This window comes from Bos javanicus, chromosome 7, assembly GCF_032452875.1.
Source record: "Bos javanicus breed banteng chromosome 7, ARS-OSU_banteng_1.0, whole genome shotgun sequence".
NCBI classification, from domain to species: domain Eukaryota; kingdom Metazoa; phylum Chordata; class Mammalia; order Artiodactyla; family Bovidae; genus Bos; species Bos javanicus.
In genome coordinates this window covers 46,708,151-46,851,651 of record NC_083874.1, presented here as the reverse complement: position 1 = coordinate 46,851,651, position 143,501 = coordinate 46,708,151, and the positions used below count along the sequence as shown (strand labels likewise).

Genomic DNA, 143,501 nt, shown 5'->3' with positions numbered 1-143,501 from the left:
GGGGAGGTTTCAGCTACTCTTTTCTCCTTCTACCAAGAAAGCAAAAGAATTATACAGACATCACATTGAACAGAACATGTCACATGGTGGCCGGCAGCAGCAAGAGAGCCTTAAAAAGTGAATGTTTGGCTGGGCACTTGCCACTCTGAACTAATCAGGGTCCTACCTTCAGGGAAAGGGAATAGACACCAGGCTTGGTAATAAAAGTGTTTACCATAGGCTGCTGCTAAGTCACTTCAGTCGTGTCTGACTCTGTGTGACCCCATAGACGGCAGCCCACCAGGCACCCCCGTCCCTGGGATTCTCCAGGCAAGAACACTGGATTGGGTTGCCATTTCCTTCTCCAATGCATGAAAGTGAAAAGTGAAAGGGAAGACACTCGGTCGTGTCCGACTCTTCGCTACCCCATGGGCTGCAGCCTACCAGGCTCCTCCGTCCATGGGATTTGCCAGGCAAGAGTACTGGAGTGGGGTGCCATTTCCTTCTCCATACATAGGCTAGGGGGCTAGGGGGCCTTTGAACCTTCTTCTTCATGCCTGCAGAGCATAGGCTTGGAAGTCAGAGAGGTGGGGGGATTTGAGGAATTAAACAGAAAGCCAATTTCTTTTTATATTGTTTGCCACCAAGATACTCCTTTTCTCTAGTGCAGCCACACACCAATGATCCATCATCACCCCTAAGAAACAACGTGCACTGAGAAAAGCAAAAACGTCACACGCTCTTACAGCAGGAGGAAGAGTGGTGAGAAACGTATGGACTTGTGCCCGTTGGCCACTATGGCACAAATGCCCAGCAAAGTGCCTTTTCAGTCTCTGTTGTGTAGAAGATGCGTTTTCTTAAGTGCACACACCTCCAAATATGTACCCTGGAAACTAGATCTAAAAACCTTATAAAATCTCAGTTTGTGTTCACCTTCCTCACTATTTCGAAAACTTTTCATATTAGTGATTTGACCCCAAAACATTTCGTAATGACTCATTGTTCCCCAGGCACTTTCCTAGTACTGAGGATACAGGGGTGAGCTAGATCCCCAAGCGGCACATATCCTGATGGAAAAGGCGGACAAACACACACACACACGCACACACAGGGCAGCAGGAGAGTCAAAATATGAAGGTCTGGACCTGGAACTCAGACTTCTGGGTTTAAAGACAAAATTTGTTGCTTTCTGGCTGTGTACTTTTGGGCAAATTTGGTTTTGGGCACATTGCCTCTCTGTGCCTAGTTGTCCCATCTATAAAATAAAATAATGAGGATAATTATACTACGTACTTCTTAAGGATACAGTTAAGACTGCTTTTTGGCTCATAGCGATAAGAACAGCTTTGCCAAAAAATCAAGAAGGTAAGCTGCAGTCAGTGTTTTAAAAGATTTAAAAAGGAGATGACAAATTAGCACGAACCTCATTTGATGGTTGTATGCATTACATGGCTTAATTTCCATAAAGTGCTTAGAATTGTGGCTAGTATGTACTACTGCTGCTGCTAAGTCACTTCAGTCGTGTCCGACTCTGTGTGACCCCATAGACGGCAGCCCACGAGGCTCCCCTGTCCCTGGGATTCTCCAGGCAAGAACACTGGAGTGGGTTGCCATTTCCTTCTCCAATGCATGAAAATGAAAAGTGAAAGTGAAGTCACTCAGTCGTGTCCGACCCTCAGTGACCCCATGGACTGAAGCCTTCCAGGCTCCTCCGTCCATGGGATTTTCCAGGCATGAGTACTGGAGTGGGGTGCCATTGCCTTCTCTGAGTATGTACTAAGTACTCAATAAATGTTAACTATTATCTTATTTTGAGCACAGAGTTTTTAACTGGATGTTGCACAGTGCTATGGAAGTTCCTTAAAGATGCCAAGGAATCCTCCGGGCCAGTTTTAACAGGCGTTGCTGCCGCATTCCTATGCCTTAGTTGAAGATTTCTTCCTTCAGTCCCTTGTTCAAAGATGCATTTCATTTGTGTGAGGTAGAGAATCTGGCCCCAAGCATGGAAGACAAGGTTAAGATCGGGGAGCAGAATATAGTTAGACTGAAGTAGCAATGATGCAATGATGTGACTGAGCTTGCAAAACCCTGATGACATGGCAACTCTCCTGTGCTGTTTCTCATCTTCCCCACCCCCCCTCCCTTCGTTAGAATACTGATGACTGGCTCTTATATCAGCATTTCCAATAAAGGAAAAAGGGGGAAATACAGACCTGGGCTTCATGGAAAGTATTTTCACTCTCACAACCAGAACCTTAAAAAAAATTATCGTTTTAAGATCTTTAGCTTTTCCTACAGCATCGTGGTACCAAACTTTTTGAAAAGCATCATTTCTGAGGAATGATACTTCCTGGGACAAGGTAGCATAGTCTTCGCCAAGTGACTCAGTTTGAGATATATGTATACATACACAATTTTTTTTTTTCAATGTCAAGTGACCCAAACTTACAGAGAAAAAGTGGGCATTGGTATCAGTTTGATGTCAGGGTTTTCCCATGTTTGTGGCTTTAAATACAACGTGATCTGAAGGCATTTGAAGTCATTTGAGGACTAAGCTCCAGCTCTGTGTCAAGATGCTCCTGGCTGTGGTCCTTGCCTCTGCCCTGTTCCTCTGCTCTTCAGCCAGCCAGGGGTGTTTCACCTTGACAGGGATCAGGAATGCTGTGTACCTCATCGACAACCTGCAGGTAAGATGCAGAGGCGGGGCACCAGTGGGAAAGGCAGCGATTGAAAATTTAAGTGAAATATACGAGGATGAAAAACACACCACTCTTCACGAGTTCTTATTTCTCTACTTTCTAGAAAGACACGTCTTCAAAATGCAGCTGCAGCACCAATGTAAGTAGATGCTCTTAAGAACTTTTCAGACTGATTTTAATATTCACATCTGGGATCTTCACATCTGAAATTTCTCTTTTGCAGGCGACTGATTGTTTGTGTCTGCCCATTTCCTCTGTAAGTATAGTAAAAGTGAATTATCTTGATCTTATTTTTTCTTAAGCTTTTAAGTCAAAATTGTTCTATTTGATGTATTTGAAGTAAGAAAGTGTGACTTCATTACAATCATTACAGATTAGTAACAATTTTGAAAACCTTTCAAAATCTTGAAATTCTATACTGTATACATTTCTTTGCGTTTAGTCTCCTTGAGAAGTCTGAACACTTTTCAATAAAAAGAATCTTGAATGTGTTTTGAGATTAGTGGCCATGTACACAAACTGGGACTGAGAATGGAATAAATGATGTAGCTCATAGCGCATTATTTTCTAATGCATTTGCTGGTAACTCCAGGATTGCAAAACAATGTAGATAAGACGACAGCCCTTTGTCCTTCCTCTGGCCTCAGCTATCCATATGCTCTGTCCTCTCCCTCTGTCTGTCCCTCCCTGCTTCTCTCCTTCCCTCCCTGTCCTTCCCTTTAGCTGATTTATAGTGGCTATTGCAAGGTTTGAAGGCTGCCCTCCGGAAGGACAGGGCATCTGAGATTGCGGGTGGAGGGGAAGTAAAAGGGGTTTCCGGGGAGGAAACCTTCTGGGGAGGAACCACACATTCATGGCCTAGCCCATCCCCTGGGTTTGTAATCCACAGTTTTAGCTACTGCGGAAACAATGGTGGTGATGGTTTCGTTGCTATGTCATGTCCAACACTTGTGATCCCGTGGATGCAAGGCTCCCTTGTCCACGGGATTCTCCAGGCAAGAATACTGGAGTGGGTTGCCATTTCCCTGTCCAGGGGATCTTCCCAACCCAGGGATTGAACTCGCATCTCTTGGATTGGCAGGCGGATTCTTTACCACTGAGCCACCTGGGAAGCCCAAGATTACATTGGTTTAATTACATAGATTACATTGGTTAAATTAAAATCACGTCTAAAAGCATTCTCTTTGTGATTCCTACTCAAAGCTGCCTCTGGGTGTTTCTTTTCCTAACTCCCTGTTATTTACCAGGGCGACTGCTCCACAGCATGCTTCCAAGAGGGTTTGTCACAGATGAGCAGCTCCACAGTGAACACGAGATTCCACCTGATTGTCAACCAGCTGAAGAAAATAGTCGTAACCCTCAAGAGCAACAAGTGCGGAGTAAGTGTGTTTTTATCTGTGATGTGCTCTGGTTAGTTATTCCTGTGAGAATGTCAATGCCAACTCCACCTGAATGGGAAAGGGTGATAAGGTTGGAACTGGTAGTTCAGAGTTGATTAGATACATCTAAGAAACTTATTCAGAACAAGAGAATTAATGTGAGCTCTGCCTGGATGCCACGGAATCCCAGAGTCAGACACGGCTGAGCAACTGAACTGAATGAAACTGCCCAGATGGCTCATCGTTCCATCTCATTTTAAAAAACACTCACCTCTCTGTTGGCTTTTACTTCTCTCCATCTCTTGAATAATGAAAGAATCTAGCCACATTGTAATTAGAAGCTAAATCTTGAGAATCAGGGCTATAGCCCATACCATTCTAAATTATCCTTGAGATTCAGTTAGCTGAGTAGATGATGTGACCTGTGAGTTACAGGTTTTCTTTCCACTGAACTGGGAGGTGTTTAAAGGCAGACACATCCATATCCAGGTGGAAGCTTGTCACGTGCCCTGAATGCCTGTGTATATATATACCCTAGACCCTGGAGGAAAGGGCAGCGGGTAAACTATTGCATTACTATTGCTACGAGGGCCCCTCCTCACTCAGTTACTGGATTGCAGAGGCTTCTGCCATCAACAGCATGCAGTTCTAAGTGCTTCATTTATACTGTTTCAGTGAATACCTACCTTAATGACAACTGTCAGACTTATACCCTATGCTGTGAAGGAGGAAACTGACGCTCAGTGAGGTTAACTGATTTGCCCAAGGCTACATGTTTAACAAATGGCAGCGTTGAGATTTGAACTCTGGTCTATGAAACAGCCAAATCCTGTTCTTAGTCATTGTGCTATAAAACAACCTTGGAAGGACAACCAAACATGAAATAACAAAATTTTAAGCCTCAAAGTATCTCAAGAAGACATCCTCCAATAAGATTTAGGACCCCTTGATAAGGGTGTGTGTGTGTGTGTGTGTGTGTGTGGCAAGCAGGCACCTGAAATCCTACCACAAAGTCAAGCACCTGTGCTACCTACACGAAATGTTAGCCCTGGAGCCTCATTCATTTGCTCCTTACCTCAAGCCCCCTTACTGCCTGCACACCCTCCATTCCCAATGACTACCCTCTCCTGCTCACTGGGTTCTAGGCAGGGCAGTTTTGGGGGTTGCTGGGCTCCAGACTGTTTTAGTCACTCTGCCTTTGTCAACTTTTATTCCCACAGTCTTTTGCCTGTGAACAGCCATGCAACCGAACCACAACAGGCAATACGCTGACATTTCTGAAGGCTCTGCTGGAAAGTTTCCAGAATGACAGAATGAGAGGCAAAGCATGAAGCTGAAATGTTATTTATTTTATTTATTGAATTTAGAAAGCCTCCTCTTTAAGTTGTTGTAATTTAAAAAATCAAATAAGCCATGTTAAATCAAAATCAGCTGTAATACTTTGTTTAAAATTTTATGTCTTTATTTTGGAATAAATAGATATGGGAAAAAAGCTCAATCTGGTCTGCAGGTGCTTATTTGTTCCTTGATGCTCAGAACAAAGAAAGCTACTGCTGCTACTGCTAAGTCTCTTCAGTCGTGTCTGACTCTGTGCGACCCCAGAGACAGCAGCCCACCAGGCTTCCCCATCCCTGGGACTCTCCAGGCAAGAACACTGGAGTGGGTTGCCATTTCCTTCTCCAATGCATGAAAGTGAAAAGTGAAAGTGAAGTCGCTCAGTCGTGTCCGACTCTTAGCGACCCCATGGACTGCAGCCTACCAGGCTCCTCCATCCATGGGATTTTCCAGGCAAGAGTACTGGAGTGGGATGCCATTGCCTTCTCTGAAAGAAAGGTACAAGCTCTGTCAATGAGCTGATGGGTCAAGTGAAAGTGAAAAGTGTTGATCGCTCAGTTGTGTCTAACTCTTTGTGACCCCATGGACTGTAGCCCACCAGGCTCCTCTGTCCATGGAACTCTTCAGGCAAGAATACTGGAGTGGGTAGCCATTCCCTTCTCCAAGGGATCTTCCTGACTCAGGGATTGAACCCAGGTCTCCTGCATTGCAGGCAAATTCTTTACTGTCTGAGCCACCAGGGAAGCCCCTGATGGATCAAATACTCCTGTAATAATTGTAAGGCTTATTCCCTGAACAAAAACTTGAAGCCTCATGAACCGTGTCTGGGATTGTTAGGAAGGGTACATGGGAGTGGGCAGACAGTCTGAGGGTGTTGTAGGGGAGGCCAAAGGCAGACCTGAGGTACCCTATCTATGGGTTCTGTTGGAGGGATGTTCAGGGCACTGCCAAGGCATTTGGGGTCCTGAAAAGCCAACTATGTATCTGAAATGGGAGAAGGCAGCACTTTGGTCAGGCCAGGAGATGAAGGACACACAAGAATGTGAGCATGTGTGTTTGTTAGAGAGGAAAGCCCTTGACCATTCTGAAGAAGCAGATGATCTGGGTCAGAGCAGAAAGTTGATAAACCCTGGGATCAATACAGTCATCCACTCCCTTGAAGGACCCTCAGTTAGCCCCCACTTCTGCCAGATGCAGTGCCAAGCTGGGGTGCAGAGCTTCATGGGGGTATACCAAAGGAATTTCTGAACTAGGTTGTCTGGCTGCCATGATATGACTGTAGCTATCTGTTAATTTTATGTGTCAGCTTGACCAGGCCTGGCATGCCCAGATATTTGACTAAACACTATTCTGAGTTTATGAGGGTGTTTCTGGATGAGGTAAGCACCTCAATTGGTAGATCAGATTAAGCGAATGCTCTCCTAGTGTGGGTGGGCCCCATCCAATCCACTGAGGGCCTGAAGAGAACAAAAAGGAAAGGTAAGAAGAACTTATACTCTGCCCGACAGCTTGAGCTGGGACGCTGGTCTCCTAATACTCAGACCAGGACTCACACCACCAGCTCCCCGGCTTCTCAGGCCTTTGACTTGGATTAGAACTACACCACCAGCTTCCTGGTCCTCTAGCCTGGAGAGTGCAGAGAGGGGAACTCCTCAGCCTCCATAATTGCATTAGCCAATTCCTTATAATAAAGCTATCTGTCTATCTGCCTGTCTATCTATCCATCCATCTACCTATCCATCAATCCTACTGGTTCTATTTCTCTAGGGAACTCTGACTATTAAACCATCCATCTCCTGCCTGCCAATGCAGGAGATGTTAAAAAAGTGAGGGTTCCATACCTGGGTCAGGAAGATCCCCTGGAGGAGGGCATGGCAACCCACTCCAGTATTCTTGCCTGGAGAATCCCATGGACAGAGGAGCCTGGCGGGCTATGGTCCATAGGGTTGCAAAGAGTCAGGCATGACTGAAGCGACTTAGCATGCACACACCTTAATACTCAACCTGCCCCCCCTCCCATATCAGTACTTCTGATTCTGGTCTCTATGCCACAGTGCTCACCACCTTCTAGGATGCTCTCTCATGTACTAATTCATTATGGTCACTGTTTACTGTCCTGAGGACAGAGAACTTTGTGTTGCTCACGTTTGTGTCCCGAATGCCTATCTGGGGCCTGTACTGCTCGTGCCCTGGAGGAGGTGCTCTATAAATATTGACTGAATGGATGAAAGGCCTTTAAGGTGAAAAGCAAAGTACAAAGTTGTATGTGGACAGGGAATGTGCCCACCTGTAGAAGGAACGGTACCCAGAGCATACTATACAAGCTCAGAAAGGTGAATTCCCTTCAAACATCCCCAGGAGGGCCCACAGCATGGGATTCACATGACCTGGCCCCTTGCAGGTGGTGGAGGGTGGGCAGCCAGCCAGCAGCCCTCCTGCTTGGCCTCCCTGGCTCTGTGACAGGCAGGAAGGAGGCAGGGCGAAGTGTCTTGGGGTTGGGGTGGTGTGGCAATCAGGATGGCTTTCTCCCCACTGCCTGAAGGCTCAGAGGCTTGGGAAGATCTTAGAGGAATCTACTCAGGGCAGTATTTTTCTAGGTACTGGCAAAAAATTAAAATGGTTTCTTTTTCCTATGAGTCTAGACCATCCTTCAGTACTTCTGATGTCAATAACACTTAAAGCTCAGAGCAGCAAGAGCCAGGATTCCTCAAGGGGATTTGCTCAAAGGAATTTCCACCAGTTACAGTGTCAAGCAATATCCAACATGACCTGCACGACAAACAGGCCTTGGCCAGAGATGAGGTTCCCTAATGGTGTGGGCAGCGTGGTCCCCGTAGCCGTCCAGCATGGTTAGCGATGGGGTTGGCTTGGATTTCGCCCTCCACCTGCATCCAAGCCCCTCCCGCACAGGGAAAGAGGAGGAGTTTTAGCACAGGGGGCCAAGTCAAGGGAGCTTTTTATTGTTAGCGAGTCCGTGGGAACATCCAATCACGGCTATGTTGGTCTTGGTTTTGACACAGACAAGCTTCTCAGTGATGAATTCAGTGCTGTGTTTGTCAAAGGGCAACAAGTTGGATCTCTAAGTCCAGAGGCTTTCAGTTCACTGCTTTAAACCTGGTCCTCCCTCAGCACCAAATGCCATCAGGCATGTTGCAGGGGACACGTACCTCCATACAGATGACAGTCAATCTGTCGACCCTGAGAAACGGAAAACTTCATGTGGCAGGGGTGGGGTACAGGCTTCCTCGGGATCTTCCACAACCATAGAATTTGGGCTCCAGCTATGACTGTTTTTACGCGCATCTCCCAGCAACTCCTCTATGATTTCCTCCCGGAGACTCAAAGGCTGACCCCTACTGGCCCCAGGGCTCTGCCTCTTGGCCCCCAGCTCCCAGCACTGGAGGCTGCCCTGCCGGCTGCACTGAGGGCCCGGTTCAGCTTTGGCTGCTGTGTGGGCTCCCCAGCTGGCCCGTGGAGTCCCACAGAAAAGGTGCCATGAAAAAGGCCTATCAAATAATATACTTACTATTATGTTTTAATATGACTCAGTCAAAATTTAATATGACTTACTCTCTATGGTCTTTATTGCAAAATTCAGACTTGAAGAAAGCAGGGAAAACCACTAGAACACTCATGTATGACCTAAATCAAATCCCTTATAATTAAACAGTGGAAGTGACAAATAGATCCAAGGGATTAGATCTGATAGACAGAGTGCCTGAAGAACTATGGATGAAGGTTTGTAACACTGTACAGAAGGCAGTGAACAAAACCATCCCCAAGAAGAAGAAATGCAAAAAGGCAAAACGGTTGTCTGAGGAGGCCTTACAAATAGCTGAGAAAAGAAGAGAAACAAAAGGCAAAGGAAAAAAGGAAAGATATATCCATCTGAATGGGAGAAGGCATTCTCCCATTCCACTCCAATACTCACTCCAATGGCAACCCACTCCAATACTGGGAGTTCCATGGAAACTGGAAAATTCCATGGATGGAGGAGCCTGGAGGCTATAGTTCATGGGGTTGCAAAGAGTTGGACACGACTGAGCGACTTCACTTTCTTTCTTTCTACAGTTCCTTTTGGAGAAGGAGATGGCAACCCACTCCAGTGTTCTTGCCTGGAGAATCCCATGGGCAGAGGGGCCTGATGGGCTATAGTCTTTGGGGTTGCAAAGAGTTGGACACGACTAAGCAACTACACACACACACACACATCCATCTGAATGCAGAGTTCCAAAGAAGAGCAAGAAAAGATAAGAAAGCCTTCCGAAGTGATCAATGCAAAGTAATAGAGGAAAACAGAATGGGAAAGACTAGAGATCTCTTCAAGAAAATTAGATACCAAGGGAACATTTCATGCAAAGACAGGCACAATAAAGAACAGAAATGGTATGGACCTAACTGAAGTGGAAGATATTAAGAAGAGGTGGCAAGAATACACAGAAGAACTGTACAAACAAATATGCTCACGACCCAGATAACCACGATGGTGTGATTACTCACCTAGAGCCAGACATCCTGGAATGCGAAGTCAAGTGGGCCTTAGGAAGCATCACTACGAACAAAGCTAGTGGAGGTGATGGAATTCCAGTTGAGCTATTTCAAATCCTAAAAGATGATGGCGTAAAAGTGCTGCACTCAATATGGCAGCAAATTTGGAAAACTCAGCAGTGGGCACAGGACTGGAGAAGGTCAGTTTTCATTCCAATCCTAAAAAAAGGCAATGCCAAAGAATGTTCAAACTACTGCACTATTGCACTCATCTCATATGCTAGCAAAGTAATGCCCAAAATTCTCCAAGCCAGGCTTCACAATATGTGAACCAAGAACTTCCAGATGTTCAAATTGGATTTAGAAAAGCAGAGAAACCAGAAATCAAATTTCCAATATCCGTTGGATCACAGAAAAAAGCAAGAGAATTCCAGAAAAACATCTACTTCTGTTTTATTGACTATGACAAAGCCTTTGACTGTGTGGATCACAACAAACTGTGGAAAATTCTTAAAGAGATGGGAATACCAGACCAACTTACCTCCCTCCTGAGAAATTTGTACACAGGTCAAGAAGCAACTGTTAGAACTGGACATAGAACAATGGACTGGTTCAAAATTGGGAAAGGAGTACTTCAAAGCTGTATGTTGTCATTCTGCTTATTTAATTTATATGCAGAGCACATTATGTGAAATGCCAGGCTGGATGAATCACAAGCTGGAATCAAGATTGCTAGGAGAGATATCAATAACTTCAGATATGCAGATGACACCACCCTTATAGTAGAAAGCAAAGAGAAACTAAAGAGCCTCGTGATGAGGGTGAAAGAGGAGAGTGAAAAAGCTGGCTTAAAACTCAATATTCAAAGAACTGAGATCATGGCATTTGGTCTCATCACTTCATGGCAAATAGATGGGGGAAAAACGGCAACAGTGATGGACTTTGTTTTCTTAGGCTCCAAAATCACCGTGGATGATGACTGAAGCCATGAAATTAAAAGACGCTTGCTTCTGGGAGGAAAATCTATGACAAATTTAGACAACATATTAAAAAGCAGAGACATTACTTTGCTCTAAAAGGTCCATATAGTCAAAGCCACGGTTTTTCCAGCAGTCATGTATGGATGTAAGAGTCGGACCATAAAGAAAGCTGAGAACCAAAGAATTAATGCTTTTGAACTGTGGTGTTGGAGGAGACTCTTGAGAGTCCCTTGGACTGCAAGGAGATCCAACCAGTCAATCCCAAAGGAAATTAGTCTTGAATATTCATTGGAAGGACTGATGCTGAAGCTGAAGCTCCAATACTTTGGCTGCCTGATGTGAAGAACTGACTCATTGGAAAAGACATTGATGCTGGGAGAGATTGAAGGCAGGAGGAGAAGGGGATGACAGAGGATGAGATGGTTGAATGATATCGTTAACTTGATGGACATGTGTTTGACCAAGCTCCGGGAGTTAGTGATGGACAGGGAAGCCTAGCATGCTGCAGTCCATGGAGTTGCAAAGAGTCCGACATGACTGAGCAACTGAACTGAACTGAACGGTATGGACTGGATTCCTGGTGGCTCAGATGGTAAAGAAGCCCAAGCAACATGGGAGACCTGGATTTGATCCCTGGGTTGACAAGATCCTCTGGAGAAGGGAACGGCAATCCATTCCAGTATTCTTGCCTTGGAGAATCCCCATGGACAGAGGAGCCTGGAGGGCAACAGTGAAGTCAGACAAGATGGAGCGACTAACACTTTCTTCCTTCTTTCTGTATGTGCTAAGCATGTACTATCTCATTTGTGTTACTCACTCCATCACATCTGACTCTTTGTGACCTCATGGACTCTATACCCGCCAGGTTTCTCTGTCCATTAGGATTCTCTAGGCAAGAATAATGGAGTGAGTTGCCATTCCCTTCTCCAGGAAATGTTCCCAACCCAGGGATCGAACCTGGGTCTTCCACATTGCAGGCAGATTCTTTACATCTGAGCATTTAACCTCCTAGTAAACAGCAGGGGACAGGTATTATTATTTCTGTTTTGCAGATGAGGAAATCAAAGCTCAAAAAGGTTAAATGACCTTCCCAAGGTCCCATGGGTTCTGAGATTCAGAGTAATGATCCAGCCCCAGTTGTCTCTGATTCCAAATGCTTTGCTCTCTGCATTCTGCTCATTTCTTACACTGTGTAGATCAAGTTTCTATGTTGTGCTTCTTCTGATGACAGCCCAACAGTAACACAGATTCATGATAATATGGGTCTACATTCTATTATCCAAAAACCTGGGGGCCAGAGGGTTTTCAGAATTCAAACTGTTTAGCCTTTTAGAAAGAGACTATGCTGTTCACACGCCATATATTACACAACATTCAAACAGAGCCTGGGGTAGGATGCTGTAATTAAACACATTAATATTCTGCAAAACACACAGAGCCATCACCAAGGCAGTCAGGCTTGGCAGACAAATGAGTCTCAATTAATCTTGGACTGTTTGGATTTCAGAAATGTGATAAGGGATTTGTGGGTGTTTCTTTAGCTCTGACCCCACTTACAGAAACTGGGGAACACTCTCTCAGGCTCCTCTCTGGGCTTTGCTGGGGCACCTCTAGGAGGGTCAGAGACCTCGGTAGCTCCCTGGACGGCCCACCACGAGGCATCCAGTTCACAGCAGCAGGGCCTCCGCCTCTGCTCGTCTCTCCATCCATCTGGGTTTTCTGAATGACTGGTCCCAGACACAGAGCTGTGTTGTGTTACACAATGAGGTTTACAGCCTGCAGCCTCGGAAGCCGCCCCCTCAGCAACACTCACCTCACACGGGGATCACAGCAAGGACACATGCTGGGAGCTGGGGATGGTTTCAAAACACAACCTAAGGACACGATCAGATGCCAGAGAAGATGGCAGAGAGATAAGCTGTGGCCCACGGTCACAGCTTAGTCACCAGCAGAGCTTCGTGGTTTCCCTTGGGTTTTCTGCAAAAGTGGCGTTACCCACAGCTTGCACCCTTGCAGCCAGCTCAGAGCAGGGTTCTCAGGGCTGTCTGCAGTAAGATGACCTGTTATGACTCTCCTTCCTGTGGCAGGGGAGTTGAGATTGATCTACAAGTCACCTTGTAGACAGGAGAAGAAGGACTAGTATTTACTGTTTACTATGTACCAGGCACTTGGTGAAGGATGTTTTGTTCACTCTCTAGTTGAAACTTCAGGAAGCCCACGAGGAAGGTGTGAAAAGTGAAAGTGAAAGTCGCTCAGTCATATCTGACTCTTTGCGACCCCATGGACTATACAGCCCATGGAATTCTCTAGGCCAGAACACTGGAGTGGGCAGCCTTTCCCTTCTCCAAGGTAGGTGTAGGTAGGTTATTATGATCAGCTCACAAAAGAGGAAACTAAGACCCAGAATGGTTATATAACTTCCTGGGCACACTGCTCACAAGTGGAGAAGCCAAGATTCCAACTCAGGCAACTGACTCTACAGCTACATTCTTAAATCGGACCCACAGGAGGGCGGTGGCTCTCAACACAGCCAGCTGCTTTGTTCATGTTGCCCGGTCCCTGGCAGGGTTGGTTTTCAGGAGATTCCAGACCAGGGCACACTGCCAAGGGCCAAAGCCAAGCTCAGACACTGCTGGCCTGAAAGTTGACCAGCCTACATGCACCTGTTGGTCTGTCCCTCTCTGCCCATCCATCCAGTGTGAGGCAGGAAGATACTGTACGGTCTCAGCCCTGCAATTCCTTTTCTACGCTGCTCCCCTCCTTATTCATCCCAGACCAACACCTTTCATCCTCTGGGAAGGGAGTGCTCGGCAGAACCGCAAGACCATTCACCCATTGGGAGTGTACAACTCAGTGGTTTTGAGTATATTGACAGGGCTGGGCAGCCATCAGCACAGTCTAATTTTAGAACATTTTCATCACCCACAAAAGAAACCCTGAACACATTAGCAGCCATTTCTTCTTCTCCCTTCCCACAACCTAACCAACTAATAATCTATTTTCTGTCTCTATAAACTTGCCCCTTCTGAATTCCCCTATAAATGAAATATGACGTGTTTTTCTGGGACTGGCTTCTTTGACTTATAATGATGCTTTCAAGGTTCATTATGTTGTAGTATGCATCAGTAGTTCATTTATCTCTTTATTATTATTTTTTTAATTTGGCCATGCTGCACAGCATGTGGTATCTTAGTTCCTCGACATGGGATTGAACCCAGGCTCCCTGCAATGGAAGCCTGGAGTCTTAACCATTGGACCATCAGGGAAGTCCCATTTCATTTCTTTTCATAGCCAAATAATATTCCATTGCATGGATATACTCTATTTTGTTTATCCAATCATCAGTTGATAGACATTTGCATTGATTCTGTTCTTTGGCTGTTATGAATAATGCTGCTATAAATATTCATAGGGCTTCCCAGGTGGCTCAGTGGTTAAACTCTGCCTGCCAAAGCAGGAGCCACAGGAGACATGGGTTTGATCCCTAGGCTGGGAAGATTCCCCTGGAGGAGGAAATGGAACCCGCTCTGGTATTCTTGTCTGGGAAATCCCATGGACAGAACAGCCTGGTGGGCAGTAGTCCGTGGGGTCACAAAGAGTTGGACATGACTGAACAATGGAGCACACATGCATGCAGACATTCACATAAAGGTTTTTCGTGTGAATGTTTTCCTTTCTCTCAGGTATATACCTGAGTGGAATTGCTGAGTCATATGGTAATGCTGTGTTTGACTTTGGAGGAAATGTCAAACTGTTTACCAAGGTTGCTGCTGCTGCTGCTGCTGCTGCTGCTAAGTCGCTTCAGTTGTGTCCGACTCTGTGCGACCCCACAGACGGCAGCCCATCAGGCTTCCCCGTCCCTGGGATTCTCCAGGCAAGAACACTGGAGTGGGTTGCCATTTCCTTCCCCAATGCATGAAAGTGAAAAGTCAAAGTGAAGTCCCTCAGTCATGTCCAACTGGTTGCAACCCCATGGACTGCAGCCCACCAGGCTCCTCTGCCCATGGGATTTTCCAGGCAAGAGTACTGGAGTGGGGTGCCATTGCCTTCTCCAGTTTACCAAGGAAGTTGCACCATTTTTCGTTTCCACTCAGCAATGTATGAGGGTTCCAATTTCTCCACTTAATTATCATCACTTGTAATTATCTTTCTGACTGTAGCCATCCTGTTGGACATAAGGTGGTACCCCATGGTAGCTTTGATTTGCATTTCCCTTATAACTACTGATACATCTTTTCATGTGCTCATTGGCCACCTGTAGAGAAATACCTATTCAAATCTTTTGTTTATTTTTAAGCTGAGTTGTCTTTTTATAGTTGAGTTGTAAGAGTTCTTTGTATCTTCTGGATAAAAATACCTTATCTGACACAGGTTTTGCAAATATTTTCTCCCATTTTGTGAGTTGTCTCTTTTCTTCAAGGTACTGATAGTACAAAAGTTTGAAGTTATCATCCAACGTGTCTATTTTGTTACTTGTACTTTCATTATTCCAAGAAATCTTTGCCTAACCCAAGGTCACAAAGATATATTTCTGTGTCTTCTATAAGTTTCACAGTTTTACCTCTTACATCTAGGTCTATGATCTGTCCTGGGTTCATTTTTGTATATGGTATGAGATAAAGTTCCAACTTCTGGTATGTGGATGGATACCCAGTTGTCCCAACACCATTTGTTGAAAAGACTATTCTTTCTCCACTGATACCCACATCTTGGGTCTTGATACCCACATCAAAACCCAATTTGCCACCAATGTAAGGGTGTGTTTCTGGACTCTGTTTTATCCTGTCGCTTTACAAGTCTATCCTGTGCCAGCATCACACTGCCTGGATCACTACAGCCTCGAAGTAGGGAAGTGTGAGTCCTCCAACTTTACTCTTCTTTATCAAAATTGTTTTGGTTGCTCTGGGTCCTTGGTGTTTCCATATGAATTTTAAGATTAGCTTTTCAGTTTCTGAAAGGAAAAAAAAGTAGCTTGGAGTTTTAGAGAGACTGAATTAAATCTGTAAGTCAATTTGGGAAGTACTGCTATCGTAACAATATTTAATTTTCTGATCCCTGACTTAGACTATCTTTCTGTTTATTGAGAGCTTTAAACATTTCTTCCAATAAGGTTTATAGCTTTCAGTGTAGAAGTCCTGTACTTCTTTTTATTAAAATGTGCCTAAATATTTCATTTTTCAAATGCTATTGTAAATAGAATTGTTTGCTGAATATCTGGGTTCATTTCAGGAATCTTCATTGCTAAGTTATAAAAATAGAATTTATTTTTGTAGGTTGATCTTACATCCGAAAGCTTGCTGAACTTGTTTATTGGGTCTATTGAATAGCAGGTTTTAGTGAATTCTTTAGGATTTTCTATGTACAATATCATATCATCTGCAAGTAGAAATAGCTTAGTTCTCCTTTCCAATGCGGATGCCTTATATTTCATTTTCTTACCTAATTACCCTGTCTACAACACCCAGTGCAATGCTGGATAGAAATGGCCAGAGTCTTGTTCCTGATCTTAGTAGGAAAGAATCTAGCCTTTCACCATAAGTTTGATGTTGGCTGTGGACTTTTTGAAGATGCACTTTATCAGGTTGAGGAAACTCTGTTTTCTTTCACTGAGCGTTTTTATCATGAACAAGTATTGGAGTTTGTCAAATGCATTTTCTGCATCAGTTGAGGTGACTGTTCTTTACTGATTAATACAGACGTTAATTCTTGGCTTTTGAATTTCCAAATGTAGAGATTCTAGTTCTAGGGGAGGAAGTAACAACTCTATGACCCATGGAAGAGAAACACCGTGGAAGCAGACACTGGGGAGTGCCCGGCTCCCAGATGACCTTGGAGTGGTGGTGGCAGAAATCCAGAGAGGCTTGAGGACCTGAGAAGGGAGGGCTCCTGAGCTGCACGTCTTGTGCACCCTGGGAGATTACAACCCAAATTGCCTCCTACTACCCATCAAATGGTGTGGCATAGGGAGCCCCAGGAAGGTGGACCTGATGCCGGCCCTTGAGTAGTTTCAGCGCTGACAGCAAAGCTTTTCCCACAGAACCAAGAAGGGCATAGATGTGTCATGGAGCACAGTAATGTCAGAGGGGCCTCGGGGTTGGCAGATACGGCATGCAGAGGCCATGAGGCCAGGACCAGACGGGAATGAAGATGTCTGCACAGAAGCCACCGTGCAGGGGAGGCCATGCCCCAGGACTGGACAGGAAGAGTGCTAGCCCAGGATGGAGCATCTGCCAAGAGCCAGAAGCCTCTCCCTCAAACCCCAAGCCCCAAGAATTTAAAGTCACCCCAGGAGAGGGAGGAGGAGGAGGAAGTACTGAACTGCCTGAATTTTACTTGGAATTCTGGAATTTTACACCTGAAATGGCAAAATCACTCTTTCTGCCACCAGGTAGAATGAAAGCTTGGAGAAAACTAAACTTCATTAAATTAAAAAAAAAGCAATTTTCTTTTTAAAAAATCTTTTGTACACCTGAGGATATGGTTAAATCAATCAGTAAACACCAGTAAAGCATGCAGCGGGCGCCAGTGCTGGGCTCAGCACAAAGGAGACTAAGACGCAGGGATGTCTTCCTAAACCACAGGATGCAGGAGCACAGGGCACTGGGGCTGGGTCCTGTGATGGGTGAGTGTGACTGATGGTGATGTGATGGGTGATATGGGTGTGACTGAGCCCATAGCAAGCTGGGCCCTCCCTACTCCCAGCTAAGGGTGGGAAGCAGTCAGTCTCTGAGTGGGTTTTCTGGTTCCCAGGTGCTCACAGGCTGGACTTCGCTGCTTGGCCAAGTGTTTGCTGGAAACTTCTTTGATTATCAGCCCATCAGAGAGGGGCACTGGTAGTCAGAACACGAGAGGACTTGAATCAAGGACTCCACAGATATCCTGGGCATCAGAAAGGTCACACTGGCATTGGCATCCACTCAATCAAGCTCACAAACCAGATGTCTACTTGGGGGTCCCAAAGGCCTAGGAGCCAAGCATTGCAAAAGTCAGAGCTTTACAGGCAGAGACAAGGCCCAGGCATCACTTTTGTAGCCACTCCATATCACCCCCTGGAAAATGCTAACAACCCAGACTCAGAGAGAGGAAGGCAGGCTGAAACCAGGAACAAGAAATATCACAGAGTGCCCAGCATCCACCACCACCTCCCTGTGTTTCGCATTTTACAAAACCACTTTAGCACTAGAGTCTTACTGAAGCCCTGGAAGGTAAGTAAGGGAGAGCCACTCAGTGTGGCCATTTTACAGATGAGGAAACTGAGGTCCAAGAGGGCCAAATCTTGCCAAGATTATGAAGGTAGCTGATTACAGACCTGGAGCTAGAACCCAAGACAAGGTCTCCCTGGCCTGAAGTTAGTTCCACCACAGAGAAGTAAAAGAACAGTGACAATAATGGAGATGATGAAACCCTGAAAACAGGAAGAGAAGTGTCAGGGGGCCCAGTTGCTCTCACCAGTGACGCCAATGCCGCAAGGTACCAGAAGCGCCGACCTATGGTGCATTTAGTTGATCTCTGCTGCCACCTAGTGGCGATTTCACAGTTTATCAGCCAAGAGCACTTTCAGGGGGGGTGTGTGTGTGTGTGCGTGTGTGCGTGTGCATATCAAGTGTGTGTGTGTGTGTGTGTGTGTGTGTATGCATATCAGGTGTTCTCAAAGAGAGACCCGTACTCAAAACTATTTTCATATGACACCAAGATGTCATCTGCCTTTTTACTCTCATCGCAAGTGTACAGTGGAATTTTCAGAAAATTTCATGCCAAAAGGTATCCCAACTGACTGAAAGCAGAAGCAGATATGGAATCCAACTGTCCTCTGTTTAAGCCAGACATTAGAAGATTTGCAAAAATGTAAAACAGTGCAACCCTTTTCATTATTTGTTTTTGTTTGGAAAAAGTAACTGTTTCATTAAAATATGTGATGCTAACATTCTTACTATACTTTATTTTTTTTTTCTAATTTTATTTTATTTTTAAACTTTACATAATTGTATTAGTTTTGCCAAATATCAAAATGAATCCGCCACAGGTATACATGTGTTCCCCATCCTGAACCCTCCTCCCTCCTCCCTCCTCCCTCCCCATACCATCCCTCTGGGTCGTCCCAGTGCACTAGCCCCAAGCATCCAGTATCGTGCATCGAACCTGGACTGGCAACTCGTTTCTTACATGATATTTTACATGTTTCAATGTCATTCTCCCAAATCTTCCCACCCTCTCCCTCTCCCACAGAGTCCATAAGACTGTTCTATACATCAGTGTCTCTTTTGCTGTCTCATACACAGGGTTATTGTTACCATCTTTCTAAATTCCATATATATGCATTAGTATACTGTATTTATGTTTTTCCTTCTGGCTTACTTCACTCTGTATAATAGGCTCCAGTTTCATCCACCTCATTAGAACTGATTCAAATGTATTCCTTTTAATGGCTGAGTAATACTCCATTGTGTATATGTACCACAGCTTTCTTATCCATTCATCTGCTGATGGACATCTAGGTTGCTTCCATGTCCTGGCTATTATAAACAGTGCTGCGATGAACATTGGGGTACACGTGTCTCTTTCCCTTCTGGTTTCCTCAGTGTGTATGCCCAGCAGTGGGATTGCTGGACCATAAGGCAGTTCTATTTCCAGTTTTTTAAGGAATCTCCACACTGTTCTCCATAGTGGCTGTACTAGTTTGCTTTCCCACCAACAGTGTAAGAGGGTTCCCTTTTCTCCACACCCTCTCCAGCATTTATTATTTGTAGACTTTTGGATCGCAGCCATTCTGACTGGTGTGAAATGGTACCTCATAGTGGTTTTGATTTGCATTTCTCTGATAATGAGTGATGTTGAGCATCTTTTCATGTGTTTGTTAGCCATCTGTATGTCTTCTTTGGAGAAATGTCTATTTAGTTCTTTGGCCCATTTTTTGATTGGGTCGTTTATTTTTCTGGAGTTGAGCTGTAGGAGTTGCTTGTATATTTTTGAGATTAGTTGTTTGTCGGTTGCTTCATTTGCTATTATTTTCTCCCATTCTGAAGGCTGTCTTTTCACCTTGCTAATAGTTTCCTTTGATGTGCAGAAGCTTTTAAGGTTAATTAGGTCCCATTTGTTTATTTTTGCTTTTATTTCCAATATTCTGGGAGGTGGGTCATAGAGGATCCTGCTGTGATGTATGTCGGAGAGTGTTTTGCCTATGTTCTCCTCTAGGAGTTTTATAGTTTCTGGTCTTACGTTTAGATCTTTAATCCATTTTGAGTTTATTTTTGTGTATGGTGTTAGAAAGTGGTCTAGTTTCATTCTTTTACAAGTGGTTGACCAGATTTCCCAGCACCACTTGTTAAAGAGATTGTCTTTAATCCATTGTATATTCTTGCCTCCTTTGTCAAAGATAAGGTGTCCATATGTGTGTGGATTTATCTCTGGGCTTTCTATTTTATTCCATTGATCAATATTTCTGTCTTTGTGCCAGTACCATACTGTCTTGATAACTGTGGCTTTGTAGTAGAGCCTGAAGTCAGGTAGGTTGATTCCTCCAGTTCCATTCTTCTTTCTCAAGATCGCTTTGGCTATTCGAGGTTTTTTGTATTTCCATACAAATTGTGAAATTATTTGTTCTAGCTCTGTGAAGAATACTGTTGGTAGCTTGATAGGAATTGCGTTGAATCTATAAATTGCTTTGGGTAGTATACTCATTTTCACTATATTGATTCTTCCAATCCATGAACATGGTATATTTCTCCATCTATTAGTGATACTTTAAACAAATACTTTAAAAAATCTGTTTTTACTGATGGCCAAAAAGCACATGAAAAGATGCTCAAAATCATTAACTATTAAAGAAATGCAAATCAAAACTACTGTGAGTTATCACCTCACACCAGTCAGGATGCTGATGATCAAAAAAATCTACAAACAGTAAGTGCTGGAGAGGGTGTGGAGAAAAAGGAACCCTCCTACACCGCTGGTGGGCATATAAATTGGTACAATCACTATGAAGAACAGTACAGAGGTTCCTTTAAAAACTAAATATAGAACTAAAAGATCCAGCAATTCCAATCCTGGGCATATATCTGGAGAAAAACATAATTCAAAAAGACACATGCACCCCAATGTTCCCTGCAGCACTATCTACAGTAGCGAAGACCCGGGAGCAAGCGGAACAGATAAGGAAGGTGTCGTGTATACATATATATATACACACTATATATATATATATATACACACAATATATATATATGCAACAGAATATTACTCAGCCATAAAAACTAAAACAAGGACACTTGCAGCAACATGAATGAATCTAGAGACTAGTACACTAAATGCAGTAAGTCAAACAAATCATACGCCAGGGATCATATGTAGATTCTGAGAAAAATGACACATATGAACTTATTTACATAACAGAAACAGACTCAGAGATCTTGAAATCAAACTTATGATTACCAGGGGGAAAGGAGAGGAGGGATAAATTGGAAGATTGAAACTGACCTACACACAATACTACATACAGCTACAGATAGAATAGACAACTAATAAGGACCTATTGCATCTCATAGGGAACTCTACTTAATACTCTGTAATGACCTATACGGGAAAATAATCTAAAAAAAAAGAGTGGACCATGTATACATATAACTGATTCATTTTGCTATACACCTGTAACTAACACAACACTCTAAATCAACTATACTCCAATAGAAGTTTTTTTTAATCATCAGTTTTAGTTTCTGCAAATGTTATAATCTACATAAACAAAAATCCCTTGCAGCCCTCCATAGTTTTGCAGGGTGGAAGGAGCATGGTGGAGAACCTCTGTTGTTGAGGAACAGTCACTGGCATTATTTTCGCTGTCCCCAGGAAGGTAAAAGGGCAAGTTTGAAGTTCTTCAAGCCCAGGATGCAGACACCAGACCTGGTGCTCGACATGAAATTCTCTCTTCAACTTCCCTTAAAAATGGAATTTCATTGGTAAACATATTGCTAATGAAGACACAGAATCAACCTGTACTAAGTTTCCTGAGGGCAGGGTCCCTGCCTGGGTCACCCACCACTTAGCACAAGCAATAAGCAGAGTCAGATTCAACACATGCTTTTTGGGGTTGAGTGAAAGAAAGGCTACTATGTGTGGACTAAGGAAAACCCCCAAACGGTTGGTCCCAATTATTCCCCAATATTATCTCCTCCAGGAGAATCTAAGAGGAAGTGAAGGCTATTGTCTGGTGACTGCTCCCAGGACTGGCTACATACCAGATTTGTCTGGGTTGGGGTCAAGTGCCTTCATTCAGGTAGAGTTGCATCCTTTCCCAGCCCAGGTGTTCCTCTGTGTGTGTGTAAGTGTATGTACACAGAAAGTGTGCTACAGGCTGTGTACAACTGGCCCGGGGTGGACAGGACAGGGTGGGCAGAGGACAGCTGTTGCTCAGAGCCTGGGTGAGCTTGGCCAGTGCAGCCGAGCCAGCAGGAGCCTGAGAAGTAAGTGCCTAGTACAGAACCTGATTCTGAAAATAAATGTACCTTTATTTTTTTTAAAGTACAAAATCAATATATACTCGTAAAAAAAAAATGTAAATTCTATAATGGTGCACAGAGAAATCACCATTATCATCAAAGTAGAAATTGAAAGTCTTCCCCCAGTTCCATATTTCCAAAATAGCCACTATTAGGTTTGATGTGTCTCCTTATGGATTCTTTTCAATGTCTATGTAATTATCCATTTTTAAATATTATATAACATATTTTTAAAAATGAATAACATCACATGTTTTATCCTGCTACTTTATTTTTGCACTTAATATACTGCCAACATCATATTTCCATTTTAACTTACCTCCTTCAATCATGGAGAAGAGCCAAGATGATCAAGAGACTCTGGGACAGGTTCTACCTGAAGAAGGCTATTATGGATCTCAGCTCATCAGGAGAACCCAAGAGAATACCCTAGCTGGCCCAGCGAATACAACACTACTTCGAAACAAACTGGCAACCAGCAGCAGCACTAGGCAATGATCCAACTGAGGAGGACTTAATTAACATGCTCTGGTTGTGTGACAGAAAACACCTCAGGTTCCCCTGGTAATGGACCAGATGCCAGTCATCCTCTCTTCAGCATCCACAGTGCCCGCCCAGCCCAGTGATGCATGCAGACCCAACTCTCGTGTAAACAGAACTGCCTCTCATACGCTGGAGCGGAAGGACCACGGGGGACCCTCAAGGCTGTCCCCAACATCAAGGATAGCGTCGAAATACAGTAAATGCTCAAAAATGTTTGATGACTGAAGGAATGAGCAAACACCCTGGTGTTGGCGGGATGGAGAGTTTAGACCACAGCCCGTAGAGCTGCCTTGGGATGCTGCAAGGCCAGCGATAGTAAAGGAGAAAAATCAAGGAGACCATACTAAGGGTTTTATTTCAAGCAGGGAACCCTTTGCTACAGTAACAGGATAAACTGACGAGACTGAACGTTTCGACTTTGCGCCAGAGCCATGCTTTGTCCTGGGCCTGTTAGGAGAGGGGATTTTCAGAGACATGCTCTTAATCACTCAAGGGGGATGGGGGGCTGTGGAAAAATCAAGGAAGACCCTTTCAAGGGGGGGAAAAGGGTAGGGGATTCGGAATCTAAAGATACCTTCCCCACTGGGATTTAGCTGGGAACGGATGCATCAGGCTGGCTGATGGTAGCTCCCCAGGGCACCGTGTTGAGAAGGATTCAGAAACTGCATTCACCTCAGGAGGAAGGGGCTGCAGGACTGATGAGGGAAGTCTCTGGTGGCACAGAAGCAGGAGTGACGTCATGGACACATAATAGCAAAAGAGCAGTGGTCTCCCCACGTGGTTCCAGCGTGGTTCCAGTGAGAAGTCAAATTTAGATTAATGACATCATAATGGAAATCAGACTGTGGATCAGGAGTTCACTTTGTTCTGTTTTGCTCTCCACGTGAAAAGAAGGCCCAGAGAATGCCCACCCCACCTGCACTCAATGCTGGGCAAGAAGGGATTTCAAGGTGAGCCCGGCTGGCTTAGGGTCAGTGCAGAGGCCTTTTCTCTCTTCGGTCAATTCACCACCTCAGGCTCTGGAGATGCCGCCACCATCAGCATCGGCTGTCGCGGAATGAGGTTCTGGTCAGGTGATGCTGAACCTGGGGAAAAAGGAGGAAAGGTTAAGACTGTCATCTCACTGGGATTATCAGTCAGCAAGATCTAGGAGTCAAATTGCTTCTGTGAAGCAACACTGGGCAAAGTATTACCATGAGAACAGGCTGGGGAGGGGCTATGAGGTTGTCCAGGGTTGTTTTGTAAAAGTTCAATGAAAGACATTGCTGGGGGGGGGTGGGGAAATGTATCTTCTTGCCTTGAAAATGAACTTTTCTTGAAATTGAGAGAGGGCCAGTGAAGTTCGAATGTCACGGCAGATGGTGGGCCAGCATCATTCGAGATAGACAGCATCCCACCACTTGTTAGGAACTGCAGGGCTCCCTAATTCTCTAATTGCCTCACTCCACTCTGTCCTCAGTCTAGGCTACAAGGAGGGAATTGACTCCCTTGTCTTCAAAGCATGGCTGCTACTGCTGCCAGAGATCTCAGCGCTACTTGGTAAATTCAGATCCAGGACTTGTTGAAGGGCCTTGGTGTTCTTGGATTAGAGCAGGAAGCTGAACTCTCTGTGTGAGGCTTGTTCAAGACAAGGCTCCAGAAGAGTTCCTGGGAACTCCCTCCTCCACCTGAGAGGCACTACCCCACCCACCCGTGCACAGGAAAGACACAGACATTTGTGCCCTTTGTCTTATCAGAGCATTTTCAGAAGGAAAAACTTCCAGTCACTGCTTTGAAAGGCCAAATCCAAGACAATCAGAATTGGGCTTGCTGGAAACGTCTTCCTTCCTCCTGAAGTAGCCAAACCAGGGTGGCCGTGAGTGGCAGGGAGCCATGGCTCAGGAAAGTGTCCAGCAACTCTGGGATCTGTGAAGCCTTGGCATTAAAACCCTTTGCAGCTGAAGTTTAATGACATGGAAAAATGGTCCTGAACTATTAAATGGGAGGAGTGAGCTATAAAACATTGTATAACATTGGATCCCAATTGGGGGATAAAAAAAAAAGTTGGAAGAATATTAACAAGGCCATGGGATTAAAGGTATTTTTATTTTATTCTTTTTATTTGCATTTTCTATGTTTTCCTACATTAAAATGCATTGATTTTATGATAGGATTTTTTTTAAGCCACTTTCATCTGTTAAAAGGAGGATGTGGTCAGTATCTGAAAAGTTTTAAGAACCAGATTTATCCTCCTTGTCCTGAACATGACCCAAGTAACAGTGACTCTTTACCCAGGGTATTTAATTATGCAAAATGTGTTGCTACCCTTTCCCTTTTGTAAGAGAGGGCAAAAAGCCAGGAAGGCTGTGGATGTAGGTGCTTTAATAAAAAGCTAAAGCATGTGACTAAAGCAAGCGTCCGGGGCAGGGCCTGGACTCACTCTCATCAGCCTCATCCATCCTGCCCTTCCCCTGGCTCTAGGATCTGGCCCCATCCATGCATCCTAGCTGGGCTCTTATACAGGACAGGCAGCAGACAGGTTGGCTAGACCTTCCTAGTGAGGACCAACCACCCTTTCTAAGAGAATCTGCAGTCGCCATGACTGAAGCAAAATGGTCTCTTGTTTTCCAGAAAATTCAGTGACTCATTCCACTTTGTCTTCTGAGCTCTGAAACAAGAGAAGGGGAAAACAAGGGAGAAGAAGAGGAGGAGGAATTGAGGGGATATTGGAAGCTGGTCATCCATCTACTCGATTATGTTTCTGTGCGACCATTTGTGCACCAGGTTTCATGTGAAGCACTAATGATACAAAGGAGAAAACCAGTTATAGCTCCCCTGGAACCTTCAGCTGACTGGGAGCAGAGCCTATAGCAGGTGTGCCTCCTCCTGGCCGAGGCATCAGGGCAGGCTTCCTGCAGGAGGAGGCTCCTACACCAGGGCCTGGATCACAAAGAGGAGTTGGCGAGGCCAAGGACAAGAAGAAGGTCTGAGGAGAGGTGTCAGGCTGGAAGAGCATGCACAAAGGCCCAGAGGCAAGAGTGAGGGTGGTGTGTTCAGGATGCTGCTGAGGACGAGGGCTTTAAGGACTGACACTTAACCTAGAGGGCAATCGGGAGCCATCGAGGGCAGTGGAGCGAGGCAGTCACTTATTCAGACTTCAGTTTTCAGATCCCTTTGGTTGCAGTGACTTTTCTACAATGAGAACAGGAAAAGGAGAGGGTATGGGAGGCAGAGATGGTGGCAAAGGCTGTTCTTTAGGAGCCTATTCAGTAGTGAGGTGGAGAGACAGTGTACCAGAGGGTGGGCACCCTGGTTCGAGACCTCTATCTTGGGTTACTGAATTTGTATGGTGAAGCTAATGCACTTCTCTCCAAGGGCTGAATGGGAAACAGACAGATGAGCTCGCTACAAACAGGTAAGTTCTGGGCCGGCCTCAGTTACTGACCGCCTAGCTCATGACCAGCCACAGGTGGGCATTTCAGAAGAGCTTTTTGATGACAAGAAGGGTGGCAATTCCAGTCCTGAACTAACACAGATTAAACAGGAAACAAACAGGGAAATTTCTGAAGTCCACACCACTCTCACGCAAAGAAGGGGTTTTAAGTTCCGGGAGGGCACAAGTGGCAGGGAAAGAGGTGCACTGACCTGGCGCTCAGGGGCTGGTCACCACGTGGTCCCCACGGATCGCCTGCAGCGAGAGCTCGTACCCAAGGAACATGGCTGCGCTCATGGGGAAGCCCCGCACGGCATTGACCGTGATGCCTCTGAAAAACACCTTTGGCAGGAGGCGGGGTTATCACAGGACGCGGACCGGCACCCTCCGCCCCCATCCACATCACTTCTGAAGGCTCGTTTCTTCGCAGGCCCAGTATGCATGCGCTAGATACTACCAGCTCACAGGTGAGTCCCGTGAACACCACGTTCGCTTGCTTAAAACTGTGCTCTCTCTCATGAGCACGCGAACACATGCTTGGTTCTAGGACTGCAAGTTACAGCTCCATACGCTCTGCAGTGGTAGACAGGGCACCAGGCCCTGACCAAGCACTGTGACTGGTGCTTCACAGGACGTCCCAGAAGGGGCAGGGTAGGGGGAGCTAATTCAGGCCATGCTCCAGACGGCAGATGTGGAGTCCAGGCACAGCTTTGCCAGTTAGCAGCTATGTTACCTGGGAAATTGGCCAAGGCTCTAGAACTCGATTTTCCCACCTGTCCAATAGGGGCAATAATACTATTGACCTCCTACAGTTGTTGAGGGAATAAATGACATGTTGCTTTTAAAGGCATTTTCACAGTGCGTGTCCTGCAGTAAGCACTCCTTAACTGTTGACAAATCACACCATCCTTATTAACAATAGTGTATGAAATCACTACTTCATACAGAGTAGCACTGCACTTCCGTCATGAATGCTGAGGCGTCTCTGTGCTGAGCTGCTAAACTCTGCCTTTAATACAAGAAGACTGGATTTATCACCCCTAGGGAGTGCTGCCCTTTCACTGTGACTCTTCCTGCCTGGTGCTGGGTAGACATTGATCTATGTGATGTGGTCCCAGCCCTTGGGAAGTTTATAACCTACTGGGGACATAAGCCCCATTCAGGAATAATTGCAGTGTAACCCATAACATGATGAAAACAAATAAAGGCCTTGGTGAGGGGTGGGGTGGGGAGGTGTGCTAAGCTGCTTCAGCCATGAGTGACTCTTTGTGATCCCATAGACTGTAGCCCTCCAGGCTCCTCTGTCCATGGAATTTTCCAGGCAAGAATACTGGAATGGGTTGACATTCCCTCCTCCAGGGGATCTTCCCAACCCAGGGATTGAACCTGCATCTCCTGTATCTCCTGCAGTGGCAGGAGGGTTCTTTACCAGTAGCGCCACCTGGGAAGCCCCAGGGTGGGGAGGAGCTGTCATTAAATGTCTTCTTTGGGAAGAGATGACACGTCTGAAGGCAAATCGCTACTCACACATGAATGACCTGAGAACTGTCGGGTGTAAGAGGTAACCTGTTAACTGATGCCTGTATAATTTACTCTTCAGTTGTAGTCTGTGAATAGTACTTCTCGGTACTTTAATTTTCAGAAGGTCCAGCCCTTTGCATGACCCAGTTTCCTTAGTTGTTGGGATTCTAGTGTCAGGGTAGGTGCAGACCACTGTCATGGGCCAGGACATGAGGTGACATCCCTTCAGGAGAGGTGTCTGCAGCGTGACACTCGTGGAAGCCTGGGACATGCAGCTTTGTCAGGAAGGAGAGAGAAGGGCCTCAGTATACCCAGGGTTGGGGGGAAGCCTTGGCCCCAGGGAAGGGAACTGATGGGCCAAGATCCACAGAGATGAGCAAGTGGCCAAGACAAACAGTGAAGCGTTCAGGTAGGGGCAAGCAGGCTCCTTGTAACATTAGCACTCCTCTCTAATGTCTAACCTTTCTGGAATTCCACAGAGATGGAATTCACCCAGGGTGACTGAATAACAACAAGGAATTGGGTCAGGCTCCGAGAGGAAAATTCCATGCTGGGTGTACACAGAGGCTCCCGTGTGCACCTCCACAAGGCAAGGCAGGCCAGGCAGGACCCAGCTTGGAGTGGGATCCTCCTCCCCGACAGCACTGGGCCATGCAGGAGCGGTGGGCCACTTCAGACAGCCAGAGAGGACCTCCCCCCGGCTGTGGCCTGCTCTGCTGTGAGGCCCAAAGATGGCAAGCAGAGTGCAGACCTGCTGGCTTTTACCCTGGCCTTTGGAACACAAGATCACTAGACAGTCTTTCCTCATGATTCCTCAGCGGCTCCCCACTTCCCAAGATCAAGTCCATACCCTTCCCTGACCTTCCAGGACCCACATGCTCCTTGCATTTCTCTGAGCTGCCTCTTACACTTGACACTGTGGGCAGTATATTGGCCTGCCATTCCTCCTGCCGGGCCAGCTCTCTCCCACCACTGACCTTCTTCTGGTCCCCGGTGCTGGGATGGCCTCCAGACTCGGTTCTACCCTCTGGTAGCCCTGCCACGGCCACACCAAGTAGGATTATGACCCATTGCCTTCTGTGCCCTCAGTATCTCTGCCATCACAGCCCTTCTCACACCATCCTCCAATCACCTATGACTTGTCTATCCACTCATTAATAGTCCTAATCAGAGTAGTGAGAGCTGGGCTATGTGTATGGCTCCCATTTGAATCCCCAGCACCTGCACTGCGCTTGGTCTAGAAGATCCTCTATAAATCTTATTAAACGAATCAATGGCTAGTTGGATGGGCAGATGAGTGAAGGAATGAGTGAATGAACACATGAACAAATTCCTTAATGAGAAAAAACAAGTCTCTGAGCCAAAAGAGTCCTGGTGGTGGTTGTGGCAGTGGCGAAGGGGGATTCCTAGAGCAGAAGAAAGGTTCCAGATCCCCCAAGTGGCAGAACCAAAGAGCAACCAACCCTGATGCCTCAGGAAGCTTGTCTACTTACAAATGGTCCTCTCCATCTCTCCTTAGAGTCATCTAGTCTCACCCAACTGTCCTGATCCCACTCAAAGCAGTCACTTCTGTGGAGCTAGAGGACATCAAGTCACTCCTTCAGCCTTCTTATTGCAGATGACAGCTCTCCAAGTGTGAGCTATGACCCATGTGGTTCAGGATGATCCTCAAAGCAGGCAGAGAATGGATCCCAAACTACCCCATCTTTCTACCATTCTGACTTGGGGCTGCCCCCGAAGTCCATGGACTTCTAGTTCCCCCATCATCAAGACTGCTTTCCTGGTAATCACTGAGTTATAAGGGGCTACTAAAATTGGGCATCATCATCTTTATTTCACTCCTTTCCAGTTCTTTACTACATCGAGTTCTTCTTCCATAGGGAAGTGAGAACAGGTTGCAGCCTCAGTGAGCTGCAGCAGAACTCCTTGGGAATGGGGACTCCATAAAGCCAGCAATAAGCACACTGGGACTGGAGGCAGCCCCAGGCTTTAGGAAAAGGTGCTCTTCCTGCTGCTGCTGGGGATCTGATGGTGAGACTACCCAACTTTCCAGGGATGTGTAGGATTTTTTTCATGTTACTATGTATGTTTATATGCAAACACTTATACAAACACACATAAATATATATACATGCATATATGCATGCACAGTTTGTGAATATTTGAAAATATATCACAAGAAACTCATAACTGGTTGCCTTTGAGAAAAGACTGGGGGTCACAGGAGGAACACTCTTGTGTCCCTCTTATACCTTTTGAAGCTTCCTATTTTTATATTATAAATACTATAATATTTTTAACCAATTAATAAAAATAATTAATCTCCATCAATAATGTAGTTAATCAGCTTTAATATTGCTATTATGACTTAAAACCTGTTTGAATATACACTGTGGGTCAGACACTTTTGAGATTAAGAAATCAATCATCTGACCTCAGTTGTTTTCTAGGACTTTGCGTTTAACAACACAGTAAATTTTGTAGGAAATGATATCAGCAATATATTTTGCTTCTGCAGACTTTTTGGAAATATGACACATTAATACTTGGGAAAACAGAATATCTCAAAAATTGAGCATCTCTTTTGAATCTCTCTTATGTTTCCCTTTGTACTTGTTGGTTGAACCACAAACTGTGCTTCTGCTACAAAAAAAAATACAAAAGACAATTATTCAATATCCAGTTGTGATAACAATTCTCAATAAAGTGGGTATAGAGGGAATATACCTCAACATAATAAAGTCAAATATAACAAGCCCACAGCTAACTTCATTATCAATAGTGAAAGCTGAAAGCATTTCCTCTAAGACTAGGAACAAGACAAGGAAATCCACTCTTACCACTTTTATCCAGCATAGTATTGGGAGTCCTAGCCACAGCAATCAGAGAAGAAAAGGAAATAAAAGGAATTTAAATTTGAAAAGCAGTAAGACTGTCACTGTTTGCAGATGACATAATACTACACAAAGGAAATCCTAAAGATGCCACCAAAAAACTATTAGAATTCTTCAATGGATTTAGTAAAGTTGTAGGATGCAAAATTAATATACAGAAATTTGTTGCTAACAATGAACTAACAGAAAGAGAAATTAAGAAAACAGTCTTTTTTTATAGTTGCATAAAAAATACACAGAAATAAGTTTAACTAAGGAGGTAAAAGACTTGTACTTGGAAAACTATAAGACATCAGTGATGACACAAAGAGATAGAAAGATACACCATGCTCATGCTCATTAAAAAAATTAATATTATTTAAAAGACCATACTCCTTAAGATAATCTACAAATTAAATGTGATTCCTATCAAAATATCAATGACATTTTTTCACAGAACTAGAACAAATCATTCTAAAATTTGTATGGAAATACAAAAGACCCAGAATCGCCAAAACAATCTTAAGAAAGAACAAAGCTGGAAGTATCATGTGCCCTGCTTTCAAACTATACTACAAAGCTACAGTAATCAAAATAGTATGGTACTGGTATAAAAACAAACAAATAGATTAATGGAACAGAACAGAGGGCCCAGAGATGACCCCACACTTATATGGGCAATTGATCTACAACAAAAGAGCCAAGAATGTAAAATGGGGAGAAAACAGCCTCTTCATTAATGGTTTTGGAAAAACTGGACTACTGTCTCACACCCTATATAAATGCAAAACACATTAAAGACTTAAATGTAAGACCTGAAACCATAAAACTTCTAGAAGAAATCAAAGGCAGTACATTCTTTGGCATTAGTCTTAGCAATATTTTATGAGCAGTCTCCTCAGGTAAGGAAAACAAAAGCAAAGATAAATAAATGGGATTATATCAAACTAAAAAGCTTTTTCACAGTGAAGGAAACTACCAGCAAAAGAAAAAGGCTGCCTAATGAGTAAAAGAAGATATTTGCAAATGATATATCTGATAAGAGGTTAATATTCAAAATATTCAAAGAACGCATACAACTCAACATCAAAAAACCAAACAACCTGATTTAAAAATGAACAGAGGACCTGCATAGACATTTATCCAAAGAAGACATATAGATGGCCAACATACACATGGAAAGTGGTCAACATCACTAATCATCAGGGAAATGCAGATTAAAACATGATGGGATAGCACCTCACACCAGTCAGTATGACTATTATCAAAAACACAAGAAATAACAAATGTTGTCAAGGATGTGGAGAAAAGTGTTCATAATGGTAAGTTGGCACAGCCAGTATGGAAAATAGTATGGAAGTTCCTCAAATAAATTAAAAAATAGAACAACCACACAATTTACTAATTCCACTCCTGGGTATTTACATAAAGAAAATGAAAACACTAATTAGAAAAGATATATGCAGTCCTATGTTCATTGCAGCATTATTTACAGTAGCCAAGATATGGAGGAAATCTAAGTGTGTATCAACTGATGCATGGATAAAGAAGATACATGTATGTGCAATGGAATATTACCAAGCCATAAAAAGAATTAAATCCTGACATTTGTGAAAACGTGGATGAACCTAGAAGGTACTATACTAAGTGAAATAAGACAAAGACAAAACCTGTATGATTTCACTTATATGTGGAGTCTAAAAAACACAACACATGAACAAACATGACTAACCAGAAACACAGTCATAGATACAGAGAGAAAACAGGTGGTTGTGAGGGGGAAGAGTGTTGAGGAGGAGAGAAACAGGTGAGGGAAATTACCAAGTACACACTTCCAGTTACAAAATAAGTGAGTCATGGGTATAAAATGTGCTGCACGAGGAATATAGTCAATAACTATGTAATATCTTTGTACAGTGACAGATGGTGACCAGACTTATCATGGTGATCATTTTGAAATGTACAGGAAAATCAAATCACTATGCTGTGTACCAGGAACTAACAATGTGTTGTAGGTCAATTATACTTCTAAAACAAACAAACAGAAAGAAACATTAGATTTGTGGTTACCAGAACTCTTGCCTGGAAAATCCCATGGACCGGAGGAGCCTGGTGGGCTGCAGTCCATGGGGTTGCTAAGAGTCGGACACGACTGAGCGACTTCACTTTCACTTTTCACTCTCATGCATTGGAGAAGGAAATGGCAACCCACTTCAGTGTTCTTGCCTGGAGAATCCCAGGGACAGGGGAGCCTGGTGGGCTGCCGTCTATGGGGTTGCGCAGAGTCAGACACGACTGAGGCGACTTAGCAGCAGAAGTGAAGGGTGGTGGGAGGGGAAATTAGATGAAGGTGGTCAAAAGGCACAAACTTTGAGTTATAAGATAAATATGTACTAGGGATGTAATATACAATAAGATAAATATAATCAACACTGCTATACATCATATATGAAAGTGATTGAGAGGAAACCCTGAGTTGTTATTATAAGGAAAAAAAATGTTTTTCTATGTTTTAGTTTTATATCTGTATGAGATGATGGATGTTCACTAAACTTATTGTGTTAATCATTTCATGATATATGTAAGTCAAATCATTATGTTGTATACCTTAAACATCCACAATGCTGTACACCAATTATATCTCAATAAAACTGGAAGGAAAAACTGAAGTGAGAATTCTAAGAAGATGTCAGGACTCTGTCTCCTCACCTAGACAGCTATTACACTGACAGAATTTGTCTGATGTAACTACTTTAGAACCCTGGAGTTTACTGAAGGCTTCCAAGTTCCAGGGGAGCATTTGGGAAGTGGTTAATTTTGGTCAACGTTAGCTTTCAGCACAGTAGCAGCTACCTATCCCCCACTCCAAGCCCTTTGGCAGGCAGCTGTGCACATGTTCTTGGAGCAACCTGCACACAGCTTGCAGGAACCAGGGTGGGCAGCGAAAACCTCATCCTCCGAATATATTAGACATCTGCTCCTGGCCACTGATTGCTGTTTCTGACCACGAGGTGCAAAGAGGAAGACAGTCATTCTTGTTTAACATCCCCCTCCATTTTGCAAGCCCCTCCTCCTCTGGCTGAAGTCATTTCCAGGGAATTTAAAGGAATGGTGACCCCTTTTCCTTCATTTTTCTTTTTCCTCTTTTGAGAGCCAGACATTAAAGGCTAGGAAATTCAAAAGCAACTGCATGTATGGGGAAAATTAAAAGTGACCGTGCATGCCCAGGGAAAGGCACAGGCTCAGAAAAAACCTGAGAAAACCTTAAGTTTACACCTCAAGTTGATCTTTGGCATAGAGATAGCCTACAACAATCAAAAACGAAACCTACCACACCCTGGGGAAGAGACAGAATCTGATTTCTAGATTACTACATTATTAGACACAAATATCTAGTTTTCAATGTAAAAAATTACAAGGCATGTAAGAAATAGGAAAGTATGGTCGACTCAAAGAAAAAAAATCAACAGAAAATGTCCCCCAAAGAGACCTGATAGCATATCTACTTGACAAAGACTTTAAAACACCCTTCTTAAAGATGCTTGAAAAACTAAAGATGTGGAGAGCGTCAAGAAAATGACATGGGAACAAAACAGAAATATCGATAAAAAAATAGAAAACCTGGAAAGAAACCAGACAAATTCTGGAGCTGAAATGTACTGAATGAATAACTGAAATGAAAAAAATTTACCAGAAGGATTCAAAGGTTTATTTGAGCAGGTAGAGGGAAGAATGAGCAAACTCAAAGACAGGACAAGAGAAATCACTGAGTCTTAGACACAGAAAGAAAAAACATTGAAGGAAAGTGAACAGTGCCTACGGGACTTGTGGGAAACTCTCAAGCGGAGCAGTATATTGTGGGAGTCCAAGAAGAAGGGGGGCAGGCAGAGAGTATTTGAAGTAATATGGCCAAAAACTTCCCAAACTTGATGACAAACAGGAATGTAAATATCAAAGAAGCTCAATGAACTCCAAGTAATATGGACTCAAAGAGATCTACACTAAGACCCATTATAATAAATTTTTGAAAGACAGAGAATCTTGAAAGCAGCAAGAGAGAAGTGACTCATTATATGCAAAGGATCCTCTATAAGACTTTCAGCAGATTACTCATCAGAGACTTCGATGATTGGCAATGGGCCAATATATCCCAAGATCTAAAAGAAAATAAAAACTGTTGAAAAAGGATTCTATATCCAGAAAAACTATCCTTCAAGAGAGATAAATAAAAGCTGAAGGAGTACATTACCACTAGACCTATTCTGTAAGAGCTTTCCTGTGGCTCAGACGGTACAGAATCTGCCTGCAATGCGAGAGACCTGGGTTCAATCCCTGGGTCGGGAAGATCCCCTGGAGAAGCGAATGGCAAACCACTCCAGTATTCTTGCCCCAAGAATCCCATGGATGGAGGAGTCTGGCAGGCTACAGTCCAAGGGATCACAAACAGTCAGACATGACTGAGTGACTAACACTGCCCTGTAAGTAAAGCTCAAGAGAGTCCTGCAGGCTGAAATAAAATATCACTAGACAGTGATTTGAAGGTGTATGAAGAAATAAAAATCTCACCATCAGTAGACACACAGGGAGAGTAACACCAGCATCGTGGCAGCACAGGACACCCTTCGTTTTGCCCTTACTTCAACAATAAAAATTAAACAACCATCCATGAACAAAGGTGCCTCTAGGGAGTTGTGGGATCCAGCACCTTACACCAAGGGACCCAACAGGATCCTGCCTACCTGTGCATCGGCTAATAGGCAGACAGACCTCAGTCCTGGCAGTTAAATCTGCAGTGGCCTGTGAAAAGGTTCCAGCCACTCTTGGCTATAGGACCTGGAGAACACTGACTTGGGCAGTATCACACACAGCCTTTGTGGAAGTCCAGGTTTCTGGAGGAGAAGTTCTGGCCCTCCACTGGAGCAAAAAAATAGAAATTTGAACATACTTGGATGGCAGTTAGTAAAAAATGGAGGGTTTGGGATGAGGCAGCCATATTAGATAAGGCCTTGAGGTCAGTAGTAAATTAGTACTAATAAATACAAATACCAATGCTAATACTAAAAAGTTAACTCTTTCTAAATGTTCTTTATGTATTATGTATTAAACTGAGCACTTTTTATATGCCTCATTTAATGTAACCTTCAAATGTCTCTTCTCTTTATGGTAGGGATGGTTATCATAGGAGAAATTGAGGACTCGAGAGATAAAGCTTGCCTGGATTCCCCTAGCTGACAAGTAGCCAGACCTGGTTTGGAACTCAAGTCTGATGATTCAAGTTGTGCTGTTGTTTAGTCACTACGTCATGTCTGACTCTTCGCAACTCCATGGACTGTAGCCTGCCAGGCTTCTCTGTCTGTGGAATTTCCCAGGCAAGAAAACTGGAGTGGGTTGCCATTTCCTCCTCCAGGGGATCTTTCTGACCCAAGGATGGAATCCACGTTTCCTGCATTGGCAGGCAGATTTTTTTTTTTTTTTTTTACCACCGAGCCACCAGGAAAGCCTCTAAGAAGAACTACAAGAAAGCCAGGGGCCCATTCAAGGAAGAGCAAGTATGAGGGGACTAGGAGGTATCATGGGAGGCAAGATAGATAGGGATGAATTAGTTTATAACCTTAGACACAAGATGCGGAAACCTGATCTTCATTCTGAGATAGTTTAGAGGCAAGAAGAGGCTAGGATTTAGGATAAGCCCTTTGGGTTCAGGAGAAGGGAGACAAGCCCAGGCTGGAGGCTACTTCAACAGCCGAGACCAGAGGTGATGGAGTCTGGCTGGCGTTGGGTGGAAAGCAGCAAACAGATCGGGGAGCTGGAACTTGTGAGATGTGGTGACTGTGGCGGGTCTGGGAGTTCTTACTTGGCAAAGGGGTGAGGGTGAGGTGCTGAGCAGGGAGTGAGCAAGGAGTTCCCAGCCTATTTGGCTGAGGAGGCAGGGGACTGGCTCAAGTTGGTGGAGTAGAAGGATGTGTGCCTATCTTCTCCTGTGAGAACACCAAAATCGCAGCTAGTTGTTGAACAGCTATCAACAGGAGGACTCTGGAACCCACCAAATAAAGATACCCCACATCTAAGGACAAAGGAGAAGCTGCAACCAGACGGCAGGAAGGGTGCAATCACGATAAAACCAGATCCCATACCCACTGGGTAGGTGACCCACAAACCAGAGAACAATAATACCAAAGATATTCTCCCACTGTTGTGAAGGCTCTAGGCCCCACATCAGGCTTCCCAGCCTGGCCATCTGGCAAAAGAACTGGGAATCCCCAGGGAATCTGCCTTTGAAGGCCAGTGGGATTTGACTATAGAGCTTCCACAGGACTGGATAAGGAGGCAAGCTTGGCGACTTGGAGGTGGGTCCAGCCCCGGCTCTATCACAGGTCAGCTGTGTGACCTCAGATTGGTTACCAGTCCTCTCTGAACCTCTCAGCCCAGTATTTTTTGAGCATGCACAGCGGAGGGAGTCCAGGGTGAGGCCATTGCTGAAGGCTGGCAGCTCCCCAGAGGCAGTGCTCATTGTGCTCGGTAAATGGTAACCACCAGCACTTTGGTTTCTCTATTAAAGTCTGACATCCCTGCATTTGTCTGACCCTGCCTCGGACACGACTTAAGCGACTTAGCAGCAGCAGCAGCAGCAGCAGCCCTTGAAGCAGTTGATCAAATGTATAGTTCGATATATGATCAATGATTGTAATAGTGTAACTCTAGAAGGCGATGGCACCCCACTCCAGTACTCTTGCCTGGAAAGTCCTATCGACGGAGGAGCCTGGTAGGCTGCAGTCCATGGGGTCGCAAAGAGTCGGATACGACTGAGCGACTTCACTTTCACTTTCATGCATTGGAGAAGGAAATGGCAACCCACCCCAGTGTTCTTGCCTGGAGAATCCCAGGGACGGGGGAGCCTCGTGGGCTTCCATCTGTGGGGTCGCACAGAGTCGGACACGACTGAAGTGACTTAGCAGCAGCAGCAGCAGCCCTCTGGGTACTGACACTGACCCCAGACGTCACTGACATGTGACTGAGGCAGGGCTTACTTTAAGACCTTCTTTCTGATAACTCTGGGAGATGCAGTCCAGGACACCTCTGTATTTGTTTACATAAACCCCATCAGCTTGCAGTCGGCTCTTCACCACGTCCATAGGAGTTGCTGTTCCCCAAGAAATTGCTCCTGTAAAGAGAGAGACAAATAGCTATGAGGGGCTAGCTGGTCAGGGTCTGGAGGGGCACTGGCTCCCTGTAGATTTCTGGAAAGAGCTCAGGGTCAGGGACTAGGAAAGGGGTCCCTGACCCTCCCTCACCACATGCTGTGGGACTCTGCAGAAATTTTCTGCCTCCTCTAGGCTTTGGGTTTGTCTTCTATAAAATGCGCCAGCAGCACCTCTCTTCGTGGGATTGCTGTGAGGACAAATGAACTAACGCAAATGAAGCATTTAGCACAGAGCCAGGTGCGTAGCTAGTGCTTCGTAAACAGAAGCCTGTATTGACAGCTTTTACTGGAAGAAAAGGCCCAGTACTTTCCAAGCACACACAGGGGAGGGAGTCCAGGGTGAGGCCTGAGGCTGAAGGCTGGTAGCTCCCCACAGGCACAATTTATTTTGAACACAGAGACACTAAACAAACACTTGGAGATAGGCTGCTGGCCAGCTGAGGGATCGTAGAGAAGGGGGAGGGGCAGGTCTTTAAAGAGCTCTTATCTTTTGCAGTGACGTGGAATAGGAGAACCCTTGGGACCATGTGCCACTGAGTCTTCTTCATTGGATAAAGCTCAGGTGTCCCGGTTTGAGCACTTTTGTGACTTTAAAGGACTCTAAGAAAACAGCACCAGGTTATTCTGTAAACACAGATATTGGCACATTCTTTGACGGGGAGACAAAAACAAACTGATGCCAAAGTCCAAGGCAGCTGGTTTGCAAAGTTTTGTAACTGGTGTCCAGCAGCTCCCAAATGAGGCCTTAGCCTGTCCCCAGCTCCCTGCCCGTCCTGGCCTCCCAGCCTTGGTCCTCTGGGAACCCTCTGGGCGTCTCCTGCCTCCTGCCAGGATAAATGGGGCTGCTTTCCCTGGAGTCAGTCCAGGTGCTGCCCTGGCATATCCCTCTGTTCTCAGCCCATGGGCTTGGGCATTACAAAAACAGGTTTGCCTGCCAGGCTACATGCATCTGTTCTCACCAGAAATGAGAGCAGTAGGGGCCTGTCTGCCCTCTCAGCCAAAAGGCACTTACTGAGCACTTACTGGGAGCTGGCACAGGCCAGGCCTCAGACATGCAGGGGGATGGGGAACACTGGGGTCTGGTGGCTAAGATGTAGGCTCTGTTATGTATTTCCTGTTTCAAGCACAGCTGGTTATGATGAGGAGGAGAAAGAATGACAATTTTCTTTCTTTTTCTTAAAAAATATTTATTTGGCTGCACTGGGTCTTAGTTGCAGCACACGGGATCTTGAGTTGCAGCATCTGGTTCCCTGACTAGGGATCGAACCCTGGGTCCCCTGCACTGGGAGTTCAGAGTCTTAGCCACTGGACCACCAGGGACGTCATGATGATTTTCTTCTCTCCAGTGGATCTTTCCTGTCAATATCAAACATACCAGGCTATCAGCCTTCTTAAGAAGCAATCCTCTCTTGACTTCCATCCCCTCTCTGACTATAGCTGTGTTTCCCTCTTCCTCAGTGCAGTGCAGTCAAATCCCTCAGAAGTGTTGTGTGTACTTGGGTTCTCCAATTTCTTTCGTCCCGTTCTCTCTTGATCCCACTTCAGCCAGGTTCTCACACCCTTCTCTTCCTCCAAATCTTGTCAAAGTCACTGGTGGCCTATGTGTTGCTAAATCCAAGCCCTGAGAATAGCAAGTGCAAAGACGTTGTGGTGGAGAGGGAGCCAGGCACGGTCAAGTTGCAGGAAATGGACCAGTGTAACTGACACCGAACTAAGTAAGGGGACATGAGCAGAAAAGGAGTGCAGAAAGGTAACAAGCAGATTGCTGATGGCCTTGAAACCACCGCAAGGTCACTGACTTCCAGCTGAAGTGACATGGAGATGCAGCATGGGTTCTGAGGAGGGAGGTTCAGTAACCAGTCCATGGCCACAACGTGACTAAGTGTGGATTTGAACTTGGCTCTTTCTGACGGCAGTGTCCCCACTCCACTGTCTGCATTAGCTGTGTGACTTTGGGTTGGTCACTCTGAACCTGAGTTTTCTCATCTGAAAAATGGGGAGAGTAATTCCTACATTCAGGGGAGAATTAAATCCTCATGTTAGAAAGACTTGCAGGGTGCCAATATTTTAAAAAGGTGGACCATGATAACAGATTTTCTTTTCAAAGCTCAGCGCTACCTGACAGAGTGAGTGCTCAAAATATACCTTCCAACTGAAAACAGAAAGAGCCCAAATAGGGACTCAGAGAGAAGGTGCGGGGAGAAAGAGAGGGGCCATTCCCCATCCCTAGTCCTTCCTCCGCCTGGCTAGGTCTGACCGTGTGTATGTGCATGCGTGTGTGTGTGTGAGTGCATGTGTGTGCTAAGTCGCTGTGGTCATATCTGACTCTTTGCGACCCCATGGACTGTAGCCTGCCAGGCTCCTCTGTCCATGGGGATTCTCCAGGCAAGAATATTGGAGTGGGTTGGCATGCCCTGCTCCAGGGCATCTTCCCAACCCAGGGATTGAACCCAAGTCCCCTGCATCGCCTACTTTGCAGGTAGATTCTTTACCACTGAGCCATCAAGGAAGCCCCAGGTCTGACCATTGCAGGTACTTAACAAAGAACTGTTGGAAGAGTGGCTGGATGAACCCTGCCCTTGCCCCACTGTCCCACTGCAGTGGTCAGCACAGGGTCAGGGATCAACCGTGCTGCCCTTACCTGCCATTCCGCCCGCCAGCCACACAGCACAGGGGCTGGGGCCTGCACAGGCCTCCGGCGTGATCCAGTCACTCAGGAACACGTAGGGGATGAAGTAGAGGCAGTAGCCTGGAACGTCCCTCAGCAGCATGGCGCTGGCTCCCCGGTACAGCCCCGCCAGGCCTTCTGTCCGCACGATGGTTGCGAAGCAGTGCACAGGCCCCTGGTAGGCTGGCTGCTCCCCAAGAGCTGCCACTCTGGGCTTCAAACCGAGGTTGGCTGCAAAGACAGAGCAAAAAGGTGGCAAGTGGCCCAAGGCAGGAGACTGGTCATCTCTGGCACTGAGGCAGTCCAGCCCAGCCCATTGAGAGTTCCCACTCACGTCACCAATTGATTTTTACCAAACCTTCTGACTGTCTTGGCAGCTCACATGGGGATTCTGAAGTCCCAGTGCGGAGCCCTTGCCAGCATGTGCCGCCAGACTGGAGGCAGTCCCACCAGGTGATAAAACACCTGTTGCCTTAGGATGCCCGGGGGTTCTCCGTCAACCATCACTATGACGTTCTGAGCAGGTGTGACTGCACGATGTCTCAGAACAAACATGCTGAGCCAGACCAAGCTCTGTCTTGAAGCACAGGCTGTAAAGTCCAGCACACTGTGTGGGTATGTGTATATGTATGTCTACTTGTACATAGCATGCTAAAAATCATATGAGATTTAAAACTAAACTGTCCTGGCTCCAAATCCTGGCCCTGCTTACCAACTTTCTGACCTTGGTAGGCACCTTTCAAGTCTTTATTTCTTTACCTTTGAAAAGAGGACAAGCCCATACTGAAAGTTGCTAACACAGTAGATCTTAAACACTCTCACCACATACCCACACAAAATGCTAACTATGTGAGGTGGTGGATGTGCAAACTGACCTTATTTTGATATCATTTCACTACACATATGTGCACCAAATCATCACACTGTGAACCCTAAACTTATACAAGGCTATATGTCAACCGTATCTCAATAAAGTTAGGAAATTGTATTTTTTTAAAATGAAAATGAGAATAGGCTGTTGTGAATATAAACAAGGTAATACCTATAAAGAGCTCAGCATGGTGCTAGGAACATTGCAGGGGTGCAGTGGTCTCACCAGAGCATTACTGAGACCAGATGACGGGCTGGAAGGCTGGACATGGTCTCACTGACTCACTCCAGCCCTGGCCAGGCAGTGCCCTGAAACAGTTGTAGGGCAGAACTGTGCCATTGGCCCCTCAGAGTCCAGGGCACAGAGTTCTGTCTCCTCCTCTGACCACTGGGATCTCTGCTGGCAGATCATTGGTCTTGGTCTGGTTGTTATGTTGGTAGTGTCTTCTCAGGACATATGTAGACAGAAAGCAATGACTCTAATCCTTCCACCTGGCTCCTTTCATCTCCCTGTCTGATGCTCATCTACTCTGCTACAGACCTTTGGCATAGTTTTGACTTGTGGCCAGAGAGACCTCCCAGTCCCAGTGCAGATAAAGCAGATCATATTCTCAACTTTCCCTTCTTGGAGAACTAAGATGACATGACCAGGACAGAAACAGAATGGAGCTTGCTTGTGACCACATGCCCATTTTGTCACCTGGGTTCAATTCCCCGGAAGCTCATTTGGTTTTTTACAGTATGCTGGCTAAGAGACATCATTTTTGTTACACAGGTGAACTTCCAAGCCCCCTAAATAGCCCCATCTTTATCAGATGAAGGTCAGGAAAGAATACTCAGCTTCATGATGCCACAGTCCAAACAGGAAATTTAGGAGTTAAGTAAAACTTGTCCTTTTCACTTATCCTGGATGTAGACAAGGTCAAGGGGGAGGTTTCTATTTGCCTGGAATCTATTTGCCTGGAAAATTTGCTTTAACAAACTAGTCCCGTATTTTCTTCCTGTGTTGAGGGAAGAGAGGGATAAGGGCCATGTGTGTTAAGCCAACTGCGGGAGGCCGAGTCCCATTCTCTTTCACAGTGGATCCCGCAGGGAGTGAGCAGGTGTGGCGGCCACGTTTAGGGGCACAGAGCACTCTGAGCTCAGGGCAAGGTCAGATACTGCATGCAGTCTTTGAGAGCGCTCTGGGAGATCACTGAACACTCGTTTCTCTCCCAAAGCCACTAGGATACCACTAGGGTCATCCTGGGAAAATCTGGCATTAAACCAAATAGTTGTAATTGTCCCAACATATAAACTTTGCTTGGGCCATGCTCATATGGAAGTACCAGTGATTTGTCCCCAAAGTCGAAGTTTTCATGAATCAACTATAAGTATGATGTAGAGCTCAAAAGTCACTTACTGAAGGACAGCTCCTGTTAACATTCTGCTTGTTTGGAGGTACAGATGTTAGGAAAAAACAAAACAAAACACCTATCCAACCACCAACTGGCTTTGTCAAAAAAATCTGCCTTTTTTTCCCTTTTCTTTTCAGAATAAGCAATAAGGAAATTCTCTCATATTCTTCTAGGGTTATAACATAAGCAATCTAGCTTTAATTGTTTGAAAATGATCCATTTACAACTATTACATCAATATAATTATAATTCTGACCTGGAACATTGACACGAGTCTGAGCTGATTGTCAGGGCCTCCGGACACAAGGTGATACTGTGAAGCCCTCAACCTCTTGCAGCTCACCCCTGACATTTGTAAATAAATTTTTTATTTGGAAATAATTTCAAATTTGAAAAAACAAAGTACAAAAAAAGAGAGAAAATTTGACACAGAACCCCCCGCACCTATATTTACACGTTTACCCCCGCACCTATTTTTAACATTTTACCTTATTTGTTTTATGGTTTGTGTGTCCTCTCCCTCCCTCCCTGCCCATACCCCTCCTCCACTCCTCACTCAAACATGGGTGTGCAATTAAATTGAACAGATGCCTTTGTCCCAATTCCTAAACTTTGCCTGGTTCAGCTCCAGGTAACAGTGACCCGACCTGGAGTCAAGGTTTTCATCAATCAGTTGTGGGTACGATGTGACTTTCAGGAGTTACTGATAGAACGAGAGAGTCTGATAAAATGGGAAAAACATTTGGCCAAACCGAGAGCCAACCTTGTCATCAAGACCCAACCCAGCACCAGATCTGTGCTTTCATTGTTTTTCTCCCAAAATAAGCAAGAAGGAAATTCTCTGGCCCACACATACAATATATAATTTTATTCTCTGAGCCATTTCAGGGTGAGTTACATACAAAATAGCCCTTACCATTGAATTCTTCAGTCTGTGTTTCCTAAGAATCAGGATGCCATCCTACACACTGTGGGAAAGGAGCCAGGTTCATAATCACACGGACAATCTTTGTATCTAATGTACTGTCTGTGCTCACGCTCCCAGTGATCTCACGTTGACCTTTAGAGTGTTTCTCCCCACCCCCATGACACAATCCAGTCCATCAGGTATTATATTTCGTTGTCATGTCTCTGTAGCTTCCTTTCATCTGGAGCATTTCCACAGCCTTGCTTTGTTATTTTTTTTTTATGATGACAATGACATTTTTTAAGAGTACACCACCCCCTTCTTGTTAACAGAACTCCTCTTATCTGAGGTTTGTTTGATGTGTCCTTGTTATTACACTGAGATGATGCATCCTTGGCTGGACTTCTTCCCCCTTCTCCAGTCTCACCTCTTTTCCCATGAAGACCAATCAACCTCAAGATTCCCTTTGTCTTCTCTGGCCTCCTCTACTTGTTTTCATTAGCTTGTTTTTTCAACTGAGGTGTAATTTACATCCCATAAATGGTGTAGCTGATAAGTGCACAGTTCGTGAGTTTTGACCATGACATGCACCAGTACCCTATCCTACTGAGAAAATGGCATCTGATGCTTGAAATAAGCCATTTTGGTCACTCAGGCAGAGCAAAACTCTGAAGGCTACGTAGCCTCTCCTGCTTTTCAAGGTAAAAGGATTCTGTGATGTCAACGACGTGTCACCCGATGAAAAGCAAATCTCTTTCAGGTGACAGTTGTCACAGGCCCACCTACTTTAGCGTAGTGGTATGGACAGTTCATACAGGACCATGAGGCAGAAGACGGCAGGCATTCTGATCAGTTGCTCAAACCACAAGATGCTCCATGGCTCATGGAGGTGTTGCCAGGGAGACCTGGCAGCCAGACTTAGAAAAGCGCTGAATCGGAGCCTCTGGTAACTCTAACTCTGGACCAGTTTTAGTCTGGGTAAAACACATTTTGGTGACCCTTAAAAACTGACTTGGGAGGTTGCTGGCAAGCAGCTCTCAGAAATATACACAACCGATACATGTGAATTTGTATGTCTTTGTGCAAGGAACCCAAGGAAGGAGGCGGGTACTTTGCTCACACTGAACCTCCCCTCAGCCTATTGTTCAGGAACCTCCAGGGCTTGGGCTTGAGGGTGCACACATGCCTGTGAAGGGGTTCACATTAGGTATATTTCCTTCTAGGGTGAAATGTATTTAGTTTCCCTCATGAGAACTTTTTGTTCTGAAGTAAGGATAAGATGATGAATCAAATTTTGATTATTTCTTACCCTGAATGCGTTGCTATTTGCTTTGCTATTGAGGCCATTTTTTACTGTCCTCTTTAAACTAAGAGCCTTTTACTATAATAGGTGCAGTAACACTCATGATGTCTGTGGTTTTCTTTGTTTTCCTAAATTCATTTAGGATCAAGTCAAGCCCACATGACAGGCAGGATATTCAAAGTCAGTAATATCACCTCCCACTCTGCTCCTCACCTTCACCTAAGAGCACAGGAAGCCTCCACAGTTCTAAAAAGACCCCTCCTCTGGGCTCCCCTGTGTTGTTTGGCCCAGTCCCCTCCTCGCTCCTTGGACCACACGCTGTGCCATGTGGCTCACTGCTCAGCAGCAGCATTGCTCCTTGGACCACACGCTGTGGCCATCTGGCCCCACTGCTCAGCAGCAGCATCTGGCACCTGGCTTGCTGGCTCCTGCCTGGGCCAGGAGGCCCCTCTGATGGCAGGTGCCTCTTCAGAGAACTCTTCAGGGAATGGGGGCGTCCAGGTTTAGCCAGTCCTCACAGGTACCCACACAGTCACTCCTTGGGGGATCCTCCTACCTCAGAGAGGCTACACTGGCCCAGACACAGGCTGAGGTCCCTGTAGATCTGCCTCTGGCGCCCCTCTGCTGAGAACCCAGGGACCTGCTGCAGCATCCCACGGTACCCTTCCCAGACGAACACAAACACTTTTAAACTCTTTCCTTCCTAGGGCAGTGCTGTTCAGTGTCTTCAGTGGGTCATGGCCTTGGAGACAGGAAAGTCAGGTGAAGCACAGTGACTAGTCACAGATCCACTTGAAGTAAGGAGAGCCCAGGCCTCAGGGACACCAGATCTCCTCTGTTTGCCAGTGGGGGTTGGAGGTGGACACAACACCATTTCTTAACACATCAGTTTCTCCTGAAAATCCTTAGCAAGTCAGCCACCCACAGATGAGGCCCTGCTGGTCCCCAGTCAACAATGTGCAGGCTCACCAAGTGTTCTGTGCTCAAATACCCCTGGGCCAGCAGGCTCTCAAGTGCAAGGCGGGAGCATGGGGTTACTTCAAGGGACCCACCAATCCACAAGCCTTGAAGACGGATAGAATTCCTCAAATATCTCATACACATGTCTGACCATTTTTCTCACATGTGTAGGTGCTATTGTGGGAACTCAATAAAAATTACTTAAATACACTGACAATCCACAGTAGTTTCTTATCATATGTGCTTTCTTAATCATGGACATTAAGTAAAGCCACTGTTCTATGGGTTGGACTCCATTTCATATACTTAAAAAGTACTCGTAGGGACTTTTCCGGTGGTCCAGTGGTTAAGAATCCACCTTCCAGGACTCGGTTCGATCCCTGGTCGGGGAACTAAGACACAACATGCCTATGGGCAGCTAAGCCTGAGTTCCGGAACTACCGAGCCAGAGGGCTGAAACTAAGACCCAACATGGCCAAATAAAATAGATAATTTTTTTAAAAAGGTACTCATAGAAAAAACCAGGACCCTTAGTGCCTGCCAAGGCTGTACCCCTGTCATGATCTGTTTTGGTTGCTTCTGTTTTTGGAGCATGTGGTTTTCCCCTAACTGGCTCAGTGAGTTTTCTGGTATTGGAACCACACACTGTGATGTGTCCCAGGCCCTGTGACCCTGTGCCTGACACTGTGGCACCATTCAGAGAACACTTGAGCATCTGATCGGCAGCTCTAGCAGTGGGGCCTCCCAAAGCCGCATCTCCCATGTTGGATGTTCCTCCAAGCCCAGCCCTGTCTGATCCTTGTGCCAGAGACTAAAAGCCATTTCCAAATCACGGTGTAAGCTTCCACATGGCCTAAGATGCTGTGGAAGCATCCAGTACTATGGATGGACATCCTCCAATAGACAGGCTGGGTATAACCTCTGTGGTTTGGATTTGAACAGGCTGGGGGACCCTGGGTTCACCTCCCCAGGATATTACCAATGGGAAGCTCCGGCCTGGTTCCTGTTTGTAGAGGGTATGGCAGTTTTCTCATGATCTAAAGAGTCCATGATAGGCAGATGGTTTACTAGAAAGAGCTCTGTGTTAGGAGAAGCTGGGGTTTACTCTGCTGCTCAGTTGCTATTTTCTATACAACCTAGTGAAAAAGACTCCCCAACACTAGCCTTCAGTCTCCTTGTCATATACAAAAGGGGAAGAATAAGAGGCCTCTCCATATCCTCACTGGGCTTTTGTGCAAATTAACTGAGAACGCACTTTGACAAGTACAGTTTACCAAAATGTGTGTTGTACAAATGTATTTTACTTGAGGCAAATAGTTATCACTCTTGTCTTTATTAACTTGTCCTGATGTAATTTCAGATTCCAGAAGAGCCAGACCTGCCAATCTCAGGCAGCTGTGCCCTGCTGTGCCCTGCCATGACCTGCCAAGCCTCCTATGGAAGACTGTGGGTACCCATACAGCACTGAGAGCTACCAACACTAGCATCAAGTAGAAATCAAGACAATATTTGCCCTTGTCAATTGAAAGAACAAATGGGTGTGTCTGTATTTACTGTACGCAACTTGCACAATGGTGCATTACGTTGTGTACATCTTCATTAATTTTGGCAAGCTATGTGAGACCACAGCTTGAAAAAGATTCAAACTGTCCAGAACTCAAGGGTGCCTCTTGAACTGCATGGCTATATGCCTGGCCTCTTCACAAAACACCTCCCTCCACTTTTGGGCTGCCATTGCTCCAGCCCTCACTTCCTATTGGCATACAGACTACTTGAGAAGAAGGCCCCAACTGTGGTTTCTGTGCCACTTGTCACATTCCAAGAATTCCTGCCTTCCCATAGGCTTCCTTCTTTAGAAACTGATGGAGCAACATATATCTCTTTACAGAGCTTAGCATCAATCATTCCTGCCCTGAACTGGGAAATTCTTAGAAAGTATCAGATGGCTAACCTGCCTAGAGATAAATATGCTTCTGAGCAGCCTCACATCTTTATGGGAGCAATAAAACTATGTTGCTAAAGAGACAAACTGATGTAGTCAGGGCCTCTGAGGCACAGTTACTGCCCTTCCCAGTCAGACATTTCTGAAGGTCCAGGGAAATCGCAGAAATGGTTTCACCCCATTTTGTCATCAGACAGCCTTCCAGACTCAAATGGGCTTTGTGTTCAGGTGAGTGAGTGATGATCACCCTCGGCTGGCACTCCCCACTCTTACCATCCAACCCAACCCTGGTCAGCATGTCCCCTCTTGGCACATCCAGATATTAGGACCCTCTCCTCCTCGAATCCTGGCTACACTCTCTACCCTTCATTCCATCAGATTATATTAAATATGGTAGAGTCAGGCTCCCTCAACTTCTTTCCTCTTGCCTCGAAATTCTCTCTCAATTATCTCTTTCCTTCTTCTCTCCCAATTTGGAAAAGAGTCTTTTTCTTTGGTCTCCATTCACTGTCACCCTGACTTCAGCAGCTCTCCCTTCTTCCCTCTCCTTCCCCACGATGGTGACACTAGTCTCTCAGGACTGTGTTTCCAGGGTGTGGAACTGCACAGGCTGGGGCAGAATAGCCCAGAGAGCACGGATAAGTCACTTAAACCCAGCGTCTGTTTCCCCACCCACCAGATGGAGACTGACAGTGCATATCTCATAGAGTTGCTGTGGCGACTGAATCTCAGGGTGTGTGTTAGCACAGAACGCATGGCCAGGCACGGCACTTGTTAACTATAGCTATTAGCGTCAGTACAGCTCCTTCTCAAACTTCTTCACAGCGTTTTCTCATTGCCAGTCCCCTCTTCGTTTTTGCAGCTCAACTTGGCATTTGCACTTAATGTCATGACTTCAGCTGTCACTTTTACGTCTGTCAGATTCCTGTCTAGATCTCCTGCCCTAACATTTCAGCTGGAGTTCCCCTCTCCCCAAGAACAGGAACCAAGGCCAAGTCTCCACACTCTCACTTGAGACTGCCTCTCCAGCCGGGATCCAAACCGTCAACCGCAACAACGAGCATGCGTGCTGACCCACTCCCACCAAGTTCTGTCTCGCAGGCTTCATCTGCTGTTCCATTCCCTTTGTAGGTGGTACTGCCTCCCTCGTCGCTACCCAACTTTGAAATCCTGGGTCATTTTCAACACTTTCTTCTCTCCTTATTGGCCTGTTGGTTCTGCATTATCTATGCCTCTTTAAGTTACCGCTCCCCTGTGTTCCCAAAGTCCATGGCCCTGAGACAGGTTCCCAGCCTCTCGCCTGGTCTGTGGCAGCAGCCTCCTTACCTCTACCATTCCCACCCCTTCCATTCCTCTGAACGTCAGGTTCATCACTTCCTGACACACAGCTTTGCTCAGGTCATGCTGATGTCCAAGACACCCCACTGCCTGCAGAATAGCACAGAAACTCACACTCAGCTAATAATCCAAGCTCTTCATACCTGACCCTGTATCTTTCACCCTTCCCCACTCATCCCTACACAGACCCGCTCTTCCTGCCCCTGACTCCTTCCCTCCATCGGTCCTCAGTCTAAAAGACCTCCCCCTCCCCACTTCCAAATCCTAGCCAATATTCAAGCACCCAATTGACAGCCACTCCTCTCTGGAGCCTTCCTCGTGTGCAGAGCCAGATTCTGAGGTTCCAGAGTCTTCCACAGGCCTTTCTCACTCCGGTGCACATTTGATTCCCCACCAGACTGAGGGCTCCATGAACACAGGGCCTGTGTGTGTCTGATACCTGATGTGCCCACTCAGCTTTGCTCATTGCAGAGACTGGGAAAATGCTAGTGAATGAATGGAAGAGAGGATTTAAGCAGGTATAACACTCAGCCCTTTGCCTCCAGCTGGGCCTGGTGGAATTCCTGCAAAGGTCAGCACAGAGTTAATGCTGAGTCCTCCTCCAGTCCCCCAAACCCCGGCCTCCTGTGGTGTTAAGGGCTTTGTGATCTGCACATTAATTAGGTTCTTAATGAAAACACAGACCTGAAAGCTCCCAGATGGGGGAGGAGTGAGTGTCACTGGCCACTGGGCTCTCGGATGTGACTTGGCCCAGGTAGAACTGCTGGCCCTGGACCTCAGCCCTGAATTCCAGCACGGGCCCAGCAGGGCGCCTAGTGCAGCTCATGCCCGGGAATGGTAACTTGAAAACGGCACCTTACTGTCAAGGCCAGATCTGAAAGAATTCAGGCCAAGTGACAGAGACCCCAGGGAGAAAACCTCCGTGAAGTTGGGTGTTTTCATGAGGATAACTGCCGTCCGGGGAGTTTTCATGAGGGGTGGGCAATGCCAAATGGACATTCCCTTTAAACTTCAGTAAATGCTGATATCATTTGGTAAAACCCCTCTATATAACAAATTTCACAACATGTACCAAGAATCCTAAAAATGACCATACTCTTTGACCTACTCATGAATCAAAGAGCCCACACATTTAGGGAAATGACTGCAAATGAAGGCAACTCTTTATGCACGAATTTGCTGATCACATCACTATTTTTAAAACAGGAAAAACTGTAAACAACGTATATTTACATTAGTAGGAAGACTTCTAAATAATAAGTGTAACTGTATTGCTAACATTTATCTCATGTTTTCAATGTATCAGACACTGTGCTCAGATCTTCGTGTGTTATGCATGATTCTATCCCATCCCAGTTATGAATGAGCTACTCTTGTTATTCCCGTATTGCAGATGAGGAAACTGAGGCTTACGTTTCCCAGGTGGCACTAGTAGTAAAAAACAAACAAATAAAAAACCCACCTGCCAAAGCAGGAGACCTAAAGATGCTGGTTTGATCCCTGCATAGGAAAGATCCAGGGATCCCTGGAGTAGGAAATGGCAACCCACTCCAATATTCATGCCTAGAGAATCCCATGGACAGAGGAGCCTGACGGGCTACAGTCCATAGGGTTGCAAAGAGTTTGACACTACTGAAGTGACTGAGCACAGCACACAAACTGAGGCTTCCTGACGATCGGTGAAGATAGTAGAAGCAGGTAGTCTAACCCCAGAAACTGAATTCTTATCACGCTATATCATCCCTCTCAAAATACGTGTGTGTATTTTATGGACTATTGTACATCTGTTTTAAATATTATCCATCTATTTTCATTTTATAATGTTATTTTAGTAACATGGAAAATGTTCATTACACTGTTAACAACAGGATATGAAACTGTCTAGATAATATGAGTAAAACCTCTTAAAACATTTCATCTATGCACACTGAAAAGGAAGAAGAAATACACGAATGTATTAATGGTGACTGTACTTGGTTGGATGGCTAAACTCTTTCCCTCCACATTCAGACAATCAGGATGAACTCAATGGCTTTATATCTGCATGTCTCCAACCAGATGAGCTGGGTTCTCACCTCAGCATGGCCTGCATTCCACCTGACATCTGCCCCCAAACAGGGAAGCCAGAGGCCTCTGGCCCCTGCCTTCAGTATGGAGCGTGGTCTCTCACAGACCCCCATTGTCACCACCCAGGAAGTGGACTGGCAATTCTGGGGTAAAGCTGCAAGCCATAAGCAATCCCACAAGCCCCGCACAAGGCAGCTTAAATTTACCCATCTCAGCACAGTTGTCAAGGAGAGTGGGCTTGGCTCAGAGCAGAGACCACAAGCTGGCAGCTAACCACTAGCCCACACTGTCTAGTCCACACAATGGTCTGGGCTGCATGGTGTTAATGTTGGTTTGCATTTGACTTCGGTTTTGATTGAATTATCTGACAATTTCCAATTAAAAGACCCTGGGAAAATCTAGCTCTCTGCCTTCTTTTTTTTTTTTTTTAAGATCCAGGCTGTGTGGCAATAGTCGGCTGGAGCTGAGTCGAAGCCACCCCCTTAGAGAGGATTTGGGCAACCTGCAACTATTTCCCATCACTCCCCATTGCCTCCCAGGCACCAAGGCTAAATGACTGCATTTCTAATACCAGAGTGACATGGAAAGTAAGCATGTTTTGTTTTTCTATAAGGGGGAAAATGAAGCACAGGCTCGGAGGGCTGCAGGTGTTCAAACAATGGAAAAGGGTGCATTCTCCAGGCACCCGTGCTTACTGATGCTTCCTGCCTGGGCCCAGCGAGACTACCCCCTACCTTTGGCCTAGAGGGTTTCTGAGGAACAAGTGAAAGAAAAACCACATCCTTCCTCTACTTCTGGAGGGATTCCGGGCAGAAAGAACTGCCTGGTGACCCACCACCTGCCTCCCCTGCTTTTTCCCCAGTAGTTGATCCTGCCCAGCACCCACAGTCACCAAAGCTCCCTCTCTCAAGCATCTGAGGGGACGAGGGAGGTAAGGAAGAGTGGCCATGCAGAGAAGAGCTGCCCAAAGCCACAGAATTCAGACCCACCCCTTGGAGCCCACGGGTTGCACCCACTACTTGAACAATGTCATTTTAGAGTCAAGTTCCCACTTCCCTTCCCTCCCTCAAAGTTTGCAATTGGTTTTGTATATGATGATTCTCTGCAAAGGCCCCAAGTCGCTGCAGCCTCAGCTTCTACAAAACCCTGGGGGCAGAAGCAGAAACAGCATCAGTGGTCCTGACTCACCTGCCTGGGCCCTCGTCCCAGCTCCACCCCCAATTTGGGCAGGGACCTCGGGCAGGCAGTGGAATCTCCCTGTGTCTCTGTCTCCCCTTTGTAAATGTCCAGGAACTGGGTTTTCGTGACTATTAAACACCATGAGCTCTTTACACAGTGCCTGCCGCATGGTAAGCTTGAGTAAACACTGGCTCCTTGCCCCCACGGCCAGGAGTGTTCTGCCTTAGTCCAGATTGGAGGTTCTAGGAGCACAGCTGAGGGAGACCCTCCAGCCTTGGTTTCTACCTTCTCTCCGCACACTCAGGTCAACTCCTTTGTGTTTGCACTGTCAGATAACCCGCTGGGACCAGGTGCTGATGACTTCGAGCTTAGAAGGGCTGAGAAAAGTTTTTCTGTGTGCAGGGCCTCCCCTGGTCTCTTTTTAAGAGCCTTTCCTGAGTTCCCTAAAGGCTAGCTTCCTGGCACTCTGGGAAGGACAGAACAGGTGCATTTTCATTTTCTGTTGCTGCCTCAAGGGGTTTGCTTAAGAACTGGTTTCCTTCTGGTATCACAGATAAACTTACAACCTGGGCCATGGTCCCCATCCGTACAGGAGTAGGATGAGATGCTGGGGAAGAATAAAGAGAGCTGCACGTTCCCACATCCTCCCTGCTCAGAGGGCTTATCCAGCTAACAAGGGCTCCACAAGAGTCTTGACGTCCCAGATGGCAGTTCTAGGGAGTTCTGCCCCAGGCCCCCAGGGCCCAGGCGAGCAGGCACAGGTGGCCCTCAGTGTGGCCTTGAGCAGGTGCCCAGTCCTGACCTCCAGGCCCTCTTTTGACCCCTCCCACCACCTTCCCCAAAGCCCTTCCTGACCCCCAGCCTGGCTGAGAACCTCCTCCACTCTCCCCCACCCTATCTGGAGTGGCCCAATGCCTGTCTGCCTGTTTGCTGGACGGAGAGCTGCAAGAGGAACAGAACAGAGTCTTCTGTCCACCACTGTGGTCTCAGCACTTAGCCATAGGCCTGGCACACAGCAAGTGCATAACTACTGTGTATCGGGTAAATGAACCTCACACTGTCGGCGGGATGTTAAATGAGGCCATGCGTAAACAGCACTTAACACAGTGTCAGGACACGATGAGCACTTAGCAGCTTTGGCAGCTGCTAACGGAGGCTGCTCCACTCCCTAAAAGTCAGGCTCCTGCACACCAAGGGGTGGGGCCTTTCTTGGGTCTGGCTATTCTGGAGCTGCTCCCGTCCTTCCTCTAGTCACGGAGGCTTCTAGTCCGGCCTCAGGACTCCTGTAGCTCAGGTCTTAGCCTGCTAAGTCAGCCACCATTCTAGAACCCTCTTCAGGGAAAGTGTAGGTGGGCGAGGGAAGAACAGAGGATGGAACCCAACACTGTCAAGAAAGTTCACCGATGAACTTGTCTCCGAATGACCCGGCATCCTGTGTTCCAGCACTCTCCCTGGGTGTCCAGGCTGGCTGGGGGCCCTCACAGGTACACATGCACACCTGCCCCGCTCTCCTCCCCTTCCCGGGATGAGGTGCCTTGGTTGTGAAGTGGGCAGGGCTGCCCCCATGAACTGAGGAGCCCCATCACTGAGACTCATCCAACACGTGGACCCCAAAGAGCTCCAGGGCTTATGGAGAGAAACCTACTCTGCACCCTAGACCAACACAACTTTGTGAAAGTAGACAGGAGAGCACAAAAAACCAGCCTGGGGGTCAGGACTCCTGCGCTCTAGGCCTGCTCACAATGCCCCTTCATTTCTCTACATTTTTGCTTCTGCCTCTAACACAGGACCATATCAGTGAGCTTCGAACTCTTCTCAGAGGTGCAACCCTTTGGTCAAACTGAAAGGCACCAAGACATGACTCAGCGTGTTAGGCAGGTGGGGGTGCGGATGCCCCTGCGCTGCATCTCCTCGGTGGCCCCCAGGGGGGCACGCTCCGTGACTCTCTGGGTGAACCATCTCAGTGTTGCCCTGCATCTCTCTGCATGCTCACAGGGACCATGGGCCCTGGGGCACTGAGCACCTAGCAGCTGTGACTCCTGCTCTTGGGGTAGGAGGGGCCCCTGTGAGGAGCAGCAGCACCATGCTTGGAGTGTGTGCAGACCTGCCCTGGACACCTGCCCAGCTGGGCAGGGAGGGCAGGTGAACCAAGGAGCCTGGGTAGCAGTCGGGGGAGGAGAGGCACTGGCCCAGGATGCTCCTGAGTGACCTTCTGGGGCTTCAGCCATGGGCCAGCACAGCTGACTCCCCACCCAGCCTCTGTGGGCAGAAGGCTCACAGGGAGGCCACTTAGAAGGTGGCCAAGCAGAGGGGTCTTATCCACAACATCTGTCAGGTATATATCTGAGGTCACAGGAAGGACCAAGATGCAGTCCTTCCATCATACAGATAAGGAGACTGAGGCCCAGAAAGGGATGGTATCTTCCCTGAGGAGGCAGAGTAAAATGAGAGCCAAGGACCAAACACCAAGGTATTAGAATTTGTCTAAGAGCCCCCAGCTCATCCTTTCTCTACAGCTGGCCCTTTCTGTCCACACAGTAAGTGCCTTCTTGTTCTTTCCAACCTCCTTTATCAAAACTGGTCCCAGGAGAAGAGGCAGGCACCTCTTTCCAGCAGGGAGGAGACGTCAGCTCCAGCTCACCATGGGGCAGAGTAGCTAGCTACACAGAGATAAGAAATGAAACTCTAATGGAATGTGGATGGCACGGCGGGGGCACCCACTTCATGAAGCAGCAGCCAACCCAGCTCAAGGCCTCCTGGCTGCACTCCTTGGTGTGAGGGGCAGGTGTGGTTCTGAGACCTGGACAGTCACACAGGGCCCCTCACTTGACTTAATGCTCTGCTCTTGCCCTTTTAAAATTCTTACTAATTTGTAATCAAGATATTATTTTTGTTTCACGCCAGGGGCTACAAACTATAAAGCTGGTGCTGACTGGCCAGTCATGAACTGTGTGTCCTTGAATAAGTATCTCAACCTCTGGGAGCCTCAGTTTTCTCATCTGCAAAATGGAAACAACCACAGCTCCCGCCTCAGGAAATTGTTCTGAGACGAATTAAGAGAACATATGTGGGGCTCTTCACAAACGTCTGGTACATAGTAAACCCTTGACCAATGAGAGTTACCACTATCAATAAAAATGATTTGACATAGATGCCCTGCTCCATAAAAAGGATATTAACCAAATCCCAGATCTAGGAAGCCATGAGAGGGTCACAGGTGCCCAGACACCAGGCCACCTCCCCGGCCTCTTACCTTCCTGAAATGGCTGTGTTTGCATCTGCAGCCGGATCTTGATGAGGTCCACGGGAGCACCCAGCCCGACAGAGACCACGCCGGCCACCATGCTGGCCAGAAGCAGGTCAGACAGCACGTGGGGTGGGCCAGCCTCAGGCTCCCGGCACCGGTGGTGGCTGAGGAACCTCTGTGTGTTGCTGAAGACCCCAAACACCACCGAGTTGTAGACAGTGATGCTGGCAAGGGGGAAGGACATGCCCTTGAAGAAGCCAAACACCTGTGGGGAGACCAGGAGGAGGACGCATGAGGGCCTATGCCACCCCTGGAACAGACCTTGCCCTCCTGGAGCCCATGGCCTGGTAGGGGAGACACCACAGGAAAAGCAAGCCAGTATGTCGATGGAAAGAATAAGAGGGCGCTGATGTGAAAGGAGAAACAGGGGAGCAAGAGAGCATCCTTGCCCTGAGGAGGAACTGGCTTCTACATGAAGCTGTTTCTTGAGCCACGGTGCGCTGGGCCTGGGACCTGCATTTGTCACCAGAGCGGCAGGGTTCCTGTGGCCGAGGGCAGCCCATGGAGGCCCAGTGGGCAGTGGGCTTGCCAAGCACCACATGCTCCCTGCTCATGTGCCACTCCAACAAAAGCATTCTCTGGGCACGCGCCAGGCCCTGCAGGACAAGAAAGAAGCACTTTACGCCTGCACTGAGCCCAATCTGGAGGCGGGGGAGGAAGGGACCCAGGCAGACAGACTGACAGGCAAGTAAAATATAATGTGCTAAGTCTGTAGTGGTGGGGTGTGAAGGGTCCACAGCCCTGCCAGGGGCACCTGGGCCAGCAGGTAGCTGGGTGCCCCTGAGCATGTGCGTTTGTTGGGACAGAGCTGGAGGGAGAATCCCCGAATGAACAGCATGAAAGGCTTCTGTACACACATCCTGCATTCTCAGCAGACACCACAGATGTGCCACTGAGCCTGGAAAATTCCAGAGGCCCTTGGAGGAGTCAGGGCCACATACAGGGCACCAAAGGTGAAAAAGCACTGGGAAGCAATTGTAAAAACTCCAGGCTGTACTCAAGCCAGTTCAGCCTGACCTGCATGCCTGCACCCTGTTTACAAGAGCCTGGACACCACCTCACACAAGCGTCCACACACGCATGTGCATGCAAACACACATGCATGCACTCACCATACTCCAGACTCCTCCTCTACAAGGCCCCTCAGATAACTCGGGACATCGCTTAGCTTTGAACCACCGTGTCTTAGAGGAATGGCAACAGTCCCCACAGAAACCCCAGGGCACATGTCCCAAAAAGGAGAATCAACAGCTGCCATTCAGAGGATGGAGGAGTAGGACAACATTACACCAGAACAGCTAGTGCTGGGTTTGCAGGGCTCACCCTGAGCAGACCATCCAGAGAATCAGAACAACATGCAGACACAAGACACACTTCAACCAAGGAGAAGAAACTCCAGGTGCAAGCAGGAGACTCCTGAGCTCCAGACCACTTCCCAGGAGGGAGCCTGGTGGGGACAGAGGTCAATAAGGGGGTCATGTTCCCAGTGACTCAAGGAAAAGCCCAGTGCTGCCACAGGGCTTACACCTATTTCTTTTTTTTTTTTAATTAATTTTTATTGGAGTGTAATTGCTTTACAATGTTGTGTTAGTTTCTGCTCTACAGCAAAGTGAATCAACTATACGTACACATATACCTACAATTTTTTGGATTTCCTTCCCATTTTAGGTCACGACAGAGCACCGAGTAGAGTGCCCTGTTCTATACTGGAGGTTCTCATTAGTTATCTATTTTATACATAGTAATGTGTGTGTGTATATATATATATATATATATATATATATATATATATATATATCAATCCCAATCTCCCAATTCATCCCACCCCCATTTTATCTCCTGGTATCCATATATTTGTTCTCTGCTTATGCCTATTTCTTTAAACTAATAGTGCATTTCATCCTAACTTTTAAAATTTATTGACAATTCCCCAAGGAGGAGTCTTGGAAAGTCTTCAAAAAGCACATACTCATTCTCAAGAATGGCACCTGATGCTTCTACAAAATCTGTTACTCAGATTTTCTCCTCTGCAGAGAAAACCCCTGGGTCCCCTGGTCTGGAGTGACGTGTGATACAATCCTGCTCTGGGTGCCTGGGACCAGAAGAATCACCCCACTCCCACCCCTCACCCCACTCTGGGATAAAGGGAGCTCGTGAACACATGGCCTACCTGCCACTCATCTGGTTTTGAAAACCTGACAGGTCACCCTGTTTCTGCAGGAATTTTCCACTCCATGTTCCTAAGTGCCTCAACATTTCTCCAGAGAGATGACGCACAGTTTTTTCCCTCAATACTATTGCACCCGGGGACAGGGTTAAGTTTAGGTAATACATAATATTTGAGGAGTGGTGTGAGATGAACAGGGAACATTGAGCCAAAGGTGATGAGCGTCATGAACAGGGGGTGAGGACGTGACTTTGGTCCCTAGGAGAACCTTCCCTCCAGGAGCACTTACACTCTCCCTCCTGTACACCGTGCGAATGCAGCTGAGGGTGCTCCCGTAGCCAGAGCCGGCCTGCAGGCGAGCCTGCGGAGAGAGGCAAAGGCAAGGGCCTGAGGGCCAGGCGGAGACAGGTCATGTCCCCACCACTCCCACGATACTGGGCTCCCAGCACAGGGCCCCAGAGAGGGGAAGGCCTGCCCCTGTGACCCCGTCCCAGCCTGGCTGGCCTTCCGTCTTCTACCTGCACCGCCTCCCTACACATCCCATTCACCCCTTGCTAAATACAGCAGGAGGCCCCTCGAGCTGAGAGAAGAAGACAGGCCAGTTTGTTGCACAAGAACAACACTGGTTTGGAGACATATGGTTTTGCTGCATCTTGAATACAAGAGCTAACCTGTGGCTCCAGCCTGTCTGCTGTCCAGCACCCTGTCCTCCCAATACTCCTGGGAGTGGCCTGCTCACCTCACCTCCTGACAAATACAGAACCCCCGTATCTGTCCCCGCAGTGATGCACTGGGCTCCTCGATGGCCTCCTGCTCCCCTGCTCACTCCTTCTTCTGTATCGACACAACATCTTTTCCAAACAACGATGAATGTTTGTCACTGCTGTATCAAGCTCTGCAGAGGCCTCCCTCCAAAATCGGAAAAATCCTACCCTTAACCAGCACCACAGAGGTCCTGGGTGGTGCCTCTGTGGTGCCTCTCACCACCTCCAGGCAATTTCCTCCACATCTGCTGTGCCTATCACTTTACACATTCCTGGACCCTGGACCATCAGTTTCTTCCTGCTTTCAGAACATTCCACCTACATTTCTCCCCTGGAAGGCTCTTTATTCAGCTTCTTCAGCTCATCTTTTGGGTCTGAACTTCAGTGCTCCAGTGATGTGATCTGCCTATCTGTTTTGCTGTTGTTGCTATTCCATCGCTAAGTCATGTCATACTCTTTGTGTCCCCATGGACTGCAGCACGCCAGGCTCCTCTGTCCTTCACCACCTCCCAGAGTTTGCTCAAACTCATGTCCATTGAGTCAGTGATGTTATCTGACCATCTCATCCTCTGCCGCCCCCTTCTCCTTTTGCCTTCAATCTTTCCCAGCATCAGGGTCTTTTCCAATGAGTTGGCTCTTCATATCAGGTGGCCAAAGTATTGGAGCTTCAGCTTCAGCATCAGTTCTTCCAATGAATATTCAGGGCTGATTTCCTTTAGGATTGACTGGTTTGATCTTGCAGTTCAAGGGACTCTCAAGAGTCTTCTCCAACACCACAGTTCGAAAGCATCAATTCTTCAGCACTCAGTCTTCTTTATGGTCCAACTCTCACATCCATACATGACTACTGGAAAAATCATAGCTTTGACTGTATGGACCTTTTATGGTAAAGTAATGTCTCTGCTTTTTAATACACTGTCTAGATTTGTCATAGTTTTCCTTCCAAGGAGCAAACTTTTTTTTTTTTTTTCATTTCATGGCTGCAGCCATTGTCCACAGTGATTTTGGAACCCAAGAAAATAAAATCAGTCACTGTTTCCACTTTTTCCCCTTCTATTTGCCATGAAGTGATGTGACCGGATGCCATGATCTTAGTTTTTTGAATGTTCAGTTTCAAGCCAGATTTTCACTCTCCTCTTTCACCCTCATCAAGAAGCTTTTTGCTTCCTCTACAGTTTCTGCCATTAGAGTGGTATTATCTGCATTTCTGAGGTTGTTGATATTTCTCCCAGCAATCTTGATTCCAGCTTGTGCTTTATCCAGCCTGGCATTTTGCATGATGTACTCTGCATAGAAGTTAAATAAGCAAGGTGACAATACACAGCCTTGACATATTCCTTTCCCAATCCTGAGCCAGTCAGTTGTTCCATGTCCAGTTCTAACTGTTGCTTCTTGACCCTAATACAAGTTTATTAAGAGACAGGTAAGGTGGTCTGTTATTCCCATCTCTTTAAGAATTTTCCACAATTTGTGGTGATCCACATAGTCAAAGGCTTTAGCATAGTCAATAAAACAGAAATAGATGTTTTTTCTGGAGCTCCTTTGCTTTCTCCATGGTCCAATGAATGTTGGCAATTTGATCTCTGGTTCTTTTGCCTCTCTGAAGCCCAGCTTACACATTGGGAAGTTCTCAGTTCACATAACTACTGAAGCCTAGCTTGAAGGATTTTGAGCATAACCTTGCTAGCAGGTGAAACGAATGCAATTGTACAGGAGTTTGAATATTCTTTGGCATTGCTCTTCTTTGGAAATGGAACAAAACTGGTCTTTTCCAGTCCTGTGGCCAGTGCTGAGTTTTTCAAATTTGCTGACATATTGAGTGCAGCACTTTAACAGCATCGTCTGCTAGGATATAAAATAGCTCTGCTGGAATTCTGTCACCTCCGTTGGCTTTGTAGGGTATTTGGGTTCCCCCTGTGGAACAGGGCCATCTTGTATTTTCCTTTCATCCCTGGAGCAGAGCATGGCCCTGGCACTCGGCCCTTTGCACTTACTGACTGAGGGGCTGGAGGATGAGATGATGGCGTACTCTAATGGAGGCTGACTCCACTGACTGGGGTATCTGTAGACAGGCAGAGGGTCTAAGTAAGGCCACAGAAAAGCCCAGGGCATATTCCACCCTGGGCCTAGACCAGAGCAAAGATCTGTCAGCCCTTGAGGAAGTTGACACCCATGCCAGCAGCACAGCTCAAGCCTCTAGGTTCTCCAATTGCAACAGGAGCTAGCACATAATATGCACCTACTGCATACGTGGGGAAATACTGGGCATCTTATGGAACTTATCTCACAGAATCCCACAAATGCTATGAGGTGTGGATATTATCCCCACCTCACTGATGAAAAAACTGATTCCCTGTGTAGGTTTCTGATTGCTGCCATAACAACATATGATAAATTTAGTGGCTTAAAACAATGCAAATTTATTTTCTTACAGTGTTCTCGCTGGTCTATAGAGAGCTGAGCCCTGATTAGAAAACCCTGGTCACACTGCATCAGACATAAACTTTAAGCATACCAGGTGTGCCAGGAGCCCGCAGTGAACCCTGACCCCAGCCCTGCTGCCCCAAGCAGCCAGCCTGGCTCTCCCACCTGTAGGGTGGGAGTCTCTGCCCCAGGTCAGCAGCCTGGATCCTTCCAACTTGGCTCTTTCAGGGGGAGCCTGGGGACAAGTCGCTTGTCTGCATCACCACACTCCAGCACGTGTGTTCTTTAGGACAGAAAGGCTCGCTCACTGCTCTACCCTCGCTGCCAACGTGACAGTCTTCATGACAGCCCCACTGGGGGAAGGGGCTCACAGTCCACTTTATAGATGAGGAAACAGGCTTGGCGAGGTTCAGGGAGAAAATACAGAAAGTGGGAACTGGACTCCAGGCTATTCTGACTCTAGGACTCTGGCCCAGACCTTTCTCAGTGAATAGGAACTCTAGAGTAAATGCCAGCCAGAAGGAAAGAAAATGTTCTAGAGAGAAACAAGGGCCCCAGGCCAGCCCCGGGCTGGACTCAGAGGCCAGCCATGGAAGGTGGCATCATCAGGCTGGTACTCTCAACAGAGAGGTTCTTAGGTGGAACAAAGACTAGATTTTTATGTGTTGGGAAAGCTTCCCTGTAGAGGTTCAGGGGGACGAGTGGAGAAAAGGAGGAGAGTCTTATCCTTTACAGCTGACATGTGGCACAGGGTGGCCAGGCTTGCCACGCCAGGGGCAGGAGATGAGGATGGGGTTTCCAAACAGGCTCTACCAGCCCCTGACCAGGCTGTGGGTGAGGGAAGGATACTCTATCGGGGAAACACACTGGCTGTGGTTGCCTGGGTCAAAAACATGGCTGTTAGATCTGCAGGGGCAGGGACCGGACTTGCTTTGTCCACCACCTCTGCCCTGGAGAAAGCATCCAGGATGTGTTTGATACATGAGCAAAAGGCTGGGCTTGTGTGAGGGAGTCGAGGAGCCAGGAAATACCTTCAACTATTTAGACATGTAGGCTGACCTCCCCATCAGAAGAGAGCAGGCCTGGGCTCTGACGGAGAAGGGGCCCAGAGTCACATGGGGAGGAAGATGGGGAGAAAGGGGGCCGCAGCAGCCCCTGGAGGAGGGCCTGAGAGGTTCCTCTTTGTGCACAATCCTGGCAGAGCATTAGATACGCACGTGAAAGTCAAGGTGAGGAGGCACTATTAGTGGCCACCTTCTCAGGGTATAACTGTGAGTGCTGCTTAGCAAGGGGACAGGAGGCAGGGGTAGGGGTGGAATCACATGTCCCTTTGTAGCACCTCACTTCTCAGTGCTTCAACTTGTCGTGACCTGGGGTGAGCCCTTCCCCTTTCTGGGCCAGTTTCCACACCTGTAGAACAAGGGGCGTGGGTGATTCCAATGCTAAGGGGCTTTGCTGGCTCCATCAAGTTACCGTGGCTTCCCGTTCCCAACCTAGGTCCAGAGTCCTAAGCTGATATTCAAGGCCTACAAGGATTGACTGACCACCTACCCTTCCTGGATTCTGATCCGTAGCTGCTTTCAGAAACCTGAGGCATCAGCAAAACTGGCCATGTTGGCCTTTCCTAAGCGTGACCCCCAGGCGGCCTCCCCACTTCAGTGCCTTTGCCGTTCTGTTCTCCGTGCCTGGGATATCTTTTCCAATAGCCTGACCTTAGATGCTGGTTCAGATGCCACCTCACACTGGAAGCCTTTTCTGGTTCCTTAGTTTCACAGAGGCTTGCAGGAGAACACTCCCAGTGCCCTCCCCCCCTCCCCTGAAGCTCCTGAGAACCTAGAGGCAGAAACGGAGCATTCATGAAAACAAAATCACTGCCAAGCAATGAGGGTAGAGCATTCCAGGCCGGGCCTCCTAGCTCTCCACCCCCATGGACTGGCACAGAAAGCTGGCCCTGGGCTGGCGACCTTCTGGGGATCAGAAACAGCAGGCACACTACTGGATGCAGACTAGCTCCAGGCCTCTTTCCAAAAGGTAGTGGTGACATGGCTACCATACCTTGACTGTATCCAGAGGGTGGCCGACGATGACGCTGGCTGCACCTGGGGATCAAGAAGACTTGCTGGTTACTCAGCCCCTGGACTTCGAACTTGCACCAGCTGTTCGAAGACAGAACAGAGGACCCAGGCACTTACATTCACTTGCTCAGTCCATGCCCAGTCATCAGAAGGGACCCTCAGGCATGGGCTCACACACAGAGCAAGGCAAAGAGAATGGAGTAAAACTTGGGCCTTGCCTCCAGGACAAGTACGCTATAGAAAGGGAGGTAAAGGTGCTGGGATAACTGGGTATCAATGCAAAAGAATAAAGTTAGACCTCTCCCTCATACCATATAGGGGCTTCCCTGATAGCTCAGTTGGTAAAGAATCTGCCTGCAATGCAAGAGACCCTGGTTTGATTCCTGGGTCAGGAAGATCTGCTGGAGAAGGGATAGGCTACCCACTCCAGTATTCTTGGGCTTCCTCCTGTGGCTCAGCTGGTAAAGAATCCACTTGCAATGTGGGAGACCTGGGTTTGATCTCTGGGTTGGGAAGATCCCCTGGAGAAGGGGAATGGCTAGCCACTCCAGTATTCTGGCCTGGAGACTTCCATGGACTCTGTAATCCAAGGGAGTCACAAAGAGTTGGACATGACTGAGCGACTTTCACTTTCATACCATATACAAAGTTAACTCAAAAGAAACCAAAGACCTATCCAGAAGCACTAAAACTACAGAAATTATATACTAAATCATAGAGGGAAATCTCCATGACTATAGATTTATAACAGATTCTGAAAGTAGATTAGTGGTTGCCCAGAGGGAGAGGAATGGAATGGGGTTTCACAATAAATAGGTGTGAGGGATCTTACTGGGGGATGAAATGTTCTAAAGCTAACTTACAGTAATGGTTGCACCACCTAGTAAAATTACTAATAATCACTAAATTGTACACTTGAAGTGAGTGGATTTTATGGTATGTAAAATAACCTCAATAAAGTTGCTTTAAAAGTAACCATATAGCATTTAGGGGCTTCCCAAGTGTCACAGTGGTAAAGAAGCCACCTGCCAGTGCAGGAGACACAGGAGATGTGGGTTCAATCCCTGAGTCGGGAACATCCTCTGGAGGAGGAAATGGCAACCCACTCCAGTACTCTTGCCTGGAGAATCCCATGGACAGAGGAGCCTGGCGGGCTACAGTCCATGGGGTCACAAAGAGTCAGACACAACTGAGCAACTGAGCACACAGATAGTGTTTAAACAGCACCTGCTGCTGCTGCTGCTGCATCGCTTCAGTCGTGTCCCACTCTGTGCGACCCCATAGATGGCAGCCCACCAGGCTTCCCATCCCTGGGATTCTCCAGGCAAGAACACTGGAGTGGGTTGCCATTTCCTTCTCCAATGCATGAAAGTGAAAAGTGAAAGTGAAGTCGCTCAGTTGTGTCCGACTCCAGCGACCCCATGGACTGCAGCCTACCAGGCTCCTCCATCCATGGGATTTTCTAGGCAAAAGTACTGGAGTGGGGTGCCATTGCCTTCTCCGACAGCACCTGATACTTATTAAGTATTCCCTGCTACTACATTCATCTTCATTTCATGGAAGCAAAACTCTGTTGACATAAACAAAGTAAGACCAATCTCAGAATAAAGGATGACCCACTACTTGCCATGTGAGGTGGAGAGAGTCTTTGTGTCATCAGAGATTTTGAGCCACTCTGGTAGCCTCATCCACCAGGACATTTCTCAAATCACACCCGGGGCAGCCCTACTGAAGTTGGTCAGACTACTGAAGGGGCAGTCAAGGAAAGTCTCTCCCTCTCAACAGCTGAAAGGTTGTCTGAAGAGGGCCTGGGTGTGCCCACTGGGTCTCTGGGCACAGCCCCTTGACTGGTAAATTTAGCCCTACCCAAGGGAACCTGTGCAACAGAACTGTCCCCAGTGAAAGAAATTACCTCTGCTTGGGAGGGTGAGAGACAGGAGCCCTACAGCCACCTGTGGGGGACAGACATGGCCTCCTGCTAGGTGGGAGGGGCCACCAGAAGAGGAACCTCCTATTCCAGATGCTGTTTCTGTTTTTCCCTTTCCTACAAGTCTCCTGGTCTCCACACCTAGGACACTTGGTGGGGCACAAACACGATGGCCACAGCCTCTGCCTGAGCATGTCAGTATTTTACTCTGTCTTTGGGGAGCGGCTGCATTCATCAACATTTCTTTTCTGATGATACTCTTGTGTGCATGCATGCTAAGTCACTTCAGTCCTGTCTGACTCTGCAACCCCATGAACTGTAGCCCTCCAGGATCCTCTGTCCGTAGGATTCTCCAGGCAAGAATACTGGCGTGGGTTGCCATGCCCTCCTCCAGAGGATCTTCCCAACCGAGGGATCAAACCTATGTCTCCTGCGATTCCTGCATTGCAGGTGGATTCTTTACCGCTGAGCCACCAGGGAAGCCCAATGATCCTCTTAGATGGAGCCAAAAGAAAGACTGTATTTTACAATAAGCGAAGTCTCTCAAACCTCCAATAGCTGAACTAAGATGAGGGACAGACCGACCCCCTACTGGACAGAGAAGAATGAAGAAGGGAGGCAGTGGATGTGACTCTTGCCCAAGCAAACACATCCAGCAGACAGCGGCTCCAGGAGCGGTAGGTAGGGATCAGCCGGCCCAACCGTGCCAGAGGAGAGGTGTGACAGTTGGCAGCAGCTGAAAACCGTAAGGGTTTCCCGTCTGGCAGGGGGCGTCTGCTGCCGGTACTGGGTCCCCAGCTCTGCGCTCCAGCTCCCCCAACAGCCGGACGCCCGAAGAGCCAGCCTGACCGTGGTGCCGGGCTCCGCATCCTGCGCGCGGAGCGTGCGGTGGTCAAGCGCCACCCTCACCTAAAGTTCCCAGGAGTGCCCAAATTCAGGTGCGCATCGGGGCGCCGAAGGGCGTGTACACGCCGGGATGCTCCATTGGCTGTCCACTTTGATGGGCGGTTTAATCATTACGGATCAGGATCAAGTTTTGTAAACCCGAAGTTTGAGGCAATCGCAGGCTCCGGAAGAATCTGAGTGGGGCTCGCGGCAGCAGGCGAGGAGCCACAAGACCAGCCTGGCGGCGGGCGGCGCGCGCCTGGGTAGTGTGTGGGCAGTAGCTGAGCTCCCGAATCAGGCACCGCGTGGAGGCTCCGTCCGTGCAGCGCCCGCCGCCTCGCTCTCTTCCTGTCGCGCAGAGCTGTCCCCGTCCACACTCACCTCTGGGGGTCCCTCCATCCCTCCCATCCTGGGGTGCGCTCACCTCCGATCCAGCCCGCGACAAAGTCTTCCAGTTGGAAGTTGCCCATGGCCCCGGCCGCGGCGCCTCGCTTTCCCGGAGCTGGGTCAGTGCCCATTCAGTGTCTTCTGGACAGGACCTGCGGGCAAGCGCGCCAGACGGGTTAAGTCAGGGACACGGATTCCCTGCAGGCAGGTCCTCCTCCACACCGGGCTGCCCCACTCCCCGCTTCGGGTGCCCGCGGGCGGCTGACATCACGCCCCCACTGGACCTTAAAGGCACAGAGCGCGGGCCAGCGAGGGAGTATCCACCTGCAGTTATTCACGTCTCTGAGACACTGGAAATTATTTCAGGGACGTTTTTCAAACGACAAGAGGTAAAGAGGAAGGCCCTATCTGAGGTCGGGAAGTATTTGATTACAAACACAAAGGTCACTCTGTGACTGAATTATTTAGCTGGATGGACACATCTTCTTTTCAGCTAAAACAGAGCTGAAATAATTGTAATTGAATGTCCAACTATCAGGGCTTCCCTGGTGGCTCAGTTGTCAATAATCTGCCTGCAACGCAGGACTTACAGGAGAGACAGGTTTGATCCCTGGGTTGGGAAGATCCCCTGCAGAAGTGAATGGCAACCCACTCCAGTATTCTTGCCTGGAGAATCCCATGGACGGAGGAGCCTAGTGGGCTCCAGTCCATGGGGTCGGAGTCGGACACGACTGAAGCGACTTAGCATGCACACACATCCAACTATCAACTAAACCGGAAGTTCTCAATTCTGTGAGCTGATCGAAAGCCATGGACAGCTTCACAATAAAATACAAAGGACAATTTTCCATAACAACTTTAGCAGTCAGGGGCTCTATCCTGCCCCACCTTCCACATCTTTCGCAAGCCCCCAGGTTTCAAAATCTGGTCTGTTCCTGAATCACTGAAATAATGTGTGGAAAATACCTAGCCCAGGTGGTCTCCAAATCGTCTCTAAATACTCTCTTAATAATGTCCAACATGTCCTGAGCACTGAAATCAGGCATCTTCACTGTACCTGGGCTTACTCCTACAGCAGCCCTATGAAATAGGTGTTACCACTATCCCCATTCCTAGGAAAATGATTGTATGCCACATAAATTGTACATAGATTTTAATCTTTTAGAAAACTGGTCAAATTAGGAGATGAAAGTTGTCACACCTGAATATAAGTTTAGCAGTGCATGGACGGATTTCAGCTTATTCCCAAAGACCTGGCTGCCACAGTGGACCACCCAGGGGAGAACCCACCAGATTTGAAGGTCCGGCAGCACCCCTGGCTGAGGGCACAGAGTCCCCTGCTGAGAGCACCTGGGCCAGGTAGGAATTTCTAAGGCCCTGGAAACTCTCAGCCTGTCCCTGGCCAGGCCTTCAGGAGGGGTGAGGTGAGCCTGGAAGTTTCCTCTGACTGCTGCCTAGACATGATGTCTGGGTGGCCAGGTAGCAAGCACACAGTGCCTCTGGAAGTATGAACCTTGAAGGTCCCAGAAGCTACTGGTGCCTCACCCCCAAGGCCATCTGGACCAGTCCCCGTCCCCAGCAAACAAGCAGGCCCAAACCCAGCTCAGCCACCTTGACTGAGACACTTCCTGCCAACCCCAAATGTACACCCCTTTGTCTCTGCCCACACGCTCCAGACAAGCCCATGGAGCCTGTGCTGCCTTGCCCTGAAGACATGTTCAAGCCAGAGTCCATGCACAGTCTCACTTTCTCCTCACAGGAGCTGTGAGGAGGCACTGGTGCCACCCCAGCGACGGTCACTCTTAGGTGTCAACTTGGCTGGCGACAGTACCCAGTGATTTAATCAAACACCGATCTAGGTGTGGCTGTGAAGCGAATTTGTGGATGTGGCGGCCAACTGATTTTAGGTCAGGGAGTTTATCCTTGATAAATGAGCAAACTTCATCCAACATGAAGGTTTCCCTGAGGAAGAAATTCCACATGGGAGACGAGTGGTTCCAGCCTCCCAGAATGCCCTGCAGATTTCACATTGCCCAGCCAGACCCTACCGTTAGGTCACAAAGAATCTCCTGCTGGTTTTACTGTGTACACCTGTAAAACAGAGACAAGGCGGCTCATAGAGGGCGTAGGGAGGTTTAATGAGACCCTATCTGGTCAGGGGTCTTATGACCCCAGAGCTGTGAGCTGGGGAGGCATTCTAGGAACAACCTAACAGATTGCTCTTGACCTTTCTGCACACATTTCTCATCCCTCCCACCTTCCTGTCCAGCCCCTTGCCTCAAAATGGCAGTGGGGTGTTCATGTCTCCCAGGGTCTGAGCTGAGCCCCATCAGCCACGGACTCTCTCTTCCCTGTCCATCTCCAAGCAAGGATGCTTACTGTCATCCCAGCTGTGTCCCACTCAGTGCCCTGGGCTCAGGGACAGCAGGACCTGGAGGTCCAAGGTCATGTCAAACTCTGCAGGGACCCAGCTCCCTCCAGGCTCAGGCTCAAGCCTGCCCTGTCCAGCCTGAAAGGCGGGGGTGGGGGGAGACAGTCATCTCTCTCTCAATCCCACTCTGGAGGCAGGTCTTGTACCCAGCCAGGCTCCAGCTGGAGGTACATGCTTACTAGAATCATGATCTAGCTATGTGGAGTGAGGGCTCCCTGGCACCCCCAGTGTCCTGCTAGTTCCCAGCAGGGCACCTGGCCTTAGCACCTGAGGTTGCAGGAAATGGCAGGGGGTAAGGTCTGGGGGAGGGGCCTCTGCTGGGCCCGGCCTTTCTCCCCCACACACAGCGATGTCACATCGTCCAGGCCAGCATGGCACAACGGCTGCCCAGGGCTCCCTCCTCCAAAGCAAGACAGAGTCTGCCACTGAGGCTTGATCCTAAAAGGGCCGAGACAAGTGAGGGCTGCCAGTAGCAATCAACCAAACTGTGCCCCACCATGCTTGGGACACATGCCAGGGCAGTTATGAGAAATCAAAGGTCTCCAAAGAGTGGTCACTTTGTGAACTCACCTTGGAGCCCATCCACGGGTGGCAAGGCTGCCAGTTTCCCCAGGTCCACTCTTTTGGAGGACCACCCAGCAGGTGCTGGGGGAGGGGGTGCTGTCATTCCCTCAGTCCCTCAGTTTGGCACCAAACGGGAAGGTCCCGAGTTGGCAGGCAGAGGCCCCAGAGCCCTGGGACAACCTCCTGAGCCCAGAAAGCAGCTGCTTGAACTGCTAATGAGCTGCAGCATTGCCAAGGGTGTGAGCTCCTTTCCAGAAGGAAGCTCTGTGCTCCATCCCCAAACGTGGGCCACAGATCTGCCCATGAGGCTCCCCACCAAGGGAGGTGGGGAGGAGCCGGTTCTCGTGGCAGCCAGGGGCTGGCCAGAGAAGCCTAGACCCGGCAGGACGCTGAGTCTGGGAGGGCTCTGGGCTGCTGCTTGGTCCTGGCATCCCTACGTTGGAGCAGTGTTTGTGGTGCTGCCATGCACACTGTATGCCACCCTTGGGAGAGAGCAGGTAAAGCAACTGAGGCAAAGATGTCAACTCCTTGGGGTACCAGGGCCAGAAAGATCCCCCAGTTCCTTTCTTCCTCAGCTCCTTCCCCAAAGGTAGCCCCCAGAGCAGTTTCCACCACAGTGGCAATGAGGATATGCAGATGGGCGGTGCTCTGACAATCAGTGGTGCACATCCCATTTCTCACTTGTCCTTTCTAGTCGGCATCAGTCTCTGCTCTCAGGAAGGTCTCTGTCAGAGAGGGGACTGTTTGCCTGAGGCGCCACAGGGGGCGACTGTGAGAACACTGGGCGAGCTGTGTGCCAGGCAGAACTCAGGGAAGGCCCCCAGGATGGGAGCCTCCTGGTTGCACCCTGAGTCTCTCCAGCCTCGGGTCTCTACATCCTCAACACTCTAGGCCAAGCCCAGGTCCCCTGCCTGCGCCCACCTACTGTACCTGGGCCAGCTGCTGCTCCTGCCTGACCCCCCAAGGCAAAGACCCTGCTCTCTCTCTATCCTCAGAGTTCATTCCCTGCTCCTCTTTCCATTTGGGGACCCTCAGGGCCCTCATCTGGCCCTCTCCCAGCTACATTCGTCATCTCTCAGCTCACAACCCCCACAACCTTTTCTCCCACCTGTCTTTCCTCTACTCGGCACCTCTGCTCAGATGGCCCTGCTCCCCTCTGTTGAGGAACCTTTAATAATTCCCCGTAGCCATGGGCATGGCTCTTTCTTCTTTGGGTGCTGGTACCTCCTGCATCACTCTGTGCCAGCCTCGGATAATGGGAATTCTGGGGTCCCATCCCTGAGTCTGGTTCTGATTTTCAAGGTGCTACTGAAGTTCTTCATTTGGGGCAGGATTCCTTGCTTTACTTACAGTTCTCTGAGAAAGTCTATTCAAAGCCATGTTCTGACTATTTGGGTCTAGGGTCCATTCAATTTGATGCTCCAAGTCAAAAAATAGAGGTGATTGGCTGTGAAGTGAGGGGGGGCAAGCAGCTGCCAGGATGCTGGGCTGCCTGGGCTCTGCTTCTGGTGCTGCTGTTGACTGGGGGCACCTTGGGCGGGTCCAGGCCTCAATTTCCCCTCTGCCTTTTGTAGCAAAGCAGAAGTCTGAAATTCTGGATCACGAAGATGCCAGAGGTGGATGTCTTCCTAATACACGCCAGCAGAGGGCGCTGCTGCACAGCATTTGGGGCTCTCGAGGAAAAGAAAGGCTTACCTGTGGCAAGGGGGAGGGATTCCTGGCCTACTTTCCCTGGCGCTAGGCTGGCAGTCAGAGCCAGTATACACTTGGGCACTGAAAGAGGTGCTGACACGGAGGCTCAGGAGGAGTCTGAGGGTGCCAGAATGAACCTCTCAGGGGCCTGATGAGGACTTGCCTGGTGGTCCGGGGGCTAAGACTCCACTCTCCCAATTCAGGGGGTCCAGGTTTGATCCCTGGTCAGGGAACTAGATCCAACACGCTGCAACTAAAGGTCCTGCATGCCGCAACCAAGATCAAAGATCCTGTGTGTCGCAACTATGACCTGGCACAGCTAAGTAAATAAATAAATATTTAAAAGTAAAAAAAGAAATTTGAGACCAGACTTAAGACCCCACACCTTGAAGAAAGAGTCTGGATAACAAACTGAGCTCTGAACCCACCCAAACCCATGGCTCTCTGCTCCAGGGTAAGCATGAACATGGCAAAGAGCAACTTCCTGTTTTTAAGAGAGGGGAGATGTGAAGGACTCCCAGGACATCTCATTTTTGATGCAACTACAAAGAAAAAGACTTCAAAGAATAAAATCTCAAAACCATATGGATTCGATTTTCTCCAAAATAGAGACTTCCTAAGCGACAAATGATTTGCCAAGGGAGAAGGCTGAAGAGAACCAGCCTTAAATGAGGTTCAAGTTCATTTGCAGGGGAGTGGACAGAAGGGAAGCTGCCCGCTGCCCCATGGTTATGTGGTTCTGCTGAAGCCAGGTCTCCTGGCAAAGCAGGTAAGCTCCAGCCCTCTCTCCACTGCAGGAACACTGCCTAAGGGGACCCCCACCTTCTCCCTCCTGCCTGCCACCCAAGCGCCTCATAATGACCACTCCTCCCCTAACTTTAGACACATAAAATCACACTGGGACCCTTTTCTGCCTTATTGATGCTTTATCCAACAATTAACCTCTGAGTATCTACCAGAAACCCTGATGCTGGGAAAGACTGAAGGCAGGAGGAGAAGGGGACAACAGAGGATGAGATGGTTGGATGGCATCACCGACTCGATGGACATGAGTTTGAGCAAGCTCTGGGAGTTGGTGATGGACAGGGAAGCCTGGCGTGCTGCAGTCCATAGGGTTGCAAAGAGTCGGACGTGACTGAGCGGCTGAACTGAACTGAACCTGCCAGAAACTAGGTATAATCTGGGGACTGGGGATACAATCATTATCTAGCACATTCCTCCCAAGTGTAGAGTTAAGACTACTTCCCTCTGACTCTCCTACCCTAACTACAGAGCCTGATCTGGTGAATGAGCCCTTTCTCCCCATGAACCCCCAGAATCTGGCACTATATCTTATGGTAGCCGGTCTCCAAGATGATGGTCTTCTGACCACTCACACCCTTGTGAGGTCTCTTTGCACACTGAATTAGAGCTCACCTGTGTGGCCAGCAGAGTATGGCAGAGGTGACACTATGTGACTTTGAAGGCTCAGCTGTATTAGGCATCCCAGCTTCTGTCTCTGGGATCGATCATTCTGGGGAAGCCAGTCACCATGTTGTGAGGCTGCTCAGGTAGCCTTGTGGAAAGGCCCACAGGTGAGAAGCGGAGGCCTCCTGCCAACAACCAGCACAGATTTGCCAACCATGTGAGGCAGGAAGCAGATCCTCCAGTCCACAGTCAAGCCTTCAAGCAACTGCAGCCCTGGTCAATATCTTACCTGCAGCTTCATGAGAGATGCCAAGCCACAACCACCCAGCCAAGCTGCTCCCAGACTCCAGAACCTTGATGCTGGGAGAAAATTCATGTTTGTTGTTATGTTAAGCTACTGAAAGTGTTAGTCGCTCAGTGGTGTCTCTTTGCTACCCCATGGACTGTAGCCTGCCGGGCTCCTCTGTCATGGAATTCTCCAGGCAAGAATACTGGAGTGGGTAGCCATTTCCTTCTCCAGGAGATCTTCCCAACCCAGGGATCAAACCTGGGTCTCCGGCGTTGCAGGCAGATTCTTTACCATCTGATCCACCAGGGAAGCCCACTGAGCGGCTAACAAACGTAACATAAACATAACTAAGCTTTGAGATAATATGTTACATGTGCTGTGCTTAGTCGGTCAGTCATGTCTGAGTCTTTGCAACCCCATGGACCATAGCCTGCCAGGCTCCTCTCTCCATGGGAATTCTCCAGGCAAGATTACTGGAATGGGTTGCCATGCCCTCCTTCAGCAGATCTTCCCAACCCAGAGATTGAACCCAGGTCTCCCACATTGCAAGTGGATTCTTTATCATCTGAGCCACCAGGGAAGCCCAATATATTACATGGAAATAGATGCTGATTTTGAGTTCGGTAGAACTTCAGTTAGGTACTGTTAGCAGCCCCATTTGACAGAGGCGGCTGTCCAGGTACAGGAGGATTAAATGGCCAGCCAAAGAATGCAGAGCTGGAAAGCATTAGAGCCAGGATCAAAACACTACCCAGCTCTGGAGTCCATGCTCATAACTATTGTGCTTGTATTAAGTGTCTGTGCTCTGTGCGTGCTCAGACGCCAGTCGTGTCCAATTATTTGCAACCCTGTGGACTGTAGCTTTCCATCTCTGTATTCTTTGGTTGGCCATTTAATCCCCCTGTGCCTGGGCCTCCTTCTCTGTAAAATGGAGCTGCTAACAGTACCTAGCTGAAGTGGCACCAAACTCAGTATGTTGCGTGACGTACAGTGCTTGGCACTGTGGTTGGCGCACAATAAGCACTCAATGGAAGTTACTTCTCAACCTTGTTCCAGCCTCTGTGTTCTCACGTGTGTTCATGTCTGTGTTGACCCAGAGCAGCTCCCGGCTGGTGCTAGCTGGATGGATGAGAAGCAACCTGCTCTTGAAGATAAGCCCTCCCACCCTCCCACCCAGGACCTCTCTGCCCCAGATCCTTCCTTCAAACCACTCCCTCAAGAGAGCTCCCAGTCTTGAACAGCTCCAGGGTCTCTTCAGCCCCATGAGCAAGTGAGGTCCCGCCCACTTGCTCTGGAGATGATGGTGCTTGGCGGCAGGGCTCCCAGCCTGATGTGCACTCTACAAGCCCCACACACAGGACCAGGGAGTCATCCCTGGGGCCCGGCTCAGAAAGCACAGGAGAGGATGGCCCTGGTTTCTAACACACACCCAGACACACCTCCTAACTGTTTGAGGGCAGTGAGGGCTCAAGGATGCCGGCCAGCACAGACCCAGCCTAGACCCAGCTCTGAGGAACACACAAGGGGTCAGGCCAATCCCCTCAGGCCAAGCCAAGGAGTCTTCCAGAAAGGCCACTAGATTTCATCCACCACACTCCCAACCCCAAGTCTCCCAGCCCAAAGGGAAATCGTAGAAAACAACACAAACGAAACCTTTTTTAAGAAGAAATTCTTGCATGTACCTGAAGTATGAGTGACTGCTTTCTTTCCCGTCCTCCTCAACTTCCCCATCCTCAGGAAGAGTGGGGAGCAGGTGCAGGCATCCCCCTGGTCAGGAACAGAAATCAGCCACCAGGGTGTGTGGGTCAGGAGAAGGGGACAGGGAGCCAGCACTGCATGACAGAGTGGCTGTGAACATGGGGCATGGCGGGCGTGACCGGGCACTAGAGGACGGTTTCAGCAGGGGCCAGCGTCCACGTGCACGGCCCCGGGTGCAGCACATGGTCCGCACCCGCCTGCTTCAGCCTCAGGGCCCTCTGCTGCGGTACACGGGGTGAACCTGCAGTCGGGGCACCAGACAACATGTCCACATGGTCCAAGTAGGCAGGGGCTCGGCAGACATACGCTGCTCCAAAGAGCAGGGAGCTGGAGAAGGAAAGGCAGAGGGGCAGTGAGGAGGAGGGAGGCGGGGGCAGGTCCAGGGCAGCCTGTCGGGCAGCAGCTCACTCTCCCCTGGCTGTGTCAAGACTCCCCGAGGAGGGGCATGAGGGCAAGTGCTCAAGTGCTCAGGGTCCCAGGTCAAATGGACCTGGGTGTGAGGTCTCCCAGCTCTGCTCTCTATGAGCTGTGTGAGCTCAGGCACATTACTTGACCTCCCTGAGCTTGTTTCTTCAGCTGTAGAATGCAGATGACACCAGTGTTTGCACCTCAGGATTATGGAGATGATCTCAGTGAGGTGCCTAGCATACAGTACGCGCTCCATAAATGGAAGCCACAAGTATTACTCCAAAGCATCAAGTGAGTGCACCAAGTCCAACCCTGGGAGTGGAATGATTTATTTACAAACCAGTCTCTGATCTCTGCACCTCTCAAGTGTTCAGGCAAACCCTGCTCCCTCCCCTTTGTGGAGGCACTCCTGGGACAGCTGCCCTCCATTGGGCAAGTTTTCCAGCTAGGAGAGAGGAGTGGGAGCAGCCAGGGTCACTTCCTGGGGGTGTGGCTGAACATGGGATGCAGGCTGAGCTCTCCTCTGCTGACTCAGACCCCAGGGTCAAGCCACCCACTAGTAGGGTGCAGGGTCTTCTTTCGAGACCAACAGGAGAGCCTGGGCTTGGGTGCCTCCCTCCAGAGGGGAAAATGAAGGCCTGGGGGCTGCAGTCCCAGGCCAGCTCCAGTCCCACGACAAGCTGAGCCCTGGAGCCTTGCCCCCAGTCACTTCCCCTCCTGTGTGCTTCATCAGGTGCTGGGGCTGTCTGCTGGTGGCTCCTGCCACCACCAGCTCCTGCTCCCTCACAGTGTGGCTGCCCTGGGCCTGGGCAGCTTTCCTGTGGACTCCTGGCCCCACAGTGGAGAGGCAGGGGGCCCAGGGCTTATGTGCAGCCCCTCCTCGGGGCTTCTGTAGTAAGGCACAAATCCTGAAGTATGAAGGAGGAACTGGGGCCTGAAGGCAGCGTTGCTGGAGAGAGGGGTGTCCAGGCCACTGTCATGGGAATGCCCAGCTGAGACCAGCAGGATAGGGCAGCAGGCGGCTGAGTGACAGCGCCCAGCGGTGAGGTCTGCTGGGCCAGCCTGGGCCAGGGGGAGACAAGAAGGTCAGCCAGGCTTCCAGGTTCTGCCTGACACCCAGGGCTGGCCTGGGCCTCCACTCCATAGTAGCACTAGGAGCAGAAGGGAGAGGCGTGCCTGATCTACAGAAGGGAAGCTCTCAGCGGTGCAGGTCACCCCCTCCACCCCCCGCCCAGGGCTCCCAAATGGGATTAGAACCCACTCATCCCACCACCTCCATCTTGCAGGCACAGGGGTCGGTGCCAGCTTCATGGTGCTGGAAGTGGCTATTAGGGATTCTGTGGGGCACGGGCTTTGGGTCAAATCCCAGGACTGCTCTTGATAGCAGCGTCTCTGGCCAAGTTGCTTAACTTTCCAAGTCTCATTCCATAAAATGGGAATAATAACACCCACCTCATAGGAGTCTTATTAGGAAAAATGAAATGGCACACATGAATCATTTGTCTGGGATCCTAAGAACTAAACAAATAGTAGCTACCACTATTATCTGTCTTTATAAGGAAACTGAGAATCATGAAGCTTAAAACACATTTCCCAGGCTACTTTCCGAGTAAGTGGCCGAGCTAGGATTAAGTGAGGCAGTCTGCCTCCAGCTTCTGTGCTCTTAACCAATGACACACTGCTCCAGCTGGCCATGGGGGGCCTGGCCAAGCCTGCCGGGGTCAGGGCCCTGGGAGAGGTCTGAAGGGTCCCAGGGCACCCAGTGCTGCCTCCAAACCCTCTGTGTCTCCCTGACTTGAAGGGCCCAGGGCACCCAGTGCTGCCCTGCACACCCTCTGTGTCTCCCTGGGCCCAGGGCGCTCAGTGCTGCCCCGCACACCCTCTGTGCTGCCCAGTACTGACCCTCTGTGTCTCCCTGACGTGAAGGGCCCAGGGCGCCCAGTGCTGCCCCGCACACCCTCTGTGTCTCCCTGGGCCCAGGGCACCCAGTGCTGCCCCACACACCCTCTGTGTCTCCCTGGGCCCAGGGTGCCCAGTGCTGCCCTGCACACCCTCTGTGTCTCCCTGGGCCCAGGGTGCCCAGTGCTGCCCCGCACACCCTCTGTGTCTCCCTGGGCCCAGGGTGCCCAGTGCGGCCCCGCACACCCTCTGTGTCTCCCTGGGCCCAGGGTGCCCAGTGCTGCCCCGCACACCCTCTGTGTCTCCCTGGGCCCAGGGTGCCCACGCACACCCTCTGTGTCTCCCTGGGCCCAGGGTGCCCAGTGCTGCCCCGCACACCCTCTGTGTCTCCCTGGGCCCAGGGTGCCCAGTGCTGCCCTGCACACCCTCTGTGTCTCCCTGACTTGAAGGGCCCAGGGTGCCCAGTGCTGCCCTGCACACCCTCTGTGTCTCCCTGACTTGAAGGGCCCAGGGTGCCCAGTGCTGCCCCGCACACCCTCTGTGTCTCCCTGGGCCCAGGGTGCCCAGTGCTGCCCCGCACACCCTCTGTGTCTCCCTGGGCCCAGGGCACCCAGTGCTGCCCTGCACACCCTCTGTGTCTCCCTGGGCCCAGGGTGCCCAGTGCTGCCCCACACACCCTGTGTCTCCCTGACTCACAGAGCCGTCGCCGCTGATTGTCCTTGTGCAGCAGCGGCAGGCCTGCACCTCTCTCCTGGTAGAAGGGCCCCGGGAGCCTGCACATGACCTGCCAGGGAGGGCCAGGCTGGGGAAACTCTCCTCCTTGGAGCGATAGTAGGGGAAGAAGCCGCTGGGCAGCTCTGAGTCCTCCTCTCTGACACTCTGGTCTCCTCCTTGGTCCCTGAAGGCCTCAGGCTGTGGGGCCAACTCCTCCTCAGCCAGGAGCTGCCCGTAGGTGCGGAAGAAGGGTAGGTACTCCAGGGCCACCAGGGGCCCATGGGAGAGGTCAAGGTTGCTGAGGGACTCGCTGCCCCCTGAACTGGTGGCCTGCAGTTGCTGGGATGGGGGCTCTGGGCTGTCTTCCTCCAGGAGCCTCGGAGAGGACAAGACTCTGGGCTTAGCCTTGCAGCTCTCCTGGGACATCTGGGAAGAGAAGGGTGTTCCATCTGTCATGGCACCCAACTCCCTCAGCCCCTCCAGCTTTCCCTCCCCTGCTCCTGCCAACGCTAGAGGCTAGAGGGGTTTTCCAAATGCAGCTCTGCTTGGTTAAACCCAGGGTGGCTCCCAGCCAGGGTCAGGTTACCCACAAGCCCCAGGGCACCCAGCCTGCTGGACCCGAAGTCTCACAGTGCCTCCTTCTCCCTCCTGGAGACGCCAGTCAGCCTTCTGTCCTTCCTACAGTCATAGCAAGTAGGTCCTGCTCCAGAGCCTGTGCCCAAACCTGCTCTTAGCCTCTCAGCAAAGAGGAGCATTTCCAACCCCCACCTCCCCTAGCTGACTCTGAATCACCTCGCCCTTCACTTCTACACTGAAACAGTTTTTTTGATCAGAGGTCTGCCTGCTCCATGTGTGAGCAGTCTTTTCTCACTCAACTGATACTTTTCCAACAAGTGATGGGTCTAACTTGCTGACTTTCAGTGCATCTAGAACGCCCTACAGGCTTCCCAGTGGCTCAGCAGTAAAAAAAAATCTGCCTGCAATGCAGGAGCCACAGGAGCCACAGGCGGGGTTGATCCCTGGGTTGGGAAGATCCCCTGAAGGAGGGCATGGCAACCCACTCCAGTATTCTTGCCTGGAGAAGCTCCATGGACAGAGGAGCCTGGTGGGCTATGGTCCATGGGGTCGCAAAGAGCTGGACTTGACTGAAGAGACTTAGCACACGTGCACATGCCCTACACTCTGTCTACTCCAGCCACGCAGACCTTCTCTAGGTCCTTCTTACTTGCCAACTAGCCTTTGCCACAGGGCCTTTGCATGTGCTAATGCTCCTGCCTGGACTCTCTCCCCTCTCCTTTCTCCTAGCTGACAACTTCTCCAGCTCCTGGCTTAGGGTCTCTTCCCTAACTCCTGGCTTGGTTGTGTCACTCTACCACTGACTCCCACCACCCTGGGACGTCTCATTTCAGAGCACCCATTCCTCTGCTGTGAAACATTTATCTGCATGATGACTCGATTAATGCCTTTCATCTCACTGTTTATAAATTCCACCTAGGCAGAAGCAGCAGCAGGCAAGGCCCATCTGTCTTCTATATCCTTGGGGTCTACAACAGCCCTGACGCACAGTAGATACCAAGTAATGAAAGAATAAAAGGAAGGTTGAAGTGAAAGAAAGAGGAAAAAAGAAAGAATGCTGACCTGGGCTTGGCCAGGAAAAAGTCCTTTCCAGACTCAATGTCACCAGGAGGGAGAAGCCATGTCTTAGGGCAGGGTGGGGTGGAGAATGAGGAATTGCTGTCCAGGCCCTGAGGGGACAGAGGTACCCAGAGCACCTGTCAGTGAAAGGCCAGCCCATGTTCCACCTTTGTTTGTCAGGACCATGGGTATATAGTGGGGTCTGTGGGTTGCGCACATGGCTTCTGGGTCACACAGGAGGGACCTACTGTGTTCTGACCCTGGCCTTCTTGATCCTTGATGGGGCCTCTGGGCCTGGAGTGCCACCTTCTGCCACAGGCCATGTGGTCCATGCTTGCCCCAACTCCTGTGTACAGCTTGAGCACAAGGTCCCCGTCCCAAGTCTTAACCCTTGGTCAGTGCCTGCTACCCTGCTGACCGTGAGCTCCTGGAGACAGGGGACCAGGCCCTCCTCTGAATCACACATGCCCCACTCAAGCCACTTTTTCTGAGTTTCTGCCACTCCCCAGACACCCCATGGGCACTCCCAGAGAGTCCTGTCTCTCTGGGAGTCCTTAGAAGCACATGAGGACAGACTCGCCTTTCCAGCTTTGCTGGGTCAAGAAAACAGGACAGACTAGCAATGGTGCCGGGGTTTGAGCCTGAGTCTGCCCTGCTCTGAAGCCTTTTCACTGTGACTTACATGGCATCGAGAGTTGAACCACATCCCCTGTAAGATAGGAGGTCCTAATCCCTGCTAGCTGTGAATGAGGCCTTACTTAGAAACGGGCCCTTTGCAAATGGAACCCAGTTAAGATGAGGTCATCCTAGTTTAGAGTGGACTCCAAATCCAATGACTGGTGTCCTTATAAGATGAAGAACACTTGGACACAGACACAGGGAGAATGCCACGTGACAACGGAGGCAGAGATCAGAGCAATGCTGACACAGCCAAGAAATGCCAAGGATCGCCAGCAACCAGCAGAAGCTAGGAGAGGGGCAGGAACAGACTCTCTTTCTGAGCCCTGAAGAAGGACCCAGCCCGCACCTTGATTTTGGCTCCTGACCTTCAGAACTGTGAAAGGAGCAGTTTGCACTGTGTGAAGCACCCAGTGTGCAGTGACTTATTTCAGCGGCCTAAGACACTACTCACATGGGTTGGGTGGATGGCTGGTTGTGTGCATGAAGGGCTCTGACACAAGGATAAAGACTGGCAGGGCTCTTCTGGCGAGCAGCTTGTGGGGAGAGGCCCATCACCCTCTGTGGGCTGGGCTCACCTAGGCCTTGCCCTTCCTGCCATGTGGTATTGCTGGCCCAGTGTGGACCTCCCAGTGGTGGGCCAACAGCTCTCCCAGACCTCAGTCTTTCCCACCTGGGTCCTGGCTCCACTCCACCAGCCAGCCTGGACTGAAGGAGGTCAGAGCTGTCTCCACTAACTCTCCAAGGGGCTCAGCCAAAGGTGGCCAGTGCACAATGCTGTTTACACTATCTCCCCCCAGATGCTACCTCCAGCGGCCGTTGGAGAGTCAGCAGCAGCCCTGAGTCATGATAAGATCAAGCTTCATCTTCAAACTCTGGGTGAAAAGACAAAGCCTCCTCAGCAGGTCCCTTCCTCCTGGCCTCCTCTTCCCCCTGGGAAACCTCTGTGCCTGGCAGAGAAGATTCCATCATGAAGTCACAAGGCCTGGTGCCAGGCAAGAAAGCCAGATGGCTCTGTTACCATGGAGACTCCTGCCCAAGCACCCAACACCTTGATCATCTCCTGCCTCTTAATTCAGCTGAATCCAGAGCCTTCCCAGAGGCTCAGGGGGACAAAGGGCAGGCAGGCATCTTTCGGAAATCAGATCAGTTCTCCATGATGGGGCCAGTGAACTCACTGGGAGACTTGTGCCCGGAGACTCACAGAGTCCCCCAGGGCCTCCAGCAGAAGGTGAGGAGGGGTCTTAAGTATCTATTCTGCTGCTTGGGACCATCTGGACTTTTCCTTACCTGGATGCCTCAGGCTCCTTGGGAATGCAGCCAAGGCCTGAATCTCTGGTCTCCATCTCTGTGGCCCCTCCTCTGTTGTTCTTCCCTGGTCACTAGTGAGCACGAAGTGAGACGGCTGTGCAAGGACTGATTGTGCCAAACGTCTACCTTCTCCCATGGAGCCAGCAGCCCCAGCTTCTCTCCCAGGCCTGGTGCTCCTGCTCAGAGAAAAGAGATAGGCATTTGTCATCACTTGCCTGGTTTCTTACCCCACTGAATGATTCCCACACAGTCCTCTCTACAGACTTTCAAGCTGCAAAGTGCATCACTATTAGGCCACCGTACAGATTGGAGACTTGAGCCTCAGTACTAGGACAGCCTGGAGAAGCAGACTTCAGAGTTAGTCTTTAGCCTAAGGGCTCAAGACAGGAGATCCCCAGCCTACCATGGAGTGGAGGTGAGGGGCACAAGGCCTGGGCGTCTCCAGGACCACAGGTTTACCCAATGCGAGATTCCAAGCAAAGTGTGACTCAGTGGACCCCTAGGCCCAGGCAGGACTCCCCCATCTCTCTGTCTGCTTTTCTCTTTTAATAGACTCAATTCCTGAATCCATATGGAATTTATTTTTTGTAAGTGGTAACAGATAAGGCTCTAGTTTTTATATGTTGAATGGTTAGTCAGTTGACTCAACATCATTTATGGATACATCATTTCTCTCTCAACCTGATTTAAAATACCAAAGCATAACCCACATTCTAAATTCTTAACTGTTTCAAACTTAAGTCAGTTTCTTGAAATTATTGTTTTGTCCCTCTCTTTGACTCGCTTGGTACCAATGCCATATTATTTTGATCTCTTTAGTTTGATAATAATTTTAATTCATGTTATATGCTGCTGCTGCTAAGTCACTTCAGTCGTGTCCAACTCTGTGCAACCCCATAGACAGCAGCCCACCAGGCTCCCCCGTCCCTGGGATTCTCCAGGCAAGAACACTGGAGTGGGTTGCCATTTTCTTCTCCAATGCACGAAAGTGAAAAGTGAAAGTGAAGTCGCTCAGTCGTGTCCGACTCTTAGCGACCCCATGGACTGGAGCCCACCAGGCTCCTGCATCCATGGGATTCTCCAGGCAAGAGTACTGGAGTGGGTTGCCATTGGTATAATCATCTTTAAAAAAATCAAGGTCTAATTTATATACACTGTAAAGTACATGGTCCACCAAAAATCTAAGATCATGGCAGCTTGTCCCATCACTTCATGGCAGATAGGTGGAGAACAATGGAAACAGTGACAGACTTTATTTGGGGGCTCCAAAATCACTGCAGATGGTGACTGCAGCCATGAAATTAAGACACTTGCTCTTTGGGTCTGAGCCACCACGGAAGTCCCTTTGGAAAAAAGGCTATGACAAACCTAAACAGCATATTAAAAAGCAGAGACATTACTTTGCTGACAAAGGCCCACATAGTCAGAGTTATGGTATTTCCAGCAGTCATGTATGGATGTGAGAGTTGGACCATAAAGAAGGCTGAGTGCTAAAGAATTGATGCTTTCAAATTGTGATGCTGGAGAAGACTCTTGAGAATCCCTTGGACAGCAAGGAGATCAAATCTGTCAATCCTAAAGAAAATCAACCCTGAATACTCATTGGAAGGACTGAGGCTGAAGCTGAAGCTCCAATACTTTGGCCACCGATGCAAAAAGCCAACTCATTGGAAAAGACCCCGATGCTGGGAAAGATTGAGGACAGGAGGAGAAGGGAGAGACAGAGGATGAGATGGTGGGATGGCATCACCAACTCAATGGTCATGAGTATGAGCAAGCTCCAGGAGATGGTGAAGGACAGGTAAGCCTGGTGGGCTGCAGTCCATGGGGTTGCAGAGTCAGACATGACTGAACAACAGTAACAAATCTATACACCCATGTGACAACCCTAAAATTAATATACAGAAATACCTCTTTTCAGGTAATCCTCTCTCTGCTTCCCAACTCCAAGCAACCACCGATTTGCTTTTTGATGGTAAAGATACATTCTAGAATAAATGGAACCACACAATATGTATTCTTTAACATGTGACTTTTAGTTCCACATTTTAAGACTCATTCCTACTGTGGCACAGTTTGCTCCTTTTTATCGGTGAGCAGTATAACATTGTATGGCATGACAATGTGTTTATCCATTCATCTGTGTAGAGGCATTTCCATTGTTTCCATTATAAATAAAAAGCTGCTCTGAATAGTTATATACAGGACTTAACATGGGCATAGTCTTCAATTCTCTCAGGTAAATATTTTGAATTCAAATAGCTTGATCACAGGCTTCCCTGGTGGCTCAGTGCTAAAGAATCTGCCTGCTAATGCAGGAAGCACAGGTTCGATCCCTGGTCTGGGAAGATTCCACATGCTGCAAAGCAACTAAGCTCAACAGTGACACAACTATTGAGCCTGTGCTCTGGACCCCAGGAACCACAAACACCTGAAGCCCTCGTGCCCTAGGGCCTGTGCTCCGCAACAAAAGAAGCCTGCGCACCACAACTAAAGAGTAGCCCCTGCTTGCTCCTAGAAAAAAGCCTGCACAGCAGTGAAGACCCAGACAGCCAAAAATAAATAAATAAAACCAAATGAATGAAAAAAAAAAACAAAACACAACTTGGTCACATAGCAAGTGCATATTTAAATAAGAAACGGCCAAACTTTCCAAAGTGGTTACGCCATCTTTACATTCCCAACAGCAATGTTTGAAGGTTCTAGTTGCTTCACATTCCTGTGTGTTGTGTGTGTGTTAGTCGCTCAGTCGTGTTCAACTCTGCGAACCCATGGACTATAACAGTAGCCTGCCAGGCTCCTCTGTCCATGGAATTCTCCAGGCAAGAGTTCTGGAGTGGGTTGCCGCTCCCTTCTCAAAGGGTATCTTCCTGACCCAGAGATCAAACCCAAGGCTCCTGAATATTGCAGGCAGATTCTTTAAAGCCTGAGCCACCAGGGAAGCCCATCACACGTTCTCACCATCATTTAAAAATGTTGCTATTCTAGTGGGTATGTAGTGGTATATCTTTATGGCTTTAATTTGCATAAATTACTAATGATATTTAGCATCTTTTCATGTGCATGGTCTTTTCCTAATGCTGGGAAAGATTGAAGGCAGGAGAAGAGGGCAAGAGAGGATGAAATGGTTGGATGGCATCACTGATTCAATGGACATGAACTTGGGCAAACTCCAGGTGATGGTGAGGGACAGGGAGGTCTGGTGTGCTGCAGTTCACAGGGTTGAAGAGTCAGACCCGACCTGGAGACTGAACAACAAACACGGGCATGTTGTCCATTTATGTTATCTTCATCTCTGTCCAAATCTTTTGCCAACTCTAACAACTCTATTGTTATTGTTAAACTCCTGGTGGGACTTCCCTGGCAGTCCAGTGGTTAGGACATGGGCTTTCAGTGCCAGGGACCCAGATTCGATCCCTGGTCAGGAAACTAAGATCCCACAAGTTCAGCATGGCAAAAAAAAAAAAAAAAAATTAATGTAAACTGAATCTATTCAAAGTGTACAATTTGATAAGTTTTCACTTATATCCACACTTGAGAAACCATCACCACAATCAGGTTAACAAATACTTTTATCATCCCCCCAAATTTCCTCCTGCACTTCTGTTCTGTCCCTCCCTCAGGTCCATCCCCAGGCAACTGACTTGCTCTCTGTCACAATAGATTATTTTTCATAGTTTATCCTTTTGGGAATTGGTAGAGCCTCTTGAATATGTCAGTTTCTTTCACCAAATTTGGGAAGCTTTAGGCCAAATATTTGTTAAATATTTTCTTTCCAGCTTGCTTCTCCTCTCCTTCTGGGACTCCAATAACACACATGTTATTTTTTAAAAATACATTTTCCCACAGATCCCTGGAGTTCTGTTCATTTTTTCTAAGTTTATTTTTTTCTCTGTTCCTCAGATTGTTTAGTTTCTATTGATTTCTCCAAGTTTACAGGTTTTTCCTCTTGCCATCACCAATCTGCTACTGAAATCATCCAGTGAACTTTTTAATTTCAGATTTTGAATTTTTCCGTTCTAACATTTCCATCTGGTTCTTTTTTATAGTTTTATTTCTCTGTTGAGAACTTCTATCCTTTTAATCATTTCCAATATTTTTTTAACCTGCTGGAACACAGTTATCACATCTTTTGAAGTCTTTGATAATTCCAACACATGGGTTACCTTGATTCCTAAGTTGCTTCAGTCATGTCCAATTTTGCGACCCTATCGACTGAAGCCCGCCAGGCTCCTCTGTCCATGGGATTCTTCAGGCAAGAATACTGGAGTTGGCATGCCCTTCTGAGGGGATCTTCCTGACCCAGGGATTGAACCCACGTCTCTTATGTCTCCTGCAGTGGCGGGCGGTTTCTTTACCACTACTGCCACCTGGGTTACCTTGGAACTAGCATCTGTTTTCCCTTGAGAACTGGCCACATTTTTCTGGTTCTTTATATGCTAGGTAATTTTGAAATGTCCTGGACGTTATGAATATTATGTTGTAGATTTGGGTCCTGTATAGAATCTTCTGGAGACGGCTGATGCTTTTGTTTTAGAAGGCAATCAATTCAGGTTCAAGCTGCAAGTTCTGTCTTACCTTCTGTATGCAGTGGTTCAAATCTGAGTTCAGTTTTCTAAGCCTTTGTTGTCTTGCAGTGGTGGTTTGGGTCTGTCCTGTGCTTACATTATTTAGTGAACAGGCTAAAAAGATGGGTCCCTGAAAGCATAAAACTCATTTTTAAAAGTTTTCATGTACCTGGTTTAAACCTGAGTTTGGCCCCAAAGCTTGGCTGTGCTGATTTGGGTCTGTCCCACTCATGTGTAGCTCAGGGGTTAGGTCAAGACTTAACACTAAATACACTACTATATATAAAACAGACAACCAATGAGGACCTGCTATAGAGCACAGGGCACTCTACTCAGTGCTCTCTGGTGCCCTAAATGGGAAGGAAATCCGGAAAAGAGGGGCTATGTGTATACGTATGATTGATTCACTTTGCTGTACAGCAAGAAACTAACACAACATTGTAAAGCAGCGATATTCTAATTAAAATTATTATTATTTTTTTTAAAAAGGACCTCTTTTCTGGCCCTCTCTCCTCCTGGATTTCCTCCATGTTCTCTGTCCTTCCAGGGTCCGCCTCCTGCCACTGCGGCTTTTGCTACTGTACTACTGTAGCTGGCCCTCTATGTAAAGCAGACAGACAGACACACAGAGAAAAGAACCGGGTAAAACCATCCCTGCATGGATCACTTGTCCAAGTTTTGACTCTTCTCACAATCTGTTTCTACTTTTTAGAGTTCTTAGGTAGTTGGTTTTTGTATCTTGTTCAGAATCTTGAATTACAGTCAATGGGAGGAATGAACTATAGTAAGCTTATGCTATTATGCAGGCACACAAACCCCCTTTTCAAAATATATATATTTTTGTATGGTTGTCTTACTGTTATGTTGTAAGAGCTTTTATACGTGCTGGATGAAAGTCTTTTGTCAGAAATAGGAATTGTGAATATTTTCTACCAAGCTGTGCCTCACCTTTTCATTTTCTTAACATCTTTCTAGGGGACAGAAATTTTAAAATTTGATGAAATACATTTTTTTTCATTTGTTCTTTTGGTATCCTTAGAAATCTCTGCTCACCCCTCTGCTCACCCCAAGTCTGTGAATATATATTTCTGTGTTATCTTCTGGAAGCTCTATATCCTTAGCTTTTATATTAGGTCTGTGATTCTTTTGAGTTAATGGATATGATTTGAGATAGGAATCAAGATTTATTTTTCCATTTGGATATTCATTATGACAACACTACTGGTTGAAAAGACTTTTCTTTCCCTCATTGAAATACTTTAGCATCTTTGTGAGAAATGAATCATAGATGAGTAGGTCCATACTTCCTGGACTCTCTGTTCTGTTTTGTTGATCCATACATACCACACTGCCTCAACTACTGTGATCAGACTTTCTAGATCCTGGCACTACTGACATTTTGAGCCAGATGATTCTTTGTTGTGGGGGTTCTTCTGTGCACTGTAGGATGTTTAACAGCATCTACTCTCTAGATTCCCTGGTGGCTCAGACAGTAAAGCGTCTGCCTGCAATGCGGGAGAACTGGGTTCGATCCCTGGCTTGGGAAGATTCCTCTGGAGAAGGAAATGGCAACCCACTCCAGTACTCTTACCTAGAAAATTCCATGGATGGAGGAGCCTGGTGGGCTACAGTCCATGGGGTTATGAAGAGTCGGACACGACTGAGCGACTTCATGACTTCACGACTCTCTAGATACCTGTAGCGCCCATCCCTCCTGAGTTGTGACAACCAAAAATGTCCACAGACATTGCCAAGTGTCCCTGGGGAGGGGGGAAATAGTCTTCAGTTGTGAACCACTGCTATAAACTTATTATATGCCTTGAAATAAGCTATGGGGGTCTGTCAGCTTTAGTCTTGAAAAAAAAATTTTACAGTTTTAAAATATAAAAATCAACATATGGTATGTCCTTTGCATTTTCATATAAATTTATGTTAATTTATAAATATTTTAAGTTATCTCTCTCTCTCTTTTAGTTAATAAAATGTACCCTATTGAGTGTACAGATCTACAAATTTTGACAAACACACACCAACATGTAATCTGACCTTAATCAAACTATAGAACCATTCAACCTCCTATGTTGTTGATGAGAATGCAAACTGGTATCACCACTAGGAAGAACTGTATAGAGGTTCCTTAAAAAACTAAAAATAGAGTTATCACATGATCCAGCAATCCCACTCCTGGACATATATATACAGAGAAAACTACAATTCAAAAAGACACATGCACCCCAATGTTCATTGAAGCACTATTTATAATAGCCAAGACATGGAAGCAACCTAAATGTCCATCAACAGATGAATAGATAAAGAAGATGTACATAAATACAATAGAATATTACTCAGCCATGAAAAAGAAGGAAATAATGCCATTGGCAGCAACAAAGATGAACCTAGAGATTACCATAGAAGTGAAGTAAACCAGGCAAAGACAAATATATAATATTGCTAACATGTGGGACCTTAAAAAGAGAAAGATACAGATGAACTTATTTAGAAGACAGAAATAGACCCACAGACATGGAAAAACCAATTTATGCTTACCAAAGGGGAAAGGAGGGTAGAGAAGGATAAATTAGGAGTTTGGGATTAACATACACACTTTACTATATATAAAATAGGTAACCAACAAGGACCTACAGTATAGCACAGGCAACATTACAAAATACCCAATATTTTGTAATAACCTATAAGGAAAAAGAATTTTAAAAAATATGTATACGTGTATATGTATAACTGAACCACTGTGCTGTACTCCTGAAACTAGCACAACATTGTACATCTCCTATATGTCAATAAAAAATAGAGAACAGTTTAATTATCCCCCTAAAATCCCTTTTGCTCAGTGGTGTTCTAGTAAACCAGCTCTCAAAAACAACACGACCGAGCTCTGATGGTCCTTGGTATAAACACTCTCACCTGGCCGATCTCAAGACACTAACATGGCTCAGTGTCAAATCAAAGATCATGTATGAAATGAGTCGCCAGTCCAGGTTCGATGCACGGTACTGGATACTTGGGGCTGGTGCACTGGAACGACCCAGGGTTCAGGATGGGGAACGCGGGTATACCTGTGGCGGATTCATTTCGATATTTGGCAAAACTAATACAATATTGTAAAGTTTAAAAATAAAAAAAAATAAAAAAACAACAAAAAAAACCAAAGACTTTTATACACACCAGTCACAGTAACGGACAGGTACCACTAGGGGCGCTATAGCTCTTACCCAAGCCCTCCTCTTTCTCCGACCCTTGCCTCCCCCTACACCTCTTGCCTCAGACAGTGCCACGTGGAGCCCTACTGTGTGGCTGCCATGTCACCCATGAACTGTTCCTTCTGGGGATCTACTTCTGACCTGTTTCCCAGTCATGCTCACTTAGACCCTTAACATTCTCACCCAGACAACTGCACCCTCTTTCAGCTGGTCCCAACCTTCAGATGCTCCCCTGCCAACCCAACCGGCTCCCAGACCTCTCTTGCTAAAATTCTGATTTTATCCTATCACTATTTTTGCTGAAATACCTTGGATGGCTCCCTCTTGCTTAGGAAACCAAATCCAAATTCTTTGACTTGGCATTCTAGGCCCTTCACCATCTAGCTCCTCTCTCCACTAACCAAGTGCCCCCTGGGAAACTAAACTTGCGACGCCCCTAACAGACCTGGCACGCTGCCCTCTGTGTCGCTGTCTCATGGCAGCTCTACTCCCACCCGAGCAAGCCAGCAGCCTTCCTCCAAGAAACCTCCTAGGTGACCCCAGAGGCTGTATTAATCTGCTAGGGCTGCCAGAATACAATCCCACAGACTGGGTGATGTAAACACTCAAACTTATTTTCTCGCAGTCCTGGAGGCCGGAAGTCTGAGGTCCAGGTGCAGGCAGGGCTGATTTCTTTTGAGGCCCTGCTCCTCCCCTTATGGATGGGTCCCTTCTCTCTGTGTCGCCCCACGCGCATGTCCATGTCCTAGTCCCCTCTTCTCATAAGGACACCGTCATGTGCCTCTACGGGCTTCCAATGGTAAAGAATCTGCCAATTCAGGAGACGCGGGTTTGACCCCTGGGTCAGGAAGATGTCCTGGAAAAGGAAATAGCTACCCACTCCAGTATTCTTGCCTGGAGAATTCCATGGACAGAGGAGCCTGGTGGGCTACAGTCCATGGGGTCACAAAGAGTCAGACATGACTGAGCATGCATACACATAAGGACATCATGGATTAGGGCCCCTCCTAATGGTCTCGTTCTGCCTTCACTGTCTCTTTAAAGACTCTATGACCGATTCATGTTGATATATGGCAGAAACCAACACAATATTGTAAAATAATTATCTTCCAATTAAAAATAAATTTAAATTAAAAAAAAGAACTTATCTCCAAATTACATTTGAAGGTACTAGATGTTAGGCTGTAACATGTGAATTTAGGGGGATACAATTGGGCTCATAACAGGTCCTCATCCCTCTTCTGTCCCCCTTTCACAGACTGTGCACAGATAGAACGGCCTCCTGCCTCCCCGGATTCCCAGAGCCGCTCCTGTGCTCCCCTGTCCTCTGCAGGGACTTTGCCACTAGCCCTCTCTGAGTCTCAGAGTCCTCAGCTGTGAAGTGGGAATAATAGCAGCCTAAGCTTGTGACGAGAATTAATGTAGAGAATAGTCATAAATGATAAGAAGAATGCCTGGAACACAGTAACCTCCCTACCAGATGACAGTAATTATTACTGTTACCTCTCCCATGGGTACCCAGGCTCCTTGTCCACAACTTCTCAGAGTACCCCAAACCTCTCAGCTCACAGGACCTAGATGGGGACATGAAGAGTGACCTCTCCCACAGGGCTGCCAGGGCTCTGAGGACATGGGTCAGGAATCTCTAAAGTGACAGATAGATCTGTGCAACCCCATAGACGGCAGCCCACCAGGCTCCCCCGTCCCTGGGATTCTCCAGGCAAGAACACTGGAGTGGGTTGCCATTTTCTCCTCCAATGCATGAAAGTGAAATTGAAAGTGAAGTCACTCAGTTGCATCCGACTCTTAGTGACCCCATGGACTGCAGCCTACCAGGCTCCTCTGTCCATGGGATTTTCCAGGCAAGAGTACTGGAGTGGGGTGCCATCGCCTTCTCCAACAGATAGATAGGAAGGAATATTGTGTAAATTATACATATAATCTGACATTAACCTTTGTACTTATTTTGTGTGTGTATTTTAAAATACCAGTCATAAAGCCAATCAGCTATTATGGAGATATTCTATTACTTCAACACAAATTTTACGTAAAATGTACTGACTATTACTTTTAAATGAGAAGGAAGGAAAGTCCTATGCCCTACAGTTCCCTCAGAACTCTTTCATGTAACTTTCAGTGGGGAAAATAGGTACTTTCCTTGTTATCCACAAGGGGGAAGACTGATTCCATTTCTTCTGGAAGGCACATTTTGGGTCATCATTAAAGATCATTTTAAACTATTATTTCTGATTTTTTTGTGTGTGACCATTTCTTTCAAAGAAATGAAACTTCTATTCATGCAAGACATCTTTTTTTATTTTAAAGCTGACAACTTACAGATGGCCACTGGTTTGAAAACATATTTCAAAATCATTTACACACACACACATTCCCCACAGTCAATCATTAAAGAGTCTAACAAATGCCATATCCAGAATGTAAGAACTCTGTGGTCTTTCCACTAGAAAGTCAAGCAAATTATTTAAATTCACAGGAAAGAAAAAAAAAAGAAACTTCTCAACATCAAACAGAAAACATTCTCTCTTTGAAAATGTAAATCCCTTAAATATATTCAAGAATTTTAACAAGCATCCCAGAAAACTATCCTATTACTCTTTGAAGCCCATAAAGAATTTTCTGAAAACAGTCACAGGCTACTCTGGGTTGGGGGGAGAGGCTTATAAGTGACAATGGAGGTGGAAGGGGGGCCCATGAGTCCCTGTGCACCTTTTTCCAGAAAGGCAGAACCACCTTTAGAGACTCACTGGGCAGATGCAGGGGTGTGGGGGAAATCTAAGAGGAAGGCACAGGATCCGTTTCCCATCTGGTTTACATCTGGGGTTAGAAATAGGACACAGAGCTCTGAACTACAGCAAGAGCCTCAGAGAAGATATTAAGAGCAGAGAGTTGTGGAGAACTTGGATGTCTCATCTGTTCCCCCCTGCAATCCAAGTCTGAGGTTGGGGGGGGGGGGAGGCATTCCAAGAGGATAAACGGGGATGGAAGGCAAGCCAGAGGTAAAAATGGTTGATGCTCAACCCTCTTTCAAGCAAATAAACAAACATTATCTTCAGTTCTGGGAACTGGATCTCCATCTAAGTTCAGGAAAACATGAGTCTAGAAGATAACAGCTATTTACTCAAAAAGTTTTTCCTAAGAAAATAATTGGAAGATATTTTCAGAGATATGGCTTTAAGGTAGTTATCACAGTGTTGTTTATAACAAAATAAGTTCTATGAAAAATAAAATTTAAAAAGTCCCTAAAAATTTGACCAAATATTTGACCTGAACAATGGGAGATTGGTCAGATAAAGGATATTATATCCACACAGGTAAATATTATGAATTAGTTTAAAATTATAACACAAAAATGTGTTCATTGCTATGGAAAAAGAGTCATAATATATTAACTGAAAGACAGCTTGGTTATGAAATAGATTATGCAGAATACGTATGTTTTGGTGTACTTGTATATGTTATCATCTCTCTTTTTTGCTAATTAAAAAATTTCAGTCCTACTAAAAATAATACACAAAATATGTGCTAGCTACACAAAAGTTATTTATAAAAAGACAACTCAAAATTTCTATCAAAACTCCAGCAAGATTATTTAAAGATACAGGCAAGATTATTTAAAAATTTATAAGGAAAGACAAAGGAACTAGAATAGCTAAAATAATTTTTGAAAAAATAAAATGAGAAAAATCACTCTACCTGATTTTAAGATTTACTATGTATTAATACTACAGCAACCAAGATAGTGCGGTATTGGTGGAGACACACATAGATCAGTGAAACAGAAAAGAACCCAGAAATAGGCCCACATGTACATGCCTATGGGGTTGCAAAGAGTCAGACATGACTGAGCGACTAAGCACAGCACATACATGCCCAGCTGACTTCTGACAAAAGTTCGAAAGCAAATCATTAGAGGGGATAGCCTTTTCAACAAATGGTGATGAAACAATTGGACATCTGTGGGTTACAAAAATGAACTTCAACCTAAGTCTCACATTTTATTTTGAAAATTAACTCAAAGTGTATCACAGACATAAATTTAAAACTATAAAACTTTGAGAACAAAACAAGTCTTCAAGGCCAAGTAAGATTTCATAGATGTAACAACAAAAATTGTTCCATAAATTGATAAATTGGACCTCATCAAAATTAAGAACTCTTGCTCTGAAAAACACCTTGCTAAGAGAATGAAAAAGAAAGCTATAGAGTGAGAGAAAATATTTGCAAACTGCCTATCTGACAAAGGACTATTATCCCTGCAGGTAAACAAATTAAAAAATGGACCAGTAAAAAAACCCAAACAATCCAATCAGAAAATGGACAAAAGACAGGGAAAGATATTTCACCAAAAAGGATATGCAGATGGTCAAAACACACATGAAAAGATGTTTAACACCATTATTTGCAAGACATTACCGTTGGAGGAAGCTGAATAAACAGTACGCAGGATTTCTCTATACTATTGCTCACAATTGCATGTACATCTACAATGATCCTGAAATAAAAGGTTTAATTAGAATAAGAAGTAGATGAGGCAGAAAATCAGCAGACATGGGCCCGTGTACTGCAGTCTTCATTAAAGGCCTTGCATCCTGCAGGGGACACAGATCGAGTGTGTTGTCTATACCCAGGAGTGCCTCACTGTCGAAGTGGCAGCCAGAGTCAGGGCCATGGGAAGGGGAAGGATCCCCTATCAACCCCCTGCCCTGTCTGCATCCTCAGGATGGGAGGAGACAGGCTGGCAGGGCCTCTCCTCAGTCAGTGCTGAGCCAGGCCCAGACCTCAGCAGCACAGCCTCAGTGCAGTGCATACCTGGATGGGCCCTGCCCACAGGCACTGAGATCTGGGAGTCGGTTCACACCCATGAGGAACCAGCAAATGGGTAGGCAGGGCCTGGTCAGGGCTGTCTCAGAACTAATGGCTGTTGAGCTACAAGTCCTTAATAAGAGCAGCTTTCTGCAATTAAATAACGACAGGTGGTCTTTCTGCAAACCCTAGCACTTAGGAACCAAAAGGTAAACATGCTATGCTATGCTAAGTCACTTCAGTCGTGTCCAACTCTGTGTGACCCCGTAGACGGTAGCCCATCAGGCTCCCCTGTCCCTGGGATTCTCCAGGCAAGAACACTGGAGTGGGTTGCCATTTCCTTCTCCAATGCATGAAAGTGAAAAGTGAAAGCGAAGTCGTTCAGTCGTGTCCGACTCTTTGCGACCCCATGGACTGCAGCCTACCAGGCTCCTCCATCCATGGGATTTTCCAGGCAAGAGTACTGGAGTAGGGTGCCATTGCCTTCTCCGAAGAGTAAACATAACATGACTTATTACTCTACAAAATCCAAGAAAAGCTGTTTCAATCTGTTAACGGCCTCCAATGAGGAGGCAGCTCTCTGAGATGTACACAAGCCATAAGGTTGAGGGAACGGAGAATCTGAAGGGAGCACTGCACCTCGAAGGGCTACTGTCTGCAGGCACTAGCGTCTGGCCACACGCTGCTCCCTGGAGTGTGCACACAGGTGACGATGGGAGTGATGCACAGACACCAAGGAGGAATACAGCCCAGGTGGGTGAGTAAAGAAGGTGAGGCAGGCCAGGAACCCCAGCGGCTCTCTCTCTTTGCCCAAAACAGCAGTAACACTGAACCTAAAATAGCATCTCATCCTGTCGTGTTGCTCTTCTTTCTGTTTCCCACCTTAAGGCCTGAGTGCTCGGCCCCCAGTTCTGAGCTGCTTCTGTTGGGTCTCAGCACACGTGCCTCTTCCCCAGAAGGGCCGTCCACCCCAGACCACTCCCTCCAAATTGGTTTCCTGCCCCACCTCCACCCACTGTCCCCATCACGCCTCCCTCCTCCCTCTAAGCACTGATCTTCAGGAAGTGTCTTGTGTACTAGTTTGTTATCCCCACCAAATAGGATGTTCCATAAGGACGGGAAGCTGGTCTTATTCCCCCATTATTCCATTACCTGGCACAGAAAGTCTCCACAAAGACTTGGTGAAAGAATCAGTGAATGAAGCTGTGTCTTCCTGTAGCAGCTTTAATTCTACCCAGGAAAAGCTGTGGTCATAGTAAAGGTTCCTTTCAGGGGTTTGGCTGCCTATGGGAAACTCAAAAGAGCAAAGAGCCCCCATCTTTTCAGCAATCCCTTTGGTAGGAAGTTTTGTAATGAGTCTGACAAACCAAGTCAGGGTTGCTTTTCTGAAGTCTCTGAGTCGATGCTGTTTGCCAGCAGGCTGGGTTCAGTGACTGCCTTCTCTCCTGTTCCTGTCCTGCATGGTCTATGTGACAGCATCAGCATGCTCTAAGAACAGAGATGTTAGAGTATTCTAAGGCCTCTTCTTCAGGTTTAGATGGAGTGTGTTGAAACCACTTCCCAGTGAGGAGGACAGGGTCAGGAGACCCAGCTCCTGTGGGGTGGGTGTTGTGCCAATGACCCACCCCACAATTTTGGGCCAGGCACTTTCCATCTCTTGGCATCTCTGGGCCTCGATTTCTGTAAAGGAAACATGGCCGCTGGACTCCCATCTTCAACAGGCTCTCCATTCTGCCCAGGGTTCCTGTGGGGTGGGAAAAGTTCTGCTTTTCAAACCTCAAGAGAAAGGTTCATTGTAGTAAGTGCATTCTATGGATTGAATGTTTGTGGCCCTAAAATTCATATGTCAAAACCTAATGCCCAAAGCAACTCTAGGAGGTGGGGAGGTGATGAGGTCATAAGGGTGGAGCTCTCAGCATGGAGTTAGTGCCCTTATAATGGGACCCAGACAGTTCCCTTGCCTTCCTGCTATGTGAGGTTTACAGCAAAGTAGGCCCTCCCCAGACCCTGAATCTGCCAGTGCTGTGATCACGGACCTCCCAGCCTCTGCAACTGTGAGAAATAAGTTTCTGTTGTTTAGAAGCTCCTAGTCTGTGGTATTCTGTTACAGCAGCCAGAAGGACTAAGACAGTAGGCTCCCTGGGCCCAGAAGCCCACCTTGGGAGCCCTTAACAAAGTCTGCCCTGGACGAAAGGCCCTTGTGTGAGGAGCTAGATGGTGCAAAGGTTCGGTCACCTTAGAGGGATGCCTCCCAGGGTGGGGTTTGGGAGCTGGACGAGGCCTCTCACTCTCGAGAGCTACTAGACTTCACACAAGCCACTTCAGCGTCCTGAGCTTCACTGTGCTCATCCGTGACAGGATAGACTGTAGTAAGTGATGGGGTGAAACAAAATAATGATGAAAAAGACAGTGCCTGGCACAGGGTAAAAGCTCAACAAATGGCACCTCTTAGTAAGGTGGTGCTGCTGATGATGGAGGAGGAAATGGTGAAGAAGGTAAATTCATACTCAAAAAAGTCACAACCTCTGGTTGTGCTCTTGACAGACAAAGGGGTTGGGCTGGAGCCTCCTCTGAAAATATAAAATGTATTTACTTACACAGGAGGCATGGAGGACAGCTCCAGGCTGGGAATAGTGGCGTGCCTTCCCAGAGAAGCATGTTAAGGCCAGATACTTCTAGAATTCAATAACACTGAGAAATTATAGAATAACCCAGATACTTGTTTCCCAGCTAATTTTAGCTCTTATAAGTAATGATGTGATAGCTATTTACGGGGGTGGTAAGTGAATTCCAGAGGCCACAATGAAGTGCACCATTAGAAACGATACCTAGGAAGATTGTAGCAATGTGAGGCCAGGCTTAGCAGAGAAGGGGGAACACAGAATGCAAAACCGTGTTCCAATTACATCCGTTTAGAAAAACGTCTGCTTACAGACAAACTCTGGAAGCGAAAATTAAAACCAGTTGATTTGCCTGACTGATGGGATTAGGAGTGATTAAAGCAACATTTTTGTTACGGTTGTTATATTGTAATTTATGCCATTTTTTAAGTTAAAAAAAGCAGAGGGGAGGATCATAAGGGATGGGTGTTGCTTGGGGGCCCCTGGCACCCCCTAGAGCTGTCCCCCTCGTTCATTCTCTTCTTTCTCTGATAGTATGTCTTTCCCATTTGCTACCAGTCAAAATGGCTCCAGACCCAACAGGACCTATTGAAGAGGGATTTTTGCAAATTTACAGAAGCTGAAAGCATAGCCAATTGACTGGCCAGTGAAAAAGCATTGCTGGGCTTTGTCATCAAACCTTTTGGCATAATGGGTAAAGAAACATAGGGCAAAGGGAAAGTCTGGGGGGAGCCAGACCATGACAACAGAAGCCTTCAAGGAGCCTGTGAATCAAGAAACTCTGAACCCTCAGGTCGAGCCCACAGGGCTGGCCGCTTCATCAGCCAGAAGATACCCAGCCATGCAGGCTTCTTGGAAGAAAAGCAGATATTGTGTAGTGACCAAAGGGGGCACTTTAGACATCAGGCCCTGTCTGGGGTGACCCCTGTGGCATGGGCAGCCGGTGGAGAGATGCAGGACCTGTAATAATCACTCACACTTGGATAACAGCAGTGAGCCCCCATCATTGTCCTGACAGTCGAGGATCTTGCAAGGTGCCCTAGAATGCCAGCCTTGCCCTCGGCTGAGCCACGATGGGGCTCAGGCTCTGGGCTCCTGTGGCCTGTCCCAAGCAGAGTCCATAAACTTCAATGTATCTCTCCAGGGGACAGAACTGAGTCTCTGAAGAAACAAGTAACTCGCCCAAGGTCCAAGACCACATGTCCTTGTAAATGACACGGTGATGCAAATCCACGCCATGTTCCTGACTGCCTGCCGTAATGAATGATGTGGAGGAGCAACCCAGTGCCCGGAAAGAGGAAGGAAATAAAATTCCCTCGGGGCTCACACGCCACTGATGGATTCCTCAGACAGCTGGTTGACAAGGTCAAACTGCCCAGAAGGTACCAACTGCTATTAACAGCATGAGAAGCTTGGGGACAGGCAGCATGGAACTTCAGGTGGCTGGGGCAACAGACAGACCCAGACAGCCCGACACAGTGCTGTCTTCAAGTCAAGCAAACGTGAATGAGAAATGTTAGAAATTTAAAAGAGAAATACAGACTCCTGACCCCTGCCCGCTCAATTAACATGCTCACACAGAGATTCGGAAGAGAGGAGAATTGATTTTCAACTTTTGCTCTGCTCTGGGTCTTCTGAAATTGTTCACAACCAAGGCAAAACCACACAGTACCACTTCCCTCCAGCGTGGTACCTGGAACCTGTAGGATGAAGACTAAACTCTGCCCAGGCTGGGAGAAGCCCCAGACACCTGGGCTGCAGGCCCTCCCTGCTGGTCCTTTCTGGTTTTCAGCAACATGCCATCACCAGAGCACATCTTATTATAATAATCAGAGAGGAATTCCAGGGCATCACAACTACATCTTCTTTGGGCTGAGTCCAGGTAATCATCCCAGAGCTTTGGCATCAGTCCAGTCAGTGAGCAAAGCTGTCAGCAGCCTCTGTGGACACACGGTTCTTTTCCACCTCTTCTCCCTTTCTCTGACCCACACTCCCTTGACGAGTCTCCTCCTCCTGCAGAAATTATCCCTACTTCTTATTTCTCCTGGCTCTTACACTCGGTTTTGGAGAGCAGAGGTCTGCTGCTATTGTGCAGTTCTCAGACCATCTAGCTGGGAACTTCCAACCAGCTTTAGTTGTGGAATCCTCTGGAGAATAATCTTAGGTTGGGCCCCCTTGTATAATCAGACAGAGGTGAATTGAATCAGATGGAGCTGGCTGAAATGGGAACTGGAGCTCAGAACCTTCTGGCCAGGTCCCCCTCTGCTACCTGCTCCTAAGAGCACCCCTTCATCAGGGTGGCATTTGTACCCCAATATGCTCAAGAATGTGAAAAGGATGTGGGTCAGGGTCAGAGGTGGAGCCAGAACCCAGGCCTTCTGATTCCAACTGGAGGTGTCCACTTCTCCCACCTCCAGGAAAACAAAGCAGCCTTGTTCCATACCTATACCCCCTGCTTCACTCCCCATTTTAGAAAAAAAAAAAACACTTTATTTATTAATTAATTTGTTTTTGGTTGTGCTGTCTTTGTTGCTTTTTTGCAGGCTTTCTCCAGTTGCAGCAAATAGAGGCCACTCTTCATTGTGGCGTGCAGGCTCCTCATTGCGGTGGCTTCTCTTGCTGCAGAGCACAGGCTCTGGGCGCACGGGCTTCAGAAGTTGCAGCTCACCAGCTGAGTTGCTCTGAGGCATGTGGAATCGTCCTAGACCAGGGATCAAACCCATGTCCCCTGCATTGGCATGCAGATTCCTAAGCACTGGACCACCAGGCAATTCCTTCCACTCCTCACTTTTGTTGGCATGAGTCTAGTGATTCCTAGGGCTGTTTTCCTCTTTTCCTTCTTGCCCCACCCTGGCATCTCTGTGCAATGGATTGTGGGGCAATCAGGCAAGCAGGATCCACCAAGGTGGTGCCGAAGCTGGGCTGTGCAAGGGCAGATGGACGCCTGTACCAAAGGTGTTATGAAACTTCCTCTGGGCATCAAACCATCTGAGGAACCTACTGTCACTAAGTACCAGCAAGAGGAAATACCGGCATCACAGAACACTGATTCCCATTACAGCCGCCTTCCTCCTTTGTAAATGTGTATAAGTGACAGTCACATAAGTCTCTCAGGTCACAGGAGGAGCCTCATGGTTTAGCTGGAAGGACAGTGAAGTTCAGCATTGGGGACAGTTCTGCGGCCAACTGTGGGGTTCTCAGCACATGCCGCCCCTCTGGATCTGGGCTCCTCTCTACTAAGGGGATATAATCGCCACCTTCCTTGCTTCACTGGGGTAGAGAGAGGGGCATGAAGACGCCGTGGGGAGTGTGACCTGTAGACAGAAATTAGACAGCCAGGTGGTGTAGAGCTCGACTCTGGAATTGGGCACACCTGGGTTTCAGGGTGAACATGGCCAGTGCTGGGACCTGGGAAAGCTCCTTCATCTCTGTGAGCCTCATCTGAAGTGGGGCGGAGGACCCACATCTGAGTGGGGCTGTGTGTGTGTGTGTGTCTATGAGGTACTCAGTACAGGGCCTGGACCCATCACCAAATCCATATCCTCCTTTCACAGAGGGCCTGGGCAGTGATTCCACATCAGCCAAGGCTTTCAGATGCTTAAAAAGCAACTCAGCTGTGTTCTGGCAACAGAAGGGCATGTGGGCAATGCTAACCCCTTCCGTGCATGTGTCCAGGCAGCTGTCCACTTCAGTCCATTCTGGACCTAAGAAATTAGTCTGAGTCACCTGGATCCACCTGGGTGGGGATACTGGGGAAAGACCCCACCTCATATCAAGGAGCTCAGCTACTAAAATAAGCAGGGGCTGCAGTGATGTTGGGCTACTGCATTTTGCAAACTCAGCCAGCTTTAAGAATGAAATGGATTACATGCAGTTTTCAAAACAAATGATTTGGGGAGGAGGGGACTGTTGATCTAACAGATCTATGAGCCCCTTTAGAATTTGGTTCCTTTCTGGATGGGCCGGAGCCCTCTCTGCTTTGGGCTAGACAGAGCCTCCTCACCCCTGAGCTCCCAGTTGCTGCAGAAATGGTGCATGTCCTGGCCTTGTGAGGAGGGGAGGGGCAGGGTGGGTGCAAGCCACAGAAACAGCTCCAGGCTGCCCAACCCCCTCCCACATTCCTGAGCAGGTCCAGGCAGTTCCCAGACTGAAAGCTCTGAGGGCTGCTAACTTCTGCCTGGCTCCTTCTACATGTAGCAGCTTGAACGCCTTCCCCTCTTTCTCCTGTTGGTCCTTTGAAGGTCAATTCCCAGGGGGACATGGGAGCATCCTTTCCTGTCCCCCGTCACCTCCCTTCATCTCTCCCCTTGGGGCTTCATGGGCAGGGAGGGAAGCCAGGTTTTCATTCTTCCTGCTTCTCCTACATGCCTGAACAGCTCCCCCAACCCACCAGCAAACACCCCCACCCCCAGAGCACTGGGATGCACACTTCTGCTGCCTCTGGTACAGGAGTGGCTCACTTATATGTGGGCTCATTTACACGTCTTTTAAGTCCATCAGACTGATTTGACAGTTGATATGGGCTCTGAGAAAATTCCAGGGAGAAAAACAAATCCTAGATTTATAAAATGAAAACATAGGCTCTTTAATTTGTTTCATTTCTATTTTCAAAGTTAATTATTTTTTTAAATCAAACATTGTATATTGAAACAATTGTAAATTTACATGCAATTTTTAAGAAATACAGAGGGATTCTCTGTGCCTTCATCCTATTTCCCTCAATGCTAACATCTCATAAACTATAGCACAATATCAGAACCAGAAAAGAGGGGATATGTGTATATGTGTGGCTGATTCACTTTGCTAAATAGTAGAAGCTAACACAACACTGTGAAACAACTATACTCCAATAAAAATTTAAAAGAATCACAACCAGGATACCAACAATCATACAATCTACTGATTGTCGTCAGATTTTCCCTAGTTTAACTTGTACTTTTGTGTGTGTGTTCAGCTCAATACAGTTTTATTACATGTGTAGGTACTGCACAGTCCCAAAGCCATAGCATCCCTCTCTTTGCCCTTTTAGAATCACACCTCACCGTTGGCAACTACTAATCTGGTTTCCATTTTATCATTTCCAAAACATAATATAAATGATATCATACAGTGTGTAACCTTTTGGGACTGGCTTTTTTCACCTGGCATAATTCTCCAGAGAGTCATTCAAGTTGTGTGTATCAAGAGTTCTCTCTTGCCAAGTAGTATTCCAAGGCTACCCTGAGAAGGAGGTAGGTAGTGAGCTGCCTGACGCTTGTGACATCCAAACAGAAGTTGCATAGCTACTGCTCAGGGACAGGATAGAGAACAAGCTTTCTCAGTGAGAGGGATACTCACCAACAGAACAAAATCGGTTCTTGGGGAACAAGAAGTCTTAGCTACTGTAATGGCTGTGGCCCTCCAAAAGGTCATAGTACACAAACAGATTTATGATGTATCTGTGATACTCAAATTTCAATGGCACCCCACGCCAGTACTCTTGCCTGGAAAATCCCATGGATGCAGGAGCCTGGTAGGCTGCAGTCCATGGGGTCGCTACGAGTCGGACACGACTGAGCGACTTCACTTTCACTTTTCACTTTCATGCATTGGAGAAGGAAATGGCAACCCACTCCAGTGTTCTTGCCTGGAGAATCCCAGGGACGGGCGAGCCTGGTGGGCTGCCATCTATGGGGTCGCGCAGAGTCGGACACAACTGAAGCGACTTAGCAGCAGCAGCAGTTATGGGGAGAATATCTAAATAGGCTGAGCAACACTGCTACTGAGGGGCTGTCATGCTGGCAGCAGCTTGGGGTAAATGGTCACAAGGGCCACTCCTCCTAGTCTGGAGTTTCCCACAACCCAGATCCCACACTTGTAACTTAAGGTTTCAGACCCATGGGTCTATCCCTTATTAACCTTTGATATAGATAAATTCAGGGACTGCCTTTTTATCACAATATCAGGAAAGACTCTTAGCTGGACAAGGTTCCTCTCACAGATACCTGAAACCTCTTGAAGAGAAAGCAAAGCCAACCATCTTCCCAGGTGGCGCTAATGATAAAGAACCTGCCTGCCAATGCAAGAGACACAAGAGATATGGGTTCGATCCCTGGGTCAGGAAGATCCCCTGGAGGAGGGTATGGCAACCCATTCCAGTATTCTTACCCTGGAGGAGGGTATGGCAACCCATTCCATTATTCTTACCTGGAAAATCTGATGGATAGAGGAACCTGGAGGTTATGGTCCATAGGGTCACAAAGAGTTAAACACGACTTAAGTGACATAGTATGTACCATAAGAGAGGTTTACACTCTACTCCTCAGACAGCATCAGACTCATTCACACTAGGGTGTAAAGACATGATAACCAATGAGATCAGAGAGTGGTCCCTGTGGGGAATTTCATCTTACCCTGGTGGCTCAGATGGTAAAGAATCTGTGTGCAACGCGAGAGACCTGGGTTGAATCCCTGGATCGGGAAGATCCACTGGAGAAGTGAATGGCTATCCACTCTCGTATTCTTTCCTGGAGAATCCCATAGACAGAGGAGCCTGGTGGGCTACAGTCCATTGGGTAGCAAAGGGTCAGACATGACTGAACAGTTTCCCTTTTCTGTGGCTGCTCAGGAGATTCTGCTGAGTGCTTAGGTCAGCAATAAGCTCACTTTCTTTGAAACCCAGCCCACCACCTACTCGCAGGCCCATATAAAGGTGCTCATCAAAACCTCAGCTGTCTATGTCAATGCACCAACCATGTGCATGGTGGGGGCTTGAGCAGCTCTCCTGAGTTTTCTCAGTGAATGTGCTCGGTCCTGCACTGATCCTCCCTGAGGAGGATCCTGAGGGATGCCCTGGAGTAGGGGGCTAGCGAAGACTGAAGGTGACTTTTCCCTGTAGGAAACAGCCTCTACCTTAAGGAAAGGAGGACAGTTTGGTCAAAATGTCTTCTCAGCACTGAGAATTGTGTTTCAAAGTGGAAACAGGCCACTTGGTGACAAGGGGCCCAAGCTATGTCTACCACAAAGCCTTGGAGAACAGACTCTGGGAGACTGGCACAGTTAACAGTGCTAGGAATTAAAGAATAAATCTTGACAGGCATCTGTGAGAACCAAGTAAATGCCAGGAGACACAAAGAAGGAGTCATGCAGCCCAGGGAAATGGGACTGCACGAGGGCAAGGGCGCAAAGCTATGCCCTGGTCAAGTCAGCTCTGTAACCCAGGGCCCGGCTTCACTGGGGCAGTTTCCTAATTACAGGTGTGATTGATTCCAAGCAAGAAAAGGCAGTGTTATCCAAGTTGGAAGTTTTCTTTCAGGAGGTATTAGCACAGAACGGATGGATTAGTAATTTAAGAAATTTGCTTTTTCCTACAAGTGCATTTGTATGCCAACTCTCCCATATCCAAACCTTTCATACTTCCCCTGGAGCTCTTGAGAGAGTCCTGAGAGGTGAAGTCACCTCCGCCAGCCACAGCTTCCTGACACCCTCCTGGGCAGCAGCCCATTCAGCAGCTCCGGTGCAGTGTCTGTGTCAGTCCATGAAGGGGTGGTGGCTCAGCCAAGTGGTAGGGGGGAGGGGAGAGCTGGGAGGAGTGGGAAGGTGGGGGTGAAAAGGTCACCAAAGCCAATGGGAGCCATCAGTCACTCACCACACGGTAGGCTTTTGGGAAGAGCTGTGCCACTCTGGCTGGGGTGGGGACCCCTGGGCACACTCCATGAACCTGAACACAAACCCGACCTAATTCATCCCTGTCATACTGACTCCCACATTCACAGAGAGACAAGGCAGAGAACTGCCCATTCTGGGCTAAAAGCCCAGCCCAGAAGAGGAACCATTTCAAACACTGGACCAGTAGGCACATTCTATTAACTGCACCTCTGCTATTTCTTTCAGATGTGGTCTGTCTACCCTGCCCCACTCTCTCTGCCCCAGTCCATCCCTTACCTCCTCTTGTCTGCCCCGAGCCTCTGGCCTCCAATCTTCTGCTTCTTCAGTTGGGCTGCCATCCCTTTACCTTCCTGCAACATGGGTCAGATTCCCATACTCCTTGAAGGGTTCCCTTTGCTTGTGGGGAAGCTCAGACCCTTTGCCCTGCCCCTCAGCATCATTTCTCTAGTGTCATCCCCTGGCCCCGACACACACACCCCAGGCCTGAGCCCAGAGCACTGGGCAGAGTGTAGTCTGCAGGTCACCTTGATAGTGTCCAGGGCTGCAGGGACCCCTCCTTCCCCAAGCCATGCTGTCTTCACCTAACTCACTAACCCCAGACGTGGTTACAGGGGTCTTCTACCCACCAGTGTGTGACCTTGGACAATCACATCACCGTTTTGTGCTTCTTTTGCTTCATCTTAAAAATGGGGATAATCAGAGGGCCTTCCTATCTCTTTGGCCTGTGGTGGGGATCTGATGACCTGATGCCAGGTGCCGGGGGTAGGAAGTGTTCACAGAGTGCCAACTCTTGGACCTCCCTGGGGGTACACTGGTTAAGAATCTCCCTATTAATGCAGGGGATACGGGTTTGACCCCTGGTCCAGGAACATTCTACATGCTGTCGAGCAACTAAGCCCACGTACCTAGAGCCTGTGCTTCGCAACAAGAGAAGACACTGCAATGAGAAGCCTGTGCACCACAATGAGGAGTAGCCCCTGCTCACCACAATTAGAAAAAATCCATGCACAAAGCAATACCCAGCACAGCCAAAAATAAATTAATAGAAACAGGGGCTTCCCTGGTGGCTCAGTGGTAAAGAATCTGCCTGCCAATGCAGGAGACACAGGTTCAAACCCTGGGCCAGGAAGATCCCACATGCGAAAGAGCAACTAAGCCTGTGCACCATAACGGTTGAGCCTGTGCTCTAGAGCCCAGGGACTGCAACTACTGAGCTCATGTGCTGTAACTGCTGAAGTCAGCACCCCTGAGAGCTGTGCTCTGCAACAAGAGCAGCCACCACAATAAGTAGCCCATGCACTGCAACTAGAAAGAAGCCCCCACTCACCACAACTAGAGAAAAGTCCATGCAGCAACAAAGACCCAGCACAGCCAAAAATAAAAATAAATACAACTATTTTTAAAAGAAAGAAAGAAATTGAGGGGGGAAAAAGAGTGTCAACTCTCACTAGTGTTTTTAACTTTCCTCGGTGCCTTGGGCAGCCAGGGCACCTAAGCTACCCTGTGTGCGGGATGATGATACCCAGCCCCACAGGGGTTGGTCTGCATTTGAAGCCTGAGATCAAGGCAGGCTTCCAGCTGCGGATGAGCTGGAGTGATTACAGGAAGTACGAGGTGAGGGAAATTATGAAAGTTGATGTCTATCCTCCTGGCTGCCTCCTTGCCCATGCACCCCTTTCGTAAGGTCAAGGACGGGGGCTGGAGGAATCAGTGGGAAGGCAAAGCCCTCATCTGCTTCTACCCTTTGCAGAAATTCCCCATGGGAAGCTCAGTGCATTCCTGTGGCCCTGGGTTTTCTGACTTCTGCCTGATTACTTACTCTGCTCTCTCTCCAAGGGCCCTGTAAGCAAGTGAATATGTGCCTCTCTGCACCAGGTCACACCTGACCTGCTCCACAAGGATAGCCAGAGCCCAGTACCCTCAAAGGGAGGGGGTGTTCCAGGGTAGATGATTCCAGCTTCACAGCTTCACAACTGAGAAATCATTCTCAATAAGCCTTGTCTGTACTCCTCCCTGGAGGGGTGAGGGAGATGAGCAGCCGGAGTTCCTATTCCTAGAACTGCTTCCGGCATGGTTTCCCACAGCTGGCCACCTGGGTGCCGAGGGGAGAACCCTGTGCCCACAGGTCTGCGGCAGCCTGCCAGGATGGGGGCTCAGGTGGACTATGCAGAGTGCCGCAGTATTCTCCACCCACCCAGCCCCAGAGCAGGAAGGTACATTTTGAGTAACAAAGACTACACAGCTATGACAAGGAAAGGGGTGTGGGGGCAGGGGGAGTGAGGACCACACAAACCTCCCTGAAACAGACATCAGAAAGTCTCCATCACTTGGAGACGGGAAGTTAGAAGTCAGTGATGGAATTTCAGTTCTCATGAACTAAACTCGAGCAAGTCTCAACCTATTTAAGCCTTAGTTTCCTCATGTGCAAAATGGAAAGAATGTCTGCCGTCTACTCCCTCAGGGGTCCGTTAATTTATTCATTTGTTCACCTACTAATTAAACTGGGGTCACATGCCAGGCCTAAAGGCGGGTGCCAGGAGAAATCTCCCAGGTCCCTGGAGCCTCCAGAAACGCATAGTCCAGCTCCTCTGATAACCACAGAAGCTCACATTGGTGAAAAGGCTTAGTAAAAGTGTGTGAAAATGCCAAACCACTGGCATCACTAACATGAAATGTCTCACATTGAATGTAATCCGCTGAAAAGGGGAAAAATATCTGTTAAGTCTCACTGCTTCTCAGACTTTCATGTGTGTTAGGGTATCTTGTTAAACTGGAGAGTCTGATTCAGAAGGTCTGGGGTGAGCCTGAGCTTCTGCATGTCTAACAGGCTCTCGGGGCAGCTGCTGCTGGTCTGTGGCCACATTTTGAGTAACAAGGTATGAGGTTAACACTGAGTGATTACAGTTCACTAAACCCAAAATGTAAATTAGTTTATCCAACCAGCTAATTGTAGGATTTAGGGAGAGGAGAACACAGAATGGATGAGTTTTGAGGGAGTTGCCTGACAATGGGTAAGTTCTAGAATATGGGGCTTCCCTGCATGGTGGCCGCTGAGGATGGTCCATCCATCTATAAGACACAGGGGTGAGGCACAGGGGCATTTGAAGGAAGTGAGGTCTGGGGGAGAGGACAGCTGCACACACTTCCTGGGTTGTGTCCAGGATGCTTTGTGGAAAGGCAGGCCACCTGAGAGGCTAGCATGGATTGATCACAGATCTTGGCCAACTTCTTCTGGGTACCCTCTTCTCCCTGCAAGAGTGCATGGGGAGGAAGCTGGTCTTAGGTGGGTCTCATCTGAAACTGTTTAGATTCGGGGAACAAATTGGCTGAGGCTAGATATTACCTTCAGGACAAAGTATCAACTCAGAGCCTGAGGCAGGGAGCTCTCAAATTTCAGGAGGAGTGAGCTAGGATGGGAGGTGGCTAGTCTCTTCTTTGCTGCTGCTGCTGCTGCTAAGTCGCTTCAGTTGTGTCCGACTCTGTGCGACCCCATAGACAGCAGCCCACCAGGCTCCCCTGTCCCTGGGATTCTCCAGGCAAGAACACTGGAGTCGGTTGTCATTTCCTTCTCCAATGCATGAAAGTGAAAAGTGAAAGTGAAGTCGCTCAGTCGTGTCTGACTCTTAGCGACCCCATGGACTGCAGTGTACCAGGTTCCTCGGCCCATGGGATTTTCTAGGCAAGAGTACTGGAGTGGGGTGCCATTGCCTTCTCCGAGTCTCTTCTTTAGGTCCTCTCTAAGTCTTTGTTTCTGTCTGTGTGTTCTCCAAAGCGTCTACTGTTAAGGCTGCAGAAGGAGCACAACGAGGGGGTGGCTATGTACTGGAGTCATAAATTTGTCCTTGAAAGAAGTAGCCCAGTCAAACACATGTGCTTTACAGTAAGAATGGAGCTGGGGCACCTGGAAAATTCTCTTCTTCACTTGATGAACTCTTTGCTCCAAAAATAAAGCCATAAACTTGTTCAACAGCTGGAATTTTCCCTCTGAAGAGAGTACCTCATCTGGCAGTTGACTTAAGCAGTTATTTGCAGCCTATAATTTTCACAAAAACAGTAGGGTGTGCCTGGTGGGAGATGTTTTCTACAATCCCACGGAATAAAAAAAAAAAAAAAAAAAAACAATGAAAAAACTTTGGAACAAAGGATGCTCTGATTCCATCAGAAAATCGACAATTCAGGGTCACAGCCAAGAAAGACGTGGAAAGTTTTCAAGTAGACTTGTGAGGAGCTGAGAGCACTGTGAAAAGTACAACCTGCAGGACGCCTGGTGGGAAGAGGCGGGAGGGGATGCTGGGAGCAGGGGGGTAGTAAGGAGGTGGTGGCAACAGCGCAGGTGAGAAAGCCCGGGGCCCACGGAGGGGGCAGGAGTGAAAGTTAGGAAGAGGGATCCAGGAGGAAAAGTCTGCAAAGGGGGAACCACCAGGACTTGGCCCTGAATAAACTGTAGAGAAGGAAGGTCCAGAGACAACCGCAATCCTGAGGCACCAACTCCAGGTAACTGAAGAATACAGGCCAGGCAATGAGGAAAGGTCACAAAAGGATGGACAGATTTTAACATGCTGGGAAGAGCTCTACAGGGTTGATATCAATTTGGAAGCAGGCTCCGTTTGTTGTGTATACATCCCTGGGTCTATAGGGAGAGAACCAGTTGAAGTGAATGAAGAGGACTGCTGAGAGGAAGGAGATGCTGGCAACTTTGCTTCTCTGGGACACTCTTTCCAGTGTCCTTTAGTACTGAAGATTTCTTCCTTTGCTCCAAACTGCATGAAAACAGCAGTCCACAGGGCATTCCTGAGAACCCACCTGCTGTTAGTTTACACCCACACAGGAGGCCACAGGAACCTTGGAGGCTGACCTGGGGTGGGTTGCACTTCTCCCATGGGCTGGGGACACACATAATCTACCAGAGCTGAATATCATCAGCTTCATGCAAGCCTCATGTCTGCCACCCTAATTCCCCTCGGGCTGAAGAGCAGGAGAGGACTCAGGATGATGAAAAGGCCTTTTGTGTTTTGTTCTAAACTAACTGAGAAACCTATATGCAGGTCAGGAAGCAACAGTTAGAACTGGACATGGAACAACAGACTGGGTCCAAACAGGAAAAGGAGTACGTCAAGGCTGTATATTGTCACCCTGCTTATTTAACTTCTATGCAGAGTACATCATGAGAAACGCTGGACTGGAAGAAACACAAGCTGGAATCAAGATTGCCAGAAGAAATATCAATAACCTCAGATATGCAGATGACACGACCCTTATGGCAGAAAGTGAAGAGGAACTAAAAAGCCTCTTGATGAAAGTGAAAGAGGAGAGTGAAAAAGTTGGCTTCAAGCTCAACATTCAGGAAACTAAGATCATGGCATCTGGTCCCATCACTTCATGGCAAATAGATGGGGAAACAGTGGAAACAGTGTCAGACTTTATTTTTGGGGCTTCAAAATCACTGCAGATGGTGATTGCAGCCATGAAATTAAAAGACGCTTACTCCTTGGAAGGAAAGTTATGACCAACCTAGATAGCATATTGAAAAGCAGAAACATTACTTTGCCAACAAAGATCCGTCTAGTCAAGGCTATGGTTTTTTCCAGGGGTCATGTATGGATGTGAGAGTTAGACTGTGAAGAAAGCTGAGCACCGAAGAATTGATGCTTTTGAATTGTGGTGTTGGAGAAGACCCTTAAGAGTCCCTTAGACTGCAAGGAGATCCAACCAGTCCATTCTAAAGGAGATCAGTTCTAGGTGTTCTTTGGAAGGAATGATGCTAAAGCTGAAACTCCAGTACTTTGGCCATCTCATGTGAAGAGTTGACTCATTGGAAAAGACTCTGATGCTAGGAGGGATTGGGGGCAGGAGGAAAAGGGGATGACAGAGGATGAGATGGCTGGATGGCATCACCGACTCGATGGACGTGAGTTTGAGTCAATTCCAGGAGTTGGTGATGGACAGGGAGGCCTGGCGTGCTGCGATTCATAGGGTTGCAAAGAGTCAGACATGACTGAGCGACTGAACTGAACTGAACTGACCTGCCTGGTGAGGGAGAAAACATTCATTGGATTCCACCCTGTGCCTTTCACGTTAGGGTTCCTATTTGAATACACCAGTTATTTCCTCTTCCAGATCTCTTACTGCTGCTACATGTCTAAGATGATGCAGTAACATGAAAGCTCTTCTCAGACCTCAGTTCAGCTGCCTGGACCCTAACTGACCACCTCTTTGAGTGTTTCTCAGGTTTCTCAGAGTCTGTTTTGCTTATACAAATGCTATTAGTCAGAGTTGGCTAATGCTAGTTGCTGTAACAGAATATGTCCACTCTCAATGGCTTAACTCAGAAAAGGCCTATTTCTCACTCACAGAAAATCCACAGTGGATATTCCTAAACAGTGCTCTCCTGCATTGCGTCCTCAAGAGGAAAATCGGGCTCCTTCCACTGTGCGGCTCCACCATCTTTGAGTCTTTTATACTTCATGGCCAGGCCTCTAAGTGGCATGTAACCATTTACCTTATATTTTATATAAGCATCCCAAAGACAGCTCCTAATTTGGCAAATAAAGAAAGTCCAGTCAGCTTTATTCACATGATGGATTAATAGGAAAGGAACAAATACTTCTTCATGTAGAAAAGCTCATTCTGAGGAGAGAATGAAACATTTGAAACTTGCTATTATGGAAACTATCTATCCTTCTCATCCATACAAATGAGGATGAGTTCTCAGCTAGCGTCTAAACTCCTAGATAAAGAACAGCTCCAGAAAGGCCATTTGGACTGCACCTTCCTCCCAGGAATAGCCATAACTAGCCATAAATAGCTGCTCTTCTCTGCAGGTAGGACCTGCACACGACATATGTCACAGCTAATTCCCAGGACAGTCTGCAATGGATTCATGAATATGCCCACTTTACAGAGGAACAGACTGAGCACTTGAGAGGTTGGCTAACTGGCCCAAGCTCACACATTTGCTACGTGACAAAACTGGAATTTGATCCCAGACCATCTGGCTCCAAGACCCACACTAGTTTCACAACATAAGCCTGCTTTTCTCAGTGATCAAAACAAAACCAGAACCAGCAAAGGAGAGAGCAGCGGCTTCAGAGGCCTCACACCCCTTCATGCGGTCCACGGCAAATGGTAAATATTAGCATGTTGAAGCCATCTCTGCCCTTTGAACATCAGGTCTGCTCTGGGTTCCCAGTGACAATAATTTGAGGCTACAATTCCCACTTCCTGCATTAGCTATGAGTATACACAGATTGCGAAACTGCAAAAAAAAAACAGCTGCCCCTTGCAGCAGAAGGTAGCAATTACAACAGACTCTGCTCATAGCCCTTTGCACTTACCAGCTCCAGCTGAGGCCAGGACAATGTACTTGGGATCTCACAGTAAAGACAGACTTAGCGCCAGCGCTGGGAGCCAATTCATCCCAGCACATACCAGCCAGTTATGCCCTCTTCCTCCCAATTCCGTGGTCAATGTCTTCACACTAGGAACTTAAGTTGGCCGTGGCAGGAGTATTTACACCACAGGAATCGGTAAATGCCTCAAATCGGGGCTTTTTGTTTAACCCAGAAATCCAGCTGATGGTATTCTTGGAAAAGATGTGTGTTGGGGGAGCAAGCAGCTGTGCATTGAGAATTGGTGGGAAATAACAGTATAAATAACAGCAGCCAACATGAACTAAGCCCTTACAATGTTCCTGGCACTGTGCTGAGCTCTCAAGTATTATCATACATAACCCATAGGAACCATAGGATGTAAGTATTATTTTTATCGCCATTGAAAAAGGAAAAAACTAAAGTTCAGAAAACGCTAAGTATATAGTAAGCCAAGATTCAAGCTGAGGATTTACAACAAATAACCCTGCCTTTTAACCACCACACTTGACCTCTCAGCACAGCAGCAGCAGTGTCTCTCAAATATGGTCTGAGGACCCCTGCTTCAAAAGCACTGAGGCTGGTTTACTAAAATGCAGATTCTGGGGCCTTACCCCTTGTATACTGACATGGAACCTCTGGGATGGGGGGCCCAGGACTCTGGATTTTTATTGAGCTCTCTGCTGCTCTCTAACTCTCCTGCTCACTAACATTTGCAAACAAAGACTGATGGATTAAGATTTGGCCTCCAGTGAGGATCTTCCCAGATTGCTAAATCATGTTCAACTCTTTGTGACCCCTTGGACTACAGCACTCCAGGCTCCCCTGTCCTTCACTATTTCCCGGAGTTTGCTCAGATTCGTGTCCATTGAGTTGGTGATGCTATCTAACCATAGCTTCCCACAACATTTAGTGGGAAACCTGGCCAGAGAGCTGGTCTTGGCTTGGGCAGGACTGGAGCCCAGAGCCCAGAGCTGGGGGGTCCAGACTGATGCCAGATCCTTCCCCAGAAGCAGGTGAGTCCTCGTGCTGGGCAGCCTCTGTGGGCAGTAGGACAAGGGCAATGCTGGCACCTGGTGTGAAGCTGGGGGCTGGGGCACCCAAGGAGCTGACTGTCATTGCAAATAGCTGTTGGTTGAGATCTCAATGTACCAAAGTTTTCAGTATGTGGAGCAAAGCTGCTATGTGTTATTTTCTTCTCAAAATGAAGTTTTGTAGCTTTAGTAATAATAAAATCACCTTGGCAGGACAGTCATGCAACCTAAATGAAAACAATATCCAGTGACATGGCATTTTACCAACTTTAGGCAGAGCAAGTGTCATCTTCACGGGTATGGATTATATCTTCCTCTCTACTTTTGCAGATGTTGTAAGTTTCTATAATAAAAGATTAAAAAACAAAAAAGAAAATGCCTGGACTTAATCTATATTCTTTTCCACAGTCCCTGCTGCCTGGGAGACTGGAAGGTCTGAGTCCCAGTGGTATGGAGCTAACAGGAAAAGGATGTCCCAGCCCAAGTCCTAGCTGCTCAGGACCCACCCTCCTTCCTCGAGTTCAGCCCCAGGTACCCAGGCCTCAGGCTCCTGCATCCATCCATCCATCACTCAACCCTTATTTACTGTCCTCCTGCTATGAAGCCTGCTCCATGCCAGGCACTGCATCCAGCAACCAATAGGACAGGCCTGGTGCTCTGTCCCCGTGACCTTACAGGCAGGGAAACAGACAACACACACGTGGACAAGCACTTGAGAGTCTTTCAGACTGATAAGGGTTATGGGACAACAAAACAGGATGATGGGAAAGACAGGGATAGGGAGGCTGCTCTAGCTAAGGGGACCATGGGAAGCATCTCTGAAGAGGTGACATGGGAGTAGGGACCACGAGGGTACCTCACTATAGGGAAGCAGTGAACCATGAGAGTACCTTAGGGAAGTGTTCCAGGCAGAGAGAATGGCAAGTGCAAAGGCCCTGAGGCAGGCATATGCTTGGGAGTAAATGAGAAATAACAAGGAAGCTGAAGTGGCTGAAGTGAAGCAAGCAGGAGAGGGGGTAGGAGCTGAGATCAGGAGATGGGCCAGGCAGCGAAGACCATGCGGGACCTTGCAGGCTGGGTGGGGGGCTTGGATTTTACTCCAAGTGGAAGGCCCTGAACACTCTGGTTAGCAGTGAGGAAAAGAGACATTAGTGGATAAGAGTGGCGGCTGGTGGATCAGCTCAGAGATCACTGCAGTTTTTGAGGCAGCGGGTGAGAACAGCTCGGACTAGTGCTGCAGCAGAGGAAAGGGAGAGAGGAGTTCAGACTTGGGCTGCCTTTGGAGGTAGAGGACTTGCTGACGGGTTGGCGGGAAGGGGAGGGGACGAGCAGCGTCAAGGATAACTCCTGGGGTGGGGGTCTGAGCAACTGGGTGAAGACAGAGGCTGAGCACTGAGAAGAGAAAATGTGGGTGATGAACCAGTGAGCGAAAGAAAGGCCTTGTGATGGGGGAGAAAAAGGGGCCAGAAAGCGAGCAGTAGGAATGCAACACGATGCCAGAGAGAGCGTAGCAGAAGCCAAGCCTTGTAGGGCCTCTTCTTTGGGCTGCAGAGCTGGCCAATCAGAGGCGATCAGCAACCCCCACCAGGACCCTTCCTCAGTAGCCCCTGGGCTGTGGGCGCAGAGTATCCAAAGACTGGGGTTGTGCCCAACAGGACATGAATAAAGGCAGTCACCATGGCCAGTCTCACACTCCACCGGAGGGACCCCACCCTAGAGTGTACTCACCATGCACTCACACCCACGCCTCCCCAAGTGCCATATTCTGTTTGTGCGTTCCTCTGTCTACGTGTTCAAACAGCACCTGTTGTTGAATCCATCACACATTTTCTTTCTCCCATGAAGTCTTTCCTGATCATTGAAGTCAAAAAGGAACTGCTCTGCTTGCCCATCCCTGCCCCACGGTGTCCCCTCGGCTCTTTCAGGACACTTGTCACGGCCTGCCTGTAGTGCCCGGGGAAATGAGACAGCCACACGTCAGCAGCTGGAGGGAGGGACTTATACCTTCATAAGTCCTTATGCCTTCATAAGCCCTTATGCCTTCATCCTCCTGGGAGCTCTTCCCCCTTTAGGGCTTACCCTAGGTGGCCCCTTCTGGATGTCCATGCAGTTCTAGGGGCGCCTTCTCCAGTGCTCCCACTGCATCCAGCACGTGCTTCCCTGAGAGCACTGGGCTAGCTGCCCTGGGATTGTCTGTGCTTGTCCATCTCCTCACAAACCAGGAGCCTCTCCATGCAGAAGAGCATTAATGGCTGATAAAAACTGTATTCATTATGTGCTAAGCTGTGCACTAAGTGCCTTTTATGCTCCCATCCATCCTTTGAAATGGGTAATACTGTTAACTCAGATTCCATATGGGGAGGCTGAGGCTGGGAGAATCTAAGAGTCTCATCTGTCTTCATATACTGGGCAGAAGTACCTGGGATTTGAATGGAGGTTTGTCTGAGAGATCCTGCTCTGGCTCTCTGGTACCTCCCACAACCCAATCCCAGGGGAGAGAGGGTCCAAATCACCTTTAGAGCCTCAGCACTCGGCACAAATCACCAGGGACCAGGAGCCCCAGGACATGTGTCTCCCTCCAGGCTGCTCTGACCTGTCTTGAATTGGCCAGTAGACAGGCCATATTTACTCAGGTGCCAGGTGTAACAGCTGGTGGTGGCGGTGGCAGGAGGGGGGAATCTGGCCTCAGAGGCTGGACAACTTCTCACAGACAGGAAGCTCTCTTTGAAAAGAAAGGGCTGGGTTGATGGCCAGATGGGCAGCAGGAATGAGACAGCTGAGTTCAAAGAGAGTATTGCAGGGAGACTGACTCCTGAGAACAAAGCAGGCAATGGCCGCACAGATTCATCTGTGTTCCAGCCAGGCCAGTGCACCCTCAAGACCAGCCTCTGCCAGGCTGCCGGGGGCTAGGATGTGAGACTTTGCCACAGGGATCAGTCACCCATTGGGGGTTACTGACATCCTGATGCTCTGGGAAGACCTAGCTCCATCTCCGGGGAGTGAAAGCCCAGGGATGGTCCGTTTCCTTATTTGTAAAATGGAAAGAACAATACCTGAAAGAGTTAACGGAAGAATTAACTGAGATAATTCTCAAAAGCTCTTTACATACTTCCTGCTGCTGCTGCTGCTAAGTCACTTCAGTCGTGTCCGACTCTGTGTGACCCCATAGACGTCAGCCCACGAGGCTCCCCTGTCCCTGGAATTCTCCAGGCAAGAACACTGGAGTGGGTTGCCATTTCCTTCTCCATACTTCCTGGAACACAGTAAATACAAAACAAAATACTAGCTAATTTTGATCCAACTTGACCTTTACATGTGTCTCTTAAAGTAAATGGCCAAACAGTACTGACCCTAACGTCAGAAGTCTTCAGTTCGTGAATGCAGCCAAATGACCATACATCTCTGGGCCTCAGTTTTCTCTTCTTTAAAATGGGGATGTTGCCATCATCCTGCTCAATATTTGACAAGAATATGCATTGCTCAGTACAAGGAAGATCTTTGGAAAGCCCAGAGCCTTTATATTATATTGTCTTGTCCCTTAGCTAGCTTATCCAGAATCTACCTGCTCCAGTAAAGGACAGGCCTGAGGTTGGGGACTGGATGTAACTGAGAAGCTGAGCTGGTTAAGAAGATAACCTTGTTTTTTGCTGATTTGCCACTACAAGGCACATGCAGAGACTGTGCTCCACAGCACATCCTCACAGCAAGAAAACCTCTCTGCCCCTGAGCCTCCTTAGCCTGGAGCAGTACACAGACCCATCATTAAAACCGTCACCTTCTTCACGACTTCAAGCCAGGTCCCAAACAGATGTGACAGCTGGAACACTAACTGAACAGTGCCAATTGACACAGTTATTTGCCGCATCTCAGGATGGAAATGTTTGCAAGAGTGTGAGGCTGCTGTAGAAACTCAACACTGAGCCTATCATTGTGTACAGATCACTGGAAAGGTGCTCACTCATGGGTTCTGGTGATTCTGCAACCACTTCCCTTCAGATCTGGGGGGCAGGGGGGCACTTACAGGGAGAGGATGCTCAAGGGTGTGGCAGTGGGGGTGAGAAGGCCTCCAAAGAAGAGCAAAGATGTCCCCTCAGTCAGATGCTGCGCTGGGTGCTCAGGACACAGAGGTGACCGTGACCATCCCCTCCTGATGGAGCCCACAGTCCGTCACGAAGCACGTCACAGTGTGGTGTCAGCAGCAATCAGAGGACACCCAGGGTGCTTCAGGAGAGTAGAGCAGGTGGATGCAGTTGACTGAAGAGTCAGGGAAGTTAACCAGGCAGGCAGGGAAGAGTGTGGGCAGCGATGTCAGGCATATTACTTGATCTTGTTCTAAAAACACCCCCCATGTTACAGCACAGTGAGGCTGGGGGAGAGACAGCTCTGTGCAGACTGAGAAAGTGTGTGGCTCATCCTTGGCCTTGGTATCTACAGCCAAAGAAGCTGAGAAACTGCCGTTCTCACCTTTGTCTGAACAAAAGGGAGTCCTGGCTGGGCTGCCTCATGCGTTTATCACTAAGACATTCTTGGCTCAGAGATCGAGGTGCTCAAAAGCATCCCCGAGTAGTGATTGAAGTTTCCAGGTTTGCCTTGGGGAAATTCCTCCAGATCTCAGACTTCTTGTCTTTTTACACTCTGGATGAAACAACACAAGCCCACACATCTGCCTTTGCTATTTTTGCCTGTGGGTCCCTGTCTGATATAAAATATTACCATCTTGTTCATTGCTCACTGTGAATGGCATTTTCATAGCCATTTCTATGGTAATTAAATTTCTTGAGGGTTTTTTTTTTTTTTTTTTTCCCACTGCTGATGAGAGTGGTGAAGGGCTGTCAGGAGTGATGGAAAAGCACAGGCAGGTCTGATCAAGAAGGCATTTTTTCCTGCATGTAGCCTGAAAGGAGACCTGTTTGACATTTAATAGTATTTCTCTAAGTATGCTGCTTGGAGCCCCAGCTTCACACCAGCTAAAAGGTGTTTTGTGAGAAAGGCATCCCAAGATCAAGTTTGTTTGGGAAATACTAGATTTAAAAATGTTGAACAGGTTTCCTGACTTTGAGACTTCTTGGAATCTTTCATATGCAGATGGGCACTGAAAATCTCCAGGAGAGAAGACAGCACCTGTAGGCATGACCCAGATTCTCCCCACTCTAAGAATAAGATCCTCTGTTGGTTTCCTAGAGCTGCAAACCAAAGTCACAAACTGGATGACTTAACACAACAAAAGCTGATTTCTCACTAAGATCATGGCAACTGGTCCCATCACTTCATGGCAAATAGATGGGGAAACAATGGAAACAGTGACAGATTTTATTTTCTTGGGCTCCAAAATCACTGCAGACAGTGACTGCAGCCATGAAATTAAAACATAATTGCTCCTTGGAAGAAAAGCTATGATGGACCTAGACAGCATATTAAAAAGCAGAGACATCACTTTGCTAACAAAAGTCTGTCTAGTCAAAGCTATGGTTTGTCCAGTAGTCATGTATGGATGTGAGAGTTGGACCATAAAGAAGGCTGAGTGCCAAAGAATTGATGCTTTTGAATTGTGGTGTTGGAGAAGACTCTTGACAGTCTCTTGGACAGCAAGGAGATCAAACAAGTAAATCCTAAAGGAAATCAACCCTGAAATTCATTGGAAGGACTGAGCCTAAAGCTCCAATACTTTGGCCACAGGATGAGAGGAGCCAACTTATTGGAAAAGACCCTGATGCTGTGAAAGACTGAGGACAGGAGGAGAAGGGGGCAACAGAGGATGAGTGTTTGGATGGCATCATCAACTCAATGGACATGAATTTAAGCAAACTCTGGGAGATACTGAAGGACAGGGAAGCCTGCTATGCTGCAGTCCATGGGGTCACAAAGAGTTGGATGTGACTTAGCGACTGAACAACAGCACAGTGCTGGAGGCAAGTTAGTAAAGGTGGTGTCTTCAGGCTTATCTTTCTCACCTGCATGTCAAAGCCTAACATCCATCTCATAGGACGGTTGTGATGGTTAAAGAGATAAATAAAATAAGAGAGTGACATGGTCAGATTAGTTTTTTGGAAGAAAACAGTCACCCTGGTTTCTGTGTGGAAGATGAGTTGGCAGGGTCCAGGTCTTGATCATGCTGGACCCCATTTTGGGTGCATTCCAGGAAACACCCCATACAGTGTATCTGTCCATGATAACACATCTGTCCATGATAGCACGCGTGTGTGAGGAATGCCCAGATCTCGACTCTGTGAGCTTCTGCTCAGAGAACAGGGAGTCAGGGCTGTCTTTCTGAACCACCATCAGTCAGCTCAGACACAACCATGGGACATGGATCAAACTACTAAAAGTTTGGGGCGCATTTTGTCCTCTAAATGTGTCCCTTACAACATGACATGAGGACCGAGTGACAAAATGCATAGCAAAGAGCTTTGATATGCACATAGGGCTCAAGACACGGTGGTGGTAGGGGTTATGCTCCACAAAATACTGCCTCCAGAAGGTTACCAAGTGGCCCCTCAGCCTATTCGGATTACTGTGGTCCCAGGGTGGATATCAGAGGCAATTATCAGAGAAAAATCTCATAAGATGAGGAAGTGTTAAATTCAGCCTGTGAGCCCCAGTAAAGTCATCAGGAGCTGTGTGCTGAAGCTTCTGACTGCCAGTGATGGGTACAGGGAGAACAAGGCAGCACAGCCTAGGCCAAGCGGACCGAGGGAGGCAGCAGGGATACATCATTAGAGCATCTTGAGGGGCTGATGGTCCAAATTCTTAGGCAGATGGGCATCACCGCCACTGCTGCAGGGCTGGTGGCCAGGAGCACACTGCGAATGGGGAGAGCTGAGGGTCTCCAGGGAGAGCTGCGGGTCTCCAGATGACTCCATGCAGATGGCAGGGAAGGGGACTCATCACAGGACCTGTAGGCATGACAGGACTCAGCAGTGCTGCCTGTCGATTGCAAGGCAGGAAAGCGAGCCCCGGCTCCCTTGTGATTTATGGGGGGCAAAATGTCTCAACCTGCACCCAACCTGGGTTTAGAAACTTAGAGTAAGGGGAGGCCTGGCCCCCATGTGCACAGTGGCATCCACTGCGTTGCTGCTGGCGGAGCATCCTGCAGAGCCCCCAAGACAGGGAGCCCAGGTGTGCACGCAGAACCCAAAGGGACTTAAGAATTCCCTTCTCCCTCTCTGACAGGGTGCCTGTGCTTTGACCTGCTTCTGCAGACAGTGAAGATAAAAGGGAACCTACACATCAAGGGAAGAATTTCCAACCAGAGTCCCCTCTGTAACGAGCCTTGGGAGGCAACAGGAAAGAAACCCTAAGGCTGGACCCGGCAGCCATCTGTGCAGAAGAGTTGGGCCAGCGAACACCCAGAAGGACCAGATGCCGGCCTGCGGGGACCTCTCCAGACTGTGGCTCCTGAGCTGGCACCCCTCTGGTTCAGGGCCCCTCAGCCCCAGCACAGTGCCTGATATTTAGTACACATTCACTCAGTAATTGACAAGGCCTGAAATTCACATTTTTAGTCCAACACCATTTTCTATGAGTCATGTGAAAAATGTTGATGGAGGTCCAGAGATAACAAAATAAGAGACAATCAGGGTGAATAAGTCCTCAGACCACGGAATTTAGGTTCTGTTTCCCTGGTGGCTTGGATGGTAAAGAATCTGCATGCAGTGCAGATTCCTGGGTTCCACCCTTGGGTCGTTGACATCCCCTGGAAAAGGGAATGGCTACCCGCTCCAGTATTCTGGAAAATTCCATGGACAGAATAGGAGCCTGGTGGGCTACAGTCCATGGGGTTGCAAAGAGTTGGACATGACTGAGTGACTAGCACTTTCACTTTTCACTTTTTCTCCCACTTGATGAGCTCTGCAACCTTACAGATAAGAAGGTTGCCCGTGATGGGTCCTACCTGAGTCCATGAAGAGGTGGTCTTTCACAATCCTGCCTGCACAGAGTATATGTTCAATAAATGTGGGTTCTTGATATTTTTTGAGACATAAACCATATAAAATTTTGTATAAAATAAAATACTTAGATCTTAAGTATTCCATTTGATGAGTTTTGGCAATATAAACCTGTATAGATATTGTATAAATCTGCCTAGCTATCAAGGTCTAGACATGAAGCATTTCCAATCATCCCTGAAAGTTCCCTCATAACCCTTTCCAGTTGATCTCTGCCTCCCTGCTCGCAGAGGCAACTATTTTCTGATTTCCATCATCGTAGATGAGCTTTGTCCATTCGAGTACTTCACATAAAGGGAAGCATACAGTATGTTCCCTGGACTCATTTTTCTATATCTGTTATTGTTGTTGTTGTTCAGGATAATGTTTTTGAAACTCATCCGTGTTGTTGTAGGTGTTAGTATTTTGTTGTTTTTTGGGTTTTTTTTTTTTTTTTTTTTTGTGCATCCTGACTATTCATTGGAAGGACTGATGCTGAAGCTGAAGCTCCAATACTTTGGCCACCTGATGCAAACAGCTGACTCACTGGAAAAGACCTTAATGCTGAGAAAGATTGAGGGCAGGAGGAGAAGGGGGAAAGAGAGGATGAGAAGGCTGGCTGGTATCGCTGACTCAATGGACATGAGTTTTAGCCAGCTCCAGGAGATAGTGAAGGACAGGGAAGGCTGGCGTGCTGCAGTCCACGGGGTCACAAAGAATCTGACACAACTCAGCAACTGAACAACAACAATAACATTAGTGCATAGTATTCCATTTCATGCCCTGGAGGATAAAATGGCTATTCACTCCAGTATTCTTGCTGGGATAATCCCATAGACGGAGAAGCCTGGCATGCTACAGTCCATGGGGTTGTAAAGAGTTGGACACAACTGAAGCGACTGAGCACGCATACATGCATTCCATTGTATGAATGTACCACTTGTGAAAAAATATATTCTTCTACTGATGAACATTTGGTTTGTTTCCAGTTTAGGGCTATTACAAATAAGTCTATCATAATTATCACATTATGATATAATATCATAAAATATATTTCTTATACAAATATGTTTTCATTTCTCTTGGGTAAACAGGAGTGAAATCACTGGTCATAGAATATATTGTTGGAGGGTGGAGGGAATGAAAATTGTCCACAGAAATGAGAAGGTATCTTGAGACCAAAAACAAGGCAGACAGTTCCATACAGTGCATAGATCAGGTTACTATGGGGTAGCGTGCCCACAGGGTGGGACCAGGGAGAAACAATCCACAAGTATTTGCAGCTGTACTCCACACTGCCACGGGGCCATTGGGACAACTTTATAGTTAAACTAGGGTATGGGGGTCCATACTTGAAAACAGTAAGTACATTCTTACGTCCGGATTTATGAATGCGTAACTAGCCTTGTGGGCACTGGGAATATGTCAGGGAAGGTCTTCATCGTTGTTTGGTGACTAACAGAGCAGAGAGGCCACCTAGACCCAATGATTGCTAAACAATATCTAAAACCACATACTCTTCAATGACAGAGAAGAGATTTACTGCAGAGTACAGTCCTGGGTCAGAGAAGGCAATGGCACCCCACTCCAGTACTCTTGCCTGGAAAATCCCATGGACGGAGGAGCCTGGTAGGCTGCAGTCCATGGGGTCGCTAGGAGTCAGACACAACTGAGCGACTTCACTTTCACTTTTCACTTTGATGCATTGGAGAAGGAAATGGCAACCCACTCCAGTGTTCTTGCCTGGAGAATCCCAGGGACGGGGGAGCCTGGTGGGCTGCCATCTATGGGGTTGCACAGAGTTGGACACGACTGAAGTGACCCAGCAGCAGCAGCAGCACAATCTTGGGTAGGATCAGTGGAAGGACAGGAGGGAGCAAGCAGGCTCAAGATGGTGACAGTTATGCTAACGGCCATACATTTATGTTTATAGGAAACTGCTAAATCATTTACAGTCTTGCCAAGAGTGGTCTTGGCAAGAGAGGTCCATTTGCTCCATACCCTCACTAGCATTTGGAGTAATTGGCCCTTTTGAAATTTTAACCATTGTATTAGGTGAGATATAATATCTCAATGTGATTTTAATTTACATTTTCCTGATGACTAATGATGTTGACTATCTTTTCATGTGTTTAGTGGCCATTTGCATGTCTTGTTTTGCAAGATTTCTGTTCTCATTTTTAAAATTGGCTTGTCTTTCTGTTTTGCTCTGTGGAAGTTCTTGACATATTCTAAATATAATTCCTTTATCAGCTATGTGTATTTCATATATTTTCCCTTCTGTGGCTTACCTATCTCCATTTCCTTAATGGTGTCTTTTGAAGAGGAAAACCCAGAAACTTAGTTTTGACAACTAATTCATTATTCTTTCCCTGTATGGTTAGTGCTTTTTGCATCTTGTCTTAAAAATCTTTGCTTATTCCAAGGCTGTAAAGATAATCTCCTCTTTTTCTTTTCTAGAAGATTTTTGATTCTAGGTTTTATATTTAGGTTTATGATCCATCTCAAATTGTCATTTTTTTTAATTGTAGTATTGATTAGAGCCATAAACACTAAGGAAATTCTCAGATTCTTTAGAAGATCAGATGTAAGCCTCAGGTTGAAAAGATATTGATAATATCAGTTCTAAGAAAAAGCCGTTATTAAAGTCATGGCTGACTGACCACAGGCCACAAATGGCTGGCTTATGAACCACCAGTGAGATAAACAGCTATGTTGACTTCCCCATGTTCACCCAGAGGGCACTGAGCTTCCAATTACTAGCTCAAACAACCACAGTGTGGCCTTACAGTGGCCCTGGGAACCAGAGCAGGTCCAAGCCCAGGCACTTAGTATGAGCACCAGGAGAGGGCACAAGGACACCAGGTGAGCCCAGCCTCGTTGAGATGGTTCTCGGAAGCCTCCCTGCACTGAAAACGTGGAACACAGCATGATTTAGAAAGTTCCTCGGGACTGGATACAGATCCTGAAGATGGCAAGACCCACATGCAGCAGAGCCCTCCTCACAGCCCAGCACAGCCTAGACAGTTAGGGCACCAGGTACAAGGGCAGAGTGATGTGGGAGCCTGGATCAGGGGCAGTGAGAGGTCATGAAAGCATGGGTTCCTCATGCAGCAAGGAGAAGAGGCCCTCAAAGGTTGTGCTCTTAGGAACAAATACCTACAGCCCTGTGCTTGAGAGCCTGCTCCTGGAAGCTCTGCTGGCAGCTAGGGCCTATGAGCTGGGTTCTGATGACTTCAAGGATACACCAGGGATGGCCTTCTCTTGGGCCACAGGAGAAAGCTACTGGAATATTCTCACTTAGCAGTGCTGCCATAAATTCAGTGCCCTGCTGGCTCATACATCTGGTCTACCCTCCCATTATGTCAGACCTGACAGTCTTATCATGGTGCTGGCATATGGGATGAGGGGATACAGCTAGGACTCAAGGAAAGGCAGGGTCCAGGCTCTGGCAAAGGTGGTTTTCCAGCTTCCCATATTCTACCGATGAAACTTCTCCAAAGAAAGGAAGGGATGTGCCAAGGTCACACAGTTGGTGAACGATGATGGTACAGGGATTTGAGTCTGATCAGTCTGACTCCAGAATCATATCATATCCTGAGGAAACCAATGGATCAGGGGTTTCTGATTTCTCCTTGGTCTCCTGAGCAGCCTGGGGAAGGGCAGGTACTTCAGTAAAACACACAGCCAGTTAGGCTCTAGATCACCACTGTTCGTGGGAATTCACCTAAAATCACGACCCACCAAGCCCAAGAAGCCTGGCCCTTGGAGGCCAAGCTGAGTCAGCACTACAGAGAGGGCAGCCTGTGTGTCACCTCATTCCCAAGGAGTGAAGCATTACCTGAGGCAACCTGTGACACTCAAGGTTAATCCAGAACTTTGAGTTTTAAAAAAAGCAAAGTTCTTTTCCTCTGGGTCTCCTTAAAAGAGACTCATTTCAGCATCATTTCTAACTCAAATAATTTTGAATGTCAATTGTGTGTCTTTAATGAGCCCAGAAATTTTCATAATTATCCTTTTTTTTTTCCAAAGCCATAATTATAGGTTCGAGTATATGCTACAGACAAGAAATTTAAATAGTGCTTTTTACATGCTTAGGCATTCTGCTTCTTTCTCCTTTCAAAAAAAAAAAAAAGGAAATTAAAGATGGCTTCCAATCATCTTTCCATTATTTTTTCTTTCTTCTTGAGGTCACCACTGGGAGATGAGACTCTAACTGTCCGGGCCCTCATCCCCACGTGTCCCAGTGCCATCTCCCTGCTCTTGCAGGACACAGTGGCTTCTCCCATGCTGGCTCGGGGGTGGAGGGAAGTCCACTATACACTGGGACCGGCCCCACATCCCTCAGCACAATGACTTCCTGGAGGTAGGAAGGGTTGTGTACAGCTGTTCTCCCGTATGGAAGGCCCAGACTAGCTCTGAGTGAACCTGGAGACCTCCTACACGTGTGCAGGGGACTGCCACTCCAATAGGTCAAAACAGGATGGGGTGGCAGACATTGCCCAGATGAGTTTCCCTCTGTGTGAAAACCTGCTGCTCCCAGAGGCACTCCAAGGCCGGCCCTTGTTCCACATCTTGGGTTTGAATTGGCATGCAGGTGGAGGGGCTGAGAGGCAATAGCACAGGAGGCTGGGGAGAGTATTCACTCATTCATTCAGTATTCACTGAGCATCCTGTCCTGGAATTCACTGCCAACCACATCTCTCTCTTTGTTCACACCTACTCTATACCTAGCACAGAATTTGGAACAGGAAACCCAAGAAAAGTAAGAATCAGATCCTCCTCACTCAGAGCTCCTGTACGTCCTGACAGGATCACCAAATTTGGCGTGACTCATGGCCCTGCCTTGGTCTTCCCGGGTGGTGCTAGCGGTAAGGAACACGCCTGCCAAGGCAGAAGACATGAGACATGGGTTTGATCCCTGAGTCGAGATGATCCCCTGGAGGAGGGTGTGGCAACCCACTCCAGTATTCTTGCCTGGAGAATCCCATGGACAAAGGAGCCTGGTGGGCTACGGTATGGCACGCATGGCCATACCTTGTCTTCAGCGGAAAGGGAAAGGAAGGCTCTGCCCCACTCATCTTTGACTCATCTCCTCTGAGCCAAATCAGTCAGCTCCCAACCTAGTGGCCTTGCTAGTCTGTATTCCCCTCCTGCTCCATGGCATTCCCAGATATTTCCACATTGAGCTTATGCCAGGCACTTTCCATGCATGCACTGCCTTCTTTGTGCTTCAAAATTGCCCTTGGGCAGAGATATCACTGCTACACCCACCCATTTTATGGTGTTGTAACCGAGGCTCAGCAAGGTCACCCTTGCAGGGAACACAGGGCTCTCATCTGTGCATCTCTTCTCTAGATTTGCTTCAAGTCACAGCAGGTTAGAGAGCCAAGACTTGTTTCCTCCTGGGTTAGGATCAGCCGTCTCCATTAAGAAGGAAGAGAGTCTACTCTTGTTGAGTCTTCAGCATTTTCTCTCTTCCCAAAAGACTAAGGCCAACCTCCCTTGTGTCCCAGAGCTGCTGGGAATTTGTTTACTTCTAAACCCAAGAGCCCATGTCCCGGGAAGAAGGTTGGGGCAGGAGCAAAAACATGTGGCTGGATTCAGAGAGAGGCTCCCCGGGCGTCCGTCCTGGGGCCGTGCTCCAAGAGGAAACATAGCCGCCTCCAGGACAGGCAGTGAGAGGAAGATGCCAGCACAGCTGCCCCGGGGTGCGGGGCTGGCCAGACAGAGGCCCCTGCGGTGGAAGGCAGCTCTCTGTGAGAATCCGGCAGGGCCGGAATGGAAAGAAGTCACTCGGGCCTGTGCATGCACCATTCCTGCACACTGGCTTCAGGAAGGTCAGGCTGCTTCCACTCCAGCCCAGCACCCTGCAAAGCCAACTGGGAGAACCCAGGGAAAAAGTGACTGTCTACTCCTAGGAGACTTAGCAAAGGTTCTTTCCCTGTTGAATTATTATTGCGAACACACTCTGTACTGAGTGAGGTCTTGCTCTCAGAGATCTTTTATTCTCATAGAAAATGACAATAAGCAAGAAAAAAGTTGTTAAACATGATAGGTTCAAAGAGTGATGAGTGCTGGGAAGAAGGAGAGCAGGAATGTGACTTCATGGGTAGGGAAGGTTTCCAACGTGGGCTGGGGGTTCAGGGATGCCTCTCTGTGGAGGGGACCACTGAGCTAGCCCATGAGTGACAAGAAGCAGCTGGCCCTGAGCATATCAGGGAGGAGAGGTCCAGGCAAAGGGACCAGCTAGCTCTTGAGAAGCAAGAAGCTGCAAGTGTGGAGGCTGAAGGGTGAGTGGGAGGTGGGGGGTCCACAGTCAGCCATTCTGGCTGCCAGTGAAAGTGTTATCCACTCAGTCATGTCCGACTCTTTGAGATGCTATGGACTGTAACCCACCAGGCTCCCCTGTCCATGGGATTCTCCAGGCAAGAATACTGGAATAGGTAGCAATTCTCTTCTCCAAGGGGATCTCGACCCAGAGATCGAACCCAGATCTCCTGTATTGCAGGCAGATTCTTTACCATCTGAGCCACCAGAGAAGCTTCCAGGTGGCTAATGAATTTTCAGAGAGTAAAAGTCAAAGCAGGGAGCTGATAGAATACTCATTTTAATATTATTATCTGCAGCCATTTCTAGGATCCGTGTCACATCCCTAAATATCTATGTAGTGTCCTAACTGGGGAGCTGGTTTCATCCTCATACACCTCAAGGTGAATTTTGTTTGACCCTCTGCAGCCCTCCCTCTGTGGAGCCCCAGGCTAGGACTGGGCCTCTGAATGTCTGTGTGGGCGGACACATCTGTGTAGCTGGTGGTTCAATAAAAAGGAGTGAATGCAGCACACCGGCCGCCCAGGGGACCGGTGCGTTTCATCCAGGAGCCAAGAGTCTCCTTCAAAGTCTCTTTCTGTCTCCGCTCTGGCCCGCCACGGTCCTGCCCGCTGTTGTGGCTGCCTAGCTTCCTGTGGGATGCTCTGCCCAAGAACAGACACCCTGCAGGGCTGCCAAGGTGAGCAGGTGGCCTGGAGCTCACCAGTCACACCCTCCTCATGGCCTTTCAAGCACGTCTACTAATGCATTTGGTGAGGAAATGCTCTTTCTCCAGAATGTTCCATCCCACTGGCCCCAGAAGCCCCAGAAGCCTGTGGGACAAAGGGTCCAGGGGGCTTATCTGGGTGCTGAGGAGGCTATCTCCTTATATGTACTCTACACCCCGAGAGTTGGAGCAAGGCATGGGGGAGGGGGACGCTGCTAGCCTCCCTCAGGCTATGAATAGAGCTGCACCCCATAGCCCCGCTTCCTTTCCTCCCAGCCCTCTCCTGTCTCACACAGCAGGCGCTCCGTGGGCGCCACACAGCCGGGGAGGTGGCAATGTCTCACTGGAGTCTCCATTCCATTCAACTGACAGTGGCTGCTTTGAGAATGGTACAAACAGGGCTTCAGACCACGCTTTGGTTCAAGAGGAAATAGTGAAATAATAGATCATAGATGTCTGCCCTGAGCACAGCAGAAGGCTGTGAAGGTACACGTGCCTGTGCCGTCATGTCTGACTCTGTGACCCCATGGACTGTAACCCACCAGGCTCCTCTGTCCATAGGATTCTCCAGGCGAAAATACTGGAGTGGGTATTTCCTCCTCTAGGGGATCTTCCTGACCCACAGATTGAACCCACTTCTCTTGCATCTCCTGCATTGGCAGGCAGACTTTTTACTACTGTGCCACCCGGGAAGCCCCATGTGGGGGGTACACATGCCCTTTATATGCAGACACTGTCACAGGTCAGCAAGTTTGGAAATGTCAGAAAGAGACCGAGCATACAACTACATGCTTTGTAGCTGAGCACTTTGAAGCTGCTGTGTCACCTGGCACAACTAGTCCCAGTGTTCCAATCAGCTCGTGTCCAGGTGGGGCTCCCAGGAGAGTCCCTACCAACGAGAGGTCTGCAGCACCACCTGGGCCTGATCTGTCTCTTTCCTTGACTTGACTCAATATTCCCTAGTTATATGATAACTAAAATATCCCAGAATCCTCATGGGCAGGCATTCTCCACAGTAGACTATGCAGCCTTCTGATCCTTGCTAATATAACCAGTTAAATGGTATGGGTTTTAATCAAATAGAAATTTAAAGAAACCTTAACATTAAACAAACTATGACCATTTCAAATTATTAAAGATCTACTCACAAATCAAAGGAGGAAAAAATACATTAAATGAAGGAACCAATGAAAACATGCCAAAGATGTACACCTCTAAAATTTAAGGTGACTTATTTGGTTTGAGAGTTGGACTGTGAAGAAAGCTGAGTGCCGAAGAATTGATGCTTTTGAACTGTGGTGTTGGAGAAGACTCTTGAGAGTCCCTTGGACTGCAAGGAGATCCAACCAGTCCATTCTGAAGGAGATCAGCCCTGGGATTTTTTTGGAAGGAATGATGCTAAAGCTGAAACTCCAGTACTTTGGCCACCTCATGCGAAGAGTTGACTCATTGGAAAAGACTCTGATGCTGGGAGGGATTGGGGGCAGGAGGAGAAGGGGACGACAGAGGATGAGATGGCTGGATGGCATCACTGACTCAATGGACGTGAGTCTGAGTGAACTCCGGGAGTTGGTGATGGACAAGGAGGCCTGGTGTGCTGCGATTCATGGGGTCACAAAGAGTTGGACACAACTGAGAGACTGAACTGAATTGAACTGAACTGATTTGGTTTGAGCTTCTAATTTGATCTTAGCTTGCATAAAGGTTTATTTTCAAAAGAAGACAATGTAAAGGTATATAGAGGAACTCTCTGCTTTGGGTCTTCCATTCTAATCCAAATCTTGAAGACAGGCCAGATCAGATCTAGCTCCATTGGAAAACAAATATGCATCTCTGAGTTGAGTGACAGGTTTAATTAGCAGTCACATTCCATTTTAATTGCCAGATTAGCAGAGATAGCATCTCCGTGAGTGACTGCATTGCATGCAAATTTGGACTAAAATACTCTGCTATGTCACTTTTTCCAATGAAATTAAAACAGGCAGACAGGGCTGGCTCCTCTGCTCTCAGAGGTGGCTGGTGGCAGTGGCTCTTTCCCCATAGCTTCTCCTCTGGGGCACTTTTTCATGCAAGAAACCCTCTGAAAGGACACAGTGGGATAGACACTAAAACACTAAAAAAAACCTCCTTTATAAACCCCTCTGAGATTGCCTATTTCTCTACCTGCTTGACAGACTATCCAAAACAGGTTTAATCAGAAAACCACAAAACCATTCTCAGGGCAGTGCATTTCACTCTTCATGGAGCACTGGCTCTCCTTGTTGGCTGCTCTTAAGTGGGACTCACTTCTGGACAAATAACTAATATGAGTTACTGTCCGTCTCTTTTCAAAAGATACATTAGCTTGAATAACACCATGTGAGTAGGTCTTGGGTAGGATGCAAGGATCTTCTGAGCCCTCTGGGTTGCTAAAACAGTCACATTGAGGAGGAGGGCAGGTAATACACAGGCTCTACAGCTGGATGGAAATCTTGTCCAGGCCCCTGCCCTCTGCCCAGAGCTCACCTGCCTACTCTCAGCTAACCCTCACAGCACCTCTGGTGGTGAGAACTCAGTGATTCCCATTTGACTGCCTGGAGGCAGAGGTATGAAATCTACATCCAATATCTTTGGTTTTATCATTTTGCAAAATTGTTGGGCGGAAAATGCCAAGCTAGATGAATTACAAGCTCAAATCAAGATTGCTGGGAGAAATATAATGGCAGAAAATGAAAAAGAACTAAAGAATCTTTTGATGAGGGTGAATGAGGAGAGTGAAAAAACGCTGGCTTAAAACTTAATATTCAAAAAACTAAGATCACGGCATCTGGTCCCATCACTTCATGGCAAATAGAAGGGGGAAAAGTGGAAGCAGTGATGGATTTTATTCTCTTGGGCTCCAAAACCACAGGGGATGGTGACTGCAGCCACAAAATTAAAAGACACTTGCTCCTTGAAAGAAAAGCTATGACAAACCTATACAGCATACTAAAAAACAGAGATACCACTTCGCTGACAAAGGTCTGTATAGTCAAAGCTATGGATTTTCTAGCAGTCATTTATGGATGTGAGAACTGAACCACAAAGAAAGCTGAGTGCCGAACAATTGATGCTTTTGAACTGTGGTGTTGGAGAAGATTCTTGACAGTCCCTTGGACAGCAAGGAGATCAAACCAGTCAATCCTAAAGGAAATCAACCCTGAATACTCATTGGAAGGACTAATGCTGAAGCTGAAGCTCTAATACTTTGGCCGCCTGATGCGAAGAGCTGACTCATTGGAAAAGACCCTGATGCTGGGAAAGATTGAAAGCAAAAGGAGAAGAGGGTGGCAGAGGATGAGATGGTTAGATCACATCATCGACTGAATGGACACGAATTTGAGCAAACTCCAGGTCATAGCAAAGGACAGAGCAGCCTGTTGTGCTTCGGTCCATGAGGTCACAGAGAGTCAGACATGACTTATCCACAAAACAACATCAAGTACTCTTAAGAAAAGATCAGCATCATTTACAGGGTGAGCAATTTGGTCACCAAGTTTATCTGTTTTTTTTCCAGTTTTATCACTGACCAAAGTTCTCTGTCCAGAGTGCCCCTCAGTCCTGGGTAAAGCAGGGTAGTTGGTCAGCCTGTTTCTAAATGCCCAAGTAGCATACACAAGGCACCTGGAACAGTGTTCTGCACCTCCAGGGAAGCTACTGGAACACCACTGAGCTTCCTAGAGACCTGACTTGCTCATATTCCCCTCTCCTACTGCAGCTGGACAGAGGACCAGACCCAGCAGGCCAGCATCCCTGCCTTTTATTACCCTGCCCCCAGCAAGGAGCCCTCCTTCTCAGGCACTGCTGTTTAAGAGCTGGAGCCTTTGAGTAACAGGAATATCTGTGAGTAAAATTTATGATTTGTGTTTCCACTGGAGTCAACCTTTTAACCCTGGGAGCGCTTAATTGCCTTTTCCAGGTTTGGCTTTAATAACCAGTGTGACTCTTGCCAATTCTGGCTGAATTGAAAAGCACTGAGTGTGTGACTGGAGATGGAAAGCTCATTACTTGATACTCGATACAGCTTGTGCCAGATCCTTAATTCACTAGGTTCATGCATTGTGGCATCTTTTCCTAAATGACAGTCAGAAATTCCCTTCATAGGTAAAGACTTCCAAACTCAGGGAGTATCCTCAAAGCTGAATTTTTATGAGAATGCCTTCCCATAAGACACACTTAGAGGGAATTCCTGATCATAAATTACGGGCTGGCTTTGGAATTCTTGGTCTCTTGGTCTCTCCCAGAGGAGCTCAGTTTTTCTGTCAGGGCCTCCGAGGCCCCACACTCCACCTTCCAAAGTAAGCACAGACCAAGGTGCCGACATCTGGTTCCTGTTTCTGAATTCAAAATTGATCTGCTGGGTGATTCTTGGCAAGTCACTTAACCTCTCTGAGTTTAAGTTTCCCTAATCCTGGCTCACCAGACACCTCTCATGGGGAGGGGGCTGGTGGCCAGTTAATGAGCAGGTGTTTGGTGGTGGGGAGTGGGGACGCAGATTCGGCCTATGGCACACTAGAAGCAAATCCCCAGGAAAGAGTAGACAGGTAGGGGTCAGGAGACAGAAGGGGTGGAGAATCATAGCAGAGCAGTAGCTAAATCTCGAAACACACAAGTGGCTTAAAGCAAGGAATAAGTCATTTCTAGAGTCATCCATATTTTATTCCAAGACAATCAAATCTCCTTGCACAATTTTAGACCAAGTCTCACTGATTCTTTAAGGCCCCTCTGGAGCACACTTGTCTCCAGAGTCTTCTCCAGTTCACTTTGGCTCATGCTGGCTTTGTCCTTTCTTGAAGGTTCCACAGCTCTGTGGGACTCCTGCTCCTCCTTGTCTCCAAGTATTCATATACTGATACCCCCATGTGTCACAAACTTGACAGACCTTATCACATTCAGTTCTCTCTTATATCACCTGAAATCTGGTGTTATCATCTCCATTTTGCAGATAAGGAAACTGAGGCACAAGGTGGTTTAGCAACTTTTAGAATAACCAGTTCATGCTGGTTTGTCCAGGTCTTTCCTGGCTCCAGAACTGAATGTCCCCTCTCCAGGGAAACCCCTCACTTCCAGGCAAACAGAGATAGCTGGTCACCCAGTTTCAATGCAAATGCCAGGGTGGCACAGATGACTACTCCTTGCTCCTCTCCCTATCTACCCTCAGTCCAAGTCCCCAACAAAGACTCCCCAAGGACAGGAGCCAGGTGTTAAACCTTTGCTATTTAAGAGTATCCAGAATAGAGTGGGACTGGGTTAATATTTGCCAATTTGAATAAAATCATACCTTCACTCTCATCCAAGAAGATCAGTTTTCTTTTAGTGACATAACTGGGCTCTACTTAGAAGCTATTTTAGGGAAATGCCTTTCACTATTCAGGATTACAGAGAGCAGGTACTGTGGAGCTCATCTCTCCTCTCTTCTTATGTACAGGTAGATGAGTTAGCACTGTGGAGTCTTAGGATCTCCAGATTTTTAAGAGCCACCTCCTGTCCTTAGTCTTTGTGGATTCAATGTGCTAATGCATACAACGGAACTTCAAAAAGGCACCTCTGTTAGCATAGGACTCTGTGATATAAGGTTTAAGCTCTCACATTTACCTCTCAAGGCCCTTTCTTTTAGATACTTCTTCAATAATGTAGGTATGTGGTCATCAGATGATAGCACTGCCCCACTTGGGAATGTCCACATGAGCATAAACCTTGGTTGACCAGTTCTCTAACCCCCTCCTATAACCAAGTACTGCAGAGGAAGGGCCTATCATATGGGGAGGCACAATAGTTACCTTAGGTTTTAGGGATTACAATTATGAGGGTGCCTGTAGATTCTGTCCTAAGACTAGAGTAGGGCAAGAAGGAACTGAGGACAGACCTAGGAGGCTCTGGGGCATCCGGTCCCATCACTTCATGGCAAATAGATGGAGAAACAGTGGAAACAGTAGGAGACTTTATTTTCAGTTCAGTTCAGTTGCTCAGTTGTGTCTGACTCTTTGTGACCCCATGAATCACAGCACACCAGGCCTCCTTGTCCATCACCAACTTTCGGAGTTCAACCAAACTCACGTCCATCAAGTCAGTGATGCCATCCAGCCATCTCATCCTCTGTCATCCCCTTCTCCTCCTGCCCCCAATCCCTCCCAGCATCAGAGTCTTTTCCAATGAGTCAACTCTTCACATGAGGTGGCCAAAGTACTGGAGTTTCAGCTTTAGCATCATTCCTTCCAAAGAAATCCCAGGGCTGATCTCCTTCAGAATGGACTGGTTGGATCTCCTTGCAGTCCAAGGGACTCTCAAGAGTCTTCTCCAACACCACAGTTCAAAAGCATCAGTTCTTCGGTGCTCAGCTTTCTTCACAGTCCAACTCTCACATCCATACATGACCACTGGAAAACCATAGCCCTGACTAGACGAACCTTTGTTGGCAAAGTAATGTCTCTGCTTTTCAATATGCTATCTAGGTTGGTCATGACTTTTCTTCCAAGGAGTAAGCGTCTTTTAATTTCATGGCTGCAGTCACCATCTGCAGTGATTTTGGAGCCCCCCAAAATAAAGTCTGACACTGTTTCCACTGTTTCCCCATCTATTTCCCATGAAGTGATGGCATGATCTTCGTTTTCTTAATGTTGAGTTTTAAGCCAACTTTTTCACTCTCCTCTTTCACCTTCATCACCTTACCTTATTTTATTTTTAAAATAAAGTAAGACTTTATTTTAGGGGGCTCCAAAATTACTGCACACTTGTTCCTTGGAAAAAAAGCTATGATCAAGCTAACCTGCATATTAAAAAGCAGACATTATTTGCCAACAAAGGTCCATCTAGTCAAGGCTATGGTTTTTCCAGTAGTCATGTATGGATGTGAGAGTTGGACTATAAAGAAAGCTGAGTGCCAAAGAATTGATGCTTTTGAAATGTGGTGTTGGAGAAGACTCTTGAGAGTCCCTTGGACTGCAAGGAGATCCAACCAGTCCATCCAAAAAGGATCAGTTCTGAATATTCATTGGAAGGACTAGGGCTGAAGCTCCAATATTTTGGCCACCTGATGCAAAGAGCTGACTCATTTGAAAAGACCCTGATGCTGGGAAAGACTGAAGGCAGGAAGAGAAGGGGATGACAGAGGATGAGATGGTTGGATGACATCACCAACTCAGTGTGCATGAGTTTGAATAGACTCTGGGAGTTGGTGATGGACAGGGAGGCCTGGCGTCCTGAAGTCCATGGGGTCACAAAGAGTCAGACATGACCGAGTGACTAAACTGAACTGGAACACCCAACTCCTTGCTGCCAGGGGCCAGATAAGCATTTGTCTCCTCCAGATAAGCATTTGTCTCCTCCTTTTGACTTAATGCAGAGCACTTATCAGATCCAGCAAAGCACCATGGGTTAGGGGAACAGACTCTGTAGTTGGACAAACTTACTAGCTATACAACTTTGATCTTATTAATCCCTCTGAGTCTCAGTTTCCTCATCTGTAAGGTAGAGGTAACAGATCTCATAAGATTGCTGTAAGGATCCACTGAGAAATGTGTACAAAGTGTTGAAACACAGTTAGCATTCAGAGAGTGATAGTTGTTGTTATAATCTGATCATATGGCTAGCCAAGGTCCCATCAACTCCACTGACACTGAGCCCTCATGAGATTTGAGCCAGGCTCAGGAGGGGGCAGCTAGTGATGGAAACATCCACCCACAGTCCCACCTACCCCCACCTCCCTGCACCAGTGACAGACACAACTGCTGCTCAATAAACGCATGCTTGCCCACTGACAAGGGCAGACCACTTCCCCAACAAATCTTATTGCATGGATAAGTGTTTGCTTTTGCTGCAGAGTGCTGGCATTTTAGCCTTTGTTTTCAGCATGTTTACAATGAACTTGAATTTTAGAATCAATATTCAGTGGATAACAATGTCCATGTTCCCTCATGGAATCAGTTATTGAGCAATTTCTTTCCATTGTTATTATTTTCCAAAGCTGAAACAGACTGTTCCATGACACGCCGCTTCAGTGTTGCTGAGCCTCTTTGCAGACATCCCCACAGCCCTAACTAAACACCATGAACACCATGGTTGCTAAGTCATAATCTCCTGCAGAACATCTGTGATATCTAGAGATAGAGACCAGACCGCTAGTACAGTCAACCTTTCAACTCAGCGAAGAAGTTGTCAGGAATCCCACATTCTACAAGACACACTCAGGACAAAGGAAGAGACAAGAAGGACAGACCATGAAATGGGAGAGGAGACGCATCATTAATAAAAGCAGAACAGCTAGAGGCCAAGCTGCCCTGCATACCGTGATAGTCCCTAAAAACATCACTGAAGCCAAGAACCCAGGAAAACAATGTCTATTTATTATGACTACTCCAAGTCTTCATGAAATTGGTAACTTGTGTCAAAGGTACTCTGTTCACTGAGAATGAAACATACCTTTATAAAAAGCGACATAGAAAATAACACTTGTCCTAAATTGACTTGAAGGAAATTACAAGAGAAGGATTTTTAAAATACTTGGAATAACAGTAGTGTTAGAAAATAAAATGCATACTTAAATACCAAACCTCAGTTATATAGAAACCTCACTCATGTACAACACCATGTTCCTCAAGTTGGTAATAAATGAAATATTTTCCATGTATAAATTTTGCAATTATAAGTGCTACCATAAAATCTTTGAAGATTAATCTTTTGATAGATTATGACTAGCTTTTATAACAAAACATATTTAGTGATTTTTGAAGTGTTTAGGTGCTAAAGTGCTCATGTTCTCACTCAATCTGTAGGTAAATCTGGACGAGAAAATAAGGTTCTTTACTGTCAGTCACTCTTCCCAGTTCCCTGAGGGCTCTCTACTGACAGATTCAGATTCACACACTGGGTTTGGAGAGCCTGGTGAGCAAAGCCGATCAGTTACGTTTTCTTAGTGGATTTTTTTTTTTTTTCTTAAAGGTATCACAGCATGGATTCTGCTGGGAAGAGGTTGTTCTTATCAGATTCCTACTGCTCTGTAGAAACCCTTTCTCTTCCTTTGAAAGTCAGTGGACAAACTAGTGGTGGGGCAGGAGAAGAAGGAAGAATGTCCATGGCTTTCCCTCCCAGTGTTTTTGGAATTTGTATTATGAGCATGTGTTGTCTATTGACAAAATAAAAAGTAGCCACACCTTTAAGGAAGTGAAGGCAGAAGATGATTGGGAAAGCCTCACAGGTCTCTTCCAGATGTCAGATAATTTCGAGCAGTCAGCAAGAAATTGCAGCCAGACTGACATCCTAGGTCACCGCACTAAAACCAGAGAGTTCAAGGTTACCCCCCGGCCAGCTGACACTGCAGGGAGAATGTCACTTCTTTTCCATTTCAAAACCCTTGGAGACATCCTGGATCCAAACCAGGCTGTGCAGGAGAGATGATTCCTGCAGGGCATCCCTACTGTGTGCTCCACAGGGCTAACTGCAAAGCACAGGCATCACCAAGGAACCTTGGGCCTTTGGTGCTCTCCTGAATTCTCAGGACGGAGGACTGAAATGTACAGGGTAGTATGTGTTCTCTGGTCAGAAGCAGTTTGATGATGACAGGGCTGACCTTCCCGTCAGGCCCATTTCTGGGAAGACATGGAACTCCTGGCCTCGCCCTGTCTTGGCATTGCTGACCACCCAGCTCTTTGACACATACTTGGGTGGCGGGGGGACTGCTTTTCCAGATGCTCCCTCCAAATGGAACTTCTGCCTCCACAGCTAGCCACACCCTTGCTTTTAGAAATTTCTTCCTCATCCCACTTTTGAGTATAGAACTGAAACATTCCAAGGGAGATCAGAGGTGATGTTCTCAAGAACTGCTAAGTCAGCTAGAATGCCAGTTGGCAGAAGGGGAAACTGGGAGTGGAGGTACCTCCCAGCCCTTGCAGATCCTGGGGGACTAGTAAACATATGGTGCCAACAATTCTGGTCCTAAGCACATCATAAATGGCTTGACTCTCCTCCATGTACCAGCTCTCTCCTCATTCCCAAATGTTTCTGAACCCCTGCCCTCCCTCCACCCATTCCTTGGCCAACACTGATTAAACACAGAGTATTTTCTCCATTTTCATTCTGTTGGCAACAGTGTGCATTTGCAGGAGGCATGGTCTGGAAAGCAGAGGGTTGAAATTAATGCTGCAGGTAGATGCAGTGTTGACAGTGGAAAGCCATCTGGTCGGTCCTTCACAGGCTTTTCCAATGGGACTGCAGAGCTTAGAAATGGCCACAGCCCTCCAGCGATATGAATCCCTTCTACCTTCTCCCACTGAGCCATCGAATGACTTCTAAGGAGAAGACTTGGTAAATGATGATTAGTAGTAACCATAATAACAATCTAGATATGTTGTTCCTCCCTGGTGAAATCCTCAATGTATAACATTTCAAAAATTATAAAAAGACTTGTTCAGTCACTAAGTCATGTCTGACTCTTTGCAACACCATGGACTGTAGCCTGCCAGGCTCCTCTGTCCATGGGGTTTCCCAAGCAAGAATACTGAGTTGCCATTTCCTTCTCCAGGGGATCGTTCCAACCCAGGGATTGAACCCATGTCTCCAGCATTGCAGGCAGATTCTTTACTGCTGAGCCACCCAGGAAGCCATAAAAGACTACACCAGTGTAAAATATTGTTTTCACCTCCTAGACTGGATAAATACCTGTTCATTTTTTAGAGACACTTGCCTGGCCATTTGGTGAACTTGGGTTATATTTGCAACTGGTCCCACCTCTGATCTCTCAAGGATTGATAGCTGGAAGTGTATCTCAGTAGCCCTTCCTCCTCTTGTTTGTCTTACCCCAAATGAATGTGATTGGTGTATATCCTGCAAGAATGCCCCGTACACAAAGCATTTTATGAATCCGCTGATTCTCCCCAGTACTTCAAGTAAAAATACCTATGTATATCTATGTCTATGTGTGTGTTAGTCACTCAGCCATGTCCAACTCTTTGCAACCACATGGACTATACCCCACCAAGCTCCTCTCTGTCCATGGAATTCTCCAGAATACTGGAGTGGGTTGCCATTTTCTCCTCCAGGGGATCTTTCCAACCCAGGGATAGAACCCAGGTCTCCTGCAGTACAGGCAGATTCTTTACCATCTGAGACACCAGGGAATTCTTTACCATCTGAGCCACCACCACATATGTCCATAACCATATACATTTATATAGAAAGTGTGCAAGTTATACACTTTAAATATGTGTAATTTATTGTGTATCAGTTCTATCAATAAAGGTACAAATAACATAACTTCTGTAAGAACTATGAAAAAAGAAATGATGAGGTCAGGTGTCCACTCCCAGAACACCTGGCCAGGCTCTGCCTGCCTAACCTCACAGTCCTGTGTACTTCCACACCCACTGGGCCATCACTGGTCTTACCGGTCAGCAGCTGGAGCCGTGGCTTGACACCCAAGAACCTGACTCGTAAGCTGAGACTCCGGGTTGCACAGCAGTGGTCACACAGTCCCACTCTTTGGTGAGGAGACTCTCTTCCTGCCATTTAACCTGCTTGGTGATGGACTAATGGTAAGAAATAAGTACAAGAGCAGGCCCGTGGGGTGTCCCGGTGCTGATGACAGCTGCACAAAAGCCTGCTGTGTTTATGAGAAATTCAACATGGTCAGCTCCTCGCCTGCTCATTTCAGGCCCAAAGCCCACATTACCTCCTTTTATAAGTTTTAATATCCCTCGGAAACGCTTTCCCTTTACATTCTCCATCTCTTCCCTGGAACATCTCCAGAGGGGTCTGTGATTGGGTTGCATACAAGTTTCCAAGCTTGCAACTTCCTTTGGGTCATAAATCACCTCTTACACACTCACTTTTTCCTTCTCATTGTTCTTCAGTATTAATAGCCCCAAATCCCAGGAGCATTTGAGAACTGTTCCAATTTTGGTTTGAAAATCAATTTGGAAGCTAGTGGTTGGCTTTGCTCAGACTTCCAGTCCTTCTGAGAAAGAAGGTTAGCTCCAACAAACTGGCCAGACCTATAGGATGGGGGCCTGGCCTGATGAACTTCACCATTTTTAAAGTCTTGTTTGTTTTCTCTTGAAATGTTAGATACCTTGGCCTCAGTGTTTTTCATTCAACTCTGTCTCTAAAATTAAAATGTTAGTTCTAGAGAGGGGGTAAAAAAAAAAAAAAAAAAAAACCTAATACCTTCTGTATGAGATCTGGTAGACAATTTAAAAAATGTATAGTTCATTTCAGGATAGGTCAACTTCCATTATGAAAGCAGAATAATAAATATGAAATCCAGTTGCGTTTGTTAAAAGACTGATACTATTCTCAACTTGGGGGGAGTATCATTCTAAATAAGCTCTGCTTCCTTCATGGGCTGCTGACTTTCTGCAGGGAAGGTAAGCACGTGTCAAACCTCATCAGAAGCTGAAGGGGTAGGGTGCCCCACCAGAGGGGAGCAGGGATCTTCTGCCAGTTAAAGGGTCTGGCCCCCAACATCAGACAGCTGAAATTCACATTCAGCTGAACAGAACACTGGTTGGATTTCCTTGGGAAGACAAAAGAGAAACACATTGATTTAAGCAGTCTGCACCCCAAATCAGAGTGGGAAATGAAACTGACAATGCTCAGTCCTCAACAGTGACATGAGTAAGGAGAGACTCAGTCAAGGGCACAGCAGTCAGCAAGCAGGCCTTCTCAAGAGGGGAGGCAAGGGTGCAGTGACCATCACCATCTCAACTTCAGAGCTGGGCCTGCTTCAACACACTGTTGATTTTCAAGCTTGACCTCTAGCTTGAAAGGCATTCCTTTTCCTTTCTTTAGCTCCTTTAGCCTTTTTCCTGCCCCCAATACTAGAGTCAGGTTTTTCATCTTTCCCCATGCGCTGGTTAGTGGCCAGCCTGTGAGCACCCGCTTCACATGCCCCCTGACTGACCCCCAGGCCAGTACACTGTGCCCTGGCCACAGGCTCCCACCTCTCAGCCAAGGGTGGGGCTCAGGTAGAGCAGGGATGAATGGTTTATTTAGGAGTGCCTCCCTAAAGCTCCCTTTCAGAAACATCATCAACATTTCAAGAGGCTGATAAAGTCTCCTGCATCTGGGGAGGAAGGTTATTAATCTATTCATTACTATGAGACAATGACTCTTTTGAACCTGATATGTCTAATTGTGGAAGAGAACAAAGCCTCACAATGACAGATGGAGACAAGCAAGGAGCATCTGTCCCCATGACGTCAGGACTGCTTCAAGGCTCACAAAGCACTGGAGTGCTCCCTCCTGCCTCCACCAAGTAGGATCCTGGTTGGGTCAAAGTGATGATAATAAGAAGCTAACATTTACTGAGTCCTTGCTAGGTCCCACAGACCGTTCAAAGCATTGCGCAGGTGCTATCTGACCTAATTCTCACAACAACAGTAAAAAGAATTGAGTATTTTTATCTCCATCTTACAAATGAGGGAAATGAAGCTCAAAAGCACTAAGAGACTTGCCTAGAGTGATTCATCCAGTAAACAGCAGAGCAGGACTCTATCCTGGCCCATGGCTCCCCAGCCTGTGCTCCTTTCTGCTGCTCTGTGTCCATGTCTGGAAACGACTGTTCACGAACTGCAGCGGAGATCACACAGTGTGGCATTAGCACCATGTTCCTCAAAGAGGGTCCAGACATGCGGTGGGTGCGATGGAATCCAGTCACCTGGAACCCAAAAAGGCTGACCTGGTTGACATTACTGTGCATGCGTGATACGTTGCTTCAGTTGCGTCTTACTCTTTGCGACCCTATAGCCCGCCAGGCTCCTCTGTCCGTGGGATTCTGCAGGCAAGAATACTGGAATGAGTTGCCATGCCCTTCTTCAGGGAATCTTCCTGACCCAGGGATCGAACCCGTGTCTCATGTCTCCTGCATTGGCAGGCAGGTTCTTCACCACTGGGCCACCTGGGAAGCCCCGACATTACCCAAGCTGACACTCAAATCCACCGCCCTGAAATCCAGCAGAGCTTGAAAACTTTGCCTACAAAGGTATGGATGAAAAACGCTGTCTTACATATCAGTAAACAAAGGACCAGCAGCCACTGCAGGCACCCCTAACTGCGTACTCCGAGGGACTCAGAAAAGGAAAGAACAGCATAGTGGCCCTAGAGAGCTAATGTGCATATCAGAGGAATGATGGCAATGAGCTCAGACTCTTGCATCTCCTCATATGGATAAAAACACTAAATTCATTAACTTGAGATGTTTGGTTTTCTATAACCATAATCTTTTGATGTTCCAACTACCTGGGTTTTGTGGCAAAACTCCTATACATCCAGGCTCTTTCCTTACCTCTTCAGTAAGAGTTGAGAGGCTGTCTTCTGGGCTAAAGTCTTAAGTTTTGTCCACCAAATAAAACATAATTCTCAACTTTTAGGTTGTTCTGTTTTTTTTTTTTTTTTTTTAGTCAACAAAGACTTCTACACCAGTTTATTAACAAACTCCCAGAACTTTGAATTGCCAGGACATCATTCTGATCATCGAGAGAGTCTCCAAAATACCCATGCCTGTTTACTGGTAAGAAGTTCCTTTTTGCTGGGCTTGCACTCACCCCTGTGGAGTCTGGAAACCACTAATCCTGAAGAAGAGTTAGTGGTATGGGTCAAGCACACCACACAGCCTCCCCAGCACAGGTTGGGGAGGACGTGCAATGCCATCCTTCACTCCGGACCTCCAGATTAAGACAGGCCTAGAGGAGAGCACACATCTTGATGCCTGCGGCTGTCTACTGAGAAACCTGTGCCTGCTCTGCCAGCAGCCAGAGGACCTGAGAGGGAATGCCCTTAGAAGTGGCCTTCAACTAATAACAACTGGTAGCACGGTAACAGGTTCCAGCTTCCTCGCCAATGAGGTAGGACAGCTCTGAGGTGGGTGCACACTGTCTCAGCAAGTGCCCTAGTGGGACTGACATCCAGTTGCCCACAGGAGGAACTTCTCGATTACGTACCATGACTTGGTGGCCTTCCCTGCCCCTCCCTTCCCTCTGTCTCATATGATGACTCCCAACCAGTCCTCCTCCTCAGACAACCATTTTGCCTTTTTGCATTTCTTTTTCTTGGGGATGGTCTTGATCACTGCCTTCTGTAAAATGTCATGAACCTCTGTCCATAGTTCTTCAGGCACTCTATCTATCAGATCTGATCCCTTGAATCTATTTGTCACTTCCACTGTATAATCATAAGGGATTTTATTTAGGTCATACCTGAGTATTATAGTGGTTTTCCCTACTTTCTTCAGTTTAAGTCTGAATTTGGCAATAAGGAGTTCACGATCTGAGCCACAGCAAGCTTCCAGTCTAGTTTTTGCTGACTGTATAGAGCTTCTCCAACTTTGGCTGCAAAGAATATAATCAATCTGATTTTGGTGTTGACCATCTGGTGATGTCCATGTGTAGAGTCTTCTCTTTTGTTTTTGGAAGAGGGTATGTGTTATGATCACTGTGTTCTCTTGGCAAAACTCTGTTAACATTTGCCCTGCTACATTTTATACTCCAAGACCAAATTTGCCTGTTACTCCAGATATCTCTTGACTTCCTACTTTTGCATTCCAGCCCCCTATAATGAAAAGGACATCTTTTTTAGGTGTTAGTTCTAGAAGGTCTTGTAGGTCTTCATAGAACTGTTGAACTTCAACTTCTTCAGCATTACTGCTTGGGGCATAGATTTGGATTACTGTGATACTGAATGGTTTGCCTTGGAAACGAACAGAGATCATTCTGTCGTTTTTGAGATTGCAGACTCTTTTGTTGACTATGAGGGTTACTCCATTTCTTCTAAGGGATTCTTGCCCACAGTAGTAGATATAATGGTCATAAAGTATAAAGTAGATGAGAAAAGAAGAGAAGCGAAAGGCAAAGGAGAAAAGGAAAGATATACCAAACAGAATGCAGAGTTCCAAAGAACAGCAAGGAGAGATAAGAAAGCCTTCCTCAGTGATCAGTGCAAGGAAATAGAGGAAAATAGAATGGGAAAGACTAGAGATCTCTTCCAGAAAATTGGAGATACC

General features: G+C 47.5%; 3 protein-coding genes across 5 annotated transcripts; 1 reads left to right on the top strand and 2 right to left on the bottom strand.

Moving 5' to 3' along the window:
- The first annotated feature begins 2,111 nt into the window (after positions 1-2,111).
- On the top strand, positions 2,112-5,482 carry IL9 (interleukin 9). The gene is made up of 5 exons (XM_061424799.1): positions 2,112-2,666; positions 2,782-2,817; positions 2,902-2,934; positions 3,926-4,057; positions 5,278-5,482. The coding sequence occupies exons 1-5, from the start codon at positions 2,553-2,555 to the stop codon at positions 5,386-5,388; spliced, it is 426 nt and encodes a 141-aa protein (XP_061280783.1). The 5' UTR covers positions 2,112-2,552; the 3' UTR covers positions 5,389-5,482.
- Positions 5,483-23,231: 17,749 nt separating this feature from the next.
- SLC25A48 (solute carrier family 25 member 48) lies at positions 23,232-80,885 on the bottom strand. 3 transcript variants are annotated; one of them, XM_061423563.1, is made up of 10 exons: positions 80,752-80,885; positions 74,535-74,619; positions 66,507-66,621; positions 63,251-63,294; positions 58,297-58,368; positions 55,787-56,045; positions 40,544-40,801; positions 37,730-37,863; positions 26,520-26,649; positions 23,232-23,980 (listed from the first exon to the last, which is right to left on the bottom strand). In XM_061423563.1, exons 3-9 carry the CDS (start codon positions 66,598-66,600, stop codon positions 26,527-26,529), a joined length of 984 nt encoding a protein of 327 aa, XP_061279547.1. In that variant the 5' UTR covers positions 66,601-66,621; positions 74,535-74,619; positions 80,752-80,885; the 3' UTR covers positions 23,232-23,980; positions 26,520-26,526. The 3 variants fall into 3 exon arrangements, 2 of the variants coding, with proteins under 2 accessions (XP_061279547.1, XP_061279549.1); XR_009737579.1 differs by lacking the exons at positions 74,535-74,619; positions 80,752-80,885 and having other exon boundaries at positions 23,232-23,342; positions 23,568-23,980; positions 66,507-66,859; XM_061423565.1 differs by lacking the exons at positions 23,232-23,980; positions 26,520-26,649; positions 37,730-37,863; positions 74,535-74,619; positions 80,752-80,885 and adding an exon at positions 37,880-39,258 and having other exon boundaries at positions 66,507-66,881.
- LOC133251300 (uncharacterized) lies at positions 75,332-80,756 on the bottom strand. Its single transcript, XM_061423566.1, has 2 exons — positions 77,614-80,756; positions 75,332-76,080 (listed from the first exon to the last, which is right to left on the bottom strand). Exons 1-2 carry the CDS (start codon positions 78,085-78,087, stop codon positions 75,802-75,804), a joined length of 753 nt encoding a protein of 250 aa, XP_061279550.1. The 5' UTR covers positions 78,088-80,756; the 3' UTR covers positions 75,332-75,801.
- Positions 80,886-143,501: the final 62,616 nt, after the last annotated feature.

Coding starts and splice junctions, on each gene's coding strand:
- IL9 (XM_061424799.1), top strand. CDS start 2,553: ATGCTCCTGGCTGTGGTCCTTGCCTCTGCCCTGTTCCTCTGCTCTTCA. Junction 2,667..2,781: donor ACCTCATCGACAACCTGCAG/GTAAGATGCAGA, acceptor TCTACTTTCTAG/AAAGACACGTCTTCAAAATG. Junction 2,818..2,901: donor AATGCAGCTGCAGCACCAAT/GTAAGTAGATGC, acceptor TCTCTTTTGCAG/GCGACTGATTGTTTGTGTCT.
- SLC25A48 (XM_061423563.1), bottom strand. CDS start 66,600: ATGGGCACTGACCCAGCTCCGGGAAAGCGAGGCGCCGCGGCCGGGGCC. Junction 63,295..66,506: donor TGTCGCGGGCTGGATCGGAG/GTGAGCGCACCC, acceptor CTTGATCCCCAG/GTGCAGCCAGCGTCATCGTC. Junction 56,046..58,296: donor CGGTGTACAGGAGGGAGAGT/GTAAGTGCTCCT, acceptor GTCTCCCCACAG/GTGTTTGGCTTCTTCAAGGG.
- LOC133251300 (XM_061423566.1), bottom strand. CDS start 78,087: ATGACAGATGGAACACCCTTCTCTTCCCAGATGTCCCAGGAGAGCTGC. Junction 76,081..77,613: donor CAATCAGCGGCGACGGCTCT/GTGAGTCAGGGA, acceptor CCCCTGGCCCAG/GCTGGCCCAGCAGACCTCAC.